Source organism: Bidens hawaiensis, unplaced genomic scaffold (genome assembly GCF_021521415.1).
Source record: "Bidens hawaiensis isolate Kalapana, Puna unplaced genomic scaffold, B.hawaiensis_p1.1 tig00006068_1, whole genome shotgun sequence".
Lineage (NCBI taxonomy): Eukaryota > Viridiplantae > Streptophyta > Magnoliopsida > Asterales > Asteraceae > Bidens > Bidens hawaiensis.
Genome location: NW_027491401.1, coordinates 1,120,589 through 1,264,767, shown reverse-complemented (window position 1 = coordinate 1,264,767; position 144,179 = coordinate 1,120,589). Strand labels below are relative to the sequence as shown.

Here is a 144,179-nt window from a genome sequence, read left to right as displayed (position 1 = left end):
TTTTTTTTTGTTTTTCTATAAGCGGTAACATGACCGTTTTTAACGGTCAAATGTTTTAATTTGTGTCATTATCACGTTGTGTACAAAACCCTTTGGCCAAAATGCCTACCCAAAAAGCGCGTGGGGGGGGGGGGGTCCCGACGTTTTATGCCCAAAACACCACAATGAAGACCAAGTACGGATGGTCTAATAAAGAGTTAGAAAAACACAACCAATAATGATATTAAAAGAGTGATCGTTTATTGTACCAAGAGTGTGCAAATACATGATGATCTCACATGCCTTAAGAATAATTTTTTTTACTCTCTATTGCTTAACCCTAATCCTTCTAAGGTACACGGTATTTATAATACAAATAAGAGAATATTTTGGTGGGGACCTATCTCAACGGATTGATGGTGACTTCTCTTATCTCATTGTTGAGGATTTGGATTTATTCATATTCCTTTTGTCTCATGCTACCTCACCGGGATGATCTCCTCTCGTAACCATTTTATTCCGAAGGATTCAGTGAAGGTTTCTATGACGTCTTCCACCGGAAGATTTCCCACGTCTTCAACTATATAGAAGTTTTAACAAATTTAATCGTTAAAAGAAGAGTGAATAACGTTGTCACATAACCTGTTGGAAGTAATTTCGGACTCCAACTCACAAGTCGGTGAACTTGAGGGACCGATGTTGACAAGTCGGTCATAGTTGGTTATATTTCATAATTATGTTATGTTTCCTAATTGTAGTGTAATTATATTTGGTAATGTCTTGGCTAGCAAGTTAGGTTAGTCCTATATAAATCGATGTATGGTTAGACATTATATTGTGGTGTGAGATGTAACCGAGTTAGGTTTCATCTAGATGCAACCGAGTTAGGGTTCATCAAGAGTCAAACCGAGTTAGGGTTTGATAGATTGTAATAAGTTTTTGAGTTTATATTTTCTGATTAATATAAACAAGAGTTAGTCGTTTAATACGTGTGTTGATTATCGATTTGGGACTGGATAACCTGTCTTGTCGCGTTTTGAACAAATGATACAACTAGGGCTGTCACTTTTACCCGAAACCCGAAACCCAACTGGAGAAAACCTGTACCCGAACCCGAACTAACCCGACCCAAAAAACCCGAACCCGAGGAAAGGCTAAACCGAACCCGAACCGAAGTAATTCGGGTTGGTTCTCAGGTTCAGTTTATAAGTTTCGGGTCAACCCGAAAAACCCGAATAAACTTTTAGTTTTAAAATTAAATACATTTTTAGGTATAATAGGCTTAGTCTTAGCCACTAAAATTATTAAAATCTTGTCCTAATTGACTGCTGTCATTTTAACTATTATGAATCGATTGTTTTTTGTTAATTTATGTTTTCCGTTTATTACTAATAGTAACCGTAATTGAGCAACCAAATCGTGCCCGATTAAAGACGATTTTGTTTTTTGTTAATTAAGTTATGTTGGTTTATTATTTGATTATTTGAGTTACAAGCAAAGAATAACATGTTATTTTAGTTTTAGCATTGTATTTTTTAATTTTTTTTGTTTTGTTTTCTAGGGTACTCGAAACCCGATTAACCCAACCCGAAAAAACCTAAACCAGAATTACAAGAACCCGAAAAACCCGTAAGTGATTCGGATTGGGTTTCGGGTCAAGATTTAAAACTTTAAAACCCGAATAACCCGACCTAAAAACCCGAAAAACGAACCCGAAGAATATCCCCAGATACAACTATTCATACAATTATCGTAATTTTATACTTAAAATGGTTTTTGCTTTACTTTCACAACATGTTTAACTAGGATTATATGCTTGAAAACCTTAGTCAAGCAACAACTTGTTGACTATGATTATGATGTTTAATATCCTTTTGAGTCAATAATCAATATTATCACTCATTCACTCTATAATTGAATCTTGCTACTTTCAACACTATAGTGTGATTTATAAGCAAAAGGACCATAAAGGACAAATAAATATTGTTAAATTAATAAATTCCATATTTTCCTTTTGTACATTGTTCAGAATGAGATGAGACATTAATTTGGTACCAGAACTATGTATTTTATACATTAAAATATTGACACTTTGTACATGTTTAAATTTTATAAGTATTATTATAATAATATAAGGTAACACAACATTTACTTGTTTATAAAGCTGCACATGAATGGACAAAGATATATTGATTGTTGTTGGGCAAAATAGTACATAAAGTTCACGTGAATTAGGTGGATTTTCATCCTAGGTTATAAACTTCATTTTCAACTGTACAAAAAGTTGAAAATATGTGTTTTTTTTAATGATTTAGGAAGTAACACTAGTTTGTTTACATGTATAACTCTAGTCGTGTTAACTATTTTGTACGTGACGCTGATACGTTGTATTAAACTATTAATTAATACAAAATTGTACTATTTTCTTGAGGCGGTAATTGAACAATCATTTTGACCTTTTCATATGGTCGCCTTTAGTTATACAAGTTAGCGATCATCACTTTGGTGGGGTGGTCAGAAGGTTTTCCTTAATGTTTTCTTTTGAGGAGTCTCACACTCTCAGGTTTGAATCGCAGTGCATGCTATGGAATATGAGCAGCACCACTGTAAGAGAGATTCGAACTTGGGTAATAAAGTATGACAAGTGTTATGACCTTTTGAGAGAGACGCCGTTGTCGCTACGACAGACGTCTTTCAATGAGAAAGAAAGGCATACAAGTTAGCTTAAAACCATGTTTCGAACTTGTTTACTTTATTATCTTTATTTATTTGCTTCATTTTCCATACTAAACATGTGTGTCTGTGTGTGTGTGGTGGGGGGTGGTGGGGGTTGGTGATGTTGAATCCATGAATCTAGAACTAAATAGAAAAATACATTCCATTTAACAAAAAAATGTATTACAGAAGTGATCAAATGAGACACAACTATTTACCGACTAAGCTCGGTACGTAACAAACACTACTACTCGGGCCCGTCTTCGAGAATCGTTAAAAAATTTTGGGCCGAAGACGAAAAAAAGTTTGGGTCTTATATGAGTTGAGTAATTGGGTAGTACGGGACTACGGGTATAAACAAGCCGAGCCCAAGCTCGAGCTCGGCTTGTTTTGACTTACTAGAACTCGAGCTCGGCTTGTTTTTTCAAGCTCGAGCTCGGGTCAAGCTTGTGTATTACCTTAAATGAACCAAAGATCAGCTTAAACTTGGTTTTGCAGTGTAGCACATAGAATTCCAAAAGAGAGAAAACTTAAAAATATACAAGGCTCGGTCTCGATAACTAAACTAGCTTTATTTGAGAGATGAGACTCGAATCGAGCTCAAAAAAGCTTGGCTCGTTTCGAGCTTTTTATCGATCCGAACTCCAGTAGATCGACTCATTTGTACTCCTCAGGGGTAGTAAACTGAGAAGATGACTCAAGTTTGAATCCCGTGTCATGTGTCAAGCCCTTAACGGTCATCTAAAGTAAGTGAATTTTTTGCCTGATCTCGTTGGTTAACATGATATTCACGGATCTGGTGAATTCCCGTATATAAACACTAATGACTAAACTACCACCAAATTTATTAACACACATCATAAACATTTTGACACGTCGAGTTGATATCCGAGTACAAACATATAAATTAAATATACATGCAGTTTATAACAATTTGTTCCCAACCCCTCCATAACATCACTGACAAAAGAATAAACAAAATACAGAGCTGTGAAATCTCACTCTTGCCCTCTACGGCATATCGTCGTTTTATTTACTAACAGGGGCAAAAATGGTAGGCTATAAATATCACATTATGCATATACGAGGACGGCGTGACGTTGTTGCTTATAACACGGTGTAATTAATAATTTATACATCTTCATCGCTGAGTAACGAGAAGGAGAAAGGGTGGAACTTGTAACCGTCACCCTCGTAAAACTTGTTTTGAAATTCGACCCAGTGAAGCCTTAACGCGTGCAAAAACGCGCTTAAAGTTTCCATCACGAGTAACACACCGACCGTTGCAAAAATAAACACGATTAAACCGATGATAAGGATGATGACATTGTTGTACCTGCACAGTTACAAAACTATGTTACGATGATAATGTTTGAAATAAATATCCGAGTTCACTTTGGATGAACTTTGACCCGTTTTCAGTTTCACATTTTTTTTAAATCTCACCTATTTAATAAATTTGACCCGTAAAAATAAACAAGAAAATAGCAATGGGAATAAATAGAATAATGAAGAATTACCTCAAAAATTTTGGAAAAAATTAAAGAAAGATAATGAATTAATAATTAAGTTTTTCATCGGAAATAAAAAACACATAGATGTGTTTTTTTAAGTAGAAGTATGCCAGAACCACATAAACACTTCCTTTTAGTCTTTTTTCGTTTTAACAGTGTACAATAGAAGGTTACATAACACTACGTACGTATACATTATGCAGTTCTTGCACTTTTTACATAAAGTGATTCTGTATTAAACGTGCCCTATATTTATCATTCATGGAAACAAACTATGTTCCCTGATATTTAATATATGATAAATCATATCGACCCATTTGTTGGATAAAGTATAGACTAAAAGAAGGTTAACGTACCCCCAAGCAAGAAGAAGAACCTTCTCATAGAACACGGATGACAACTCTGAATGTGCCAAGCTGAATAAAAACGAGAGATACTTGCATTATTAGTGTCGATATTATTACAAAATGGTTGTGAAAACAGGTGCCGTATTTAACAAAATTAGTTTAAGAGTGAAGGTTTTCGTCCCTGTGGTTTGTCCAAATCTGCGGTTCTAGTCCAATAGTTTCAAATTTGCAATTTTTGTCCCTGTGGTTTCATTTCACTTGCAACTAAACCCGAATTCATTAACCACGTTAAGTCTGGTTGTTAAACCCATAAGAGTGCCCCTCACGTGAGGGGCATATTTGTCTTTTTTTCTCTCCAAATAAACCCCAGTCATAATTCGCAAGCCCCCCTCACGTGAGGGGCTAGGGTGTATTTGGAGAAAAAGGACAAAACTGCCCCTCACGTGAAGGGTACGCTGATGGGTTTAATACCATACTTAACAACTTAACAGGGTTAATGAATTCAGGTTTAATTGCAGGTGAAATGAAACCACAAGGACGAAAATCACAAGTTTGAAACTATTGGACTAAAACCGCAGATTTGGACAAACCACAGGGACGAAAACCGCAGTTTACTCTTATTATTTTACAATAGTTTTGTAGCATACCTAAGTGCCCATAGACGAAGATATGAAGCTGTATTTGATACTGCCCCGAGTACAAATTCAATAGTATGAATGAGTTGATGAACAAATACTTCACTGAACTCAAATTCTTCATGATCATGAGAATCGTGATTTGCTTCCACTTGCAATGACTGGTCTTCACCTTCAAGGGGTGTGTACGACTCGCCTTGGTGTCTCTAAGGCCATGAAAACAAAATGTCAATTAATAATAATAATAATAATAATAATTTAAGAAAAAACCAGGAAACGTGTAAATGGGTGTGTGCATGGAAGGAAACAAAAGGTATACCCTGTTGTGTTGTGCCTTTAAAATGAACGGCTTAGGTAGCAGCATCCATGGAACAGCAACAAAGGATAGTAGTAGCAACGTAACCTGTTAATGTAACAATTTGTATTATTAATTCAGCGAAATACCAAACCATCATACATGCGAATCATAGTTATTAAAAGCCCTTGCGTCTACACTCGTTTTCCAGGCAATGCTCAATACAAGCGCTTCTAGTTCCTAGGCGTTCGGCACCGTCTAGTTTGTCTAGGCAGAGAAGGAAAAAAAGATCGATCTTCAATCGCGATTTAGTAATCCTAAATTCAAAAAATCAAGAATTGTGCTTGAAGAATTAAACCGATTCCAACAACCACTGAAGCTTGAAATTAGGGCTGGCATCAAGGCAGTGCGATTGTAGAAGAAAATCGCAAAAGAGTGTTATCTTCACTGTACGAGCAAATAATTAAAGCCGAAGATTGAGGTTGTGAGAAAACATGAGAAGATAAAAGCCGAGCAAAAGAAACGCAAGGAGTGCGATTGAAACTTAGAATTGGGAGAGGTCAAAGGAAATACATTTAACTATTTTGTTATTCAAGATTTCAAGTTTTGGAATTACATTTGAATCTCGACTATTTTAAAACTTTTGGTACTAATTAGACGATATTAAATGTTATATAATAGAATTTACTCTTTTATATAAAGGATAGTATTATATCTCTCATACATAATGTATTTTTAATTGTTTTATTTAAGTGCGCTTTTATTTTCAGGCGCTCGCTTTTTCTGCACTTTGCGCCTAGGTCCCAGGTGAGGCCTGTGCGCTTTAAGTGCACCTAACACATTTGATAACTATGATGCAAATATAAAATTAAGTTTGTATTAAAGTTGTATACTCGAAAAGTACACTTTGCACGTCTTTTGACTGGTTGGACCTGTTCACTACAGTTAAAGATAAAACATATACGTGCAATAACATTACTCTTATTCATCATGAGGAAAAGACGAACCTGAACAGTTTTCTGGTTAGGAAAAAGCTCGTTTTCACCAAGATCATCAGTAGGACCGAGGAACATGTATATCATTACATGGTACAAATCAGCTTGTGAACCAGTGCACCATTTTATAATGATGAGTACGGAAAGGTATCCGAACAAACCGTTCAAAAAGATCATTTGAGGAATAAACTGAAACCTGAAAAATAAAGTGAAATACTATTCAATAATATTATATAAACATGCATTCTATTCATTTATTGAAGCAAAGCAAATTGATAAAACTATCATTGGTTTTTGATAAGATATTAGCACAACAAAACATACCAAATATTTACAGCATTCCTAAAGTATAAAGCGTTGAAGAAACTTATTATTATTCCAAGGTTCATTTGTGTTACACCAAGAAGAATTGACATTTTCATCTTCAATGAGTTGAGAAATGGCAACTCACTTCGACTCCCGTGCCACGCGGGATCCACACCAAATGGGTATGTATCCCTTCCCTTTATCAACCCAATTGTAGTAGCTTCACTGCAGGTGGATTGGGTAACAGGTCAAAACATATTTGGGTTTAAACGGTATATTTTAAAAAAATATTCAAACGTATGTACCTGCAAGCCGCATCACGGCATACATATGCTGAAGGACTAAATAGCTCAAATGGAACTGAAAAGAACTCATTATACATCAATCCCGTGTAGATTGAGAAGAGTGACATCAGTAATATAACATAACGGCCCCCAAAGGTCATTGCCATGATGTCTCCAAGCTTCTGCATTCACAAATAAATAAATAAATAAATAAGATGCTATATTAGTCTTCACAGATACTAAAGAAAAACAAACTGCATAAACTGAACCATCTTTATATATTTTCCGGATTTTAGCAACCAAAACTTTTAATGAGATGATAACAAAAACCAACTTACAACACTTAATTACTTATTTTCAAGTTATATTTTATTCCCGATCGTAACAATGTGACTTGCTCAATCACTAGGACCGCTTTTTGCTGACTTTTACACAATTGCTAACATGCAACTTCTTTGTCATCTCAATGTCTGTATATGACTATATTCCACATGGCATTTTACACGACTTTTTGTAACTATTTAAATATAAAACTACAACTTCTTAAAACGTGTAAATAAGTTTACATCTTTGATTTAATAAATAAATAAATACTTTATATCAATAGGTGGCATCTGATGTGGGGCAAAGCATCAACCACTACCAGTGCAACATCGCCAATCAACAAGTAAAATCAGTTGAAATCAGACTGACTGCTAAAATCAGTAACAAAGTGTAACTTGGTTTCTATTTAGCGTCTAATCTTAATTTGGTTGCTAAACACAGGAAAAAAAAACTCCGTGGATTGTCCATTGAAGACTTAAGAAAGGAAAATCAGTCAATTTGGGTCAACTGGTCAAGATGAAGAGAACAAGTTACCTGAGAGGAGTATTTCTTTTCCTTGACTATCAAAAATAAAGTGGCAAGGAGCAGGCATATGCCATGGCCCCAATCACCAAACATTACAGCAAACAGAAATGGGAATGTAATAACAGTAAATACTCCAGGGTTTGCTTCTTGGTACTTGGCAACCCTGCAGTAACAGCAGATTAAATAGTTGTCGCATGAAAACTAATAAGGAAACAGCTACCATATTCACATTGGTTAAATTCATATAACAATTCATGTCAAACACATAGCAGAAAGGGATTCTGATCAGCTTCAAGTCTATCTTGTTAAAAAATGTGTTGTGTTATAAAAAATAGATATAACCAAACCCATAATCATGATAAATAAGAGCCAATGAATAAGTAAAGTAACGCTTACCCGTATGCATCAACGATTGTTTGAAAGGATTCAGTAAATTTGTTGGTTCGGAAAAAGGTTGGAGGCATCTCTTTTGTGTGCAAAACCTGGATTATTGCACCAACTTGTGAGTTTGAATCTATTGTTGCCTGCTCCAGTGCATCTTGAATCTGCAAAAACAAGATAGATAATACTTGGCTTAAAAACTTTTAGATGCCAAAATTTAATCCACATAAAGCTGAGACTGATGAAACACTAATCTGGCTAAACATTAAGTACTTTGAAATGAGATTTACCATAAACAGAAAAAAATTATCCGTCTAGGCCCCCCCCCCCCTATTTTCTTACTATAAATGAATAAACAAGAAGGGGGATCAGCCAAGTTGGATAACAGGTCTAACAGGCCATGTCTGGTGTTGATCCGGGAGCACTTTTTTTTACCTATTATCTGTACTAGATAATGAATGTGTTGGTCGCGATCAAAAAAACATATAATGACGAGGATAATCTGAAACTTTGAATTAGAGGCCTTAAAAGGTTGAATTGCATACATTAAAAATACTTTAAACCTTAACCACTTCTCCTTTTAGCTAATTTTTTTCATTTGACCATTTTGAGATAAAACATGACCAGAATTATACCAATTCATTAAATAAAAATAATAAAAAAGAGGAAAAACATAAGGACCTGTTCGGTTGCATATATGGGACTCCATCCTTCCGCCACAAGACACTTCGTTGTCACATCAATGCTGAGCATATTTAGTGTATGATAAATAGACTTCTCTCTCAGCACCTGCAAGAAGCAATTACAAATGAGGTTAAGTGATCAAAGCATATATAGGTCATAAAGCATGTGCTGTCATTAATGACCACAAACACGGTAAGCAAGTAGATCCATCACAAACATATACCAGAAGACTCCACTGTTCATATTGTTCTTCAATTGTTTGTAACAGATTGCCACGGTGTAGAAGGCCAGCATCTATAGTTGTCTTTATCTCAGATATCTTTCCAGACACCTAAAAGTGTAAATCTCAATGATCAGTATCATGTGACCAAAAACATAGCACCAAAATCTAGAGTACCAATGCCTTGTATGCAAATAACAGAAATATCTAATGATGAAGGTTGTAACACACCTCAGTTATTGATTGTTCTTGTTTGACAAGATCTTCTACAAAAGGGTAACGATTTGCCCCAAAAGCTTCACATATTTTTAGGATTTTACTCTTTGCTTTTTCTCCAGAAAAGAAAACCAGAAATACGTTTTTCTCAGCCTGTATAGTGTACACATATGTTAACATCCGTAGGAGTGGAACTTAATCAGTATTCTTCTTAATGCAATGGAATCAACTTAAATCACATTCCAGAGTGCAGATCAACCTAACTCAACTTAAATTAATGTCAAATAAAAAATATACTATTAACCTTCTCTCCCCGAGCTAGGATCAACAACAGCTTCATCCAAAGCAGCCTGCTTCAAAAACACATTGCCCCTTGTAGCACGGAATATAATTCTTTCAAAAGCCAAAGCTTTTGCTTTAGGCACAAGACCAGCAAGAAACCCTAATTTAACTTGTTTCCCTTGGTCGGTTTTCGATTCCTACATATATTAATCAGAAACGACCCATTTAAGAGCAAATAAATACACTTGATAACAAAAATAAGATATTAATAATTTCATATCATGAACTGTACTTGATCGGTCAGAAGAGGCGTTTCCAAAGATTCTTCGGGAGCCTGATCTGATGCAGCTTCACTATGCTGAGCTACAGCACTGGTTTGTGCAGATTTGAAAAACTCCCCAGCCTGGGGAACAGTTTGAAAAATATCATATGTAAGTATTAGGGAGGCAAAAGAGATTGGGCGTATGTTTGTGTGTGTGTGTATATATAAATATATTGAATATGTGTGTGCACACGCATACATGAAGCCCTCAATGGATGTATATTATTGTAATGGAACTTTATATGTGCTGTTAGAATAAGTTTACAGAAAATTGTTAAAAGTCAGTGTTTTAGATCGCCCGCACATTGCATCTGGGTGAAATTTGAATCACCAAATTAATCACACAAAGAATTGGTAAACATCAATTTCGTGAACCCATTTTTTATTTGTAGTAATAATAACAAACAATAATAGCTAAAATAGATACAATACCTACAATAATAAAATAGTTACAATAGTAGTAGTAATAAGAATTAAAAACAATAATATATCACGTGAATTTGGTAAAACAAATGTCATGAAAATTGGTCAAGGAAAAGTCAAAGAGAACTACTTGAAATCTTGCTGCCACCAGCCTATAAGAGAATAAGTAGTGTTATGTACCTTCTGTAGAACAAGTTTATATTCTATAAGCTCATTATATCCACGCTGCAACTTTTCACTATTTGAATTTATTTCAATCAGCTCGGCTTCAAGATCTCCAAGTTTTATCTATAAAATAGCCATCATTGAAAATTTTCAATCTTAACCTCATTCAGGATTTGTTTCCCTCCACTTACATCAAAATTTAATTAACTCATATATACCTCCAGATCATCCAGACTAATATCACCTTTTGTTTCAGTTAAAACCGAGGGTGTGAAACCAGCCTTTGACATTTGATCTTTGAAGTACCGCAACTTCCGTGCCATCTCTCCGCATCTTTTAATCTTCATGATTAGAGCAAGTTAATATGTGATCTCACTAATAAAAACTACAAGTAACTAAAACACAAAACTATGAGTTTAATTAATATGTTCTGTAAAATATGCTCACATAGAGAACTAGAAGCAGGCAGTGATGTACTTGACAACCAGTCATACATACTGTGAACTCTCTCTCTCTCTCCAAAATTGAAATATAACTTATCAAAATTTTAAACACGATAAAGCATATCCCTAGTAAAACATAAATATTGTACTTTTGAAGTATTGAAAATGTAATCAAGAAGTACTACATTAGATGGTAGTAAACAACAGACTCCCAAAATGCATCGTTTTAGAAAACATTGAGCATTTATCTTTATTCTGTTACATAGAAAATAGATCAGTGAAGCAGATTTTATAGTTGTCATGGAGTGACTCGTTTATAACTAAATGCATTACTCATAACTCAAGAAGTGCTCAAGTTTCTGATGTGGCTTCATATCAAGCTATTCATAGAAATGCATACAATAACTTTATTTATTAACTTAAGAAAACCATTCATGGGACCCTAACTTCAAATTGACAGAACTTCTTTTTCTGCTAGAGCAAATTAGATGCCATCTCTTGCATGGATGAGCTATGACAGTTGTAATATCTATTGTCATGATACTATCAAAACTTACAAAAGATAGATCTTATCTTTAATTTTGCAACACGATATAATTATAAAGGGTGTGTTAAAGCATAGAGAGGAATATAAGCTATTCACCTGGCCAGCATACGTCCGTTGGAAAGGGCTTTTTTCTGCATTCAACTGCAATAACCAATGAAAGAAATATTAAAGGGAACTTAGTAATATAAGAATCGAGAGGATATCAGTGTAAAAGGGCAAAGCAAAAAAGGAAACATTTTCAACCAAGTAAGGTGGAACCTATAGGAACACTGCAGAAATGTTTTTAAATGTAAATATAAAAACTAAATTGTAGTGATCATGCTTCTTATCTTCCCATATAAAATAAGCATGATCTTTTTAATCAAACTCACCTTATCAGTCTCATCACCTAAGCCCTTCACATTAAGAACTAACTTATGTGTAGTTGAAATTTTCAATAGCTAACTAATTGCATATGACAGGTTATAATAATAACTGCAAAAGTGTGAAGTTAATTGTCCTTCTATAAACATCAGAACTCAAATGACACAAACTATAGCCTCCTGATCTAGTCCTAAAGTTCAGAATCAGAATATACATATCTGTTTATGCAAAGATAATCTAACTGATTCCAAGCCGGAGCCACGCTCAAACCTCAGATAAAGTTCGTTCAGTTATCGAGCCCGAGCTCGAGCCTATTGTATTCTTAACTCTTTTGGACTTCTATATATTAATTTCACACTGCATGGCCAAGATTTCGCTCATTTAAGGTACCGCACACAGCACACGAGCTATAGCTCAAGCCAAGCTTAGTCTCGTTAAGGTTTTTCTCAAAATATATAAAATTAAATAAATATATATATAAATAAATCGATATATATAATAAACGAGCCGAGCTCGAGCTTGAAAACACAACTCACAAGCCGAGCTCGAGCTTTAGAACAAAGAGGTCAAAACGAGCCAAGCTCGATCTCTCGTAAGTCGTAAGTCAAAACAAGCCAAGCTCGAACCTAGTTTCATCAATCAATCAGCAACTCGCAGCTCGAACAATCAAATTCTCCTCACCTAATCAAACTAAAACCACTATAAAACCCTAACTACATCAAATCAACAACGTTCAACTCTACACAAATACATCTACTACAATCAATAAATAAATATATATAAATATATATAATAAACGAGCCAAGCCCAAGCTCAAGCTTGAAAAAACGACTCACGAGCTCAGTCGAGCTATAGGCAAACAGCTCGAAACGAGCCGAGCTCGAGCTCGAGCTCGAGCTCTCGTAAGTCAAAACGAGCCAATCTCGATCTCTCGTAAGTTAAAACGAGCCAAGCTCGAGCTCTCGTAAGTCAATACGAGCCAAGCTCGAGCTCTCGTAAGTCAAAACGAGTCAAGCTTGATCTCTCGTAAGTCAAAACGAGTCAAGCTTGATCTCTCGTAAGTCAAAACGAGCCAAGCTTGATCTCTCGTAAGTCAAAACGAGCCAAGCTCGAGCTCTCGTAAGTCAATACGAGCCAAGCTCGAGCTCTCGTAAGTCAAAACGAGTCAAGCTTGATCTCTCGTAAGTCAAAACGAGCCAAGCTCGAGCTCTCGTAAGTCAATACGAGCCAAGCTCAACTCAGCCTGGTCAATACGAGCCGAGCTCGAGCTTGAAAACACGACTCAAAAGCCAAGCTCGAGCTTTAGAATAAAGAGCTCAAAACAAGCCAAGCTCAAACCTAGTTTCTTCGATCAATCAACAACTCAACTAATCAAATCAAAACCACTGTAAAACCCTAACTACTATACACAACCTAATTCACCAAATAATCAACACAATTACACCTACTACAAACAATAACTAGCGTTCGAAGTTCCAGAACAAGTACGCACATCTTTAAACTGAATAATAATAATCAACACATTTACACCTACTACAATCAATAATTAGCTTATATAGATATTAAACAACAAGTAGTACGTACATCCTTGAACTGAATGAGACCTATATCTCCGAGAAAAGAAGCAGTCAAGTGAGCAGACTCAATCGGAATAATAATTTGAACTAACTGCATCGGTTCTGACCGGAACAGATCCATTGGCGGACAACAACCGCCTCGTCCGCCGTGGTTCGCCATCAGTTGTAACGGAGTCTGTTGTAACTGATTATTATTATTGGTCAGTCACGTTAGTCACGTTATTTGGTTTTTCTACTCGAATTCTCTGGGGTTATAAATTTATAATATTTTCTTTTTTCTTTTTTGGAAAATTGGTTTTTATAGAGGTAGGGTATTAAAAGGATCCAAATACCCTTAAGTATCACCGCGGGTCGGAGAAGAACCTCTCATATACCACCCGCGGAACATATGGATCACTCGTACAACATGGTAGAAGAAAAACATCCTTACACCACACGCGGAAGCATCCAGGTACCCTCAGACGTCATCCGCAAGACAAGACATCCGTCCGCTTAGATGACCAAGAGGCAATGCCAATAGAACAGCGGCAAATAACTACCTATCTTCTAGAAGAATAACCACGATTGTTACTTGGAGAATACGTGACTCGTCAACTAATGAATGAAGGACACCTGGCTAGGTTGTTATAACCGTGCACATGGCCAGGGTTTGATTTGTCCTATCATGAAGGGACGCGTGTCCAGGTTGTTATACCCATGCACATGGGACGTATAGCTCAACCTATCACAAAGGGACACGCGTCCAGACGGCTATTAAGATCTTCTAGAAAGGGACAGCTGGCTCAATCACAATTCCCACATCCTTCGGCTACAAATACTCTCTCAATCTTCGGGAGGTATTCATTCATTCACACTCACCATACTTACTCTAATACTTTAGTACTTTCTCTTTTAAGAACTGTACTTATTCTCACGTCGGATGGTGGTTACGGGAAGACCCCCCCTGTCCTTCCCGTGACAAGACACACGGTGTCTGTTTTGCAGGTTCCAGTCACTGGACTTTGGGAAGTTATACTCATATTGTGTTGGTTATTATCGTATCCTACCGTGTAGACTCATTGGATCCAGGACCCGTTAAGGGGATTGGATCCGTGTTTCTTCCGTTTTTATTTGTCTAATTATTGCATTTTGGTCATTGTTGGTCTCAACTAACGAATTGATCACTGATGGTCCCAATTTTTAATGTATATGTTCCTAACGGTCCGCAGCTAACAAAATCCTAACACCGTTAGTTTTAGGTCGCCGGAAAAATGTTTTTGCCCGGAAAATCAACTTTTTTGCCGGGAAACACCACATGAACACCGCCAACTAACCACCATCACTTAAGCACCATCAACTGATTCTGACAATGGTTCTAAGGATCCGGCGACCTCAATAATTTGGGCTTTTAATATAAAAAGGTTCTTAAAGGTATGGTACAAAGTTACCATGATGTTTGGAACAAAATTGTTGAGTTTTCGGGAAAAAATGTGTGTTTTCCGGCCAAAAACGTTTTTCCGGCGACCTGAAACTAATGACGTTAGAATTCTATTAGTCGCGGACCGTTATGAACAAATACGTTAAAAGTTGGGACCGTCAGCAGCCAATTCGTTAGTTTGGGCCGGCAGTGACCAAAAGACAATATTTGGGTCCAATAAAAAACAATTTTCCTTTTTTTTTCTTGTAATTTTCGGTCTCTCGATATAAAACCGAAACAAGACTAACAACCGTTTGGTGTGTTTGAAAGACAAGAAACGCTATAGTGTTTGAGAGTACAGTTCATAAACCGATTTAAAACTTAAAACCGGTTTGGGTTGAAACTAGTTCGGTTTGGTCAATAAAAGTCAAAACCAGTTTATGATCGGTTTCGGTTCAGGTTGAAACCAGCTTTTTACAAGGTTATGATCTGTTTCGGTTCGGGTTTTGGTTAGTTTCAGGTCGGGGTCTAACCAGCTTCGGTTTAGTTAACCGGTTTATGATCGGTTTCGGTTCAAGTTGAAACCGGTTTTTTACAAGGTTACGATCGATTACGGTTCGGATTTTGATTAGTTTCAGGTCAGGGTTCTAACCAGAACAGATCCATCGGCGGACAACAACCGCCTCATCCACCATGGTTCGCCATCGGTTGTAACGGAGTCTGTTGTAACTTATTATTATTATTATTATTATTATTATTATTATTATTCCGTTAGCTTTCCGTTATGATTGGCGTTTATGTGTATTATTATTATCAATACAGAGAGAGATGTTGTTGATAGTAGACTAATTTGGTCAGTCACGTTAGTCACGTTATTTTGTTTTTCTTCTTGAATTATCTGGTGTTATGATATTTTTCTCTTTTATTTTCTTGTATTATTCAACTGGTTTGATTACGTTTTGATATATTTAGGTAACGAGTTTACGGTGGAGTGGTAAGAAAGAAACTTTATATTTCACGTGACCCATGTTTAATTTCTATCATTGAAAAATTTAGTTTCGGTGGCATCAGGTGATGATGTGAGACTAGGTGAGTAGGTGACGTTCATTAGTTGGATTCTTGAACTGGACGGATTTTACCTCACCGCACTATCGTGCATTTGGGCGAGTGTTCAAGGGTGTTTTCCTTAGGTGAGGGTTTTCGCCTGATCGAAAGGCGAGTGTATCCTGATATGGTGACTTTAGTCTGTAGCCGATTTGGAGGATTCGGTGGTCGTTCAAAAAAACATTTTGATATTTATGGTTTAACGGTTTGGGTTGTGGTAGTGAAGCTGGACAAACGGGGGGCGAGCTTAATGTTGGGGTAGACTCAATACTCGATATGTATGAAAATTTTTATAAACCGGGGGGGGGGGGGTAAATTTATACTAGGCATACAATTTGTTGAACGAAAACAAATAAATTTACACGACTGATCAAAAAACTGGGGGGTTGCAGAACTCCACGACATTACCCCGACATGTCCCTATATAAGCTTCGTCGATGTTGGTTCGGTTTGCAAGCTAAAGCTATACGTGTAAACTGAAACGGTTGGTCAAGCTTTATTAGTTACGTTTTTTTTGTTTAATGAATAAGTGATTAGGGACATATATTTTTTAGAACCAAGAAAATGTTAAGAACTATAAAAACTATATAATACACTTATATATAGTGTAGTGCGTTAGAATAAATCAAGGTAGTGGAAGAGAGAAAATGTGACAGTTACTTAACTGATGTATCATGTATATATATATATCAGTATATCACAATTAAAACTCAGAGTGCAATATGTGGTTCTCAAGGTTATTTTTTATTCATCTAAAAATATCCGTTACTAGTTATCTGTATGTGTTATATAATTATGAAGCATGTATTCTTTTATCTAGAAAATAGAATAACTTGTTAATTCTTCATATTCACAAATGAACATTAAAATGGTTCGAACTGAACACGACATAAGTAAATATATAGGTCGTGTTCAATTCCATCAACCCAACAAAAGCAACCAACCAACAGGTTACATATGTTTTTTTAAACGAAGTGTCAAATTCAATCGATGCGGTTTTTGTCAAAAGTATCCCAATACAACTAACCATTTTTCGTCGTTTTCACACATGGGTACCTTTTTTTTAACAACACGCACATGGGTACTTCAACCAGAAATTGGTTTCCGGTCATGTTTGCTGATTCATAACCATTAGGGTTGTAAACGAAACGAATGCTCGGTGAACTATTCGTGAACTGTTTGATGAGAAGTTTGTTTATGCCTGTTTATTTAATAAACGAACGAACATGAACAAAATGTTTGTGTTCGTTTAATTAAGTGAATGAACATGAACACATGTTTTGTTCGTTCATTTATGTTTGTGAATGTTTGTATATGTTCGTTTTCATATTCATTTATGTTTGTTCATATACGTTCAGTTTTGTTCGTTTATGTTTATTTGTGTTCTTTTAAGTAGGTCCATATATGTTCAATTATGTTTACTTATATTTGTTCAATTATGTTCATTTACGTTTGTTTATGTTCGTGAACTGTTCATTTAGATATTAAATAAATGAACATAAACAAACACGAACATGTTCATTTTTTACACAAACGAAACTCTGAAGCCAGCGTGGGTTCGGTTAAAACAACATAGTTTGACCATAGTGGGACAACGAGACTCTCCAATTTGAGGAGTGTGGTGACCTAAGCACAAGAAAGTTGTTCCAAAAAAAACACCAATACCCGAGTTCAAATCTTGAAACGAAATTTTAATAATTAATTATTAGTTTGAAGCTTCCGTGTTTATTTATGAACCCTAACACTGTATTTTCGGGTTTGAAATACAAGGAAAATAGATTATAAGATTGGATAGGGGAAGAAAGGAAAAGAACTTGTATACTTAAAATACATTTTTCGAGTTAAAATAAAAGAGAAGAAAAGAAAGTGTTATTTACATTCTTAAGTTAGATTAGAAGAAAAAAATAGGAAAAAAATATAACTTTACAATTATGTCATCATAGCAACATAGAATCAGAATTAAGATAGGTTAAATTAAAAATATTGTAACTTACTATAAATTTTTCATTCATAATCAAACCATATTTAGCTGGAAAGTTCTGAAGAAAAAAAAATCATAACTTTTTTTTTTCATTCTTTTTCTTTTCTTTATAAAAAAAATTTCAAGAATGAAGAAAGAAAAATTTTATTATGTTTTCCAAACCATTAAAAAAAACTAAAAAATGCAGTAATAAACAATTCAAAATATGATGAACAAATACAATTTTTTTTACACCTAAAAGTTATACACTATGGCGATTAAACTTTCCAATTTAACATGTAAACAATTTTACCACGCCTATCAAAATAGGAATACAAGTTAACTTGACAATTTTCCATTACATTAAATTTGTCAAAAACTAATATTATATTCTTACAATTATCAAAATTAAATTTCCACTCCTTACTTTTTCCATTAGTCCATTACATTACTTGTTTTTTTTTAAGTTTATTAAAAAAATAAACAATAAAAAAGCTACCTTAATGATAAACATCTCTAGTAATTAAATAAAAGTAAGATCATCTCCATGTTTCATTGATATTGATTTACAGAAAAGTAAAAGGCATTAGATAACTTAAACATCTTTGTAACTCTTACATCCAGTACTAGTTTACATCATGTAAAATAAAAAATAAAAAGAAGCATATATAAAGTGATACTATGAAAATAAAACTAGGAAGAACTTCAATGTCTCCTTGTGTTCCTTAACGGTCTTATCCATTTGTCCTTCTTCATCCCGAATCGTTCCAGGAGCCGATCACCATAACTTGCATATAAAAAGTTCCCAATAACAAGTCCAATTACCGAACCACTTCCGACTCCCAAAAATATCACAATCCAATCAATTTTGTCACTTGGCATGAGAGAATCATGCTCATTGTTGCTTGTGGTTGGAAGTGTTGTTGATACCTTTGAATTGCCACATTCCTTGAATAATGGTTTTCCACACAATCCAGGTGAAGAAACGTGGATCTACTCACTAGTAGCAGATCTACTTTCCTCGGGTGTGATTAAACTATTTCACCGATGGTTCTTCTGGATCCGAGTTCTTCCACCTACAAAATGAACAGCGCCGTTACTTACCCCTCAGAAAGGGACAGAGGGGTCCTCTTTGGGGTAACCCTCCGGCGTGAGAATCAGTATCTTTTGGAGAAGATAATAATGTTGTATGTAAGTCAATCTCAAGAGTATTGCTGAATCGCTGAATACTCTTGATTTGTGTGACTGTGTGTTTTCCTGTAACTGACTGTGAGTGAATATAATTCAATATGATTGAATGTGATATCACTGCTTGTAACTGTCAATGATTGAGTGTGAATGAATGTGTCATCAAAGTGGAGTTGATGCTGTATTTATAGTGCTAGGGTTTCCACTGGTTGGGCTCAGCCTCGTTGGCCTCCTCCAACCGCACTGCGCCATGTGTCCTCTGGGACACCTGGCGCTTTCTCGTTGGTTGTAATCATGTGGTAGCACATGTGTCATGCTGAGTTGTCGACCTTTCATTTGGCAGCTGTCAACATCAGCATATTCTTACTCCTTAAAAAGATGCCTTCTAGAAGATTGTCTGACGTGCACAATCAAGGTTGCCCTAACCCTGATTTGGATAAGGACGAGGTTGATTATGTGCACGTGTGATATGCGCCCATCCTGAGGATGCGCGAAGTCTTCTTTTTATTCTCACGCGCAGATATTTCATGCGCAGGTGTGATATGCACGAGCGTGTGATATGCGCCGCGCGCTGGTGCGCCACGCGCATATGTGACGCGCGAGCATATGTGATGTGCAAGAGCATGCGATATGCGCCGCGCGCATATGTGATGCGCGAGCATATGATGCCTGAGCATGTTTTGTATGCGCCATGCGCCTGGGTTTTGGCTTTGTGCCTTCATAATGTCTTTATCTTGCGGGTTGACCCGCCTTGATTGGTGTTGAGGCGGGTACATACCTCTTCAAGCCCCCCCAGTCTAATGTGTGTCTTATCTCGCGCGAGCGCGGTAAGATAGATATTAGACTCACTGAATTGTCCTTTTGTAGGGGGTTTTGTCGTTTTCTTGGTTGTTTCCATCGTCGCGCGAAGTTCTATCCATTTGGTTGAAAACGAAAGGTCCAAACACGTGGTTGGTTGGTGATGACGTGCGCCGTAAACGTGTCAGACGTTTCGTGTGCTCGAGGTGCTACAGTTGCCTTTCACGTCCCCTCACAGCTGTCTTGAACACGTGTCGCACTCGCATTGGTTTGTACCTGCGAGTGAGGGCGCGTGTCTGTTCCGTGGCAGGTCGGTTACATCTTTTTGTCCCCTCACACAGCTGTTAGGGACACGTGTCGCGCCTTCCTTGGGTTGCCCCTGCGAGTGGGGGCGCGTGGAATCCGATCAGCTGCCACTTTTCTCTCTCCTGGTCCTATAAAAGCAGGCCCTTAGGAAATTTTTATCTTCATCTTCATTGTTTCTAAAATTCAAATTTCTGCTTTCAAATTCTGATTTGAGTGTTTACATCGATTGGAATCCTCGATTATCGGCTATTACAGTTGTATGTCTGATAGTTCATACTCGTCTAGCCCTTCAATCACCTCCGTTGCCTCTCGAAGACGCCGTGTGAAATCTGTGGTGATGTCGACATTGAAGCAAAAAGGAAAGGGGAAGAAGGTTGTTGAAACCACATCGGAGGAAGTAGGGAGGACCAAGGCCACCAAAAGGTGGAATGAAATCCCCTGCAAATTGAAGCAGGCCGATCTCGACAACCTCATCGCCTCTCAGGGGTTTCCCACCCTGTTTGGCTGCATGTTGCCTAGGTCCGGGCAAACGGCGGCGGACCCGCCTGCCGGCTATATATCCCTATATAGCCACTTTTTCACCCACTGCAACCTTCGTCTCCCGATGACAAGGTTTGTGGGTGCACTGTTGAAGTTCTATGGGATTCACATATCCCAAGTCCATCCGTTTGGACTCGTGCGCGTGACTCACTTTGAGTTCATGTGCAAATCCCAGCGCGAGGAACCCACTCCTCGGCGCTTTCAATATTTTTATAAGGCCAAGATCCAAGACAATTGGATCTCTTTTATTCCTCGCAGTCAGAAGGTGAAGTGCTCCACTGTTTCATTCAAGAGCCTTCATGACTGGTCTGAGAGGTTTTTTTACATTAAGGCCGGTGTGATCCCCATCCGTATGACCATGCGCTCTATCACTTCTGCGCCTGCGGATGAGGATGTCCTCAAGAACCCAACTGGCGCATGGGTTAAAAAGCTGACCGCCGAACCATCCCCCGCGAAGAAAATTTGCGAGGAGGCGCTGGTTGGGGTCGGCATGAGCAGGCTCTGGGCCGACAGCGCGCTTGAGCCCGTTATCCAAGTCGACGGGTTGTGTAAGTGTTTTTGTTATTTTTTTTTTTTTTTTTTTATTTTTTTTTTTTTTTGTTGTTGCGCGAACATCGTTCTTTTGCTGATATCATTTAACTTGTCTTTGCGCAGTCACCAAGGATTACATCCTTGCCGCTTATGATGAACATGTGGAGGGCGGCTCCGTCGAACTTGGCGTTGGGGAGGTTGGTTTCCCGGATCGCTTCGATGACATGTTCATCCCAGTGGATCTGGATTTTGACTTTGACGGTGACGCGCCTGGTAAGCCTTCGCAATCCTGCTCATTCCTTTAGAATACCCAAGTTTATTAACAGTTCTGTCGCTTGTTTTTGTAGATGCGCTTGAAAACTACGAGCTAGAGCTCGCGAAAGAGGAGGAGGAGGAAGAGGAGGTGCCTCTACTAAAGCGCAAAGCTAAGGGGAAATCTGGCGCAGGGGCCAGTAAGAAACAGAAGAAAGAGGACACCCCTGTCGCTCATCCCCATGCTCAAACGAAAAGACCTAAGGAAACCACAAAGGTTTCTTTAAGTTCTCTGCCTGTGAGAGTGGGCAGACCTCCTGTCCACTTGAGGTATGGTGCCGTCGCCTCCTCCGTTCGCGCTGCTGAAGAGAGAAGCCGCGCCGCGCCTGCAACAGGTATACTTTGCTTATCTTCATCTGACTGAGTTATTATTAAACCGTTGGTTATTTGAATGATTGCAGAGCCGGCGACGGTAACAGATCAGCCGCAGGCGCCACAAGGTGCTACGGCTGCGCCGGGGACTCCATCGAAGTCCCCTGTTCTACCCTCTGAAAAGGGTAGGATGAATTTTATGGCGATGTTCGACGCGCGAACAGAGTTGCGCCAAGGTAAGTGTTGCACATTTGTCTTCTGAATTTTTCCTTTTGGACTTAGTCATAAACCATTCCTTGTTTATTTGTTCATAGGAGTTGTAGCTGGTACAACAGTTGCTGATGATACTCCTGGCGCAGCTGCCGGCGCCGCTGGTTCTGGTCCTGCTCCTGCTAGTGCTGAGTCTCCCCTTGTTGGGATAACCAAGGAGCAGGAAACGGTGTTGCGCGCCGAACTGGCGGCGTCGAGACCTCCTTCGCCTCCTCCTGCACGTAGCCCTCCCCGCGAGGCTGGTTTGGAGCCTTCCAGGTCGCAGCAGAAGAGGCCTGTTGAAGGAGACGAGAAGGACGAGGGGGTTCAAGGTGAAGACTCCTTAGGAGATCGCGCCAGCCCTGCGATGCCGCAAGTGTTCGCAGCGCAGACCTCTGGTGGGGCTGGCGCTGACTTTCCTGCTTCATCCCCGCAGGTATGTATTGATTTGTTGGTCCGCTGCGCGTATCTCCCTATAAGTATGTTTTATGACTTAGAACTTTTCTTACATTTTTGCAGGAAGGTGACCACGTTTACCGCCCGAGATGGAATATTAATGAAGAAAGTTCCTTTCAATCCATGGGCGTATGCGAGGACTTCTGGGCTCATGCCGTGCCTCCTACTGAAAGGAGGTATCAAGAGGAGCGCACTCGCGCGGACTTGCTGAATGACCATGTTTTCGCTGGGTCGGCTTTTTTCGCTGCTTCCCAAGAGCTTCGTCGTGATTATATTAAAGTACGCGACGCTCTTGTGGAAGCCCAGCGAGAGGCTAAGGTGGCCGCCTGGAACCTGTCTGATGCTCGCGCGCGAGCTGAGAAACTCCAGGCGGAGCTCAGTGAAAACCGAGCAAGTGCCAACACCGCATACATCAAGCGCGGGCATGAGCTCCAGGCTGCGCGGGAGAAGCAGCAGTTGGCGGAGGCCGAAGTTGCCAAGTACGCGCGCAGAGTGCGTGTCTTGGAACAGCAGGCCGAGGCGCGTGACCAAGCTATCATCAAGAGTATTACTGAGAAATCATCGTTGGAGAGCGAGGTTGCGCGCCTGAAAAGGGATTTGGCGGCCGCGCAGGCCGATAGAGATGAGGCCTTGGCCACGGCGGCGTCCAGCCAGGAAGCACTTGGTGCTGCGCAGGCGGAGAAAGAAAAAATTTTGGCGGCAGCAGCGTCTGACAAGGAGGAACTAAAAAAGGCTAAGGAAACTGTTGAGTTATTAAACTCTCAGGTTCCTGCCCTCGAGACGTCTGTTGCTGGCCTCGCGCAGGATCGCCAATGGCTGGTGTCACAGGGCATGGCTCGCTGCGCTTTGGCGATGAAATATTCCGCCGAGTTTCAAGCCCTTGTGATGGACTGCAATGCCGCCGCGCGTTTGGTGGGCCGAGCTGAAGGGTTTACGGATGGGTATGAGTATGGCATGTTGAGGAAGAACCCATCCGAGTACCCTTACAAGTTCGATGCGGCCTGCGCGGACATGGCCGCGGTGGGGGAAAAATATATGAATACTCCCATCCCCATCCTTATGCAGGTACCTTGATCTTAATGAGTTTTACTTTACTAACTTTTCTAAGTGTTTGTACTCATTACTTTTCTAATGATTTACAGATAGCTGCGCTTGCTGATCAGCCCGACCTCGGCGCACTAAAGAAGTTGCTTGATGATTGCGAGAGGGCTGGTGGCGATGATGGTGGCGCGGGGGATGTTGCCCCTGCCAGCGGCTCTGGCGCGGCGAAAGAATCTGCTCGTGACACCGTTGTGATCGAAGACTCCAATGAGGAGGAAGAACTTGACTATGGTCAGTTCGGAGATGAAGAGCAGACCGCGCCAGATGCTGCGCGAGATGATGAGGATGATGAAGCGGCTGACGTCGACGTGGAGACTTGAGAAGCCCTTCATCAAATTTTGTATATTTATCTTTTATACTTGTAGTTTGTAACTCATCATACTTGTAAATTTCGATCCAATGAAATGAAACTTGTTATCTCCTTTTCGTATCTTGCGCATTTCCATTCATCTCTTCATGTTTGGTTGTATAGATATAAGATATGCTTGAACGTTAAAATAAGAACAAGGTTGTAAGGAAATTATTCACTTAACCTCTGTTCTATTTTGTTTGTGGCTCTCGCAGTATCTTGCTCATGCTGACATGCACGCTAATTTTTCGTTATTTCTTTTTCGCGCGTTGGTGTCACGCGGTATGGAAGTATGAGTTTAGCCATTACATGTCAGCTTGTGTTATTCAGATATCCACTATGGTTCCGCGCGCGGCCTCGACCTGAGACCTTAACATGATATGGCATGTATTTTGCCTTAGTTTTGTTTAAGGATTTTTATGATCAGGCTCCGCGGGGTGTAAGATGGATGTATGTGAGTGTTTTGAGCTAAGGCTCTTTGTTTTGGGCTAAGGCCCTGACGATTTTAGAGTTAAGACTCATTAACGTGTTTGAGCTAAGGCTCGTAATTTTGGGCTAAGGCCCTGACGTTTTAGAGTTAAGACTCTTTAAGGCGTTTGAGCTAAGGCTCGCGCATGTATGTTTTACTTCGCTTTATTTTGTTTTGAAGTCAATATAATGTTGTCATATTGTTCCAATTTAATAAAGGAAGTGTGAAACATGTATGCAAAGGTAATAGAACCAATATTGAAAGATAGCGCGAATCAGCATTCATGATGGCTTGAAAGCCTTGATTACAAATTTGGAATTTTTACATGAAGCATTTTCTAAGTTGTGCCGCGTTCCACGCGCGCGGTATCTTTTTTCCGTTCAAATCTTTTAAAGCGTACGCGCCTTTCCCCAGATCTTCTGAAATTTGATAAGGTCCCTCCCAATTGGGGGACATTTTTCCTGGGGGTATTGCGCGACTAGCTTCATTGTTTCGAAGGACAAAATCATTTTTCTTGAAGTGGCACTCTTTAACGCGCTGATTATAATATTTTTCCAGCTTTTTCTTGTATCTGGCCTCAGTAATGATAGCCGCTTCTCTGCGCCCTTCAAGCAAGTTAAGGTCCAATCTTCTTTCGCGGTCGTTATCAGTTTTGCCCATCATGAGTACCCTATGGGATGGGCATCCAATTTCCGCTGGGATCATAGCCTCTGTCCCATAGGTTAGGCTGAACGGGGATTCGCCATTGCTAGTTTTGCTTAATGTCCTGTGCGCCCACAAGACATTAGGTAACTCTTCGACCCAAGAATGGGATTCTCCCTCCAATCTTTTCTTCAGCCCATTTAGTAAACTTTGATTCGCGCGCTCCACTTGGCCATTCCCTTGAGGATGGTAGACGGACGTGAAGATTTGGTTGATGTGCAATTCTTTGAGCCAGCTTGATATCTTCCTGTCAGTGAATTGTTTGCCATTGTCGCTCACAATTTCCAGAGGAAGGCCAAAACGACAAATGATGTGGCTCCAGATAAATTGCTTCATCGCCTCAGCTGTGATTTTTGCTAGTGGCTTGGCTTCAACCCATTTTGTGAAATAGTCTATCGCCACTACCAAAAATTTCACTCGCCCTTGCGCTTGCGGCAGGGGCCCCACAATATCAATGGCCCATTTGTGGAAAGGCCATGCTGAGGTGACTGGAATCAAGTTGTTTTTTGGACGCATGGTGTTTGGCGCGTAGCTCTGACATGCCTTGCATTTTTGGATTTCTTTTAGCGCATCCAAGTACATGCCTGGCCAATAGTAGCCCGAGCTCATCGCCTTGGTAACCACCATGCGCGGACCAGCGTGAATTCCACAGATTCCTTCATGAATCTCCCTAATCACATAGCTTGCTTCTTCAGCATCCAGGCATTTCATGAGCGGTCCAAGATAAGAGCGTCGATACACTGTACCATCAAGTAGTTCATAGTTCTGCGCCTTGTGTCTTATCTTTCTCGCCTGTGCGCGATCATCCGGTAACTTCCCCTCTTTCAGGAATTCCATTATTGGAGTTATCCAGGATGAAGGAGTTGTATGAATTACCAGGACCGATTGCGTTTGCACTGACGGGCTGCTCATTATTTCCACCCTGACATCTTTGCCAAAGTGATCAAAATTAGTTGATGCCATTTTACTCAACGCGTCTGCGGACTTGTTTTCGCTTCGCGAGATGTGTATGATTCTGAAGAAGTCAAACTGCTCAACGAGCTTTTTTGCCTGCTCTAGATACAGAGGCATTGTGTTCTCCTTGGCGTCATATAGGCCGTTGACCTGAGCAGCTACCAAGTAAGAATCAACATGCGCCTCTAGTCTTTTAACCCCAAACTTGCGCGCGATGCGCAGACCAGCCAGCAGGGCTTCATACTCAGCCTCATTGTTGGTACTCTTGAAGTCCAACCTGATAGCATAAGTATATTCATGATTATCAGGGTCCACCAGTTTGAGACCTGCGCCAGACCCTTCGCTGTTGGAGGCTCCATCAGTGAATAGCCTCCAAACATCCTCTTCATCATTTGGTCGCGGAGGGTCTACCTCGCGCTGAGCTTCTTCAATCTTTCCCTCTGGGATTTCCGTGATGAAATCCGCCAAAACTTGACCCTTTATTGCTGGACGGGGCTTATAAGTGATCGTGTGTTCACCTAATTCCAGCGCCCACTTTGTCAGCCTTCCGGAGAGCGCGGGACGTCGCAAGACTTGCTGGATGTTGTAACCAGTCAGTACTTCAATAGGATGACCATTGAAGTATCTATGGAGCTTGCGCGACGCGTGTGTTAGCGACAAAACTAACTTTTCCATGATGGAATAGCGCGTCTCAGGGTCTGTGAGCACCCGACTCACATAGTATATCGGCGTTTGTATCCCCTTTCGATCCACCAATAATACTGCGCCGATCGCGCGGTCTCCAGCTGACAGGTACAATGTAAGGGCCTCGCCAGGAAGTGGAGCTGTGAGCGCTGGCAATTTAATGAGACATTCTTTTATCTCAGTGAAAGCTTGCTCAGCCTCAGGCGTCCACTTGAATTGGCTCTTCTTCAAACAGTTCCTCAAGGTGTTAACGAATGGAGTAGATTTGCTGGCGTGGTTAGCTAGGAACCTGTTGATTGACACCAATCTACCATTCAGCTTCTGAACCTCTTTCATGGTGGCTGGTGAAGGCATGTCAAGGATGGCTTCCACCTTCTCAGGATTCACCTTGAAACCATCCTTAGTGACCATTACACCAAGAAATTTCCCCTCTTCCGCGCCGAAAGTACATTTGCTCGGGTTGAGCTTCATGTTAACTTCCGTTAGGCGCTGAAGAGTTTCCTCGATGTCGTTGAGCATTTGTCTCTCCTCCCTGCTCTTGATCACCAAATCATCAACGTAGACTTCTAGATTCCTTCCGATTTGTTCATTGAAAACAGAATCCATAAGTCTCTGATAGGTGGCGCCCGCATTCTTTAAACCAAAGGGCATTTTTGTGTAACAAAAAACACCCTTGTCGGTTCTGAAGGCCGTCTTGTCTTCATCCTGTGGTGCCATTTGAATCTGGTGATAGCCTTTGTAGGCATCCAAGAAACATTTGAGTTTGAATGGCGCCACGGAGTCCACCTTTGCGTCGATGTTTGGTAGTGGGTAACAGTCTTTCGGACATGCTTTATTGAGGTCGTTGAAGTCAATACACATCCTCCATGACCCGTTGTTTTTCTTTACCATCACAGGATTGGCTACCCACGTCTGGTATCGGATCGGGCGGATAATGTTTGCGCGCAACAGGTCCTCAACTTGCTCATTCATGGCCTTCGCCTTTTCATCCCCCATGATTCTCTTCTTCTGAGCAATTGGCTCCACCGACTTAAACGTGTTAAGAGAGTGTTGCGCCAAGTCTCGCGGGACCCCAGTCATATCGGAGTGTTGCCACGCGAAGACCGACATGTATTTTGTGAGCAACCTTTTCACTCTCAATCTCGTGTCGTCTGAAATGGTAGCGCCAATTGTGACCGTTTGGTCGGGGAATTTTGGGTTTAAAATCCACTTCTCTGGCGCATTGTCCTCCGTTGGAAGTTTCATTCTCCCTTCCCGCGGCGTGGTTGTCACTGCGCACAAATGATCGCGGTAAACAAATGCTACGCCTGTTGGTGTAGGGATCCCCAATGCGCCGTGCGCTGGCGATGGTACAGCATTAAATTGGGCAATTGTTCCCCTACCCAGGATCATATTGTGGCATGACGTGGTGGGCAAGACCAAGAAGTTAACAACTTCGGCTCGCTTGTGCTCATCATCCCCCATAGTTAGTTCAAATTGAATCTGGCCTAGGGGATGTATGATTTCATTTGAGACACCACAGATTGGTGCGTTCACAATTTCGAGCCGAGCTTGGTCTGCCGGGTCTAACTTTCTGAAACACTGCTCATACATAATGTCAGATTCGCTTCCAGTGTCCACCAGGACCTTTGACACTTCGTAATGAGCAATGTGTGTGGTAATAACGAGAGGACTGCTTATTGAAGGGCCTCCCCTGATTCTTGGGAAGATGACTTGCTGCTCGCGCCAATCTCCGTGAATTTGCGCGCTTCTCTTTCTTGACGTCTGCCCTTGTCGTCCCCCCTCAGCCACACAGATTCTTTTGTACTTCTTGTTGGCAGAGGCTCCCTCCGGTTGCTCATCTTCTATTCTTTGGTTTTTTACCAAGTGAGCCAGCCTGCCAGATTTTACATCCTTCTCGATCGCATCCTTTAAATGATGGCATGCGTCGGTGTTGTGGCCCGGGGACCTGTGAAATTCACAATATTTACCACTGTTTTGCGGCCCCTTGTAGTGTAGTTGCTTGGGAGGCTTGAATTGGACATTCTCAGTACTTAACACCTGTGAAGGTGTTTTAGTGAGGGGAGTCCATATTCTTGGCAGAGGTCTGCTAGGATCTCTGCCGCCCTCCCTCTTGTCACCCTCCCCGTGTTTACGAGCATCCTTTTGGGGCTGGGGTGAGCTTGGTTGCGCTTGTTTTTCCGCGGAAGAAAAACTTGTTGGCTGCAACCTGGACCATACAGAGTTCTGTTTGGCCCTCTTCTCTTTGCTGCGCGGTGATTCAGCCTGATGCGCTCTTTCTCTTGCCCTATCTTGGGCAATCTGTTTCTCATTTCTCGCGAAAACTCGCGATGCCTCCATTAACTTGGCCCACGTGGTGGGCATACCATCTTTGCTTACGAGAGCTCGTCGTAACTGATCACTGCGCGCGCCTTGTATAAAGGCCACGCGCAGGAGCTGCTCAGTTATGCCCCCGATTGCCAGGGACTCCTGATTGAAACGAGTGATGTAATCTTCAATCGTTTCATCATTCCTGCGGATGCAGTGCATGATGTCATCAGGATCGCGCGTGTGCCTGCGCTGCTGTACGAAGTGGGCCTGGAACTTTTCTAATAGTTCCTCGAACCCATCAATTTGCCCTGTCGGCAAGCTCTCGAACCATACTCGCGCTGCGCCCGTGAGGCAGCGGGCAAACATATGACACCATGTTGGCATCGTCCAGCTCTCTAGGTTTCCCGTGTTATAGAAACCTTGCAAAAAGTCATCTGGATCTGTCGTGCCATCATATTTCCCCAGACCACTTGGCATCTTGGTCTTGTGCTGGATGGGAGCCTGCGCGATGCGCGCAGTAAACTTTGAGTGTTTTACCAGGATGGCTGGTCTGTAGGGTGTGGTTACGTCCACTTGCCCTCTGACCGGTGGGCTGTATGGCATGTGCAGATCCGGATCTGCTCTGGCTCCTGGCGCCATGTTCACAGGCGCGCGGAGCTGCGAGCCTCCTGCATGAGTATCCCTTGTCTTTCTCATGCTATGCACCTCTTCATCACTGAACTCTGTGTGTGCAGTGTGAACAGAATGCCCTTCTTCCGGCGCGCGCGGCCTTTTTGTGGGCTGCTTCTCCATCGCTTGCCTTTGTGTTTGGTCGGCTAGCTTCTTCTGTTTGATCATTTCAGTGTACTTTTCCATCAGACGCCGCTGCTCATTTATGAGCCATTCATTCGGATCGTCTGCTTCATCTTCTGGACCCATTGGTCCCTTCAGCTTCGCGCCGGCCATATTTTGTAACGTGTGATCGTCTGGAGGAGTTTCAGTCTGGCCGTGAGGGGTTGTGACGAAGGGACGGTTGCTGGTGGTACGCGTAGAATCACGCGGAACCCTCAGAAACTGCTGTCCGTCGTTAACACCCTCACGTTCAATATCCTCCAGAGCTTGATCAACGTTACGAACTCCAGAAACCATGGTGATTGAATTTTTTAGATCTGGATGAGATCTGATTGCCGTTTGTAACAGTGGATGGCGCCAATGAAGAAACGTGGATCTACTCACTAGTAGCAGATCTACTTTCCTCGGGTGTGATTAAACTATTTCACCGATGGTTCTTCTGGATCCGAGTTCTTCCACCTACAAAATGAACAGCGCCGTTACTTACCCCTCAGAAAGGGACAGAGGGGTCCTCTTTGGGGTAACCCTCCGGCGTGAGAATCAGTATCTTTTGGAGAAGATAATAATGTTGTATGTAAGTCAATCTCAAGAGTATTGCTGAATCGCTGAATACTCTTGATTTGTGTGACTGTGTGTTTTCCTGTAACTGACTGTGAGTGAATATAATTCAATATGATTGAATGTGATATCACTGCTTGTAACTGTCAATGATTGAGTGTGAATGAATGTGTCATCAAAGTGGAGTTGATGCTGTATTTATAGTGCTAGGGTTTCCACTGGTTGGGCTCAGCCTCGTTGGCCTCCTCCAACCGCACTGCGCCATGTGTCCTCTGGGACACCTGGCGCTTTCTCGTTGGTTGTAATCATGTGGTAGCACATGTGTCATGCTGAGTTGTCGACCTTTCATTTGGCAGCTGTCAACATCAGCATATTCTTACTCCTTAAAAAGATGCCTTCTAGAAGATTGTCTGACGTGCACAATCAAGGTTGCCCTAACCCTGATTTGGATAAGGACGAGGTTGATTATGTGCACGTGTGATATGCGCCCATCCTGAGGATGCGCGAAGTCTTCTTTTTATTCTCACGCGCAGATATTTCATGCGCAGGTGTGATATGCACGAGCGTGTGATATGCGCCGCGCGCTGGTGCGCCACGCGCATATGTGACGCGCGAGCATATGTGATGTGCAAGAGCATGCGATATGCGCCGCGCGCATATGTGATGCGCGAGCATATGATGCCTGAGCATGTTTTGTATGCGCCATGCGCCTGGGTTTTGGCTTTGTGCCTTCATAATGTCTTTATCTTGCGGGTTGACCCGCCTTGATTGGTGTTGAGGCGGGTACATACCTCTTCACCAGGATTCCCTAAGTAGGAATTATTCTCACATGTATTGAATTGTTTCCCTTGCGGTATTCGTCCATCAAGGTAGTTGAACGACACATTCAAAATAGCTAGGAAGCCAAGTTGTAACAATTGCTGAGGGATTTGTCCTGATAGCTCATTTTGGGAGACGTCTAAAGATTCAAGATTTTTTAAGTTTCCAAAAGATGGCAAGATATGACCCGTAAAATGGTTGTTGGAAAGATTAAGAAACTCAAGCCCATGAAGATCTTGGAGTGATTGTGGGATTCGCCCTTCAAAGTTGTTGCATGAGAGATCGATCGCTATGAATATGTTTAGAATTTTCTCATACTCTCTACTGACACCTTTGTTTGTTAATGCCATAGAGTATGGAAACTCAAAAGGCTTGAATATACCGAATGGGATCTGGGATCCCATAGAATATGATTCACCTTGGTAAACATTTTTCATTGCATTCCAAGTTTGGAATGACTTATCATGCAATTGGCCACTAAAATTGTTATTGGAAATGTCTATGATACGCAACTTGAGAAATTGGGAGTTAATATTCGAGAGACCTTCAATGGCACCATAAAATTTATTGGACCTCAAAATGAGCACTTGAAGCTTGGGAAGACTTCCCAACCAAAGCGGAAAAACATCTTCAAAAGAGTTATCAACAAGAGAAAGAAACTCTAAATTGGTACAGTTAGCCAAAGATTTTGACACCAGACCGGTAAATTGATTCTCGCTCAAATCAATCTTCTTTAATAGGCTTCCCTGCGTACATGTATTAATCATTGGCCCATGAAAGTTATTTCGTTTCAAATCTAATGCTGACAACGGAATGCTGAAGTTTTCAAAACATGGAGGAAGGGTTCCAGTCATCTTGTTAGAAGACAGATATAACACTTGAAGAGATTTCACTTCACATATCAATGGTGGTATTTCTCCTGTCAGGTTATTGTTTGAGACATCATATATAACTATGGTCTTCAGAGGAATTGGAAGCCCCCCTTGTAGCTTATTGTTTGAGGCATCAAATACTTCTAAGCGATTCCAGGGGAGAAAACTAGGATCGTGATGAAAGCCGGTGATGAGGTTGTTTGTAAGGCCAATCCTTCGTAATGTTTCTCTACTATTGTTCCAAATCCAATCTGGCACGAGGCCTTCAATTTCATTGTCATAAAGAAGTAAGCCTGACAATTTCATTTGGAATCGTAAAAAAGTAGGGAATTCCTTCAAGTTGCATGATGCCAGTCCTAGATCTTTCAATTCCGGTAAGGTTTCATTGGTGTAGTTTCTACCGGTTACGAATGACAAGCTATTACCACCTACACTCAAAAGTTTGAGTTTGTTTAGTCCTAAAAACGAGACTTTTGAAGTTTAGAAATGACCTTGAAATTTCTCCTTGCAATTGGTTTCTTCTAAAATTTATATATTTCAGTTGGGTGAGGTTCAGAAACGAAGATGGGATACGGCCAAAGATTAAATTTCCCCCAACTGAGACAAAATTAAGTTGAGTTAGATTTGCAAGATAGGGTAGGATTTCATCATGAATGTTCATGCAATCAAGATTTAGTGACTTAAGCTTAGTAAGCTTGTTAATCCAGTCGTACACGCATCCTATCTCGAAATTGTTATGACCAAGTCCTAAAACAGTGAGTTTCGAAAGACTTGCCAATGATGGAACTAGTCCGATGAACTCATTTTCAAAAAGATTCAAAAAAGTTAGTTGTGTTAAGTTAGAGAGTGAACCTGGTAGACGCCTTGAGAAATGGCAACTATCAAGGGACAAGATCTCTAGATGGTTTAGGTTGCTTATAGGTTTGCATCTAGGTTGATTCGATGCTTATGGAGAAAACGCATGTCAAGACCTTTAAGTTATTAACAAAAATGAACAATATTTGATTTGCTATATTTTGTTATATGTTGTATTTGACTATTGTAACATCCCCAAAATTTCGATCCAAATCTGACAACTTATTAAAGTTAAAGGATCAAAATTATTCTAAAAAATAAGTAATGAGAAAATAAAAATATTTTATAAGGAAATAAAATACATTTTATAAAGGAAGTCATCTCATGTTAAGAACATGAAATAAGGAAATTCCATCCAACATGGAAAGATGGAAGAAAGTGGAAGCATTCCACTTGGGTATAAATAAGGAAATTAAAACTCATCCCACATGGAAAGTAGTAAAGAAATGGAAGCTCTTTATAAGGAAGAGATTTTCCATAGTAATATTCTTTTAAGCCTAGCATGCACCCAGTGGTCCAAGCAGAGGGTGCGAAGCACCCGACGCGCACGGGCAAAGACGAGGACGAGGGAGGACGATGGCGATGGCGACGGCGAAGGGCGTTGGGCGCAATGTGGCGCTTTGATGGTGCACTTTGCAAACAATGGGAGTCGCCTTAGTATTTTTGGACAATGGGAGTTTAACCCAGAAGTGACAAGCAAACAAAAGACAAGGGATCAAAAAGGGAAAATTTTGAGTTTAGCTCGCCATCGCGATACGCGATGAGCACAGAGCAAAGGTCATCGTGTGTCGCGATGGACCTTAATGAGTCAGCGGACACGTGCCAGATTGTGGTATGGCGGCGTAGAATATACAGCGCCGCGATACGCGACAGGATCACCAAGACCCATCGCGTATCGCGATGGGTTACAATTTTAGCCTATAAAAGGGGGGCTCACCTCGGTTTACTTCTCACACCAAACCTTATCTCTCTCTAGAAATACTCTCTCTCTACCTCGGTTTCCGTGCCCCGACCCGACAATCGTCACCTCGTAATTTGTGCCATATACCGACGATACCTCGAAGTGCGTGCCACCCGAAGATAACCCGACAATCTATCTCGAAGTACGTGCATGACACGACAGTCACCATATGTCGCCTAGTTTTGTGTGCCAAGCATCGTAGTGTGTGCCAAGCTCTGAGGTTCCGACAGTTTAAGCTCTAGAACGCGATAGAGAGTGGAAGTGCAGCTCGATCAATCTTAGTAATAGAACTTCGAATAATTATGTAAGGTAGGAGTTCTGCCTAAGTCATTATTTATTATATTATATGGCTTAGACCATAGTCATGGGTATAGCCTAAACCTTGATCATAATTATGTTTACATAAGCTTTAAACATACAAAGGACTATAGTAATGTTTCTTTACAATAAAGAAACACATATATTTCATTCATAAGGATATAGTCAAAATATAGTTTCTTAACGATTAAGAAACATAGCATTTTATACACAAGGAATATAGTTAAAGTATTGTTTCTTTGTAAGTAAGAAATATAAGATTTTACATTCAAAGCTAGCAGTCAATGAATGTTTCTTCTTGAAGAAGAAACAGATTATAGATGTTTCTTTATGAAGAAGAAACTCAACATATGATTAGTAAATAAACATAAAGATTACAAGTCTAAATATTTTATTCAAACAAATGATCAATCAAGGTTTAAAGCTATTTAAAACCAGACTAAAGGTCTATAGCCGGATCAAGAAACGATCCGGGTATTTATATAAACCTATTTTATAATAGGTCAATCATCAATCAATCAATCATTCACAGTCAAGGTTTCAAACGAGATCACCATATCATTCAGAACAAACAATCACAGTGGATACGTTAACCTTTTCAATCAATCAAAACATATTTACACTCAATAAGACGAACGGGTGTTTGTGTTAACAGTCAGTCAATTGTTACATGAGATTATATGCTCTCTAAAACATTATAATACAATATAGACAATAAAAGAAACTTAGACCGAGTACACATGTGTCTGGATCCAAACATAACTATTCAGCCCATCAATCAATGGCGGGGTGGCCGCGGGCTAACGGTCATAACTAGTTCTCCTTGCAGGGGCTATATGCATATAGCTCGGGGGAACAATTGTGTGTGTGTAGGGGAGTGGTACAAAGCCCAGATGTGCTCGTGCATCTGCTGAGTGTACAGAAAACTATAATTGTATTGTAACTGTCATTCAAATATTTTATAGAGTCATACGTGTTCAACAGCATATAACTGACGTATTTTCCCCCACATTTCAGGGAAACAGATTAGCACAGGTAGCAAGGGATATAGTCATTCATGAAGATAGACGCCCGCAAGGTAGAGATGACTCAGTTTTAAATTATTAAAAGATTATAAACAAGATTTAAACATGATTTATAAATCAAACACTCGGGTATTCATTATCCGAGAAGCTTTCAAATAAATTAATATGTTAGTATAACCAAAGTCTTTCGCTAAAACAAACCGCAACTCTGATGTATTTACAAAACAGGTACCATCTATTGGTCATACGCCTAGGCCCTAAGCCGGGTTGTGACAACTATCTCTTGAATATTGTTATGTGACATTTTCGATGTTGTGAAATGAAATGAGTTTGTTAAATATTGTCGCTTTAATTAGTGTCATGCGCTTATGGGCAATCGTTACACCTCGGCATGTTCTGCCGCCTTTGGTCGGGGTGTGACAAGCGCCATCCTTTTACATAGCCATCTTTCAAGAGCTACAACAATCGCACTATGGGGGTGTTTGGGATTCCTAATTTGACCTCCTTATAACTTATTTAAGGCATAAGGTATAAGTTACACATTTGTAACTTATACCTTATACACTCACAAAACCTAACTTTCTCAAACACCTTATAAGGAGCAAAAATAAGAAATCCCAAATAGCCCCTAATCCCCTATATGTTTTAATTAAAAAATATAAAAATGAAGAGAGTGACCGAGTGAGAGAGATTGTGTGTGTGCGAGATAGACATCTCTCTTCGAATTGTGGGGAGGCAAGAACCGGAGAAAAGAGAAGTGCCGCAAGATCCTAAGCGGGTGGGGTGGAAGAACCTAGGGATATGCAAGAGGAGGAAGTCGAACCCATTCCCTTTGCCCTATCACACACATTGTCTCTTTCATTTTCAGATGAATAGGAGTTCGTTTTCTAGACGAAATCCTAAGCATGTATGAATATTGTTTCCTTCCTCATTGAGCAAGAAGCGAGTCGCTTTGCACCCACGCATGCTTTAGCCGCACTTTATATAACCTAGGAACCTGCAAGTTCACTTTCTATAATCTTGTTAATTTTACAACCTAACTCTAGAAATTATGATAATGTCATCACCATGCTTCAAAAAAATAATGTAAATAGTCACAGTAAGTTTAAATGAATTTGGTTCACACCCACCCGGTAATCCTAATATAATATCTAGAGTCATGTACAACATGCATACACCAAACTAAATTAGAACATTAAATTTGAGATTAAGCAAGTACAGACAAATATACCCCCCATTATTTAACGCTAAGTTATAGTTCTCAAACAATATACAATCACGGTGTGTGTTCTCTTGAGTAGATATATTCGTTTTGCATATTTCACGCACCTTATAAGATGGGAAACATGTTATCATCATGTCTTCTTCGTCATAATGCCTAGATATTTGAATCCGAGGCTGCTGACATTCCCATTAGGATCATGATACTCGAAGGATGGCTTGACACAACATTTCATCTCATGAAAGAGATTTAAATTGTTCACCATAAATTGTGTTAACACAATAGCTCTAACAATAACAAACACGTTGCATCTATATCGTTTTCCTCATTCACCTTTTTTTTTAAGTTTGTGAATCTAATCTTTAAAATCTTCACATCAAGTAAACATGACCCACAATTACATCTTGATTCCTCAAATCAATCATTGGTTTTCTTTTTATTTTAAAAATCGCTCAAAAAGTGTATGCTACATAAAAGATAAAAACCACCAAAGTTGCATTATTGAATACGAGTTTGACTATTACCATTAAATACATATGTCAAAGTCATCAAATATTTGTAACAAAATGTATAAAGTTATCTTGTGAAAAGCCCAAGCTACTCAAGGCGCATACCAAAGTATGGTAGCTTAGGTTGATTCCTTCTGACGATATTTGGCTGTGCTTTTGACATCATGGATATAAAGACGTGCGTGGGTCAACCCAACCCGTTTTAACCAATATATGTGTGTGTAATTTTGCAATTAAATAATCAAATTAATTAATAAACGTGTAAACTTAGAAGAAAACTCTTGTAAAATGTAATTAGTAATGCATTTTTCTTACATTTAGTATTTCATATGTGTATTATACATACACCTAGTTTAGTTTTGTATATAGTACAGTAATAATTATTATTTAATAAATATAAATATATTATATTATATTTATGGTGATAGAATAAGTTATTTTTGTGTTAAAATAGTGTTTGGATATACATAAGTTCTTTTCCATATCTCCTTATTCACAAGGCTAAAATATAAGTTTTCCATAAGACTTTCCTAACTTATCTCCTTCAAGATCAAAATTCCCATTACACCCTCATTCCATCAATAAGTTAAACCAAACACTTTTTAAAAAAACAACTTATTGCCTTACGTTAATCCAAACACTTTTTTAGAAACTAAAAAACCATAAGACCTTTTTATCTTAACACAATAAAAACTTTTTAACTTAAATAAGGAATCCCAAACACACCCTAAATAAAAACTATACAAATATTAGGGGGTGTTTGGCCTAGCTTATATTTTTGTGCTTATGCTTATATCTTTTTAAAGCTTATAACTTATTTTATATCATTTGATAAGCCATTTTTAAGTGTTTGGATTAGCTTATATTCTATAAGTTGATTATACATCTTAATAAGTTGTTTAATCCATCATTTTTAATTTGTTATAGTAATAAATTACTTCAATATTATTAATCTATCACCATTTGAAGGCAAATGAGTAATTTACACCCCTAAACAAATAAGTTTCTTCAAATAAGCTAAATAAACATTTTCAAATAAGCTTCTACAAATTAGCTTATATAAGCTTATAAGCCTAAGCTAAAAAAGCTAAACTAAACACCAAATGAAGCTTATTTTATAAAAAAAAAAACTAAAAAAGCTATAAGCTTTGGTAAAAAAGCTAGGTCAAACACCCGCTTTACTTATGAATAAAAACTAGCTTCGGGTTCTGCATGTTTTCCCTCGGCGACAAACTCCCACCACCACCCTGTGAAGACGACGACTTACCACCCCTCCCTGATCTCTACGTCTGTTCTCAGGCAGATCCTGTCGGTTTCTATATTGACGCTGATGATGATTACAATTACAAACTTTTATGTTTGAGACTGGCGGTCCCTTTGGAGCTTTTGTCTATTCCCACAGATTGAGATCATGAATTCAGCAATGACCAACTCCTCAACCACCCTGGAGAGACCCTCGCCACACCACTTGGTCTCCCCCTACTACTTGGGGCCAACGCCTTTATTTCAATCTCTACAAACTTCTTATTCTGCAAGTTTGTCGCCTTCACCTATATGTAACCTATCATGCTACAGATGATCTGCACCTTCAAGTGCGTGTGTGGAAGCTCAAGGATGATGTTGGTGCTGTCGTTGATGATCAAGACTGGGTGGAGGTGGCTTACATTGCAGCCCCGTCGCGTTTGCATCGTGTATGCACAAAGTCTGCCGGCAATTGGGTTGCAGTCTTGGATGAGGGTGACAATTCGTTTAAAAAAGTGGACGCAGAGGATTTCAAAGCACAATATCGCCGTATTTTGCAGCCAACTTCTAAGTATGGACGTAGTCGAGTGATATATGTCCCGTCTTTTGTGGATCCTTGCCCTGCAAAGCCAGCCTCGTCTTTTGTGGATCCTTGCCCTGCAAATCTAGCCTAGTGATATGTGTCAAGACTCTTGTGATTGGCGGTGAACAACTGTTTGTTTTGTTTTGTTTCCTTTCCTACCTATTGTTTTCGTTTACTGTTACTGGTTTTTATCAATCTTACTTATTTATGGACACTTCGGTGTTTTGCATTATTAAATCTTGGTGAATGATTTCTTATCATGGGTGATTGGATAGATGCATTTGTTGATTGCGTTGTGATAGGAAATATTTATGTCCACTACATTGAATATGATATAATCCCATGTGTATTTGATGTAGGTTCTAATGGGAGTTTAGCAAGAGCAGAAAATTACGGAATATGCACGTAGATTTGCTAAACGAGATGCAACTATTGAGAGATTCAGTGAGCGTACTTGAGGTAAGTTGAATTACAGTAAGCTGAATAAATATTAATGCATGGTTTTAATGCTAATGTGAAAGATATGCAATCTTTTTAATTAATTTTTTTTTTGCAAAACAGATATAGATAACCAAGATATGGTCGGTGCTATGAGAGTTATAGTGAGGATCCCAAAACTGACAGTTAACAAATGATATTATACCATGTTTACAAGGAGATATCCATGTTGGTTCAAGAAAGGGTGTTCATTTCATTAGTTAACAGTAAGTTTGTTTACTTTTTTAGTTGAACTTATTGCATTCAATGTTTTGAAATTGTGGTTGTTAAAGGCCTAAAGGGTATAAAATGTGTAACTACCCGAGAATTAGGGGCGTGCATGAAAACTGATCCGAAAGTGAAATGACCAAAAACACCAAACCGGAACAACAAACGATTTGGTTATGTGTTTTTCATAAGGACCAAATTATAGGTTTGGTTCCAGTTTTGCATGTAGTTAAAACCAAAATTTCCGAACTGAGTTTATAAATTTTCACTTTTTTTTTCTTTTCTTTGTTTTTTTTTAAATATTTTGAGTGAACCGGAAGCCGGGTTACGGTGCCAAACTGCGCCCTAACCTAGAACCCACAAAGGGTGAATATAGCAAGTAGTGAAATTCAAATATTTTTTACGCAAAAGTATAATAATCAATTAAGTATTAAGTAACAAAAGATTAAGGCCCAAATTCATTATCTTGGGCCAATTTTTTCAATCCAAAAATCTCAAGCCAACTGGAAAAACCGAAATTGAACCAACCCAAAATAATGAAACCGAATGGTTTTAAAAAAAATTCAAAACCAAAATTTTGCTTTCAAAACATCTTTGATGCATATGCAAACAATTTTTTCAAAGCAGGTTTTAAGTTCACAAGTTTTTTTTATCTGGGTGATGTGTCAGTTGAAATAACCTTTTAAGCTTAATTTTAAAAATAGACTTTCAGACTTTGTAGTAACTTGATCAATTCGAATTGTTTTTGAGTTTTGACCCGTAATAGAAGTCAACAGTTTTGATCTCAACTTATTTTGATATTTTCCTTGACCTACCCAACCACTATATTATGGCTGCGTATTAAGCTCTAACTCTTTAACTGGCAACAAACTTTTGTTTAATTCTGAATAAACGCATAAACAATCAATCAATCAATCATACCCAGTGAAGTCCCACCGACAGCAAAGCTATAAGTAGGGGGTCTGGGGAGGGTGGGATGTAGGCACACCGTACCTCTATCCAAAGGGATAAAGAGGTGGCTTCCAGAGAGACCCTCGGCTCTAAATACATATGTATGGAGCAAAACAAAGGAAAACAAAGTTCAACAGTTATATAAAGAACTAACACTAATAGTAATAATAATAATACTAATAATAATAATATGTATTAAGCAAAACAAGGGAATCAAAGTGCAACAGTTATATCAAAACTAATAATACTAATAGTAATAATAATAATAATAATATATGAAGGGGAAATACCATTATGGTATGTGACCTAAATAAGTTAAGTATAAGCCCTAAGGTATTCATTTCTTCTTAAAAATCATTAACTTTAATTCTACTTCTCCAAAGATTCATATCCTCAACCATGTCCTCGGAGAGGTTTAGGTCTATGAGATCATGCCTAATCCTCTCATCCCAAGTCAATTTAGGTCGTCCTCTACCTCTTCCCCCCTCTATAGTAATGTTTTCTACGGATCTAACAGGATTCGTCATCTGTCTTCTCTTCACATGCCCAAACCATCTCAATCTCCATTCTCTTATCTTGTCTGCTATGTTTGTTACCCCTAATCTCTCTCGAAACACAACATTTCTTATTCGGTCTAGCCTTGTGTGCCCACACATCCCACGTAGCATTCTCATTTCTGCTACCTCCATCTTTCGCACTTGTGCCTTCTTGATGGCCTAACAATCTGTTCCATATAGCATTGCAGGTCTAACTGCAACCCTATAAAATTTTCCCTTTAGTTTAGTCGGGAAACTATTGTTGCACAATATACCTGTGGCTGCTTTCCATCTACACCATCCTACCTGAATTCGATGAGTCACATCACTGTCTAATTCCCCATTGCTCTGAACGAACGATCCTAGATACTTGAACTTCGTTACCTGCGGGACCACCTGCCCTTCGATGGTGATCTGTACGTCCTCATTGTCATCTATCCCACCAAAATCACAGTGGAGGTACTCTGTCTTAGAGCGGCTAATCTTTAAACCTTTTGTCTCTAAGGTTGTTTGCCACTCCTCAAGCCTCATGTTTAGATCTTGTTTTCTCTCAGCAAGTAGCACAATATCGTCTGCGAACATCATGCACCACGGGAGAGTCCCCTGAATCGACTTTGACAACTCATCCAAGACTACCGCAAAAAGAAACGGACTCAACGCTGACCCTTGGTGAAGACCCACCTCTACAGGGAAGAAATCAGTATCCCCCACTGGCGCACGAACACTTGTTTCACTCCTTGCATACATATCCATAATTATCTCTATATACTTCCTGGGTACTCCTCTACCCACCAAGCACTCCCAGAGAACCTGCCGTGGCACACTGTCGTAGGCCTTTTCTAGGTCAATAAACACCATATGTAGATCACGCTTCTTCTCGCTATACTTTTCCATTAATCTTCTTATAAGGTGTATTGCCTCTGTTGTGGAACGCCCAGGCATGAAGCCAAATTGGTTGACCGTAACCTGAGTTTGTCGTCTAAGTCTAACCTCAATCACTTTTTCCCATAGCTTCATAGTATGGCTTAGTAGTTTGATTCCTCGGTAATTACCACAACATTGGGCATCTCCTTTGTTCTTATAAATAGGAACTACAACGCTGCTCCTCCACTAGTCTGGCATCTTACCTGATTTGAGAATACTATTGAACAGAGTATTTAACCACATGACTCCTTCCTCTCCCAGGCACTTCCACACCTTGATGGGTATGTTGTCTGGGCCGACCGCCTTAGACCTTCCCATCCTCCTAAGTGCAGTCTGCACCTCCTCTCGTGTGCAGGAGGTGAACAAACATAACTAATACAGCTACAATATACAATATACACAAATGGATATAACTGAACAAACATAACTAGGCTTAAACCAACTGAAAGTAAATGTGAACAATGTGTTGGGCTTAAAAATTTAATAAAACTAGACAAAATGGTAATGGGCCATGTTTAAATGAATAAACGAATGAACTTAAAACAAATGTAAATTAACGAACATAAACTGTAAAGAATGCCTTTAAAATCGGTTAATCTTTTCAAAAGGGAGCACAGGAGTGGTAACTGGCGATGTCGGTTCTAGGTCAATGTAAGTCTAATTTGATCAGGCTTTTTTTTGCTAATGTTCAAGGTTTGTTAAGATATAAAAACATTATTTCAAGTTTGAACTGATAACGTGCTAAATTTGGTTGTCAAAACTGGTCGGATTGGGTTTGTTGACCTGTTAGCAGTTTTCTTTGTTATTATTAGAATTTATAAATGATTTAAGTATCAAGTTTGATCTTTCTTATAATCTTTTTGATATAATTTATAAATGATTTAAAATTTGTCAGTTCAAAGATATATTATGTTATATCTATAGTAGTTGAAACATGTAGCTGTATACTGATAAGATGTTTGTATGTGTGTTAAAATCTAAGCCATGTAACTGAAACCATTTTTGCAGTTTTGCTTGAAAAAGACATTAGCATGCCTTGACAAGAAGATATTAAATCTAATTGACACCTGACAAGAAGCTGCATACACGGAACTGACGGAAGGCCTTAGCTGACAAGGTTATTTAGTCTTTGGTTGATATCATTTACATTTTTATTTATTAATATTTATTAATGTGTTGTTAATTTTTAATGTCGAAACGCATCCTCACTTTCTTTAAAATAGGCTTTCACCAAAACCTACATACCCTATTATGTCAAAACTTATTTTTTTTTATTGGTGACAATTTTCAACTTGAGACTTAATTAACCTAATATGTGGAATGAAACCTTTGTTAACCTTGACACAAATTTGAACATCAGATGTTTTTGTTTTTTGCTATTAACCCTGATGCTATCATGATTCAAGATGCCACATGTGAGAATGTAAAAAATAAAATATTTTTTCTTCTTTTTTTAGGAGTTTATAATAGTCGATTAAATCCGACTTTTACAACTATGATAAAATCACCAACATTTCAATAGAGGTTAATTCTCACTATAGTTTTTTTTATTATTATCAATATTGCAGCTTGATATATTTAAATTTAATTAATTACTTTCAAATTTTTACAGCTCACAAGTGACTTGGAGTTAGAAAACTTATAGTTAGAAACATTGAATTAAGAGGGTCGGGGCTTATGTTATATTGGTTCTATCCTTGCAGCATTATACGTACCTCAGGTGAATGGGCGGGCTGGACGGTTTGTTAACGAGCTGAGGTGGTTCAGCTCGGATTGTCAACGAGCTAAGCTGAGCGCATGACCAACCAGGCTCAGCTCGTTTACAGCCCTAATGAATCCAATTTAAAAGGGTGGACGACTTTCAACCAAATTAGTTGCTTGACTCATTTCAATAAAAAAATAAAACAAAAATCCAAATTAATCAGTTTTCATAAAAATGAATTAACATTGCTAACTCTACAAATAAATCATGATGACAACTGAACCTTTGAAGCCATTTGCACTAAACCAAAACATGAAAAAAACTCACTTAAACTTGGCTCGTTTGCAAGCAAGCCCGAGCCAAGTTAAGCTTGGCTTGTGTGATTATAATATTGGAATGCGTATGTATTCTCTCTACTTCTCTAGGTTCATTTGCTTCATATGAAAATAAAAAAAAGTTATTTTTTTTATTTAAATTCCATTTTACCTTCTTGTTTTGTTCATTATTGTTTTCTTCATGGTTGCAGACTAATAGGTGTTTGTATGTGATTTGATACATAATGATGTATTTGATGGAAGTGATATCGGAAGAGGTAAAACCTTTTTAATACATAGATATGTTTCATGATTAATGAGCTCAAGCCCGAGCTTGAGCTTAAGAGTAAGCTTGTTTAATAAACGAGCCCGAGCCTCATTTTGACTTGTCGAGCACGAGCTGGCTCGCAAGCCTAAATGGCTCAAGCTTGAAAAATTCCTAACGAGCTGAGCTTGAAACAAGCTAAGCTCAGAATTATAAGCATAATATATTTTTTCATTTATTCCCTTAAAACGGGTCCGCAACAACATCCACAGTAAGCGTAGATTTGGCTAACGGGTCCTATAGATAGTTTAGTTAAATTTGCTCATGTTCGGGTCAGATTTTATTCCAGGGGCAATTAAGTCAAAACAAAACATTACTTGTTAACAACATTTAAATTGGTAACAAAGGGCAATATAGGAAATTCAAAGCTCAAAGTGCATATTTTAGTTAACTACATGTGCTAACAATTATTCCAGTAACAATCTGGTTTCGTTGGTTTTTTGCAAATGAATAATCCTTTGTGATGAGTATTGCAATTTTAAGGAATTGCCACTCAAGCCTATGAATATTCTTTACATATAGAGTAACAAGATCACGATGATTTCTTTTAGGAATTTAAATAAGATGCGGTACCAAGCACATAGATTATCTAAAAAGCTTTAGCTAAATGTTGACATATATCATTAATTTGTTATTAATATATTGTATTTTGTTTGTTTTGAACAAATTTATGTAGTTAGTGAATATCTTTGTTTTTATTTTGACAGGGTAATGAATTTTACTAGTGAATATCCTACTTTGATCATCTTTTTATGTTTTTGTGGTACTTTTATGATGAAATGTATATAGTATATTTTAGTAAGTACATCATTTCTCTTAATCATGAACAAATCTCGAAAAGATTATTTGTGTTAATATGGTTATCGTAACGAACCGAATTGATGCCTCTATATTTCTGCCGTGTTATATATTATAAATAATATATATAATAACATTTATCTATATATATAATAATATTAATAATAATAATAAATAAGTAATAAATAAATAATAATAAATAACAAATAATAAATAATTACACTTACTTTGGTATCTTCGACCAAAATCAAGATGATCTTGCACAACCTTCATTACAGTATATTTGTCATGTACTTTGATATAGTAGCATTGTCGGCATGAGTTTTGGCTGTTTTAGTATAGTCCCTTGGAACTGAAGTGTTGCAAATATGTGCTTGAGTTTCAATTCTTTAGTTGCCATGAGGTTGCTTTTCTGCTAAATAATTGGCTTATCGGTTATTTAAATTAGCAAACAGTACGTTTGTGTGTGCTTGAGTTCTATTTTTTTAGTTGTGCATGGGGTTGTTTTTTTTTTTGCTATATAGTTGGCTTATTTATTGGTTATTGAAATTAGCAAACAGTTTGTGCTTGTTAACTAATTTGTGAAGATTTTTATTACTCCCTCCGTCCCATTATAAGTGTCTTAGTTTGAATTTTCAAGTCTTTCTTTTACAACGTTGACCGTAAATATTTTTGTTCGTGTCATATAATACTTGATGAAAATTATATCAATATAAATACGTTTAAAACCTAATCCATTCATATATTTACATCAAGTATTATATAACACAAACAAAAATATTGTCGGTCAAAGTTAAACAAGAAAGACTAGAAAAATCAAACTAGGACATTTATAATGGGACGAAGGGAGTACATTTTTGTAAGCATTTTGAAACTGCTTATTTAAAGTAGATTAAACATATATAAGCATAGGCTGAAAACTAAGCTATTCTAAACGTTCCTATAGTTTCTGTGTGATGTTGATTCAAAGGGCCATGACCATATATTCTTCAGCACATTTTGGTGTTTTATAACACGACTCATGATTTTTTATATATTGAGTTTTAGTGGTTTTTAGAAGTTTCATGGACTTTAATGGCTTTTAAAAATCTAAGTTACTGATGTGCACTAATATTAATTTAATCTGCATTGTTTTAGTTGCCATGATTAGGCTAAAAGGTATTCTTTTAGTACTCCTCTTTCATGAGTTGTATTGAGTTAATTAGTGGACGATATACATATATGACACACACACATATTCATTTATGACATACAAACTGATGAAGGCCCAAGCATTGACGAACAGGCCATATTATATTTGGAAGCCTATGATCGTTTCTCCAAAGGCGGCCCACGAAAACGGGCATAACTTGGCCCACGAAGCTCCGTTTCAGGCCTATTACCAGTCAAATCGAAGCTTGAGACGAGGAGCCCATTGTGGCAAACCGCCCCCCTGTCCGAAGCCCAAAAACGCCTCCTAAATAAAGTTTTGGACCTTTTTATCTTTTTAGCACTTTTTATCTTTTTGTTTTTGGGTTTGTGTTTGGCCCATGGCCCATTTTAGGCCCATTTCGTATTTGGAAGTCTGTAATGTAATTCCAAAAGTTAGACTTGAATTTTATAATAATTAATTTTTCTCTTCATTTTCCCTGACCTTTGGGTGAGATTTTTAGGGTTTGGAAGTTCATCACGGTATTCAATTGAATCAACGTGATTCGATCTTCTGTTTGGTTTTACCGCTGCATCACAAACATATACATATATGTAGGGGTATGGTACTAAACCCGGCTTACGACCTTAATTTATTATGTTTGGCTTATTTTATTATATGGACTAATACAATATTATTGGGCTGAGGGGGTTTTGTGGAGGTAACCCTAACTAGGCTAGGCCCATTAGGGTACCATGATGGTGGCCATGAGGCTTCCTATATAAGGAGGTCTCCACCTTCTTATTAAAGGAGGGTTCTCAATAAGAGCCACCACCATAACCATTTTTGTGTCTGTAAACAAGAGATCCTCGAGATTTCTTAGCAGTTACCTCCACACCCCCCATATTTCTATGGCAGGTCTCGAACTACCGGAGAAGAAGATGAAGTCGTGGTTCGTTTATCTCGAACACCGAGGAACATCGTCTTGGATCAGGTCAGATTCATTTCATGTTTCTTCATTGGCGCCATCCGTGGGACCGGCAACGAGCTACCCTTCGATTTTCGTCTCGGTTCTCAGATCTGTTCATCCATAATTTCAGATCTGTGATTCTTTTTTCTCCCAAGAAAAATCCAGATCTGGAAGTTTACAGAAAGATGCTTCAAGATTTGTTCTATTAAAGCTCAAAAAGATCCATAGATCTAAAAGATGCTTCCAGATCTGTGCAAAAATGAAGCTGAAAAAGATTTGTAGATCCAAAAAAGAAACTACCTGATTCAGACGGTCAAGCCTCCGGATCTGTGATGGTTTTAAATTCTCTCCACTCCGAGCTTCAGATCTATTTTCGAGGAGGAATTTATACACGATCCAAAAACTGAAAATTACAGATCTAACTTTCAATTTGTAGATCCAAAAATCTTTCAGATTTGTCTGCTTTATAAACAAGAAAAAAAAAGCAAACTATTAAGTCTAATATCTATCTTACCTCGCTCGCGCGAGACAAGACACACATTAAACTGGGGGGGCTTGAAGGGGTATGCACCCGCCTTAACATCGAGCGGGGCGGGTCAACCCACAAGATATAGACAAGAGGCTTGAAATCAGGAAGTCATGAAGACACAAAGCCAAAACCTATGCGCAAACGCATGAAACATCTGCGCGTGGCGCATATCACATGCACACAACACACACATTTAGTGTGAGAATAAAGAGAAGACCTTGCGCATCCCCGGGATAGGCGCATAAAGGTCGCGCGTAAGCGACACACAACAAATGAGACAATAGTCTAATCCAAATCAGGATAAGGACAACCATGATTGTACTCATCAGACAACCTTCCAGAAGACAACATGTGGGTTGGAGGACGACTCCATGCCTTTGGTTTTGTGTAGAAGACTCCGCCGCCATGCATGAGCGCCCGCGGAAACCACCATGTGGGTCGTGCCTTTGGTTTTGCGCAGAAGACTTCGCCGCCATGCATGCGCGCCCGCGAGTCACCACTCCGCCGCCATGCAAGGGCACTGCGGAGGATCAAGATTCTGTTACCATGCATGCGTGCCACCGGAGATCAAGTCTCCGCTTCCATGCATGCGCAGTGCCGAAGATCAAGACTTCGCCACCATGCATGTGCGCCCACGAGTCACCACTCCGCCGCCATGCATGCGCACTACCAAGGATCAAGCTTCCGCCGCCATGCATACGCGACCTTGGATCACCACTCCGCCTCCATGCATGCGCGCACCGCAGATCAACACTCCGACGCCATACAAGTGCGCTGCGGACAAACTCTCCCGGCCATGCATGCGCCGCATCGGAGGAACACCCCGACGCCATGCATGCGCAGTGCCGAGGGTCACTTACCGCGGGTCAACACCTGCGTGCCACCATGCATGCGCGCCGGCGGGTCCTTTCTCCGCCGCCATGCATGCGCAGTGCCGAGGGTTAAGACTCTATTGCCATGCATGCACGCCACCAGAGAGATCAAGTCTCTGCTTCCATGATGCGCACTGCCGAGGATCAAGACTTCGCCGCGATGCATGCGCGCCCGCGAGTCACCACTCCGCCGCTATGCATGCGCACAGCCGCGGATCAACATTCCACCACCTATGGAAGATCCCGCGCACATGGAACGCAGCACAACTTAGAAAATGTTTCATGTAAAAGTTGTCAAGTTCGTAATCAAGGCTTTTTAAGCCATTATGAATAATGATACGCTCTATTTTTTCTTAACATGCGTTCTATTACCTTTTGCATACATGTTTCACACTTCCCTTTATTAATTTTGAGCAATATGATAACATTGTATTGACATCAAACTAAAAATAAAACAAAGTAAAACATACATGCGCGAGCTTCAAGCTCAGACGCGTTAACGAGTTTTAACTCTAAAACGTTAGGGCCTTAGCCCAATAATATGAGCCTTAGCTCAAATTACTCATAGCATCCATCCTACGTATTGCGCAGCTGGACCATAAAAATACCTAAGCACAACTAAGGCAAAGCACATGCGCGCTCAACTCCCCGCCATGCGTGCGCGCTCAACTCCCCGCCATGCGTGCGCGCTCAACTCCCGCCATGCATGCGCGCTCAACTCTCCGCCATAGCGGGTTGCATGCGCGCTCCTGGCGATTACTCCCCGCCATAGCGGGTCGCATGCGAGCTCCCGGCGATTTTACTCCGCCATAGCGGGTCGCATGCGCGCTCCCGGCGATTACTCGCCGCCAAAGCGGGTTGCATGCGCGCTCCCGGCGATTACTCTCCGCCATAGCGGGTTGCATGCGTGCTCCCTGCGATTTTACTCCGCCATAGCTGGTCGCATGCGAGCTCCCGGCGATTTTACTCCGCCATAGCGGGTCGCATGCGCGCTTCCGGCGATTCTACCCCGCCATAGCGGGCCGCATGCGCACTCTCGACAATTTTACTCCGCCGCCATGCATGCGCACCGCGGATCAAAATCGCTCCCCGCGGATCAACTATAATCTCATGCGGGTCATTTTTTGCTTCCACGTTGCGAATGAAGCTTTTAAGCTTTTGTGGGACAACCGCGGATCAAAAACGCTCCCGCGGTCAATTGATACGTCACTTTTCTTTCACTGTTAAAAAATTATATAATAATAAGATAGAGATAAAAGTCATTTTCTCTCATCCTCAAAATGGAAAGGACATCATATACTGCGCCATCGCCATCGCGGAAAAATGTGATGGCCGCACGTGCACCATCGCAGATCGGTACTCCGTCATCACGTGCGCTCCCGCGGAAACCACCATGTCGGTCGTGCCTTTGGTTTTGCGCAGAAGACTTCACCGCCATGCATGCGCACCCGCGAATCCTCACTACGCCGCCATGCATGCGCGCCGCGAATCAGCATTCTGCTGCCATGCATGCGCACCCGCGAATCCTCACTACGCTGCCATGCTTGCGCGCCGTGAATCAACATTCTGCTGCCATGTATGCGCATCCGCGGGTCCTCAATACGCGCCACACTTAAAGGTTGGAAATCCTTATAAACCCACATGGCCACGCGCCAAACATAAAGGTCGGGAGCCTAATAATATCCCAAACGGCCACGCGCCAACGTAGGTTGGGCACACCTCATAATTTTCCCGAGGCTGGGAACCTTGTAATACATCCACTTTTAGTTGATATGTTTTTGCAGGTTCGGCTACGAGTCGCACAAGCACCTATGACATTGTTATTATTATCTGGCCGTTTGTGACTCCATTATTATTTTGAAGACAAGCCGGGATAGTCATCCTGCATAGAAGAGGCCCTTGTGGGCCAGTCATTATCATCATATTATAGCTCATAAGCCGCAACTCGCGCATGCTTCATTATTTTATAGCTCGTAAGTCGCCTCGCGCGCAAGCTTCATTATTTTTATAGCTCGTAAGTCGCCTCGCGCGCAAGCTTCATTATTTTTATATCTCGTAAGCTGCCTCGCGCGCAAGTTGCATTACATTATTATCAAGATGCGCACTCTATCTTTTATCAGGCCCCGCGCCACTATTGTTATGATGTGTGCTATATCTTATTCATGCCAGTGCGCCATTATTATCATAAGGATCACAACATGTCACCATCATGGAGAAAACCTCTCAAAACTCAAAGACAATAAAGACAAGGCCGAAGAAAGGGGAAAAACCGCCTCATATCCTAACACACCTTATGAAGTCCAGCGCTCCACCTAAACGCTTGCACGCCTAGGAGCAACACTGAACTTGGGGGGCTTGTAGGGGTATGGTACTAAACCCGGCTTACGACCTTAATTTATTATGTTTGCTTATTTTATTATATGGACTAATACAATATTATTGGGCTGTGGGAGTTTTATGGAGGTAACCCTAACTAGGCTAGGCCCATTAGGGTACCATGATGGTGGCCATGAGGCTCCCTATATAAGGAGGTCTCCACCTTCTTATTAAAGGAGGGTTCTCAATAAGAGCCACCACCATAACCATTTTTGTGTCTGTAAACAAGAGATCCTCGAGATTTCTTAGTAGTCACCTCCACACCCCTCATATTTCTATGGCAGGTCTCGAACTACCGGAGAAGAAGATGAAGTCGTGGTTCGTTTATCTCGAACACCGAGGAACATCGTCTTGGATCAGGTCAGATTCATTTCATGTTTCTTCAATATATGTATACACATACATTTAAATGTTACATTCTAATCCCTGGTTTTTCTGCAGGAAAATAACTCCACTGATTTTCAGAGAAACGAGACTCATGAAGACCAGTCAGTCTGGCCCTGTCGAACATTCTCCTGAGGTGCTCTACTTCACATTTTTGTTTTCTAGTTCTAAGTGGACATCATAACAATGTGTGCTTACACTTTAATTTAACCAATAATATCAACTACTAACCACTCTGTATAGAGATCGAGTGAGATTATTTTTTACTTATCATAGCACCATACTTTTTTAATGCCGAAATAGAAACCAAAAGTTTCGTATTTTGATTTTTATCACACCCGAGCTACGTGCATTTTACTTTCAGTTGCAGCAACAAATGATCATGTTTTTTTCTCTTATTTTTGCAAGCTGTTGAATTGTTATCTTATTTAGTGTGTGTATTTATGTTAACTGGAGGACACATATATTATGTTAAGTACTGCACATATTTCCTTTAAAGCTTTAAAAAAATAGTAAATTGATAATTTTTTTTACATTCTTTGTTTTTTTTTAAATGTTAAACGATAAACATGTATAATATCTGCACTTGGAGAAAATGCTATTAATACCTTTTTTTCAAAAACAAAATTATGCATTCTATCAGTTTATGTAATAAACATTACAAGTGTTAAAAGTAATTGCAGTTATTTTTTAATAACTGTTTTGCTGTTTTTTAATTAATGTTATAATAATGTATTTTAGCAGCAAGAACCAGAAGCTGAAAACACCATAGAAACTCAAGTTCAAGTGGAACAAGGCGAAACAAACGCCGTTAACACTGAGAACAAGGAAATTTTTATATACCAATGTGTGACTCGTTTTTAGTCGATAAAAAATCCGGTAGAAGTTTTTTAAGCTTTTATAAACTCTGAACTTAGTATTTGTGACTGACAAATTCTATATATCGAGCACTCACAGCTGCGTTTGCATAGCACCGTTTGGATTGCCAAACCTTTGTCGTTGTGACTTTTGTTCTCGTTTTAAATTCGTTTCGATTTGTAGCCGTTAAATAGTAAAAAGTATGTCTTTTTAGATATTTCATAAAATTTTACATGGTTGTCTAGTGTAAAGTTTTTGGGTGTTATATAAATGGCGATACGAAGAGTAACTTTGAGTACTTTTAAACAAGTTGTGAGCTACATCATCGATACATCAACTAACACAAAAAAATGCTTGTTGAAGCGTGTGTTGAATACTTGAATGTGTATAAAGGAACTTCATGTGAAAGGCTACAATACTTTTGCGAATGCTTAATTCGGTTGTATGGTAAATATGTGTAGACCGAGTGCAACTTTTGTACGCCACATGAAATTAAATATGGGTTTCTTCGTATGTTAGTTAGTATCGACTATACTCATTGGGTATGGAAGAATTGCTCAATAGAGTGGCGATAGTACCTTGTGAATTGTGATTATGCGGCTTCACTAGATTTATAGACTTAACATGCATTCTTCGGTATCACTGTTTACAGTGACGACATCAGTGTCCGTCAATCGCGTTACTCAACATGGTTGTACACGGATTGGAGGAAAACAAGTTAATATGAACACATAAATTAATTTGACTCATGCCATTTGATTCGATAATGTGGAACATGTTGCTAGAACACTTGACCGATTTAGATGATTAGTTTTCTTTAAAGTTATTTATTTAGTCTTGTAACTCTTTTGATTAGCGGAATGCCTTTTTTATAAGTTTTTTAACGTATAAAAGTTACTCAAAGGTTATTTTAAGATTGATTTTTATTTTTACGGTAGAGTTCTAATAGTATTGAATAAAAAGTAAATATATTAAATGATAAGGTAAAATTTGAAACAAAATGACAAAAAAGAAACCCAACCGCCTAAAGCTTACAAAATCTGCAAAAAAGGATTGCGGTACGCACGCCTCCAACAGAAGAGGCCAACATCACTATCAACACAAGCTGTCATGAACATAAAAGATAAAATAATGGCTTGATCAAGACACTAGAGCCAAAACAAACGTACAACTGAACTACAAAGAAAAATTACACCGGTATTTCCAATTTAAAGCTTTAAACAATGGCCTATTTTTAACCAATAGAAAACCCAAAAGTTTTAAACTTTTAATGTTTTTCATCACTTTAGAGACCCTCGCCGCTTTACCTTTAAAGATAGCTTCGTTTCCTTTTTTCCAAATACACCAACATATAATAAACGTATTTTATAAGAGTTTTTAGTCTAAAATCTTATTTTATAAGTATGCGGTTTCGCTTGCATATTAAACTTCAATCTCAGAAAATGTATATTTATGTCTTACATAAACTATATTCTTTATACTATATTTAAGCCTACTCCGTGACGCTTCCCTAAAATGGTATTTACTGTACAAATATTAAAGCCAATACCCTAACGCTAGCTTAATCCTCACATAATTGAAAGTCGTTAAGGTTAATTTCAACAAGTCTAGCATAAGGCCACACATGAACAATACATGCATTTAAGTAAGTTATTTTTTAGTGACATTACTCGAACTTTTGAATTTATTCGAAAAATACGAATGTTGGTGATAAATAATATAAACGATTCAAATATTTTAAACGAACATATAAGATTTGAATTCCACGCTATACAAAATATGTTTTATAATTATATTTTTTTATTAAATATGGATATTAAATACGAAACAGTTTCGAATGCTTATTATAATTATTATTATTATTATTATTATTATTATTATTATTATTATTATTATTATTATTATTATTATTATTTATTTGCAAGACCACTACACAGTACACACCCCTATATATTATCTATTTTATTATTTTTCTTTGTACATAGCTTGAATTATTTATTTGCAAATATTTCTCAAAGCCTTTCCTATAAATACCTTACCCTTTTACAAACTCAAACCTCTAACCTCTCCAACTCACACACAAGTCTTATAACCTCAAGTGTTGGATTTGGTTTGGAGTTTCAAGTTCAATTTAAGCTTTCTTTCTTATTGCTTTCTTTTGGTAAGTAAAGTTTTATAAAAGCACTGTATTTGTTTTTACTAGTTTATCATGTACAAGAATAATAACCCAAGTAAAAAACTTAAAGTAACCTAACATCTTTAATAAATTCACTAAAATTTAATTCTTGGCTTGTTGCTAGATGTATGGTATACCAAAAGCATTAAATTGGTTACTTAAGAAAGGACAAATTAATATAATATTATGTACTTTTTTAAAAGTCCATCTTCTTCTTCATTTAACTCGAATTCTCTCATTTTAGTTTTCCCGAGTTGAAATGTTTGGATTAGCACTCCAACGTTCGAGTCGAAGATGGAAGAGCTCTATCTGTTTACACAGATTTGTTTCGGTCCACAAACTCACAACTACAACAATCTAGCATATAATGTTGAAATAGGCGGTCTCGGAATTGTATAAGAAGGTAAAGTTCCGTTTATTCTGTTAATTTTTTTGGTTTAGTTATGTTCATAGAGCTTGACTTGGTTCTTTCGTTTTACATTAAACTAATCACTTGTGGAATCATCAAATTTTTAGTACCGAGTATCTGATGATTTTGTAAGATATATTTTGTTTTTTTACTTTTGTGAAACTGTACTTGAGTTCCTTTGATAAGTGGATTGAGTTCATTTATTTATTTTGATTTTGGTTAAGTCCATCTAATTATCAATTTTTGAACACTCTCGGTGTTCACATAAAAGTTAAACACCTATCATTTTTCCGTTATTTGAAATCCAATCAAGTTTAAGATTGACCCTACGAGACGTCCCTCTACACTTTTAGCAACCCAAATCATCTCAAATTCATTATTGCAACGGATGATCAAAAATTACAGTTTACGATTGTGTATGTATATTTTGCTGGTCGCCGCTCATTGTACTTCGTGTATCCGTCAATGTTGGGACATTGGTCGTGCAGTGTAGCGACCGAAGCAACACACCACAACCTCGTTAATAGAACCGACAAGTGGTCGATGTTGCTCTTGCATAACGAACTTTACCTTATTTCCTTCCCAGACGCAAAGTACAAGACCCTTCCAAACGTCTTTTTTCACACTTTAGGCAATTACCGCTTGTTGAGGGTTGACAAACTAGATGTCAGATGTACCAACATATAGGGTGAACGCTATTGTCAAAATTGGCTCTTCCTTGTAACCACACCCAAAAACACCGCAGACCCAAGCATACGAGCCGTGAAATCCGTTAGCCTATTCAGATTGAATTATAAAATGACGAGGTTCGAACTCATGTCGCGAATCCCGTACAACTTAATCAGACCGACTCAAGCTCACATGGGTATTCGCTTCACGGGTTTTACCTTTGACGTGGACGAAGCGAGATGGATTATGTTTGTCTTATTCGTTGACAGGTAAACCAGAAAATCAAAAAAATTAGTGATGAAAGTAAAAATGAAGTTCAAGAATAAAGACTATAATTCTTTTCGTTTATATCATAATTTAATAAAGCTAACTTAGGAATTTCTTTTGGTTTGTTTTAACTTGTTGATTGCCCTTGGATTCTCTTTATTTCTTTCAAATGAATTGTGGTTGGTTTATGGCTCGGCTAATTTTGGTTATCGTAACGAATCAAATTGATGCCTCTATATTTCTGTCGTGTTCCCGCCGCATCGCTTATTATATATATATTATTAATAATATATATATAATAACATTTATCTACATATATAATAATAATAAATAAGTAATAAATAATAATAATAATAATAATAATAAAAATAATAATAATAATAAATAACAAATAATAAATAATTACACTTACTTTGGTATCTTCGACCAAAATCAAGATGATCTTGCACAACCTTCATCGCTTGCTCTCTATGTTGGTAATGCAAGTCGATCGTCACGTGATTCTTAATTCCCTTGTTCCTGTATTTTATAAAATAAAAAAACAAATAAAATGAAACAGGAACAAAAAAAAAAGAATAATAAAAAAAAATTAACATTTTATAACATACTTTTTTTAAACAGAATCAAGATATTTTTTTACTCAATGCATTTGCTTGGTTCCGTTTTATTGCAGCCTTGTCAAGTAACGGTTGAACTTCCCGCATAGGAAAACCGTCATCTAGCAATTTTTGCGCATTATCAGACAAATCTTTTGCCTCAGCAAAGCACTCAAATTCCTTCTCACGAACTTGTCTATACAAGTCCGCTTCATTCACCCGTGTTTGGAATGTGTAACCTTCCACAACGGTACACACTATCTTTGGCATACCGGAAGGCAATGCGAGGTGAGGTGAGTTTTGATGGTTTCCGAGATGTTAATGAACAAGACGTTCTTTTATTTGTTGACAATATCTTCCGTTTTGTCCAAGCAGGATCTGAAGTATCCACCTTGTTGGGTAGAATGCCTTCCGCCGTGGGTTATCAACCTACCCTTAGTACCAAAATGGGTTCTTTACAAGAAAGAATTACTTCTACCAAAGAAGGGTCCATAACTTCTATTCAAGTTGTTTATGTACATGCAGATGATTTGACCGACCCTGCTCCTGCTACGACATTTGCACATTTAGATGCTACTACCGTACTATCAAGAGGATTAGCCGCCAAAGGTATCTATCCAGCAGTAGATCCTTTAGATTCAACGTCAACTATGCTACAACCCCGGATCGTCGGTGAAGAACATTATGAAACTGCACAACAGGTTAAGCAAACTTTACAACGTTACAAAGAACTTCAAGATATTATAGCTATTCTTAGATTAGACGAATTATCCGAAGAAGATCTTTTAACCGTAGCAAGAGCGCGAAAAATTGAGCGTTTCTTATCACAACCGTTTTTCGTAGCAGAAGTCTTTACGGGTTCTCCGGGAAAATATGTTGGAGATCTGAAACCCTAATGGGGCGTCTGGTATGTTTTGTCTAATATTTTATATTTTAAGTATGTACAATCTATAATTTTATATCTATTTCTTAATATTTATATATTATCACATATTTATATTTATATGTTTGTTTCATATTGTAATTTTAGTTCCGAATATTGTAGTTGATGACCTTTACGTCTAGGGCTGTTCAAAAAGTTTAAGGCTCGAAGCTCGGGCTCGTGGCGCGCTCGATAAAAGCTCGAATAAAACTAGCTAAAAAAACTTGATTTGAAACATTCAGAGTTGAGTTGGCTCATTTTTGTAACCAAGCTCGGCTCGACATAGGCCCGGCTCGATCATGGCTCGGCTCGTTGGCTCAGTTTAAATCTCGTTTAGCTTCAAAATCAAGCTAGAGCCTTAGCTGAGATGCCTCATTTAATTTCAAGCCCATGCTCGAAACCACCCTAGCTCGACTCTTGAACAACCCTATTTACGTCAAATGACATATGGTGGTGTTTTCTGTGATGAAAAAATGGCATTCAATCGTAATTAACTTGAAATTTAAGCTAAGGTCTTCAAATTAATGGACTAGTACATAGTTACAAATTCAATCTATGTCTTCAAATTAATGTGGTAGTATATAATTACAAATTCAATCTACGTGGTTTGTTAAAAAGTAACAAGTTCAGTTTAAAATGAAAGATTGTTATTAACCTAAGTTATGCAACTTTATGTAATTTTAAAAGCGTTAATGGGAAATTAAAGCCTCACATATCTTTCACTTATTCATGTAACTAGAGGTGCACAAAATACCCGAGTCCGGGTCTGACCTGGGGTACTGACCTGAAACCGATTCCTACCTGTACCTGACCTCCCGGGTACAACCTGGTATTGGGTTCTCCCTAGACCTGTACCCGGAACCGGATCCGACCCGGACCACCGAAACCGGTTCCATCTTTACCCGGTCAAAACCCGACCCTACCCGAAAAAGCCCCGAAAAACCCCGTCAAATACCCGACTATGCTAGGAACCGGTTCTTACCTAACCCGGTTTTGAATTTTGTTTACCATACCCCCGAACCGGTTCATACCTGGTTCCGGTTCTTAAATATACCCGGTTTGTGCACCTCTACATGTAAGTATATAACTATGTAAACGGACCTGAGTATTTGGGCCTGAAGGTGCTGTAGTCAGAGACTCAGAGTGCTAGACTGCTAGTAGCCTGACAAAAGTTGGGCCATCATTTTAGAGGGATTATACTTAATGGCGAAGTCGTTCCCGCTCGCTCGAAAATTGCTTGGAAAATGCTCGCTCGATTAAAAACGAGCCGCTCTGCTCGGTTCGGTTTGTAAACGAGCCAAGCAACGAGCAAAGGTCTGCTCGGTTCGGTTCGACGCGAATATTTTTAATTTATTTTATATATAATTATATATGAACAAATATATAAATATATAGATAAAACACATAAATATAAGCTTACAATTATTTTTACCCCTTTAAAATTTTCATATTTCGTCAATTTTATAGTTTTATTTGTTCGCTTCAAATTTTTACAATACTAGAATTTTGTTTACATGATCATTATATCTCACTTCAAACTTATTTTTAATAAAAATTTACAATCTATTACACGTTTGTCTAAAAACTATTAATTTATTTATAAAATATATTATTTACAACCTTCAAATTTGTTTATTATTGAAAAATTAAAAGTGAAAAAGAAATAAATAATGCTCGAAATCGCTCGATGTTCGATCGAAAAATGCTAGATTCGAATTTGGATCGTTTTGGTTTTCGCTCGGTTCGAATTTCAGCCGTTCGGTTCGGTTCGGTTGTAAACGAGCCAAGCAACGAACAAGCCTTCGCTCGGCTCGACTCGACTAGGCTCGTGAACAGCCCTACCATATACTGTGCTACAAGCTTAAAACTTTTTGGGGAAAATGGGCCAATAATAATAATAATAATAATAATAATAATAATAGTAATAATATTCTAATGATGATTTATTAGATAAATTTTTTTATATGAAATTGCCCCCTTTTCATAACATCACATATTATTAATATGATCATAAAAGTAGTATAAGCCATGGTCAAATGGTCTAGTGGTAAGTTGTTTGCTTTCCATAAAAATGGTACTGTGTTCAAATCATTTACAAATGTCTGAAGAGTTTGTTTGTTTTTTAAGTTACTAAACTTTTACATATACCATAAGTCATGGATCGTTCTGTAATTATCCAAAACTATTATACAATAAAAGGCATTACAAATTTTTGGGAAATGAAATATGTAGTAGCCAACTAGCCATCACAATTTCAATGAAAAAAATGAGCCATAATTAAAAAAAAATTAGAAATAATAAACAAATTCCAATGGTTTCCACTTTCTAGTACAAAAGTAGGGCCCATGATCTTCACTTTTTGGCCCATGTGGATTAAGTTTTCTCAAAATTTTAGTTTATCCTCTTCTTCTTAACACCGTACTTAGATTCTTTTTGTCCCCTCACAATTCAAAAAAGAAATTGAAAAAAAAAAGATAAAATGGATTTATATTTGAGTAATCATTGATTCATTGGTGCAATTACTAGTTTTGATAGACTTTTTAAATCACTTAATAATTTATTTTATACAATATTCTTTTACCGTTTTCTATGAAAACAAGATTCAAACATTAAACGTGACAGAGAAGTGGGGTACACCCTATTTGACTACCAGCTAAGTGTCTTAAGTAGATTAAATGTGTATGGATAATACTTTCTTCCCAAACAAAGTTTAAAGTCACCAGAAGCAATTTTTCGAAGAAGAAATTTAGCTTTAAATTAAAATCACCTTCAAATCGGCATACAGATCAAATTATATCGAATATTATATAATTACACTCAAAAACCCAAATGTTCCAGTGACCCAACTAACTCGACCTAGAAAAATATAATTATTGACCCAATCAGGTAAAAGTTCCCTTATGAAAGGCATACAAATGCCAAAATATCGTGGCGTCGGTAAAGAAAACTTTTTGTTATGTCACCAGGCTTAGTGGATAAGGTGGCTTGCATGTGAGCTTGGTCCATTACAGATGCTCCAATACTACTAGACACCAGCTCAACGTCTCTTGGTGTGTATCTATGTATAGATGTAGGGGTGTAAACAAACTGAGTTGAGTTCGTCAACTTGACTTTGTTTTTTAAGCTCGAGCTTGTGAGTTATTTTTGTCTCGTTTATTTAATAAGTATTATTATTTATGGTGTATAAATGTATATCTATCAATTATAAGGGGACCGCAAGGAATATCAATTATAAGGGGACCGCAAGGAATTTCGTAGAAAGCAGGAAGGATGACATTAATATATGAGGGGCTAATGACCTAATAGTCCAAAACATGCCTTTAATGCAAAATCTAAATAATAATAATAATAATAATAATAATAATAATAATACAAGATCTCTCTATCCCACTTGTATTTGTAAATAAAATTGCAGTAAAAAATAATTGAATGTATTAATTAATACAAAAAACCCAAAAGGGCAAACACTTTTGTGTTTTTTATATAAAGTTGTAATAAGAAATAATTGAATGTATTAGTTAATACAAGAAACCCAAAAGGGCAAATACTTTTGGCTAACAAATTAATTAGCTTCTATTTTAATAAGAATGAAAATCATACTCTTTTTTCTATCGCAATAAATTAAATGAAGGACACAAGTTGCATCAGAAAATATATTAATAAAATTGTGTTATGTTCAACTATTGAAAACCAACACAATAATATTAGAGACGACCAAATGTAAGGTGACACTCGTGACTCTGTGAGGGTGTCTTTGGATGAGATGGTAGAGAGAGAGAGAGGGGAAGCGTGATGTGGAGGGGTTTGTAAGCATGACAATCTCTGAGCATTTAAATATCTCGGCTGAGCCAAAATAATAAGGCTCATAGTTCTAACGAGTAATGAAATATATAAGCAAGTTTTTTAAACGACGTTTAATGCTATAACAATAAGCAAAAAAAAATATATGATTAAAATCAAAAACCGTAATAATTAGTTATTAATCGATGATTCGTAAAGCTCTCCTAACACTGGGAAGAAAAAAATAACATAATTTGTCCTTGGTGGTTGGCTTGGTCAACCGCTGAGGAGCCTGGTGGTTAACAATGAACCAACAGTGGTGGTCAGCTGGGTTGGTCGTTGTTCAAGTTTTGTTCAACATTCCCAAAGAAGGAAGGAACCAAGGCGAAATTTCAATTTGCCGCTCTCTCTTTTATTTTGCATTTGTTTTTTATTTTATTTTTTTAGTTTTTAGTTTGAGTTTGGGCCTAATAATTTAAACTTTAAATTACGGTCTACGGATAAAGATAAAAAAATGTTTTGAGCCCAATAGTTATAAGAAAATAAAAATCAAATCACATTTTATAAATTTTGTATTTTTAAATTGATATAAAAACGATATATATATAAAAAAAATTGGCTCCTAGAAATTACTTGTCCAAAGACGGTCCAACTGACACTACCCTCCAGCAAGCCCTGTTTGTGAAAGGGGGAGAAGAGAGAAAAGAGGGGAGCCCTGTTTATGAATAAGTTTATCATGTTATTACAATTAATAATAAGTTAAAACACATAAGTCACATTAGGTGCATAAAATGAGGATCCAACAAATTACCTACTTTTATTGTGAAAACCAAAAGTGACAATAATAAGTCTAACAAAATATAATAATAATAAGTCTAGCAAAATATAATAATAATAATAAGTCATAGTCCACTCGAGGGTACGTTTATTCGTAACCATCTATTTATGTTACATAATGTGACATTTTGGCATATAAAATGATATTAAAGTGCTTGGTGTACAATATGAGTGTTTCTATATTTTGATAACTTATTATTGTGTGGAGGATATCAAAATCTAAGAGTATGATTTGACAATTTACATATGAACACATTAATGAGATTTGATTTGTACAACAAATTTGATTTTATGAGTCGGTTAGCTGTGAACTCGTTGGGTTTGTAGTGATATACTTTCGAGCATATATTTTTACGATAAGTTAAGTGACTATTAGCTAGACTCAGATAAGGCAGGTAGACATATGACTTAAGGTCTTTGAAACGCTAGTCTTTATCGAAGCATTGTTCGTTATTTTTGTTAAAGTTTGCATAGCTTTAGTAGTCTAGACTCGTAAATTCCTTTTAAGTTGTATTGTACCAAGCTCGTATAACAGTTTAAATTTTCATATGTAACTGCAACATCAATCAGTCAAAAGCATGCGCCGCTTTGGTTAGGTGTGACAATATTCAAACATATTCTTAGTTTTAAAGAAGAGCGTTAGTCGATCATATATTAAATTATTTGAACGATCAACCACACTCGTGTATCTAAACTAAAACAACAATGGTGATTGTGTCATTCGTCATCCTTGACTAAAAGTCCATTGATGAAATGTCATCACCGTTGTCTAAGGTAAAGACAGCTAGCAAATGCATAACGTGGAGTGTGTCATGAGCGTTGAGTTGGCCTTAATGACATCCTTACCACCGAATGCACCGAAAGAAGGATTTGTGTTACAAAAGGATCACCCATGAACTTTATTCGGTCGTGTTAGAGATATAGCTAGAAGCTAGCATTCAATAGAATCAAAACGAGCTACAAACCAACTAGGAACAATTTATGACCTCCAAGATTTGTTTCCAACACTCGAGCCTAATTACTTTAAAAGACTACTCTGTCTTAAAAGATTTATTTAAGTTATCAAATAATCTTATAAAATTTATAAAATCTAAGTATTTCTATTGCAAATATGGTTTAAACAACATTTCATTAAACTTTAAATGTGACATAACTTGCATATTGTGAAACCATGCTTTAGCATTTAATAAAAGGCTACATATATACAAAGTTAACTCTAGATATACTTTCATATTTATATCCTTGTTTAAAAAATAACAAATCACCCATCCACTAATCCTACTTCTAAATTGACACACGTGTTCATCACGTGACTCAAACATTTAGCTCCTAAAGAGTGACATACACAAATATTGACAAGAGTGTGCATGAAACTGAAAAAATCGACCTGAAACTAAAAAAACCGTAATAACCGAATAGAAAAAAAACCAACAGTGTAGTTTATGTGTTCATAAATATCAAAATTTCGGTTCGGTTTTTGTTTCGCGTGTAACTAAAATCAAAAAAATCCGAACCTAACTTATATATATCTATGTTTTATTCTAAGTTTTAAGTAATTTATAATAACTTGATATATAGTTTAACCTCTATACTTAGCCCAAATGTATAACAATCAATTAACTATTAACTAAAACAAGAAATTTCAGTCCCAATATAATTATTATGTTTGCCCAACCTTTTTTCCCGCCCCCAGATTTTCAAGCCCGGGTAGCAAAACCGAACCAAGCCCAAATCAAAAACCAAACAATTTTTAAAAAATTAACATTTTAGTTTTTAGTTTAGTTTTAGCCCAAAAACCGAATTGACTTATACACACCCGACTAGAGGTGCGCAATCCGGGTATTTTGTGTGAACCGGATAATCGGGTATTTGACAGAATTTCTTGGGCTTCAAGTATGGTCGGTGGGGAAAATTTTGACCAGGTAAAGGTGGAACCGATTCCGACAAGTCCAGGAGAAACCCAATACCATGTAGTACTCACGAATCATGTACGTATAAAACCAGTTCCGAATCAAATCCAAAACCAGGTATTTTGTGCACTTCTACACCCGGACAGTAGTCCTTTTGGATACATACTTATGTATTTAAAGCCCCCATCTCCCCCACCACTTGATCCAAGTTGCCACTTTATTTTTGTCATAAAATCCATACAAACAAAAGTGTTCAAAAAATACAGCTTAGATGGGTCCCACCCCACCCATTGCCATCTTTCATATTCCCATATATTATATATACATACATAACATAACTCACTCTTTATTATTATTATAGGTGCAATCACATCTTTTAATTCCTCTAAACCATATATATATATTTCATATCACTTCCTCATAATAACAATAATAATAACAATAACAATAATAATAATAATATTAATCATGAAGATCCAATGTGATGTTTGTCAGAAATCTGAGGCTGTTGTTTACTGCACTGCGGACGAAGCCTCGCTGTGCTCGGCTTGTGACCATTGTGTTCACCATGCGAATAAGCTAGCGAATAAACATCCTCGGTTTTCGCTTATTCATCCGTCGGTTAAAGACTCGCCTCGTTGCGATATTTGTCAGGTATTGTAACGGTTTTATATAAGCGGAATTCATAATTCTGCACATGTACCGATAAATTCGGTACAATATTCGATACCCACTTTTTTTTAGAAATTTGGTGTCGGTATTTTCAGTACTGATATTGGTACTGATACCATATAAAGATAAGAATTTTGTAACAAGTACCGATAAATTATGTAAGGTATTCGGTACTCACTTTTACATAATTTCGGTATCGGTATTTTTATACATAAAATAATTGTTTCAAGAAGATTGAATTGTGGCAGGTTAACCGAAAAACTAATCCGAAATCGTAAAAAACCGAGAAAATTGCTTCAAAACCGTAAAAAAGCCGAGAAAACAGATCCGAAACCAAAAGAACCGATCCAAAAATGAAATAACTGAGTTGGAAAAAACTGACGGTTTAGTTTATGTTTTTGTAAAAACTGAACTTTTGGTTTTGGTTTTGTGTGTAACTTAAAATAAGAAAGAAAGAATCAACCAAACTTATAGATTTTTATTTTTTTTTTATTTTGAATTTAAAGTAATTTATAATCATTTAATTTATAGTTTAACCCAAAGGCATAATAATCATTTAATTATTAACCAACAAAAAAATGTCAACCCAAATTTATTAATTTTCGGCTAACTTCTTTTTTCGGCCCAAAATTTTTCAGCCCAAATTGCAAAACGAAAAAAAAACCCAAAACCGAACAGTTTTCAAATATCAAAAACCGACATTTCAATTTTTGGTTCGGTTTTAGCCCAAAACCGAACTAAACCGACACATGCATACATAACCGATTTCATATCATACCAAGACTGCTTTCATTATGTTCCAAACATCTTTTTTGATATTTTCGAATAATAATCATCAGGAAAGAAGAGCAATTCTATTCTGCAAAGAAGACCGCGCGATATTATGCCGAGAATGCGACATTCCCATTCACCAAGCGAACGAACACACCGAAAAACACACCCGGTTTCTACTCTCGGGTGTTAAGTTATCAGCATCACTATCGTGCTACGACGAGTCATGTCACCAGACTCCGTCTTCTTCTTATTCGAACGGGTCTGTTGAAAGCAGCAGAGCTTTCAACGGCCCGTTCAATCAAGGAAACGGTTCAGTTAATGAACCGTTTTCGAGTTATAATGTTGGTCAAGGAGAATGTGTGTCAATGGAGTATTTAAATGAACCTTTACCTGGATGGCATGTTGATCAATTTCTTGATTGTTATGATTATGGTAAGTTTTTAATAACTCTTTTAAGTGTGACTTCTTTAGTTTAAAAAATATATATACTGGTGCACTGGTTTTTATTAATCCCAACTAGAGGTGCATAAACCGGTTTTGGTGGAGAAAATTACAAACCGGTTGCGAACATGCGGTTTCAATTGGTTCCAAACCGGTTTCTACATAATCGGTTTCAAACCGATTCGGTTTCGGTTCGATTTTCGGGTCGGCTTGGTTAACCGATTTGTTTGCCCACCTATAATCCCAAGTTCCCAACTATCATCTTTTGGTCACTCATATTCGAGAAACAATGTGGGTTTTCTGGGCAAATCGTATTTCCGGCGATCTGCAACTAACGGCGTTAGAATTCTGTTAGTCACGGACCGTTGAGAACAAATATGATAAATGTGGGATTATTATCAGCCAATTCGTTAGTCGGGCCGACAACGATCAATAGATGATACTTGGGATTAATATAAACCACCTAAAAAAATTGTCATTTGCACCCTTATGGTTTGATTATACTAGGGCCGAGGGCAAGGTGAGTGACCACCCGGGCCCGCTCTCTTCGGGGTCTTGAAAATTTGAATTTCTTTTTATATTTTAAGCTTTTCTTTATATATATTTTAAAAATAATTATATGTTTATAGTGACGTGGTGTGTTATTTAAATACTTCACAACTATGTTATTTAAAAGGTAAAATAACCGAAACTAGAAGTTTGAAGCGATATAGAATCACAAATACGCTGTTTTTGGTATATTTTCGTGATAATTTTTATGTTAAAAAGATTTTACATGCGTGTTTGTAAATTAGAGTAATATCTCGTTGTATCTTATTTATGTTATGAATGTGATGAAATGTACAAATCTGGCTCACTTTTTATTAATAAAAAATTTAAGATTTTTTTCACTAAAATGGATTGGATATTATATTTTTAAAATAGTAATTTTAAAAGAAGGTTTAAGCCTGATAATATCTATCAACTCAACAACTTCTTTATGGTTGAATACTATTATTTTACTTACTAACCAACAACATTATTGCATATGCCTACTTAGTCATTATATATTATTATATTGTAATTATTAACTTTTTTTTTTAAATAATAGTGTTTATTGTTTAATGCATGTTTTTATAACAGATCTTGTTTCCTATAAATAAACAGGTTTATGAAAAGCATGTTGCTACTTATGGCATATGATCCTGACATGGGCATTTGTGTAAATTCACCATCAAGAAACTGTTTGTCAAAGGATACCATGAATGAAGTCAACTGTTTGATGTTTTTGATGATACAAGAAAAACTATGAAACGTCATATTAATTGTAGAATCTCACTTTTGCCCTTGTGGTTTTGTTTATGGGTTTATCCCTCTTAGTTGCTTTTCATCATCATCATCGTACTCAGTATATCCCACCAATAACAAAGCTATGGTAGGGTCTGAGGAGGGTAAGATGTAGACAGCCTTACCTCTACCCTATAAGGATAGAGAGGCTGCTTTCGGTGAGACCCCCGGCTCGATAGTAGTTTTGCATCAAGCCTTGGACAAACCAAAAGATACTACAAAATCTAATGGCTCATGCGCCATCCAATGAGAGAAGATGAATATGAAGTTTATCTTTTTCAAGCTTTTGGTGAGAATGGTCCCCCAAATTTAAAACAAGGATATTGTGAAGTATGGGTTCTTACTTTTTTAGAACTTTGAAGAAGGAAGATATTTGAACTTTATATATACTTTTAAATATTTAGTTGTTATAAGAACAAAGATCTTGAAAATAGGACATGGGTGTTATTTATATCAAAATGTGGTGTGCTAACACATCAGTTTGCGGTGCAATATTCAACCTTTACAACGGTTTAGTTAGTGAAGTTCTTTCGGTGTTTAAACATGTTTCAAAATAGAGCACAAGAGGAAAATGGTTCAATTAATTATTATGGTGGTTGCTTGGTGTATTTGAAAGGCTCGCAACAAATGGATTTTCGACAACAAGCCTTTAAAAATCGAAAACATTCTTGGGAATGTCATGGTTCTAAGCCATTTGTAGATTAAAATAGGGCCAAATGTTTGAGTTCAGATTGGAATATATAGAACTTTTTGACTTTGTCTCTCATCATCAATCTGGTATCGTCGAAACTAAATGTTTGGGGCATGAATCAAGTCTCTGTCACATGAAACACCTAGCCACTTCCTTACCACACGAAACACCAAGTTCATGTAACAGCTAAAAGATCATTCATAGTGCATTCTATAAGATGATTTTATATGTAAACGAAGAAGAAGTAGCAATTTTGTCTTTCTAAAAGTAGGAAAGTATGTCAGACTTTCTATGCGGTGAAGGTTCAAATCAAATAAGTGACAAAAAAATTATGTAGTTTAGGCTGTTAAAAAGAATGAAGGTTTTATTAATATTTTTTAATAAAAGATTAATAATTTGACGTAGAGGTGCACAAAATACCCGGTTTTGGATTTGGCCTGGTGAACCCAACCCGAAACCGGTTCCTACCCGTACCCGATCAACGTGTACGACCTGGTATTGGGTTTCTCCCCGGACCTGTACCTGGAACCCAGACTCGTGCGGAACCGGTTCTACCTTTACCTGGTCAAAACCCGACTGTACACGAAACGGTTCCAACCCGACCTGATTTTGACTTTTGTTAAACGTATTCAAAACCGGTTGCTATACAACATTTACCATCTTGGGCGGTGACTTCTTGACTTCTTGCCACTTTGTCAGCCCATACATACACATAAATACAAAGGGTAGTATGGGCTTATGGGAAGACCAAAGATGTTTAAAAAAATTAAAAGTACCTTCATACGTACATTATTTTCAACTTATATGTGTATCTATCTTGTTTTTATATTTTTTATTTTGTATTTATGGTTTGTCATTGTTAAAGTTGTGTTACCCATACATATATGTTTTTTTTATAAGGATAAGTTGCACTCGTGTTGATATTATTGTTAGAAAGATCTAGTGGGTTGAACAAGTAGGATAAAAAAACAAAAATACAGAAATCTAATATTGAATTGGGTGTATTTTGTAAAGATTTTTCATAAGAAATAAATTTTGTGTGTTAATATGCTAAAATTGAGTCGGTGTTTTCTTAACTGCTTATTTTTTTTATCTAGGACTTAAGAACACAATTTGAAAAGACAGTCTTATCTAACACCTTGATACCATTATGCCAAATGCTCTTTGATGAGTGTACATTTCTTAGCATGGTTTCGTTGTATGATTGATCTCACAATCGCACACATTTTAAAGTATTTTACGGTTAGAAGTCAAATACGTCGATGCATAACTAAATGCGACTTTCTAAATATTATATACAATGGAAGTCGTTCTTTTAATAGCGTTGGTCTGGCTGGCAGGTCCCCTAAGGGGCGGTAAGTGGCATATGCTCAGGGCCTCCCTAGGAGGAAACCCCGCTAATCACTCAATGTAGCTTGTGATTGTATATAGTGGAAGTAGCAAGTCATGGGCGGAACTTTAAAGTGGCCAGAAGGGGCTCCGGAGCCCCTCCTTTTTTTGGACTCAAAGCTTTTAAACATAGCCCATATATTTCCGATACATATAGTCCATATATTTCCAATAATATATCTGATTTTTGATAGCCCCAATCAAATAAACTGTAAGAACATATTTTTTTTAGGATTTATGATCATTATTTGACAAAAAATACTGGGATTTTTATGTGTAATAAGTTAATATTAAGTTCTATTATTTTCGGCCCCTCCTGTATAAAAGCTCAAGTTTCGTGACTGTAATTAGTGAACTAGTGACTAAAGTTGATGGACGAGTACTCTTCAACGCTCAAATCGGTTGAACCAACAAAATCAAAAGGACCTGATTTGCAGTCTTCTCCTTTTTCTTTCTGGATTCCGGATTCCGGAATCTAATTCACTAATTCATTAACTACTTCAGACTTCATAATTTGTGTGAGAATTATGAAATTATTATAATGTAATTAGTTTTTTAAACCAGACCAACCGGTGGACCGATAAGACAACCCGTTCGATGACATGTTTAGTTATAAAAACTTTGCAGATAAAGGTTAGTTATAAAAACATTGCAGATAAAGAGATAAATCTCTTCAACATTATAAAACAACTTGTATTATGTTAGGTATTATTTTCAGTGTTTATAAGGTTTCTATTTTCTAAGACACTATACCTTTTCAACAGCAGTTAGTAGTTTACATACACAGCATAACCAATCAAAGAATGACACCTAATATGGAACACAAAATATAAACCAGCAGGTGGATGATAATGAAATGATTAAAATCTCTCCTACAATCCATACAAAGCAAATCATTAACACAAAATATTAATATTACATACACCGATAAAATTTATTAAAAGTAAAAGTCAAAATTATAAAAAAATTATGATAAAAAGTTGTGTGAAATATAAATTACTTTTTTGTTGTAATATTTGGGAGGTAACATGGATCTCGAGATTGGCTTGCCAAAAGCTCGAATCGAACATAATTTATATTAGAGCCCACTTAACAAACGAGCTCAAGCCCGAGCTTAAATGGGCTCGTGATTCTAAACAAGCTTGAACAAACCAATATGCATACAGATTAAATGAAAAAAAATTATTAAATAATATACACATATTTTTTTTAAGAACGACGACTTTCTTGTGTTTAAGCCCCGTTGCCCTACTCTGGCAAGACTATGTTGTTATAACCGGGCCTACGCTGGCTTCAGAGTTTGGCTTGGGAGTTCCCCCGGATAACCATACCGCCGGATGCCACTTGACAGTCGTTGTGCCGCCACAAGAGCGGAACTCTCTGTTGTAACACACATGGGACGGAAATAATATATATATATATATATAGATATAAATATAATCAAAAATGCATATAAAAATAATTAAAAAATAAATAAGTAACAAACGAGCCGAGCCTAAGTTGCATGAAGAATTACTTCCAAAATAAATTGCAAAACTTTCCATTTTACCCTTCAAAACTCTTATTAGTCAATCAGTATCTTAAAACACATTAAGGACTCAATGGCGAAATCGGCACACTATCTTAAAAAACATGTAAAATGTAGACATCTTATTAAACTGTGTTTTTGTAGGACAGCTATTTTCGGACGGAAGTAGTTAAAATACCAAAAGGGGAGAAACATTAAAGCAAATATCAAACTATATCAGAAACAAGAACTTGATATACCTTCATTTCAGTTTAAGTACTTTGCAAACATCAAGAGGTGAAAGCGTATATTTTATCAGTTATCTTTGTCCGACAAATTGGACACTCAGAGCACGCAACCGAGCAAGATTTACACACTGCAAAAACAATTACAAGATATTATAATATAGAAAGATTTTGTTCAACTTTAATAGATGGAAAAATCATCATCATCATCATCATCATCATCATCATCATCGTACTCAGTATATCCCACCAATAGCAAAACTATGGTTAGGTATGAGGAGGGCAAGATGTAGACAACCTTACCTCTACCCTTTAAAAATAGAGAGGCTGCTTCCGGTGAGACCCCCGGCTCGATAGTAGTTTTGCGTCAAGCCTTGGACATAAGACACATAACACTCAACCATCGGGACACCACTAATTGGTGCATGTGCCCTTGTCTTTCGGCTATCAAAGCCACCACATGATGCATGATTAACCTTCCGCCACTTTTAACGTTATTTTCACGAGATTAGTAAAATAACGTCAAAATTAGTGCAATTTCACTTTTGCCCACCCGAGGGTTCACACATATATACATTATATGCGTGCGCCACAAACAGGGCGAGAACAGATGGAAAAATACATGGTTATAAATAATATATGGGATGATTTGAATTTTATAGCAACTTACAACTAAAATGGCGGCAAGGAAGAAGCATTGTTGTAGTCGGTGATTCAAAACATACTTTACAAACATGAGAATTTGCATCACTTTGACTGTTGTAAATAAGCTCTTTCTCCTTCATTTCTTGCAGTCGAGCCTGGATGGCACATTGATTAATTATGAACGATAAGAAAAAGCATATTTGAAATGATAGATACGCGGAAAAAGGAAAAAGTTCAGGGTAATCCAAATATACGGGTTTGATTTTAGTTTTTTACATCATTAGTTCCCAAAACTATAAAAATTCAACAAAAAGTCAGCAAACTTATATTTTTAATAAATACGTAAAAATGTCCTTGTTTTGCATGATCGAGTCCCGAACCTTAATCAGAGGACTTTTTTTGTCGGTGTCTATAAACTTAGGGACTTTAACACGCAAAAAAAAGTAACGGCCATAGGGATTTTTAAACACCTAACCCTTAATCATTTAATGTGATATACTTGTCACTGGTAACCATTTAATGCATACAAATTGCATGCTTTGATAAGAACCGACAACTAAGCTAGCCATTAGTAGTTAAAGCAAAGCGTGTCGTGTGCCTTTTGAGGCTTGTCCTAAATGTAAAATGATAAAGGTAGAGGTGACAATTTTGACTCGCTTCAAATTTGGTAAATTAAGGTTTTCATTTACCTAAATGTCAGATAAATAACTTTAGTAAAAAAGCAAAAAGGTCAACTTGGTCCAATAAGTCAAACGCGTAAAAATTGCCTAAAGTGGCAGTAAAGCCTAATTTTCAAATACTTATCGTTTTATAACTATCGTTTTATAATAATAAATACCTTAAGCATCTCTCAACCCGACCCATTTCAACCCATACTAAATTACTAATAAGACCTGTTTCAACCAGTGACCAAAGCGTACCTTTAAACGAGCAACAATGGGCTCTTCCTTTGGCACATCATGAACCACCTGTTGACCATCCAAAGCCTGCTTTTCTTTAACCGAATTACTAACATCACCATTAGTATCTAATCCCGATTCATCCACACCTTCATTTCTTTCAACACTTTCTTCATTATTAACACTTGAACCATTAACCTCTTTCTCTTTCTTCAATTGAGTAACCTGAACCCACATGTTCGCCAAATCATTTTCCAAAACCGCTTCTTTTTTCCTCGATTCTTCCGCCTTTTTCCTGTACTCTGTTTCTATACATTCTTTTTCAGCCAATGCTGCCTCAAGACTTGCTTCCCTTTGCTTCATTGTGTGCAACTCTCTTCTTAATTCTTCTAAGTCAAAGTCAAACTCATCGTTGACCCGTCCCGATGTTCAACCATTTCGACCCAGTTTTGGGCGGTTAGCTCCACGAGCAGCCGCCAACTCTTTTTCAAGTTTTGTGTTTTGTAGTGAGAATTTTGTTACTTCATTGGCTAAATTCTTTAATTCAACAGCTGCAGAGGATGCTAATTCTTTTGCATAAGATGCTTCTTCGGATAGTTTCTGATTTTGTACAAATAATCCACTGTTTTCTTCTAGAATTTGAACACGCTCGAGCTTTAGTTTCTCATTTTTAACCTCCTGCTCAAAGGGTTAAAAATGTAAATTGGCTAAATTAAAGCGCTATATTACTCCTTTCAACTCACAAATAGAGCAAGAAAAATGAAATAAATAACCTCACTAATTTATTTATATTATTAATGCAGTAATTATTATTATACTTGTTATCAATATTATTAAATAAATAAACAAACTCACCGATTTATTTATATTATTAATGTTGTTATCATTATGTATCAAGGTTTTATAGTAACTATGAAGCTAGAAAGCAATTTGTATCACCTTTGATAAAAAGTAGCAATCAAACATGTAAAACAAAAACTAACTTGAAAGCAAACGAGTCAAACAGATCAAAAGAAGCCCAAATAGTATTTTTAATGAAAAAAAAAGAAATAGATTATTGCTAAAATAATATTACTTCTTTAATCATATTTGACACGAGTTGTTTTATAAGTTGGACAAAAAGGATTTTGCGACAGTTTTAGTTGTTGATGAAAACAAAACTTTATGCAATCATATATTTGTATATGACACTTTAATTGTTGTTAAAAATGGGCAAAAGGAGTTTCGGATCAACCCGGCCCGTACCATAAGTATTTGTTATGTCAGTTTTCCAACATCCTAAGCCCCCCCCCCCCCCCCCCGGGGAAACAAAAACATCCACATGTATATACAAATATACAATACAAACCACTAGCCCACACTTAGCTTTGTAACAATCACCTACTTTTGAATTTTCTTTCTTAGTTCATCGATGTATTTTTCAGATCCATGATGTCTAGATGATGACAGGGCTTTCTCACTCTGTGCTGCAGCCAACTGTTGTTCAAGTGCTGTAATTCTATCTTGCAGCTCTTTGTTTTCAGAACAATGTAATTTAAACAAAGAGTCAAAATAAAAAAGATGTATAAAAAATATAAAGTGTATTATTTAAAAACCAAATTTTAGCAACGCCATGAACCAAAGGTAATGAAATGAAATAGTGATTAACCATCCATATATACCTTGTTCTGCAACTGTTCCTGGAGAATTCGATTGTCTGCTGTCTTGATCTGCGGATATAAAATTTGGATTAAATGCTAAATATCAGATAATGCAGTTAAAACATAATAATATATGTTTTCAGTTGAAAAGAAAACTATGGAAAATTTTGGAGGCATGCATACCTCAAGTTCAAAGCCCTTTTCATCGCATTGTGTCATCAGTCTCATCATTGTCTATTTACGAAAAAAAACACCAAAAAGACATGTTAGCATAATAAACTTGCAACTGAATAGATAAAAACTAAATTAAGATAACCACCTGTTGCATATCAGCCAATGATGTATTAGAAATTGAAGCTTCGTTGCTTTCAATAATCTGTTTCTCTAAGACCCTCATTTGCCTTTTTTTTTCTTCAATCTCTCGTTCCAAGTTTTCTATCTGTTGAAAGATAAATGTATTTATAATTAGCATAGAATTCTTACATCTTGTCCCGTCATCATAAAAGTTTGACATGTTCTTTCAAAAACCATAGTTCTTCAATTGTAAGGCCCAAATATTATAGAAACGTTTTCATTACTTGAATGTAAAAGCATGCTAAATATATATGTAAAACAAGAATTACTTGTGTTTTTGAGCTCTCGGGATCGTTTGCAGACTGCTCTACTAAACGTTTCAATGTACTTGAACTGAATGCTATCTCTCCTGCAAGCATTTTAACTTGCTCCACTAGAAGGTCCATCTGATCTATCGAGATTACACCCTATAGTCAAACAAAAGATTGTTTGTAAGAAAGCTGGTATTAAGGTCTATAGATGCTATAAGGTGCAAAATTTGCAGTCAATATGTAGAAATTAAAATGATAATTCCAGATGAAGTATATTTGAAGCCTTCCTTTTGGTGAGACATTATTCATTTTTCATTTCAGTATTTCACCAATATTTGGTGCAGCAACATCCATTACGCCAAATTTTGTAAGTTGGAGTTTAACCCTTTTAGTTAAGACGTTTTTATTTTATTTTATACCCTTGTAACATAATGCCGAATTTATATAACAGTTAAAAAATAATTCGTAGGCCTAAACATATGATGCATTGGTAAATACTTGACATAAAAAGAAGATTACTTTATACTAGTAATATTATCAGAGCAATCTTATTTAGATCTTTAAAACGAGTCTAGTATTGAAAATGAATTTTAATTCTTTTGGTTTGCATTTTTTAGCCTCTACTGATAAGTTTTATAATTAACTAGTAACAAAAAATTAAATAAATATAAATTATAAAGGTACATAAATGTATTAAGTTAATTTTGCAGTTAATTAGTTTAAATTCTTAAAAACATCTCACTTCAAAATAAAATATATGCTTTCTTAAAATAGTATGTACATAAATGCCTTTTTTACAATGCTTTTTTACTTTGTTGAGGTCCTTATATACAGAACAGATTAAGATTTTAGAAGCAATTTCCCATTTGTATCACATTAGAAAAAAAAATTTGTATCAGCAAAAACGGTTTATTTGAGGTGTTATTTAGAATCATCCAAAAAGGGTACTGAAACATACTGTTGGTTGTTTTGCACCATCACCAGAGCCATTAATTAGGTCACCTGCTTGAGTCGATTCTGTGATAATGCTACCTGCTGCTGATAAATTGCTTGAATTTCTTCGGTGTTTGGGTTCATAAGATATTTCTGATGGAGTGCCGCTTGGATTCTCACTTTGCAATAGAATAGAACCATTCTAAAGCATATGCATATAAAACAAAAAGATCAAGCTCAAGCCTCATAGAACAAGATGCAGACAACAGCAGTTAAAAATTCAGAAAAGAGACATAAATCCAGAGGTTACAATTTCAAATCATTCACCTAGACATGGGTTGATTTCAAAAGCTAGTTAAATATAAAACAGCAAAAGGTGGCCCGAAATATCCAAACGCTCACAACTTTTTAAACTGTGTTATCATGCATACATATATGTAGTAGATATGTGATTACTTTAATAGCATCATATGATGTTTAATATATTAGTATTTATCGGATTCAAAAATAAGGGGGCATAAAACGTCTGTGGGTCAACCTGACATGGTTTGGCCCGTTACCCGACCCTCATGCTCTGCCCTTTTTGCGACATCTACATATATCCATGGGAACACAAATGGGAAAAATAAGTTTAGAAATTTGCATAAAACCAGCTAAAAACTAAGTGATTAATTTTTAATACCAAGGAACCAATCTCACAACCACCTTGAGATGCAACACAGATAAGACAAATATACAGAAACATATTCGGTGATAATTTTAAGAAAAGTTTTCGTAACCATATTTAATACGTTAATTAATTAGAGAATTCAAGAATAAAGGGCCAAAGCGTTTGAAACTCAACCCTGCCCGTTCTGGCCCCTAACCTGTTAACCAACCCTCACAGAGTCACAGCCTATCAATTTCTAACCGCTACATAAATTCATGAAAACTCAGATGTTACACCAGCAAGACAAATATCCAGATAATAAAGCTCTAAACACCGCAAAAGTTATAAAAGGAGTGGCTTAATAGAACTTAGTGAAACTATGTAACTTACATCATCTTCGCTGGCCGAGAAACTCCTTTGATGAGCAGATACATCTGTTAATCCAGGAACTGTATTTTTTGAGGAAACAAGTATTAGCTTTGTGAGCCTTTGAATTCTACTCATTAGAGCTGCCTTAGCTTCTTCCTCTTCCTCCAACCGTGATTGCATCTTTACTTGTCCTTTTTCTAACTATTAAAAGTATAGCATTAATAAACACACACCCACACACACACACACACACACATATTGTTGAATTAGAACTGGCATGCGAAAAGTAAAAAAGAGCAATCAGACCAAAAACATGCCAGAATATTGTAAAAAAACGCCATACTTTTTCTACAACAGACCGTTGCCTTATGATAGGTTGATACAAGGATATTTTTTTTTAATTTGTAAGGGTGTTACTGTTGTCCGTCATATTTTTTACCCGAATTGGTATAAACGAAACTGGATACACACTCGGGTCCTGAATGTCCTTAATGGAAAAAGTTGAATACTTATTTCTTGTTTTTCCACATTGAAGTGTGCTTATTGATAGAACAATATAAGGATAATTTTGTATTTTAAAGGTTCATAAAGGCAAACGATAAATAAAACCGGGTGCATGCTTGTATTTAGTAGTTTCAATATATGTGTGGCCTTATTGAAAAGGTTGAATGCATGTGTGGCCTCAACATACCTTTTGTTTTAAGCTCATTATCTCCTCAGGATCGACACCTACAAGGATTCCACTTCTTAGCTGATCAAGCTCTTGTTTGAGAACTGATATTTCTCTTTGATACTTCTTAATTAGAGACTTCTCATCAATAATCTGAACGATGAATATTTCAATAGCATATAACAACTAACTTAGTAATTTTAGTTTAATAACTACTGCAAAGAATAAAAAAAAATAGTTTCATATCAGGCCTTGTTCCGAGAAGCATAGATTTCAACTCGCTTCGCCCTACTTGCAAATTTCAGTGTGTTGTGTGTCTCCTCCATGTTACTAGAAGCTGGAGTTATAGTGCAGATGAGCTGATAAGAGCAATAAGTAAAACAAAAAAACATTAGAAAATGCAAGTGATTATCAGATACCCATTTATTCAACTAACATTTGTCACGTGTATTCCAACATTTTTTACTCACCGAAACATGCCCATGGCCACTTAATGAAGACTGTAGTAGACGGGTAAGCTTGGAATCTCTATATGGAACATGAGATGCCTTCCCTTCACTAAGCTTTCCAATTACCTGCAAGTCCAATTGAAACAAATGTCCTAAAAAAATCACATGACTGGATATAATTGTCAAAAAACAAAGTAAAAATATCAATCTCAAACAAAAATATGATAATATTATGACATTTTAGAAGATGTCATTGTACCAAAATGTTGACAACGAAGAACATGCAAGAAATCACACATTTCAGGGTTGCATTAGCTACATATTGGCAGTTTGGTAATATATAAACTGAAAGTACCTAAATACCTAATGGTTCTTCATTTTTCTCAAAAAAAAAAAAACATATAGGAGTTGTTATTTATGCATATCAACTTTCCAGCAACATTAGAAATCTATAGTGACTTACAGTTCCAAGGGTTAAAAGACTTTTGTTTATGTAAGATCCTTCTTTCCTCCTAAGTCCAGTTGTTTCAGTTTTTGAGCTCTCTGATCCCGCAAGATCAATTAGATTCTAGAGAAAACAAGTTAAAAAGACTATACGTAAACGATAACCAGAAATAAACTTATAAACCTGTGTTAAGTACTAAAAATCAAAAGTACATACAAGCTGCGAAAAGATCACTCCATCATACTCATCACCATGAGCGCTGCTTTCAATCATCTGTTGATACAAATATATTTAAGACAGTATTTTGTAAATGGTTGTCAAAATCAACAGAACGAGTAAATCGCCGACAGAAAATAAAACCCGTGTCAACAGTTATAAAATTGAAGAGGTATTCAACAGCATAATATAATTTAAAAATTCATTTAAATAAAACTTTGCAACACCACGAGCCTATGACAATAACATGAGAAGAGAACAAAATGAAGCTGAGAGTAGATCATCAAACTTAACTAAATCCAAACTTCAACCTATTTATATGAAAGCAGGTTCATTTTAGCCTGTCTTTGTTTGTTGAATGAGTCATTTTACCAACCCAGCCACTACCCTACCCACCCATGTTGCCACCTCTATCGGTGAGCCAGCGGAAGCAAGTAGTAAATTTGACCAAAGAAAAGATGACATGCAATTTCAACTCGAGAATAATATTTGCCAATCCTGGAACTAATAAAAAATATCATCAGGCCTTCGAAATCAACAAAAAAGTTAATATATGAGCATCTAAATGAAAAAATATACGCAGAATAAACACAAGCCTACACATAGTTGAAGTGTAATAATGAGCAATAAACAAAACACACATACCAGAGTAAATATTGTGTGACTACGGCTACTAAGAAGATTAAAATTATTTGAACCCACGTGGCGGTGCTCTGCAACATAAAGTGGTGAACAGAAGATGAAGATTACATAAGTGAGAAACACAAATTTGCAACACTTGTAATTGTACAATCAGAATGTGAGAATCAGCAGTACCTTCACCAGCAGCAATAAAAGAAAGGGCATGTCCAGGGGACAAAACAACTTCTTCCTTTATACCCTCAACATATGTACCCTATGAAAGAAGAAGTAGCATGATCACGAATACAGTCACAAAGGCATTTATATACAAAGCCTCACAGAACAAGTTGGAATAATCTTAGAAAATTTATTGTGAGTGCAAGAACCTGTGCATCTTCTCGAACACGCAGATTTTGTCCGGTTGGATCAAGCAAATCATTAATCACCTGCATAAGAAGAATAGGATACTAAGTCTATTTAAATAAGCTTCACAAAAAGCCAGTACAAGACAATAAGAAAAATAACGACACTACCGGGCACCGGCAGAGAGAAGTGACATATAATGTGCATATGCACTTTGATTAGTTTACAAGCAATCGTCTAAGTAACATTACTAACCTCGTAGATCTCAAGATATGACACACGCAACAAAAACTCCCTTCCTGGAGTCTGCAATGTTAATGCAAGAAGTTCATTACTCACAAACTATGCTCCTAATACACGTGTGTGTATATACACACTGAACCAAAAGGATGATATATGAAACTATGAAAGTATGCAATTGACATGCCTTCTAATATTAAATTTATGGCTCTGATAAACACTTACATCCTGAATAATACTGAAAACATCCTTAATAGCCAATGGAATTATTCCAGGAGAATGGTTATCACCTGAGAAAATAATTGAGAAAGAGTTCTGAAAAAAATACAAACACGTGTATAACAAAGCACAACTTATAGGTTGATTAAATTGCATCAAACATAAGTAATCCTTATGTAGCCAGAATTGCGACATCATATTCTTCTCAAATCAAATTAGCATTTCCCTTTGTAATTTTGTGACAGAACTGGTAATACATACTCCAATGAGATCAACCAAACAACTAAGAATCAATCTTATCAGGAAACTATCTAATCAACTATACAAACAGACCAATCCCTATTCCCCATTGACTTGTTTTCTAACTGGTGCCGATAACAGCTTCATTACAGTCAATCGAAGATATATTAGGTAAACACTAAGCTTCATTAGTTACAAAAGCGTAAGCACATACTAGATCGCCAGCAACACAATTTTATGAGCACCTATAAGAGTTTAATGCCGCCTTTACTACCCCAAATCACCTATAACCACATACTATTCACATTCACGTCAAGAATAAAGTCTTACAAAGAACTGTGTTCTAGTTTACCTGCCCTCTTTAGATGAAATTATTCAATATGTAACTTCAGAAATCATTCAATAATAACTTCACAGGAGTAGCAACTACTCTTACATGCATTGTATGTGTCTTCCCACTGCTCGTAACACCATAAGCAAAGACAGTGCCTGCATTAGCAATCCTACATTAGATAAAACAGCTTATTTTCATGCAATTGAATTGTTTAATTTGATCTACTTTTACTGCACCGTTTACTCCTTCCATAGCAGTCTTTACAACAGGTCTAGCAGCTACTTCATACACTTCCTGTGTGACAGCAGATGATCCAAAAACTCTATCTGTAGTATCGAATAAGGTATATTGCCAATTAACGACTTGCACATCCTCATCTATCTCCTTGATTAACATAAGATAAAGCCAAATTGTGTACCAAATGCATAGGAAGTGATAGGATTGTACTCGTTGCGGACGAGCTTGTCTCCATCTGCACACCAAGCAATCTCATCTCCCCTCTGGTACTCTCGTTCACTAAAATGTCAATAAATTAAACAAAATGTCACTGGCATTTTCCTCGAAAACCTAACCAGCTGAAAACCAGTATTATGCACAAATCTAACACCAATTCAATTTAATTCAAATTCATCAATAAATCAGCTTACCTTAAAGGTTAAAACCCTAACTAGCCCGAAATCAGCATTATGCATGAATCTAAATCCAATTGAATTCAAATTCATCAATAATCAACTTACCTTAAAGGCCTAATCCCTAGCCAGCTCAAAATCAGCACCATGCATGAGTCTAGAACCAATTCAATCCAAATTCATATATAAATCAACTTACCTTAACGGCCTAAACCCTAACTAGCCTAAACTCAGAATTATGCGCAAATCTAAAACCAATTAAACTCAAATTTATCTCAAAACCAGCATTATGCATGAATCTAAAACCAATTCAATCAAAATTCATCACTAAATCAACTTAAACTAGCTCAAAATCAGCATTATGCATAAACCTAAAACCAATTCAACTCAAATTCATCAACACATCAAACAAAATCAGCATTATGCATAAACGTAAAACCAATTCAACTCAGATTCATCAATAAATCAACTTAAACCAGCTCAAAATCAGAATTATACATTAATCTGAATCCAATTCAACTCAAATTCATCAATAAATCAACTTAAACTAGCTCATAATCAGCATTATACATAAATCTAAAACCAAATCAACTCCAGTTCATCACTAAATTAACTTAAACCAGCTCAAAATCAGCATTATAGATAAATCTAAATCCAATTCAACTCAAATTCATCAGCAAATCAAGTTACCTCAACGGCCGAAACCTAACCGTCACCGAAATACTATCTCCTCCTCCTCCTCCTACAACCGTCTCTCCGATAACCTCATCCGCCAAACAAAAACCTACCGGCGACCTGCCTCCATATCCTCCTCCTCCTCTGCAATTCATCGAATCAGTCCTAGCCGTAGATCTCAAACCGTTACCGGATGAAATGAACCGTATAATGACGTCACGGTAGATGAACAGGATCTCAAACCTCCGTTACCGTTACCGGATTAACCGTATAATGACGTCACGGAAACCGTTACCGGATGAACAGTAGAATGACGTCACGGATTACAAACACGATCTCGAACCTTCGTTACTGTAGCCGTTACCGGATGAAGCGTAGAGTGACGTCACGGAAGATGAACAGGATCGATGAATAATAATAATAATAGTAATAGTAATAATGAGTTGATAATAGGTGGTTCTGGTGATGAAATGTGGAAGGTGAAGCTGCCATGAAAAGGTTAAAGTAACGAATAGAAAAGGTGTGAGTGATGGAGATATTTGTTTTATTTGTTGTCAGAGGGAGTTCACATGGAGATATTTATTATTATTATTATTATTATTTGTTATAAAAGTGAAGGAGGAGGTTGAGATTGTGTGTGGAGTCAGTAATTGAGTGTGAGTATTGTTATTGTAGAGAGAGAAACAATATTACAATAACAATGTGACTTCTGTGTGTGTATATACGTATAGAGAGAGTGTATGAGAGTGTGTGTGTGTGGGTTTCGTGTTGGTGAAGATATTTTGAGAGAGAGGTAGTTGCAGAGAGTGGAGACTGGAGAGGAGAACGATGGAAGGATTTCTTTGTTCTAATAATATTATATTATATTATATTATATTATATCGATAAAGTTAAAAAGTTAAAATAGACGGAAGACAAAAATTAGAAAAATCTCTTAAAAATAAATTAGAACTATAAATAAAAAACGAAAAAATTAAAAAACTAAAATGTTTCCGTCATTATTCTAGTTCAAAAGAAATACAAAAAAATTGACGAAAAAACACAATGACGAAATTGAACAAAAGACACAATTATAACTAAAAAAAGTCATAATATATCGCAAAATATAACACAATGCCGAACAAAATATAGCACAATGTTGAGTAATATAACACGATGTCAAGAAAAAAAGACACAATCAATGACGAAAATAAATGCAAAACAAAATGATAAACAAAAAGACACAGCGGCTTTTTTCACTTACCATAGTGTTTTTTTTATTTATGAGAACGAGAAAGACGGTGAAAACATTTTTGTGTTTTTACTTTTTTCGTTTTTTTATTATATTTTGAGTTATGACTTTTTTATTTACTTTTAAAAAAAAAATTATGTGACTTTATATCCTTCTCATTTTTGTTCTCATTTGTAAAATAACATGATCCTATACTATATTATATTATATTTGAAATTTTTAGTCTTTCTTTACTCACGTGTAATCCTACCATGAGGCCGTACCCTATGATGCATAACAACTGGATAAAATCTGTAAACTTTCGCCCCCTCTCGGGGTTAAACCGGGGATTAAAGTCCTGATTCGTCTTTTCACGCATATGTTCTTCGGATCGGCCCAAGTGGGAATCCGGAATCGAACCTTGCGTCTCTACATATAGAGGGCATGTCTCTTACCACTAGACCAAATTCTCAAGGCATTTGTATATATTAGTGTTAATGCAATAATCTTTTATTTGATATAAGTAAGTTAACAACAAAAACTATGCCTAATAAAATCTCACATACATTAAAGCTATTGCTTATCTTTGAAGTGTTTTCACACCTTGTCCCGCTACCTTTACGCTCTATGCCCCCTCCTTTATTGACTCCATCCCAACGTGGATATCTCCACATAGGTTCGTTCCTCTATCCCCACAAAAATCCGACATGGCATCTACATCAGCATCTATGACGGCGAGACAATACCCGAACTGCACAACCTAATATGATAGATTTATCATTTATATATACCCTTTGTCTCTAACACACTAGTTCATTTTTTAAAATAATACTTAGATATTTCTTAGTTCCTTTATTTCAAATATCTACATATATCAATCTACTTTATAAACCAAATACATGGCTTATTTCTTGACTTAGACATATTGAAAAGGAAACATTCTAAAGAGACTTGTGGTGTAATAATTATAACTAGTTTTTAAAAGTTTTGTCTAACAAAAGAGTGAACACTTGAACTAGAAGTCTTGTAGTATGATATCATATGTCACCCTCCGATCAAAGAAAAACATGCCTAAATATTTTTCATTTAAAAAATCTTCTTTATTTGTTCTTTAAAATAAAAAAAATAAAAATAAAAAACTTTACACGGTAGGTTTCAAGTCTCAAACAGGCTATAACCTTAAAGCTCGAATCATTTGGATCTCAACCGACAAACCGACCGATTTGATTTGATTTTTTCAAACACCCCTAATCAAAATCTAGCCATTAACCTAGCTAGATATTATAGTCCCTTAATGCCAATCTAGTCATAATAGCAACATGTTATGAATTTAAAATCCATATAAAGTTAACAAGACAAACAATATTATTTCCATTAAGAATAGGGTTCCAAACATAATCTTTATGAATTATGAATTTTTGATAGTCTTAGTAAGACTATGGGTATTAGATATATACTAGTCATGTCAGGTGTCATGTGGGAGAGAATTTAAACATGAAAGTGACAATAATAATATTATTTTGTAAAGGTTGCTTAAAATGAGTGGGAATAATAGTTGAAAGGTGAAGGTTGGTTACTCAATCATCCCTAATCACTTTATTGGACAACAACATTGTGTTTACCTTAAACAAATTGATACTATTATCATTATTGATAGTTTTTGTTACACTATATGTTGTGGGGCTTCGTTAGTCCTAGATAATTCTCTAATATTACGTCATATTGTGCTAATTGGGCGTTGACTAGGCTTTGAATAAACACATGCTCTGTTATGCCATAAATAACCATGCATTTCCCTCTAGCCTCCCATAGCGGCCGCAAGTGGAATGAAGCCCCCCCCCCCAAACTTACTCGTAAAATTTTCCTAATGACCATTTTGTGAGACTCGAGTCCCTACCACTTTATTGGCGATAAACACCTGACATCGCTAGACGAAGAGTCATTGATTATTATTGGTAGTTATGTTTCTATTATTTGGAGAACATTAATAGTTCTATTGAAAATTTCACACTTAATTGGCGATAAGCACTTAACTTTTAACTAGGTGTTCCAATCTTGAGTAATTTTTTTTGTAAATGTTAAGAATATAAAAATAAGGGATAATAAGAATTATTGATAAAGGCTCCTCATCCAACTACCCTCTAAAAGAAGAGCAAATTACTAAAATAGCCTATTTTATAAGAGAGAAAACATCAAATAGCATGTGAGATTTTTCAAATTCCCAAAATAGCCCTTCAAATCTCACGTACACGTGAGTTTGTGAGATTCCCCGTGACTTTTCGTGGACGAATCAGATTCTGCCAAGTGTGTTCCACTCCCACCTACCCCGATATTTTTCATCCCAAATCTGTAGGAAACGTAAGTTTTGACATCAAATATAACCTGAAAAAAACCAACCGTAACGCGATGTTTCAAACTGTTTTTATCGGCAACGTGAGTTTTCAAATAAGATTGATTTTGAGTTATTTTGAAATTCATCTCCTTAGATGAATTTCATATGAATTTCGTTTTTTTTTTGAAAAAGGCAATCATCTTCTTCATCTTCATCTTCATCTTCATCTTCATCTTCATCGTATTCTTCCTCATATTCATCTTCATCACATTCATTAATAATAATCCCACCACCCCCTCCAACCATATAATACCACCTTCTACACCCTCCACCCACCAACATCCTTATTATCATCATCATCTGGTGAGATCCAAACAAACTAACGATATTGGGAATTTTCTCTTATTATTTTTATTATTAACAATATTATCAAATTATCAAAAACCCACTTCCAGATCTGTTAAATAATAATGGGTAATAGCAAATGGAGGAAGGTGAAGATGGCTTTAGCTTCTAATTTGTGTGTTTACGTTCCCACCGCGGATTCCGACGATTCTCCGCCGCATTCCGACGGCTTTTCCGATGTCGTTTTGTTGTCTCCGGCGCCGGTTGGTGGAGGGTGTAGAAGGTGGTGGTATATGGTTGGAGGGGGTGGTGGGATTATTATTAATGAATGTGATGAAGATGAATATGAAGAAGAATATGAAGATGAATATGAAGAAGATGAAGAAGATGATTGCCTTTTTCAAAAAAACGAAATTCATATGAAATTCATCTAAGGAGATGAATTTCAAAATAACTCAAAATCAATCTTATTTGAAAACTCACGTTGCCGATAAAAACAGCTTGAACATCACGTTACAGTTGGTTTTTTTCAGGTTATATTTGGTGTCAAAACTTACGTTTCCGACAGATTTGGGATGAAAAATATCGGGGTAGGTGGGAGTGGAACACACTTGGCAGAATCTGATTCATCCACGAAAAGTCACGGGGAATCTCACAAACTCACGTGTACGTGAGATTTGAAGGGCTATTTTGGGAATTTGAAATCTCACATGCTATTTGATGTTTTCTCTCTCATGAAATGGGCTATTTTGGTAATTTGCTCGGTTACAGAAAATTACCTAAATAGCCCTTTTGATGAGAGAAAACGCAATATAGCATGTGAGATTTCAAATTCTAAAAATAGCCCACCAAATCTAATGTCACACCCTCAAAATCCACTAACGGAGTTTTACCGTCAGAGGGTGTGAACTGGCAGGATCGGAATCATTAGTTATAACCAAACCAAAGAAAACGTTTAAATGAAAAATAAGTGCGGAAGCGTAAAACCTTAATTCAAAAGTTGCGTCACGCAGGACGACTTAAAACCAAATGTAAATGTTAAAATTAAGTTTGCAGAGTAAGATGTTTAACAATTAATGCATGCTCCTAAACCGCGCGCCCGCCTCGGCTACCTGAGAATAACATACTAAAAGGGGTCAACACGAGGTTGGTGAGTTCACAAGTTATATAAGACAAATCGTTTAGCGTTTGAGTTCAGCGTTTTCGTTAAGTGTTTTGCGTAACCACGTTACGGCGTTTAAAAGTTCTGCGTAACCACGTTACGGCGTTTAAGTGTGTAACCACGTTACAGCGTTTAAGTGTGTAACCACGTTACAGCGTTTAAGTGTGTAACCACGTTACAGCGTTTAAGTGTTACCAGATAATGTTATGTCAAATTATATATCGATAGGTAGCTAATCTATACAACAAGTATTACTAAGTGGTTCGAGACCGAAGCTGACTGTTTATCAAGTGCCCGTCACCAGGTCAACCCAGACCATGGTAAGTGTTAGCCAAAAATTACACCCACTCAACCTCCAGTTGAGCTTAGCGTCGGGTGGGGTTTGTCAAACCCAGTAGTACTACTCAACAGTGACTCGCTATTCCAAATATTAACCGGTTCGATGCGTGGGACTTCAAGGGTTACGTGCCGCTTAGCCTCTACAAGTGATATATATAATTTATAACAAAATCTTAAATATGTGTTTATCTCAAAAATGCGTTTATCGGAGTATGTTATCTCCCCCAAGTGAAAAACGTTTGAAAACAGTTCAAAGAGCGGGGTAAGTGAACTCACTGTTTGCGAAGAATATTCCAAATTAGATCACCGAGTGATGCGCGTCGTAGAAAACTCTCTAGCGTTCTAAAATAACAAAGAGATTTTCTAAGTATCGGAACGTTTAACGAGTCTCTAGACTCGGCACATAATACCTATGCACGTATCATGTTTCGTGTTTCGTTTGTGAACCGTGTGTGATTTAAACAAGTACAATTGTGATACGATACACGAGTGAGCAATTACTTTCGTGTCATGTATTAATAACATACTTACAAGCAATTATTCCCGTAAGGGCATTTTGGTCAACAAACAAAGACTAACTAACTATTATTCCCCATAAGGGCAATTTGGTCAATTCATGGCAATCAACTAGCAATTATTCCCCGCAAGGGTATTTTGGTCAAAATACCACAATTATATAAAAACTATCATATTTCATGCATTCCTATACAACTCAGCAGCTAGTTTCATTGTGACAGAATTTCTACTTGAAAGATTGTACTATTTCACCGATCATATCATCTCAATTAATTCACCAAAAATCACCACTGAAACATACATGTCTTAGGTTTCCAGAACATATTTTATATTATTTTTATTCCATATAGATTTCTCATAATGATCAAAACACTACAGTAAACTCATATCAGTCAGATTCATGCACAACAGAATGTTATTTGCAATTCCCGGTAAACGAAAAATCCAATAAATGCAAGACCACTTGGGTTTGGTTCCTAACTCAGTGAGTCAACTTCCAGAAGTGGAACCAACCCAATTGGCCTCGTAGTTCATGAGATATAGAATTTACAATATAACCTAACAGCAGGTCTAACAGCTCAGCTTTGCATCACGTTTTTGTAAAATCATAAAAGTATACTTCCACTTATCCAAAAATTACGAATTTATACTTTATAGAAACTAGACTCAACCTAGTTTACTGCAGTACTCACAATCTCAATCAATTTTCACGTTTACACTTCGTTACAGTCAGTTAAACATCGTATATATATTCTGTCCAGAATCTGTTCACATCAAAACTCAACATCATAACAATCTATGAACTATCATGCATCCATATAACCCTCTAGACACCATAACTACTATCCATGCATATAAATCACACCATACATACAAGATTAGGGTTTGTGTTTTAATTCAAATCAAGAACAACAATCAATCATGCAACAACATCAATCTAGTTATCAATCTATTATCCAACTAACAACTATCATATTGATCACATACATACATATAATCGGCTGAGTTAGGGTTTACATACAACCCATTAAACATCAAAATTACACAACAAGGAGGTAAGAGATGATCAAGTATACCTTCCTAGCACCTAGTTCTTGGATTAATCTCTTGATTGATGTGTGTGTGTGTGATGAAGGTGGACGGCAGCCGTGGATCAAGAGAGGGAGAGAGAGCCGATTTAGGGTTGTAGGTTAATAATAAGTTAGGGTTTGTTTATTAGTGATGTATTTATAATAATACAAGTTACACTCTAGTCCCTCTTCTTTCCAAGTGTTGTTTTTCTAGAACATTCCATCATACTTGCCCAATAAGTTAACATGACCATAGTTTTATCACATAGCACATAATCCTAACACATAATAATCACATAATTATTGTTTTTACGTTTATCGTTTATTTATCAATCGTTTGCGTCAACTCGTTTGCGTTTCGGTGCAAATCCCGAAAGACTACACATGTAGTAAGTGTTACGCGTCATTTAAACCCTAGTTTAAATGTAATGAAGTGTATGTTATAGATTCAACGATCTTAAAGTTTGAATTGACGGAGTTGAGTTAACGGAGTTAACCTGAAATTGACGATTGTCACATCTAACGTCCTCGTGAGTTTTTGAGATTCCCCGTGAGTTTTCGTGGACGAATAAAAACTGCCATGTGGTTTCCATTCCCACCTACCACGCTATTTTTCGTCCCAAATATGTCTGAAGCGTGATTTTTGTCATCAAATATAACATGAAGAAAACCAACTGTAACGTGATGTTTCAAGTTGTTTTCATTGGCAACGTGACTCTTCAAAATTATGTTTTTCAAAGTTATTTTGAAATTCATCTACAAAGATGAATTTCAAATGAATTTTGTAAATTTCAGAAAACCTTAAACATCTTCATCTTCTTCATCATATTTATCACCTTCATCATCTTTCCGGCCACCGGCACCATCACCATATGAATCTATCTAAAACCGCCAACCACCACCACGGACAACACACACCCTACATATCACCTCCTCATCCATCGCCGCCGCCACATGCCCTTTAAGCATCTTATCCTCCATAACATCCACCCATACATCCACCACATCATCATACTTCCTCAACACACCTTTTAACTCATCCACCATATATATCACCTCCTCATCCATCGTCGCCGCCGGATCTCTCCAACCACCCACCATCCCCTCCCGCATCGGCAACCACTCATCGGAATTCACATCATAAACAACACCTTCTTTACCACCATTAATTATATAAAGCTTCTCTTTTCATCCCACAGCATCAATGGCTTCACGGCTAAACTTCACATCTATCAAAGAACTCATTTTCTTCAAAACCCCATTTGATATTTCACTCTTTTCATCAAAAAGATTCGATTCCCGAAACACCCATTTCTCCACGGACCTTGCAATGGTCTGTGTGAAGTGTGAGCCTATCTCACTCGCGACGACCACGGCGACGCTTGAGACTCCGGCGTGGTTTTTGAAGTGGGGGTCCAATAGACCAAGTGTTGGTAACTGGGTTGAAGATTAATAGGTGTGAAAGATGATTAAGGTGATGAAGATGAATATGAAGAAGAAGATGTAGAAGATTATGAATATGATTTTTTATAGACGAAATTCAAATGAAATTCATCTTTGGTATGAATTTTTAAAAAAACATAAAAACCATCTTTTTTGTAAACTCACGTTGGAGACGGAAACAGCATGAAACATCACGTTAAAGTTGGTTTTTATCAGGTTAGATTTGATGTTAAAAGTAACGTTTAAGAAGGATTTGGGATGAAAAATAGCGTGGTAGGTGGGAATGAAAAACACATGGCAGTTTTTTATTCGTCCACGAAAACTCACGGGGAATCTCAAAAACTCACGAGGACGTTAGATTTGGTGGGCTATTTTTGGAATTTGAAATCTCACGTGCTATACTGTCTTTTCTCTCTCATCAAAAGGGCTATTTAGGTAATTAGCTCTTACAATTATTGTTACACAGGAAAAATAACTAAAAACTATTCATCCTCACTTTGACCATTGTAAAGCTCCTTCACATCATCGTCACGTAAAAAACAGGGCTTTAAAGTCCCTCTCCATAAGTCCCATTGTGAATTAAAGCCCTCTTTACCGTATTATATACACATATGTGGGTGTATGTGTTTGTGTGTGTGAGAGAGAGTGACAATTGACCTCACCTTCTCCCTATATCGCCCAATATTCTGTCACTGCCCCCTATGCCACCCCGTGTCAGTGTTCCACGCTCATCCCGCCCCCATACAGCCCTCTCCACACCCACACCGGGTGGTCTTAATGTTCATAATATTCATGCTAAGCAAACTACACCAAGCATACACAAGTCTATCCGTGCTCGATGTATAAAGCTTGGGGTGGGCTCGAGCTCGAGCACATTTACTAAATGAACTTTGCTTAATTCTTGAGCTTGGCTCGAGATCGTTTAAGGTCGACTTAAGCTTCTAGCAAGTTGATGTCAAGTATCTTTAAACGGCTTGCCTCATTTACACCCTTAAGAAAAAAAAATTGTAAGGCAAACCGCTAACATAATATGCACAAGCAATGCGGCAAAAAGCTAATAAGACTATTCATTCTAACTACACGCCATATTCTAGCATAAGAATACTGATTTCCTGTAAAACAAAATACAGTTCACATGTGAAAAAACATGCAAGAACATATATTTCCACTTTAGGAAAGTTACCTATTCTACACAACAACAAAATTTCTACGTTAATTAGTCGAATCGTTATGTTGACTTCCGGCTTGAAACTTATGTCGTTTCAACATTTCCTTAATCTCAGCTTCTTTTCTATCGTAAAAATTGACTAAATCTTTTAAACTCGCAGACAGTTTCTGCCTTGCTGATTCAGGCTCTGGAATCTCGTGTGAGTCTTCTAAGTCAATGTCAAATCTACGGTATTGACATAACACTCTATAAAAGTAAATGCCAAGAGAAATGAAACACGTGATCCCACATATGAGGAATAGACCCCAAAAGTTGCTTAATGAGAGGCTACTAATGTTGGTTGTTGCGGCTTTAGATGAACAAGAAGTCATGCTTAACCATTTGTCGTGGATTCTTTCTAGTTCTCCGTTTTCTGAGAGTTGGAGGATTGCGGTTGATAAATCGAGTGCTAGTGCAGAATCCCTTTGGAATGCCTGAAAAATTACACATTGATCATTCGTTATTATTCTTATTACTCTAAATGAACAGTTCACGAACATAAACATACATAAAAGTTTAGGCTTCTAAATATGAAAATTAAATAGGGTTTAAAATAGCATTAGTCATATATAAATTTGAATAATTATTTAAAATAAATGGGATATGAACAAAGTAACGAGCATTCACGAGCGTAACTAAACGAACGAGCCATGTGTTCATGTCACTCGTTAAACTACATGAACAAAAAAATTGGCCATGCTTGTTTATTTATTAAAAAACGAACATAAAAAGACTTTCTACTGAACAGTTCACAAACGGTTCACTAAAGATTAAGTTAAGCCTAGTCAGATATTAACATCACAAGCAATCATATTTCAAAACAAATACTTTAAAAATATACAGATTTTTATATATTAGTGATGAAATCAAATTTTTTAAAACCGTTTTTTACCTCGTACCGGATTGGGCTAAAAAAATGGTACAGCCGGTTGAGCCGAGTTGTGCCGGGAGGTTCAACTGGGTTGAATAATTTCACCTTGTTATTTCATATAAAATTATAAATGCAACCTCAACTTAAAAAATAACCCAAAAGTATATGATTCTTTAATAAAATATAATCCAAAAGTTAATCCACAATAAAAAATAATAATACAAAAGCACTTGATTTTCAAAAAAAAAATCAAAATTTTACTTGTTTCAATATTAATCGGTTAAAAGTAATTTTTAAAAAATACGAGCCGCAAAATATCAAAATTCTATTGGGCTTAAAACCGGTATCTAAGAAAAAACCACGGGGTCGATGTTCTAGCAAACCGTCCAAAAATACAAGGCTTAAAATACCAGCCTGATATGCGAAACCCGGTATTACCGGTTCAACCGGCCGCTATGAACCGGTTTTTAAAACACTGATGAAATCCATAGCTAGATAAAATTGGAAAGGTCAACGTTTGACCCTAGAAGTCAGCCCGCATCGGTCAAAAGTCAAAACCAGAAGAAACTTACAAATCCCCAGCCGCTTTTCGTAAACTCCCGGCCAACAATCTTGAACTCACAATCAGTGTAAGAAAGAAAAAGCTCGACATACGGAAGCTCATCAACAATGGCGGCCACACCACCGTTTGCAGGACCAATACGAAGCGCGTTTATGTAATCCGTTTGGTCTTTTAAATATCTGATCCTAGATGCTGCAATATTAAGTTCTTTGACCAAATAGTTATATGCAAAAGATCCATCTTGAATTCCTATTGGATCATTGCTTGATATAATTCCATCGATCCCCTCGATGCCTGAAGTCAACTGTTGAACGGTCAAGATCGAAGTCAAACTCGCGGTGTAACTTGAGTTGATGATCAAGACAACAAATAACCATAGCAGTAGAACAAATCTTCCCAATGTGCTAACTGTGTTCTCCCCTGCATGAATATTAATTCACAAATAATTAGTTGCAATAAAAATAGTTTTTATATTTGTTATTGTTGTTTGTCATAACTCATAATCTGATTAATTATTAAGTTATAATAAACAAATAAACCATAAATGACATTTTCTTGTGAGTAAAATGGAATTAAATGACATTTTTAGTATGTAAAGGTTTAGGGGTATTCACGAGCTGAGCTGCATGTGAACTGCTAGAAATCGACTAGCAAAAGGCTGAGCTCGAGCTTGGAGTTCATTTAATAAACGAGCCAAATTTTTTTTTTCATTTAAAGTTTTTTTTTATAATTTCACAATAATTTTATAATCTATGTTTAATATACTAAACTAATAATCACAATAATTTTATATTAATAAAAATAACAAAATAATATACATTATGCTATGTAAGAAAACTTAATTAAAATAATATATAAAATCAGTTATAAATGTATATAAATAATATTAAAAAATCCTGTTGCGCTTTAGAAACTACTCACAAGGCCAGTTCGAGTCTGTTAAATTAAATGAGCTGAACTCGAGCATAGACAAGCTCGTTTACACACCTAAAACCGCTACTTTTTGGCTTTTGACCATTTTACCATTTTTTCATAACTAACTACTTTATCATACTTACTATGTGAAAAGAACATGGTTGAGAAGCTAAACCATAAAATAGTAATGATTTGTTGACTCGGGGGGCCTCGAAACTCGTGATTCAAACGATGTTCAAGAATCCAAACGACAAAGCCGACGAGAAGAAAGAAACAGCAAGTGACAAGCCACATTTCGAGAGTGAATGGTTTGAGAAAAGCCCATTGGCTGGTTTTTGCTTTGTTTACAGGAACAACTATCACGAGGCCCGATTCCATATAAGGCTGTGTGAAGTCAACTATTCGTGTTCGGTTTGAAGTGATTGTAACATCTCCAACAGCTGCATCAAATGTCTGAAAATTGAAGAATAAGGCATATCAGTTGTAGACTTTGACTTTGGAAGTCAAAGTTGTCAAACATTAAAACACGCGTTAAACTACTTGATCTCAAAAGTCAAACTGTTCATGAAAAAAATAAACTTATGTTGGACAAGAAACTAGTTTTCAGAGACATGATATAAAGAAGGCAAATCAATTTTCTTTAAAAAAATAAAAATAAAAAATAAATAAAAATTGCAGACTTTGACTTTTGAGGTCAAAATTATGACTTCATAAAGTTAGAATCAAATTATTAAAATAAAATTATTCCCTTTTGTGTAACTTATTACGTCATTCAGCGTTTTCTTTTTCGGTTCAACTGGTGTGACCGGTGTACCGCAGCCAACTTGACGACCGATCCAGTTACGAAAATATTTGTTCTACTTGTGAACAAAACAATGACTTTAAAACCAATTATTTGACTTCAAAAGTCAAAACTATGCATACTATGAGTATGAAGCAAGAACTTACATTATCAGCAACAGCAGCCACAAGATTAACATAACTCGGGTTCCTTACCCCGTCACCAAACAAAATATACTTCCTCGGCACCGGGTAAGGCAGTAAACTCACCGCAGCCTCAAAAACATCGACGCTATAACCTTGTACTCCTTGTGGAGACCGAACATCTTTCGTGACAACCTCTTTATAACCATGCCTATACGGTACACCAATCCTTAACTGCTTCCCATTGTTCGGAAATACCCACCCGCGCGGCTTCACACTCGTCTCACCCGGCCATATCACACTATAAAGTCCTTGTTTCACGTCACCCGACCCATTTACTAGTTTTGCATAATTTTTTTCAGGCGCGTTGACCGATAAACCAAAATCTTTTGACCAGTAACCAATAGTCCGGACCCCGGTCCCACCAATATTAAGTACATCATAAACAGGACCCACCAGATTCTTGTCACTGTCAAATTTAATTTCACCGGATACACCAGTGAAATTAGTTGACAGGATTCTTTCCATAAGCTTCGGACCCTGGTCAAAGATTCGAAGCCCCGACAACCGGAGCGTCGACTCGTTGGCCTCTCCAACTCTCTGGTTGTCGGAAAACGTCACGCGCTCGCCCGCGTCTAAAAACCCAGCAAGCGCGTGCGCCAGCAACCAAACCGAATCATACGCGTACAACGCGTAAGAATTAACCTTTTCAGAATTTCCCGCCAAATCTTTTTTCAATTTTCCCGCCAAATTTTTTTCCGAATCCGAATCGGGCGTGTGTTGCCTAAGCGCAACCACGCCCTGTAGAACTGCCATGGTGCTGGATTCCAGTGACGGTACATCAGAATCCAGCATTGTGGGAAGCCAGTCGGTGGTTACCCAGACGTAACCACTCGACATCATCCCAAGCTTACTCGCTATTAAAAAAATATTAATCCCGGTATCAGGATTAACATGGACCACATAAACACGTGACTCCATTAAATTAATAGCCATTAACATTTCCATTATGACATCATCCGACGCGCCAGGTACAACACTAGCTTTGTACGTAATTATGGTGCGTTTTTTAGCCAGTGAATCAGCTAATGATAATATTCCATTTCGGCCATAATCATTGTCTACATAAATGGCAATTATTTTTTTGTAGTAAAAATGTGTGATGACGTCAGCAAGTGCTGACATTTGGTGGTGGTCGGTGGTGGTTTGGAGGAAAAAAGGATGTTGGAGAGATGATAGGGTGGGGTCGGTTGCGCTGAATGCTAGTGTGGGGATGTGAAGTTCGGATGTGACGTGGGAGATGATGTGAGCCGTGGTGGATGATTGTGGTCCGATTATGGATACTATGTTGTTGGTCATTAGTTCCAATGCTACATTAAAAGAATTGAGCAAGAATAATGTTTTAGTACGTCATTTAGTAACTCTATTGTATGTTGTTTTGAAGGCTGTATTTAGGTAAAATTATTAGAAATTTTAAAATTTAGACATTTGTCTCGTTACACTTACAAAAACCACATCTTAAATATTTGGGCAATGTGTACACAATACGCCGGCTACATAGAACACTCGAAAGCATGCCATTGGAATTTTTGGGTGTAATTGGCAAAGTTGCCACGTGGCATTTTTTAGAATTTGTTTATTTTTTCTCATAAAAGGAACTAATTTCCAAGTATGTATTATGCCCGTATTACTCACTTAAGAAATTGTTTATTTTTTCTTGCCGACGTATTACTCCCAAATAATGTTTCAATTGATGCGTTTTGTCAAAAGATGCCACGTGACATGTTTTTTATGTTGATGTAGCCCGTGTTAGATACACTTGGTTCTCAAAGATTCCGCATGTCTTAGCATTATATAAACAAATATAACAAGTGTGCAGCAACATTAATCAACCAAAAGACGTAGTTAAGAATTGTACTTTCTCAAGTCCATTTAGTTAATAACTTAATATTATTTGTGAAAGCTAAAAAGTCAATGTGAACAATAAAATGTCTATTTCCATGAAATTTTAACATAATGTTCAAAAATGAAAACCTTACATTTGACCTCAAAGTCAAAACTAGTACTCTCTATTTTCCTACATTTATTAGTTGACTTTGACTTTCTCATTCTAATTTGCATTAACAATTATTTTTTATCATAATGGTATTTCTCATTTCTCAATTCTCCAAACCAAGTTTCTTGCAAAACCATTTAAAACAACTTAAAAAATTTACCAAAAAAGATAAATTAAAATTAAAATTTTACTAATTTCAAAACAATAAACCAAAACAACTTGTTCTTGAAAAAAAATTAATATTTCATTCAAATTAATAAAAAATTTGGGCTAAATATAAAGAGAGTCTCATGCCCAGCAATGCACAAATATGCTCCAGAGTCCAGACATATAAATCATATATGTGTAGACATATTGTGTATTATAGACATATTGTGTATCAAGAACGAACATTAACAAATTAGCATTTACCTTCAATGGTGCCAAGAAATCCACTACAATTTGTATCATGCAATATAAGATTCAAATGAGTTCCTCCAAGAACCAATGGATTAGCATTCACATCATCAACAGCAGCCATAATTGCAACCTTTGCTGACCTTCCAATCACTGAATCAAATGTTAATAAAGCTCCACTATTCACAACTTTAGGCCTTCTTGATGATGAATATGAAGATGATATATTATTTACAGTTATGACATCATTTGCCATAGCCGCCACCAACATACCAAAAATCATGAAGAAAACACTTTTTGTTATTGTAAGACTATTAATCTCCATACTTTAAGGGTACCCTTTTGAGTTTTTGAGTCAACTTGTACTAGCCATATATGGAGTGTGAACAATGAAGTTGAAATCTTGAAATTTAGCAAAAGTCAAGATTTTTATGAAGAATTTTTTTTTTTTTTTTGGTCTTGGGAGAGAACTTAAATTTTCAGAAAAGTGGTTGTTAGATATGAATGCCCATAATGGAAAACATAGAATTTATTTATATCAAAAGGGAAAATATTATTAAAATAAAAAAATTAAATATAAAAAGGTAAAGCTAATATTATGCTAATCTTGTAGTGATGATGCAGAAAATCAAAACTGAGGGCTTTAATAGTATAAACAAGTAGGATTAATAAATCATATTGAAAAATATAAAATAAAAGAAAATGATTTTAAATTGTGAAAAAGTGACGTTAGTTGACATGGAGAATTACCTGGATTCCTTGAAGAATAGTAAGAGAAAAGGAGAGGAGTGAGTGTATGAGATTGTTCTAAAGATTAATTTTAATCAACTAACTAACACTTGTAGCCTTGTAGGCTCATGTTGTTAACAAGAATATAATAAACACTCAATTAATAACTAGTGATTTTCTTGCGCGCGTGTTGTGCGTTGAATTCCTTTCTGGTTGCGAGTTGACATGAATTCAGTTAATATATAAATTCGTTACGATACCATAACTAAACCTAAAAAATAAACTCATCAATGAACATGTAAAAAAAATTAAATTTATAAAATAACATTTATTCAGTAAGTAAAACCTAAGCATTGACTATGAACGTGAATTCAATCGGTATCGTTTGCATTTGTTATGTTATGGTATAAACATTTTAAAAAAACTCATATTTTGCAAATAAATAAATTAATCAATGTCCATAAAAACCTTGAGTTACCAAATTTGATGTTATGCATACAATATTTCATCATTGGAAAATAATCATAAACGTTCTGCATTTACTATTTCAAAATGGAAAATTAGTATAATTTTTTATACCTTATTATAAGGCCACAAGCAAGTTGTGTGTTCCCAGCAAAGAATATTTCTTTTCTATCAATAATTATTTAACTTTTCCATGTGTTGTTTATTCTTTCAAATTCGTATCTCGGATGTTTATTTACATATTATATTGGAACTTTTTTATTCACATTTGTACCAAGCAACCCCCCCCCCCCCCCCCCTAAAAAAATATATATATAGAGAGAACTATAAAAATCATTTGAAAAGTTATGCAAATTTATATAAATACTTGTAAATATTTTGATTTTGATTTTACACATAAAAAGAAGGTTACGAAATCACATAACCGCAATGAAAATGCAAGCCCAGTGGGAGGCTAACACATCGGCTCGTATAAAGTAGTTAGAATCGGTTTGGTATCAAACAAGATTATCCCTCCTCAAATACACACATATAGTAAGAATCAAATATATAATACAATTTGTCTAAAAACGTAGAAAGCAATACGAGCATTTGATCAAACAAAAATAATGGTCGAGAAAGCAAAAACGTAGAATTCAACATGAGCGTTCGATCAAACGAACTGGTGAGGTGGCAAGGGTTGGAAGTTAGTAAAAGTTGGAAGAGGTAAAACATTGATTTCATCTTGTTGACTCTTATCGTTAAATACATGTTTCATCAACTTTTTTAAACTCAAATAACTTTTATACGCTTTAGAATTTTCTTATAAAAACTATAACATAAAATCAAACATTTTTTAATTTTTGAAATATGAGTAAAATATAGTTATAATCATTTAAACATGTCTTTTAAAATATGTAACACATTTTACAAATATAACTATGTTAAAAGAACAATGGTTTGAATCAAATACAAATGAAATTAACGTGTTAATTATGAGAATCAAATAAATACAGTAATTATGTAATTATATCATAGAGTAATATATAATCACTCTACATTATTTTCATAATTAGCATGTTAATTTTATTTATATGTTAACTTTTCTCATTAAACAACCTCTCTCCTGGTCTTCTCTATTTGTGTGCGCCCTGTATTGTATGGGTATGTTCTATTTTTTGTTTCTTCTAGTATTTAGTTGTTTAAATACAAAAAGCAAGTAATACAAAACACTTTATACGAGTTTCCAATTTCCCATGATAGATATCATTTTATTTTTGTTTAATATAACGAGTTTAAAGCACGTGCCTTTGAAAATTGGGATATAATCAACTTTGATTTTATTTTTAAAAAAATGCCTATCATAGTAGACTGAAAAATTAAGCTTTACGTGGGCTATAAGATTATTTTATAAATATAATGACATTTTAGTGTAGTATATAGCCACCATAAAACCATATGGTTAACAAATAGTTAAACAGTTAAGATGATATTTAATTAAAAATCAAGTTTCTATTGGAACAATAAAAATAACAAATAATAACCATTTTAAATATAAAAAAATAGTTCGTTTATAGACATAGAAATGTATTAAAACAATTTTCTTTTCCTTTTATACTTAAACTAGTTTTTATCCTCCGTATTACAGGGATGTTTAAATTTTTCGTTCTATATTGTGAATGTATTTATTTGGATTTTAGTTTTCGACATCCATGCTAGTACAGCATATTTACAATAAGTGTTGAATATATATATATATATATATATTGTGTGTGTGTATGTGTGTGACAAAATTTGGTTTCTAATTGGAGTGGTTGCATTTATAAAATAGTAACCTTACTATTTGAAATATGCATTTGAAAACAGTTCACTATTAAACACTACTTTCAGTGTTTAAATAGAGGTGACAAAACAAGCAGGTCGAGTAATAAATCAAAAGGATAGTTTTTAACTTTAGATACTATTTGTGTACGAGTCGAGTTAGATTGAGCAGACAACACTTAACCAAATATTTAAAACTTTTTCAAAAACAATCGAAGTTTAAGTAAACGCTTTAGAAATTTTAAGTGTTTGCGTGTATGGTACATTAATTCAAGTACGATTTAAAACAAGTTACGTTGACCTTCCAGCGCTTCGTGCTGCATTTTTAAAATATTTTTAGCATAAAAGGTATTTTGAAAACCATATGATATGGAACATTGATGTTGCTCAATTCTATTTGATGTCATCAATCACACAAAATGTAAACCGGGATATAATCAGTGAACTGTAAAACATACCTTAATGTCGAAATGGGATGTACGTGTGAACGACTTTCCAGTATTGGTTGACGTGTTGACCGGGCAGGATCTCATTAATATTATTGTTACATTAATATTGTTAGATAGGTCAATTCTCAATAGTGTATCTGACTATCTTCACAGGATCTGAAACAAAGTGGGACATATTATTAGTCATTCAAAAGATATTTCAAGACAAAAGGTTTAAAGGGTAAGAATGGAAATTTAGGATTAAGTGATTTAGCAATAACAAGTCAAAATGGATAGTTCATAGTAACTAGCTAGTTTGCGCAGACGGACACGTGACCAAAGGGTTAAAACTTTCTCAAAAATAATCGATATGTTATATATGATTACGATAACTATATTCAAATAAATGCTTTCGAAGTACGATTTAAAACAACACTTTTGTGCAGTTTTTTGTGACTTTTTGCATAAAATGTATCGAATACGATTTGGAATTTGGAACACTGATGTGCTCAACTCTATCTAAACCGGAATAAAAACAATGAACTGTAAAGAATACCTCCGTGTCGAAACGGGCTGTGCACATGAATGACTTTCTGGTATTGGTTGACCTCTTGACCGGGCCGTATCTCATTAATGTTGTTAGCTAGGTCAATAGTGTATTGTTCATGACCAGTCAAAAGTAGAACATATTATTATTAACTATTAAGAAGATATTTGAAGACAAAGGGTTTAACGGGTACGAATGGACATTTGGGATTTAAGTGACTTAGCCTTGGCATTCAAGAGCTTGTTAACAATGTTCATATTGGCAAAAAGTACCCCTGGCCATAATTTCACCATTACCACTCCGACTTCAATAAGAGTTGATAGTTTTTGCGATCACGCTATGGTCAGGAAAATATTTAGCAGTCGGGCTGTCTTTGTGAATGCTTCCTTCAGGTAAAATGTGATCAGTTGTGAAATTGCCACCAAAGCTGAGTAAGCAATAGGTGAACATAAGTCATTAAATAAGTGGAAGAGATAACAAAAGTCTTACAGCTTTAGTTTCCTTCCATAAAGACATGCCTTTAGCTGTTTTGCAGCTTAAGTAAGATGGAAATCCAAAACATTTGTCACAGATTCATCGGCAGACTATCGATAGCAGTCACGTGATCAAAACAACGATTGGTCATGCAAACAGTGAACACACTACTATATTGGAATCAATGAGTCCGTCTGTAAAATCTTATTGAAGTGAGTTGACATAACTACTTGGTATAAACGATCGTTGTCGTTTCTTTCATTAATGTTAGCAAAGATCTTTTGGTTATTCATCATATCTTAAGTAAGCTTACAATATTAAAAGACTGAGGAATACAAAGTTTTGTAGTATAAATGAAGCACATAATGACTTGTTGCATTAACAGACTAACAGATCTGTCATGCTTCCTTAATCAGAATCAATATTCTTTTAAACAGTTGCAGCATAAAGTAATAAGAATCAACACATTATAACGTAATAGCGTCTTCAAGAGAGCACTAACATACTGAACCTCTATCATATGAAACTGATCAGAGGCGAAGAATATGGAGGGGCCAGGGGTGGCCCCAGCCCTCCAACCCCCCCCCCCCCCCCCCGATTTTTTCGTGCTTTAGTGTAAATTTAGCTGTTTTCCTCCGAAATTTTTTATGCGTAGTGTAAATAAGTAAATTTACCTGTTTTCGAACAAAAATTTAAGCCCGGTCCCCCACGTTTATGAAATTTTTTATACATTTTGAGCCCCCCCCCCCCACCCCGGGCGTTCGCGTCCAAGCTTCGCCACTGACACTGGTCTTGTATTAAAATTAAAAGAATTTGCAGTCGTTAACGTTCCAGCCATGAAAGATTTTCAAAGATATCTTATCGCCTAACATCACACTGGAAAAATAAATATCTAACATTCAACTATTGGTAATGGTGAGGACAATTGATTACGTGTATAATGTAATAGTGAAAAAACATATGATATAGAGTTGAAGATTGCAACAAAAATCTAAATATCAAGCATTATCTAAGATTAATAATGAAGTAGGTTATGTCCACAACTCCACATATATATAAGATTAAACATTTTCACTATTTCAGATTAAACATTATCTAAGATAATATCAACAATAAGATCTATAAAATTAACAATTGGTGTGCCTGTTAATATCCACATATATAAAAATCCAACCAATTAGTACATCAAACAAAATTATCAATCATTTGATAAGCATTAAATGCAAAATAATGAAGTTTAATTGAGTAATTTCAATTCATTTATCCATCAAATAATAAGAACATGTGTGATAAATGAAGAATAAAAGAAAGACATCTACAAAAGCATGACAATCTCAGAGGAAATATACAAATTAATCTTTTAGCATGACAATTAAATACGATTGATTAATGACTTTTATTGATCATGCTTTGAAATAATTAGCCTAGTATTCGTGTAATCGTTCAGTAGACTAGAAACTAACCTAAAATTGATAAACAAGTAAACAACTACAAATAAACACATGTATGTTTACTTTTACAAAACAGCATAAACTCAAAACTACTTGAAGCAATGAGCAACTATGAAATCATTAGCGAAACACCAATAACAGACTCAGGACCTTCAGAGGGTCAGAAAACAATACAGGTCTAACGTCTAACTGCCATTAGTTTCTTCCTCATGTGGACCATAAAATTGAGCCAATAGTAAGTCAGAATGGGCCGAGCTTGAGGCTAGTAGAGCTCTGGCTCGGCTCGTTCAGTTACACTCTTACAAATAGAGAGAATCTAAAAAATATACAAATTAAGACTAGAACCAATACAATTAGAATATTAGATGTGATTATTAATTAATGACTTTCATTCATCATGCTTTGATATGATTAACATGTTTTTCACATAATCCTTCAGATTAAACTAACGTAAAATCAATAAACAACTACATATGAACTAATGTATATTTGTTTTTACACAGCAATATAGACGAAAAACTACTTCAATCAATTAGTGAAAGCATCAATAACAGGTCCAGTAACATCCGACAGTACGTTCAGAATACGATACAATCTAACTGCCATTAGCTTCTTCCGCGGCAGACAACAAGGACACAAACTCAAACTCTCGACAAAATCAACGCCAATTCACTTTCAACACCACCGGAACCTTCGTGTTGTTGACCGGAACCAGCAGCATTAGTAGATAACTAGATATAAAAGGCTTTAGATAAAATCTCGGCGGAAACATATAAATTAAAACTAATAACAATACAATTAGAATACAAGATACGATTATTATTTATTAATGGTTTTCATTGATCATGCTTTCAAATGATTAACATATTTTTCGCATAATCCTTTGAAAAATATACAAATTATTTAGACTAGAAACAACGGAAGGAATTATAATATTAGATTATAAGCTGAGTAATGACTTTTATTGCTCATGCTTTGAAATGATTATAATAATTTCACATCAATTAAAAACTAACCTAAAATTGATAAACATCTACAAATAAACTCAAAACTACTTCAATCAATAACAGGTGAAGAATACGATACACATTTAACGGCCATTAGCTTCTTCCGTTGCGGACACCACGGACCATAACATCTCACCAAACTCAACGGCAATTCACCGTCACTAACGGCGTCAGTGCCGGAACCTTCCTGTTGTTGACTGAAACCACCTCCGTTGATAGATCTACACGGTGACAAAGGTAAAGCTCGAGAAACCGAGATCTGTGTTTTAGCGTTGATTTTACGGTCACGGAGTTGAGCCAGTGCGCCGGGTTTAAGGTACCGGAAGTAGCCGGCGACTGCGGTGGAGCGGTGGTGGAAGCGACGGTGGTTCATGACGGTTGGAAGAAGGTTGTTAGGTAGTTAGAGTGTGTGTGTGTGTGTGTGAAGAAAAAGGTGTGGAGGTTTTAAAGGAGGACTGATTAAGCGGGAAAATGGAAAGGAGGAAATAATATTATTAATGGAAAGGGATGGCGTGAAGAAGGGAGAATCCGTAATTATTGGCTTTTTAAGTTTACGTGAGGCGCGGAGATTTAGCATTATTATCTCGACTATATATAAAGCATATGGTTCCTTTAGTTTCTTAGATAATAGTTTCAATTTTAGTCCTATAACTTTAATAAAATTTTATTAATTTATAGAATAATTACACATCTACCCCTTATTTAAAACAAACTACATCCACGACTTTTAAACGTTCATAACTTTTTCACACGTTAATATTTTCTTAAGAAAATTATTATATAAAAACGAACATTTTATTCTCTTTAATTTGAGTATGATATTGCTAGAGTTTATTAATTTAAAAAAGTTAACATTTACGTGATTACCGGTTTGTAACAACAACGGGTCAGGCCGGGCGGTTCGAATCATGGGTCAAAATGAATTAGAGTCGGAAGATGTCAATACAAAAGCTGGTTAATTTGGTTCGTGTCGGGGTGGGTTCAGGTCAAAAGGGGTCATGTCTAAAGGGTATCGGGTCGAAACGGGTTTCGAGTTAAAACGGTGTCTGGTCCAGATGGGTTTCGGATCAAAACGGATTGGTTTGAAAATCGATTTATTTGAAATTGTTGTACATTATAGGCATAAGTTACGTGATGACATTGTTTACACGTACCATACCCGATAAATATGTGTCCAACACCACGTAACGAGCATTACCCAACCTTGGTAAGCGCCCAACACCACGTAACGCACAAGTAATCAACGTGAGTTACACACATGATGTCGGTTAAGCATGTTTAATGCATGTAACATGCATTCAGGTGCCGGTTATATGTGTTCAACTGTCAGTTAAACACATACTGGCTTTGCACGTGTTACGCGCCCAATTTCGAGTTATGAACGCACCGTCATCAGGTTTGCACACGTACTCCGCTGCATAGCGCGGACAACTGACTAGTTATTACTAGAAGAGTGGCGCACGTGATGCAGCGAGAAACTATAAACATATACTTTGAGAATCATATAACAAATTTTTGGGTGTTCATTATTTCGTTTAAAACTGTGAGAACATTCACCAGTTTTGTTTCACGGTTGAAACCAGAGGTGGCCGTACATATTGAAATGTTAATTATTTACTTATTTAGTATTATATATAATATATACTCCCTCCGTCCCATTATAAGTGTCTTTGTTTGATTTTTCAAGTATTTCTTGTTTAACTTTGACCGACAATATTTTTGTTTGTGTTATATAATACTTGATGTAAAATATATGAATGGATTGGGTTTTAAATGTATTTTACATTGATATAATTTTCATCAAGTATTACATGACACGAACAAAAATATTTATGGTCAAGTTTGTAAAAGAAAGACTTGAAAAGTCAAACTATGACAGTTATATTGGGACGGAGAGAGTATATATTAGACATAGTTAAAATATAGTTAACCATAGTTTTATTTAATACGAGCAAACTCGTCTATTACAACTTTAATTTAGCCAAATTTCCAGTGGGTTTTTTTATAATTTGTGTTCTTGTTATTATTTCGTCTTCTATTTATTATAATAAGGTTTATTATTTATATGACTAGAGTTATCTTTGTTCATGGTATGATTCTCTTAATAATGTATTAGTTGATGATTAGTTTGAAGTGAAGGTGATTAATAATTCTTGTTTTAAATTTTAAACTCAATTTTTTTATCGAAGTACAAACTATATCAGAACCTAATCGTTGGTAATGGTCCAGTTTAGTTGGGTTTTATTTAGAAAAAGTTTAGTTCCAGTTTTGACGAAAAAAAACCCGTGTAAAGTTGACTGTAAACGTGTAAAAAACCATCAAAAGAAAACCGCACACACTTTTGCATAATTTTTTTTACTTCGAAAACTATAGCAATATGATACCCAAATTAAAGAAATAAAATGATCGTTTTTATGATGCCATTTATTTTTAAAAAAAATTAACGCACGAAAAAGTTATGACCGTTTAAAAATCGTGGAGGTAGTTTGGTTAAAAATGAAATAGAATAATATATATGTAAAAGACCAAGAACCAATGGTGTAATTTTAAAGGATTAAACTTTTAATTATTTTGAAGACATGGCAAATGCACGTGAGATTTAATGTTAGAATGACATTTGTGCCCCTAATTAATTATGTTGTACCTCATGCATTAAATGTTGTAAATTATTTAAAGCGTCGTAGTTTGCCCATCAATTGTAGATTATATATAAGTATATAGTATAGATAATTATTATTATTATTATTTTGAAACGATTTTCTTTTATTTTATGTTAGGCTACCTTCCTTCTTAAATTTTGAAAGCATTTTTACCTCACTCTAGGCATACTAACTTGTCTTAAGTGGACTCACGCTGGCTTCAAAATTTGGTTGGGCACTCTCCCGGGAAAATACCTTCGGCTGTCACTTGACAGTCGTTATGCCGTCACAAGAGCAAAACGCTCTGACGTAACACATAGTGTGACAAAAACCTGGATGGGTTGGCATTTTTTATTTATAATTAACTAAAAAAGATTAAGAGTTAATTGTACATTTTCGATGGTCATTGTTAATAAAATAAAATTAATTATGTGTTGTATTGTGATTCGGTACGAGGCAGTGGGGTGTTTTATGACATGTTACACTGATGGTAATTTATAACAACACGTTAAGTAATGAAATTGAAAGTGAGTGTTTTATAACAACACGTTAGATAATGAAACTTAGTGGACTATAAGTTAAGTCAGGAATGAAAGGAATGGACGATGGTAATATATAACAAGAATTAACATTGACATGAACGTCGTCATAACAATGACAACTTCAGCTCAGCTTCACCTTCATCAAGCCTTATTTCATCTGCATTGGCGACCATGATGAACTCTCATTATCCCCTCACATGGATGCTCTGCATCTCCGGTGTTTGTGGTGGTTTCCATGGATGCCAAACATAGGGTACTTGTTACAGGGCTGGCATATGGATCAGTGATACCAAGCACATGCTTTACGCCCATACTTAATTAAGGCATCCAAATTAAAAATAAAATAAAACTGTATATAGATATATTCTAGTGGGCAAAGCAATTAAAATATGTTCAATAATATGTCTTAATAGTATATGGCAAGATGTAACATCCTAAATATTCTAATATTTAATAAAGAAAGTTGCGTTAAATTGTCGTGTGTTAAATAATTAATCGATATTAAACAAAGAAAGGTTCGTGGACTTAGATTAATTAAGGTGGATTAAGGAATAATGGGCCTTAGGTCCATGGGCCTTAGGGGATATAAATACCCCCTTAAACCACCCTAATACCCTAAATCCTCATTTCATTTCATCTTAATCTCTACACACTCAAAACACACACACATCCTACACCACTATATACGGCCGAAAGGGAGAAGCGAGATCCGAGCCAAACGAAAGTCGATTCTTGATAGATCCTCGTAGTGCAAGATAGATACAAGACCTAAAGTTCATAACCAAGCTAAACCGTAACTTTAAAACGCGTAAATGTATGTCTTTTATCTTTAAAGCTTACGTTTTTATGAACGGATAGCCAAGAAACTTAAACATAAAGTAAATCGGATCCAAACGAAATGTAAAGTAGCAAACTTGACGTTGGAAACGAACTTAACGAACCTAGGGCTAGGTACGACTACGTGTATTGAACGTTTTAATCTTAAAGGTCCAAACTTTATGCGTTTTCGGGTCGTATTTTATCCAAAAATGGCCACGGGGACATTTACGGGATTGGTTAGCAGCATATCAAGGGTTTACATGTTGAAACAAAGATGTTTTGGGGTTAAAAATCAAATCCGTAGCTGTATTGAATAACTTCGCCCAATAAGTTCGCAAAGTATATAGGTTCGCTAATATTAAGTTCGTCTGGGGGTTGACTTCGCTACCTGCAAGTTCGCCCGGGGTCAACTTCGCTACATGCAAGTTCGCAAGCTGTTAACTTCACTTGAAATAAGTTCGCCAGAATCCAAGTTCGCTTAATGATAAGTCCGCTTAAGTTAAGTTTGTTTAACGTGTATGTTCGCTTACCTTTATGTCCGCTCATATATAAAAGGTAACGAATCAGATGGCAAATCAGACTTAATTCGTTATGAGGAATGAGTTAACGAATTAGAAAATAAATTAAAACCCTAATGGAAAATGTGTTAAAGCAGTTAATGTAAATAAAATTTTTCAGGGGCTCTGCCCCTTGGACCCCGCTAGGGGCTGCCGCCCCTAGAACCCCGCTGCCAGGGGCGCTGCCCCCGGACCCCCGTTAGTTGTGGGTAATAATTGCACTAGGAAGACGATATGGTTAGTGATAGTTAATTGATACGTGTAATTGTTATACAGTTAGTCGTGCACAGCTCAAGAAAGGGATTACCATAAACGGTGAACGTAACCACATTCAAGTGAGTTTCTAGCCCATTTCCTTGTTATGTTTTCGGAGCTGTGTGCATACTCGATATGATAGTTAATACACTTACCTTAAGTGGTAAGTCTATGCTTTGTATGATTTATGTATGATTATTTCTTGACGGTGTGTGAACGATCTTCGGATATTGCATGTACCGTCTAGTGGTAGTTAAAGATATGATTGATATGTATGATGTATGAATGATATGATATGAATATATATGATGTATGAATAACGTAAGTATGATATGTTGATGGTACGTGAACGCTCTTCGGAGATTGTACGTATTGTCAAGGAATGTATGTAAAGGACATGTATGTTATAGTAGTACGAATGTAGGGAACCGACCCTAATAATATCGGCGAATGAAGGGAACCGACCCTAATACTATCGACGAATGTAGGGAACCGACCCTAATACTATCGGCGAATGAAGGGAACCGACCCTAATACTATCGACGAATGTAGGGAACCGACCCTAATACTATCGGCGAATGCAGGGAACCGACCATAATACTATCGGCGAATGCAGGGAACTGACCCTAATAATATCGGCGAAAGCTATAGGGCAGAATGCTCTTAAAAGGTATATGTAAGAATGAAAGTATGTACGTAAGTATGTAAGAGAAGACGAAAGTATGTGTCTTTGGATACATGTATATGTATATGGATGTAATGTATGTTACATGATTAACTAGAACTCACTCAGCGTAGCTGACTTTTAGTATGCACGCGGGTGAGTAGATTGAGGCAATTTGCATAAGAGGAAGCACATGGCATGGAATTGAAGATACTGGCATCTCAAAGAAATGTTAAATTGTTTTAAAGACTATGTTAATTTTAAATAACTATGAATGTTTGTTAAGACAAGAAATGATGGATATGTAATATATTGGTTGAAGTTTCAAATTCCGCGTAAAGTTTTAATTAACTTTGATATTTAGAATTGTGTTTATGAGTAAATCCAACGTTAAGGTGAGGCACCGGTAACGGGGCCTTACACAAGATGTGGAACATGAGATGCTATACTATTCATGTCAAAAACATACATTTTATGGCAACATGTTACACTTATGGTAATTTATAACAACACGTTAAGTAATGAAATTGGAAACCGGTGTTTTATAACAAGTTACCCTGATGATAATGTATATCATGTTACATAATGAAACTTAGTGAACTATAAGTTAGGTCAATGGTAATATATTACAAGACGTTACATTGATATGAACGCCACTATAACAATGACGGCTTTAGCAAGCCTTCTTTCATCTATAGATTGGCGATCAAGATGTCTTCCCTCAAATGGAAGCTCCTCGCCTCCGTCTCTCCCCTACCACCAAGACCGTCATAAGTCTCCGGTGCTCGTGGTGATATTCATGGATGCCAAACCAAGGGTACTCGTTGCAGGGCCAGCCGTGAGTAAACAAAACCAAGCACGTAACACCTCCAAATTAAAAAAATAAATAAAACTATCTACGGATATTATTTAATGGGAGAAGTAAAACAAAAAAATATGCATTGTTGCAGCGGTAAACTTGTGTGTTGCGAACATGAAAGTTGTTCGTGTATACTTAACTACGCGAACATGAAACTTGTTTACTTTTGCTATTAATAAACAAACAAGCAACATAATCATTATGAAGTTTAATGTTCAAATTCATAAACTAAAAATATAAAAAAAGTTGGACTAACATCCTGAAAAATCAAATGAATGTCTTCAAAGGGATTCAAGGTTTTAAATAAACAAAAAGGCAAACACACCCCAACACTACAACATGTGCTTCTTGTACACAATGGGGTGTTGTTTCCATTAATCCTTAGCACCAACAGAAGCCTTATTTGCTGGATTGTATACACTGAAGTCCCCAAACTCTCTTCTACCGCTACAAATAAAAATTCGTCGAATCATAATTTTCTTAATTTTACATTCAAAAACAATAAAATTAGGGATGAGTAAATAATCCCAGATACGATACCAATTCAATACCAACTATTTGAGATTTCGATACCGGTATTTACCAAATTTTTGCCTACGGTACCGAACCGAGCATTTTCGATATCAGTACCGATACCAAGTTTTCGGGAAAATCAAAATCGGTACCGGTATGGAACCGTGCTCATCCCTAAGTTAAATTGAGGTTGCTTGCTAAAATCTGTAACACATGACAAGCCATAATATTCTTTTTTGGTAACGACGATAGCCGGAAAGAAAAAACTCACGGGTCCCACCAATACCCAAATGGTGAGCAGAACCAATAGCTGAAAACTGAAATAGCTGAAGAAGTTGAGAAACGATTGTTCGATTATGATTTTGTTCTATAACCAGCTATTATGGTTAAGTTATGTTTATATATACATAAATAACTGAACTAACCAAACTGTCATTGAAAACGTCCTTTATACCTTTCTATCTTTTATAAATATTATCCACACACGTCCAAACTCACCGAACCATCTTTTCTAACAAACCGAGAACCGAACCGTTTATACCCAAAACCAGTCGGTTATCAAAATAATGAAAAAAAACCGAAATATTGGTTATAGGTACGGATTTTCATTACTTCTTATTTAAGTGACTTATAAGAATTTAATAATCATCATCGTACTCAGTATATCCCACCAATAGCAAAGCTATAGTAGGGTCTGAGGAGGGTAAGATGTAGACAGCCTTACCTCTACCCCATAAGGATAGAGAGGCTGCTTCCGGTGAGACCCCCGGCTCGATAGTAGTTTTGCATCAAGCCTTGGACATAAGGCACATAGCACTCAATCATCGGGACACCGGCTGATCGGTGCATGTACCCTTGTCTTTCGGCTATCAACGCCACTACATGATGCCTGATTAACCGTCCGTCACTTTTAACGTTATTTTCACGATATTAGTAAAATAACGTCAAAATTAGTGCAATTTCACTTTTGCCCACCCGAGGGTTCACACATATATACATCATATGTGCGCACCGCAAGCAGGCCTAAGAATTTAATAATATGTAATTAAAATATTTAAGCCTAAATGTAAAACAAATAACTAGTTCTTATTTATCAAAATGCCTTAGGCCCTGATTAATTACTTTGGGCCACATATTTTACCCTCCCAAAAGTTTCAAGCTCAAACAGCAAAACCGAAAAAACCAAAGCAACAGTTTTTAAAAATTCAACCGCTTCGGTCTTTAGCCCAAAACTAACCCAAACCGAAACATGCACTCCGCACAGCTACACCACTACTCAGTAATATGAACTAAACGGGGGAGGCTCGGAGGGTGTGCGAGCCGCACTATCGGTCGGGGCACATAAGGTTCGGGGGCACAAACTTTTTTATACATATCATATCACATATAGATGTTTTTTGGTGTTAAAAATAAGGTTATTTGCTATGGTTTATGAGATAAGTAAATGCTCAGAATGGTTTCTATTTATAATAAACTGGTCGATAAAAGTTTTATTCATGTACGCTAGCAAATAGAAAATTTTCGTTAAAGCATACAGGCCTTTTTATTTATGCTCGGCCAAGGTATTTAAATTCTTGGAGACGGCCCTGGAACTAAAGAAAGTCAGTGGTAAAAATTAAAGATACAGAGTGCAACATACCTGTGAGTCACATCCCAACCACCCGGTAAAAATCGAGGATTAATACTTTCAACAAACACTTGCCTCCATCGTTGACAAAACTCCTGAATCCCAACTTCCCCATGATTCTTCAGCAAATAATCAACTACTTGTTTACCATGTGGGCCATGTCCTAATAGCGATAATTTTGAACTACAGACCGTCCCATCAGAACTCGGATAACCCAGCCCGTTTTGTTCAAAATGGTCCGTAATATCCGGATTGGAACCATTCTCGGACTCGTGAACTTCATTGTTTCCCTTGATGTCTTTGTCTGAAACAATGTTGTTTGGAGAAGTATTGTTGAAAGATATGCCTTTTTTCTTGTGTAACCGTCTTTTTTCGTGTGGACTCATTCCTACTAATAAAGCGTTTTCTAAATCTTCGTCAGATATATCTCTTCCTCCATAATATTTCTTGACAACCTGTAAGGTAAATAAAAATAAGGCTCGTTTCGAGAATAATTGTACTTGTAATATATATATAACCACCAAAATCGTTTAATCTAAAATCGCAGGTTATTAAAATAATTACTTTTAATGTTATCATAACTAACACAATCGGCAAAAACAGGTTTTGTAGATTTTGAAAAAAAATTGTGTTGAGCCGTTAAATAACGGTTCAGTTTTGCCGGTTTAACGGTTTTAAACAAAAAATAATAATAATTTTTTTAAAGCATCTGCATGGTTTTGTATGAAATCTTAGAAATATTGTAAGGATTGTTCATTAATATAATATAAATACATAACTATAAAACAGTCGACTTCAAGGTCCAAACTCCAAACCGTAAACCAAACCATTAAAACTGCTAAAACCGAACCATACATATTTCAAACCGACCCGACTTTCTTTGGTTTGGACGATCGGTGGGTTTCGGCGGTTAATAAACACCCCAGCTACAAAAACTACATAAGCAATTAATATTCATAAAAACAAGGGACTTCATACCTGTGTCAACTCCTCACGGCGCTGAGGTGGCATCCGTGGACCATGCCTTAAAAGAGCCATTGCAGCCGTTCTCAACTCTAAAGGGGACACACCACTGTCACCAAGTTTGACGACAGATGACGAAGATCCAGAAACATCTTCCTCACTAGAATTAACCACTTTATGTACAAATAATGGTATCCCGAATTCTAAAGCTACTTTCTTTTTGTACTTTTCAGCAGATGAATGTGCTTTTTCATGGCAATCGACACAGACCAAAACAATATCATGAGACCGGTGGCTTTTTAAATGTTCGGGAAAGTGTATTCTGTAGCATGACGGGATTATACGGTACCGTAAATAGTGATTTCCTTCACCACACCCTACACAAATATTTTTTTTACTTTGAACGTAAAAATCATTTCCTTCATCTTCTGGGCGGCCTTTGGGTTCAAAAAGAAGCATTATGGCGGGTGGGTCTTCGTCAACGAGTTTTGCTAGGTCCCGCTGCAAATACCTGGTAATATTATTGGTTATGTAAACTTCACAAAGATAAAACCTAGAAGTGTGAACAAGCTGAACCGAGCTTATTTAACTTACAAGAGCTCAAGCTCGGCTCGTTTTGAGCTCTATTTATAAGACTAAATCTCAAGCTTGGCTCGTGAGTAGTTTTCAATCTCGAGCCTTGGTTGTTTACTACTATTATTAATCTATATACGCTTATAACTGATTTTGTATATATTTTAATTATAACTTTTATACATAGCATAATATATGTTTTTAGTTAAAAATACATATATTTAATATAATAATTAAAAATTGATAAAATAATAGGCTGGTGAGCTAACTCAAGCTTAATAAGTGAAGCATGGACCAATTAGTCAAACAAACTTATTTTTAGACTCGAGCTCATTTAAGCTCAGCTCGAGAACATAGCAAGCCGATCTCGAGTGGCTCATGAGCTGCTTAGCTTGTTTACACCCCTAGCTAAAGCCACAAAAAGATGTAACCAACTCTCGGTTGGATTTTTGTTCTGAGTAACCACCCATCTTTGTTTTCCCTATTAAAAAGGTAATCAGCTTTCAAAATTTACCATTGGCCTAGTGGTATCAAGAAGTTAGATACGGTGAGGGTTCAAATCCCAAGGGTGGCAAAAAAATGCCGTTTGAAAAAGAAATCATCGACTTTTAAAAATTTTTACAAAAGCTTCAAAATCTCAGTTGATTAGTGCCGTTGACTTGACCTGTTAGACTTTAAAGATTACTCTCGTTGAAAAGTTTTTGAAGGTTTGAGCCTTTTTGTAAGTGCAGATAACATGTATTACTCAAAGCTAAAATCAGATCAAAGAGAGTAAGCTATATAGGCAACTTGCTCATTTCCTTAACGAAAAACTAGTAACTGGGTTTAAACAGGTAATTTTAACTCAAAACACATTTTTGCCCAATATTAAGTTTTCAAATAATTAACATGCCACACAGGATAGCAAAAAATTATCTCATCTCAGTAATATCTGTTATTAATAAAATGTATGAAGTGTATGTATTAAAATACACACTCCCCCGTCCTAAAATATTTTCCAAAAGCCAAGCAAATAAAGTTAAAATTGGAACATGAGTAAACTATAACAATCTATTTCTAAAAGTGAACAATTAGTTTGAAACGAAATAAAATAAAAATATCTGAAATGATCTACTAACCATTCAAGCTTCCTTCGATCACAGTAGCACAACAATCTTCCATCATTAGCATATATCCTGCAGTTATGATACACAGGAGCTTTGCAAGAAAACTTCTGAACAAAAAGCTCTCGGGAAATCTTGCGAGCAACTTTTTTTGAAAACCTGTGTCCACTTGCCTTTGAAACTAATCTCTTTGATGAATTGATGTTAGTTTTAGAACGTAGACTATAGTTATAAAGTGAAAAAGGACATGAACCGTTTGGACCGAGGTGCTTTTTAAGAATTAGTTGAAATAAATCATCAAGATTAGTTATCTCATTTTGGAGGAGGTAAGGGAAGTCATCCAAATGACTCAAGACAACAGAGGATGGAAACAAAGGGGTAGAACTGGAATTTGGAATGTCTATGTCTATATCGGCTTGTGATATTGTAGTGCAAATGTCTGTTGGAGTTGATGGAACTTTTTCAGCCAGAGAGACAATACTGTTATCAGATAGCACATATTTAAGGCTCTCGTCATGCATACGGGCCTGAAATAAAATGCATAAAATCAGCCAATGGTAGAAGCAGACAAGTAAAAAGTGGACGTGGAAAACTTAAATAAGGTGTCAAATGGGCCAAAAGTTGCTCAAAGTATCTTTAATGTGGTAAACCAAAATCTTTTTATTATTCAAAAAATTAGATCATCACTATCAACATTTAGATTTCTTAAACCTTTTATTCGCATATTAATATAACTATTCAAATACATATGATTTAGTAAATCACAGTTACACCTCCTAAATCTTGCTATTCACATATTTATATTAATACAAAACAACTTAATTTAGCAAGTCAAATTTGGCACACCAATTACAAATTGAAGAAAATGGGATAACATATGTGTAGGCCACCCCAGGTATTTAAAAGATTTCATAATGGTCACCAAAGTCCAAAAACAGTAAGGCAACCTTAAAGGCCACCAAAGTATCAATTTGGTTTATTTTATGACAAATTCGGTAATAGAAAACTAGCTGAAAAATGTAAAATGATAAAATGCCCCTACTTTTAAAGCTTTAGTGACTAAATAATCGTAACATGAAAATGATACCTTGAATCAACTTACATATGTTTTTCCAATCTATCTAGAGTTGATTCTTTTGAGTACAATCATGAGTATTTGTCATTTTTAGATACATGTAACAATTTTGGAAATGGAATTGGAATAAATGAAATCAAATTGTTATTTGATACTTGGTTGGCCTTGTGGTAGTTAGGTGACCTATGTATACATTATCCTAATACTAAAACTAGTGTTTTGATTGTTGAGTCAACTCGGCCTAGCCCATTTTTTCATGTAACAAAAGGTTACTCATTTAACGAACCCGTTTCGAAATACGACCCAACCCGCCACCAACCACCTGATAATCCACCTCTATCTAAAGGGTAGGTTGTTTACCATTAAATCCCTCCAAGAGCATAGACGTCTAACAAGATCCTGAATCTGCATGGAAATAGGACATCGCACAAAAGATTCTCAGATTTTGTATAATATAGATAAAAACAAAACTAAGAGTATTAAGTATTAACTAGCATTTAATTTGGCTGATTCATGCTGATATGATTTGCTTCAGTTTCTTAGTTTCAGGTTGTATAATTCCCTTTTTGTAGGATTGTATCCCCTATAAATATAAGTATAAAACTCATTACGAATACACATTATTACCTGGCTGTTGTTTGTAGAACTTCCATGATCATTTAAATGGCGGGAAATAATAGAAGAAGCAGCAGACTGCCCTGGGGAAGCTTCTAGATCTTTGGTGAAGAGTTGCAGACACAGAGAATTCGAACGCCGGTTGACCTCAGAAACAAAATACAGCTTGTCATCAAGACCGGCTGAATTTTCTGATGCACTATTATCTGTGAAACTACATTAGAAAAACTATTGTAAAAAACAAGATACATTCTTAAAAGGTTGTACTATGTGGTTGTTCTCAATCTGTGTCAATGTTTCTTTGCAATCAAGCAAATGCGTTTGTCATTATAATTACTTAGAAAAACAGCTAACAAGCCTTATACTGACTTCAAACTATATGAGGCAAACGACAGACCAAAAAAGAAAATTTGGTGCAAACTATGGTAGATAGAAACGTTTGTTAAGAATTGAATTAATTATAGATAGCATGTTGAGAGACATATCTCACCGTTTTTCTGGGTTTTGAGTTCAGAAACAAGACAATCTGCAATATAAAGCAAATAGTGTGCATCCATCCGAGCATATTCAACCATATCTATTGGTAGTGGACGTTGTCGCCAATCTTCACGCTACGATTTCATATTTGCAACAAAAAAGGCATATTAGGCATACATGGTTCATAAATAACTTATGGTCATCATGCTACTGGTAAATATAATAATTATAAACTGTGTTTAGACAAAAAGATGTCTCAGAGAAAGACTATGACAAATTGTACCTGATAAAGCTTGTTAGTGGTGACACCACAATATGTTTCAAGTAAGTAAGCTAATGATCTCTGTGGTTTTGATAACACATCACAAGCCTGCAAATGATTCAATTAAACACCATGTAAGATTAGCAAACAGAAACTGCAGTCATTCTTTATTTAGTACGACAGCTCACCTTAGCAGTGTCAAATAAGTTTACAACATAAATGTGAAAATCCCTTTGTAGCCATATAACATCATTATCAGCACCATGGAACACCTAGAAAAGCCAACCAGTGTGTCATATAAGACAGAACATGAAGTTAAAGAACATAAGAAATAAAGCAAGAGAAAAGAGGAAATATTTTACTATTTAAATTCAAATTGGTTAGTCCTTAATTTCAAAACTGTCAAGCATTATAAACTTTTTTGTACAAAACTATTAACCACATTAAACAGTGTGACAAATAATACATGCTGATACCTTGAGGGGATGAATTACTAAGAAAACTAGATTCTACTTTCCTATTGAAGAGTAGAAAGTAAATTATTTAGAAAATAATGAAAGGAGTAAATAGTTTCTTATGCATTTCATTTCATCATACAATAAAATCTCAGAAACTGATAAAGCTAACACCTTTGTACAATACTAATAACCATGTCAAACAATGTGACAAATAATGAAAGCTGGTATATTTAGAGGATCAATTGCTAAGAAAAATAGAATTTATTTTCCTTTTTGAAGACTACGCAGTTAACTTTAAAGAAAATAACGAGAAGAGTCAAGAGTTTCATATGCTGTTATGCATCTAATTTCATAATACAATGAAATTTCATAAACTGGAAAACGTAACACATTTTGCACAATCTATCGTCACACTCACACAAATTCAATATCCACATTGTCTTAATATCCATATTCATTATTTAGTGTTCTTCCGTTTAAATGTTGAGCAAAAAAGAACATGAAAACTCCTAATATATGATCCAACAATCAACAAAGTAAAAATTTAAGCACAAACCTACAAAGTACCTTGCATATATTAGGATTGGCAAATACAGGGCCAAGAAGCCCCATAATATCATGAACAGCAATGGTGTCCACCAAATAATCTTCATCTCTAGTAGAAATCTAAAATTGAGAAAGAAGATACTGAGCATTAAAGCAACGTCTCATTAACAATATCAATGCCAATATTTTTTAACATATAATTATATGTCTCACCTGAATAAGAGCTGTAAACCCTAAAAATGACCGAAAGCTATGCTGTTCAGTATCCACAGCAAACACTCTTTCTTTACTCAAAACATCAACAAGTCCTTTTAACTTAGATTCATCATCAATCCAAACATACTTATCACCCATGCTCATATCCATAACTCCATTAAAAAACTCAAATTCTAGCTGTGATTTCTCCAACAGAGCCTTGATCTCTGATTCATACGGATGCAAATCCGACGAATTTTCTGCATGTAATGAAAAATCGATACTCAATAGATGCATCATCAACGCATTGCCATAATTCCATAAACAAATTGACATGACAAGTGCCAATCAGTAGGTCTGTAAAATAACCAATCATTCATTAATCTTTTATCAGACAAACAAACGATTCAGGAACACCTAATGGATTATACGATAATACGAATATCTAATTCAAACTAAGTTACATAATATCTACCAACTCCACCTATGCGTTATACTTACATTATCATTCCTAAATCATAACCAACGGGAAATGAAAACTTTACCGCCTATCTTCATATATAATAATTATTAAATAATATATATAATGTTATGAATAATAACTAGATAATGTGTATTATATTATGTTATAATGTTATATATAAAATTAGAAATGAAAATATATATATATATATAAACTAATTACAAATAGTGAACCTGAGTCGAGCTCGAGCTTTAAAAATAGAGATCAAAACAAGCCAAGCTCGAGCTCTGTCTATGTTAAACAAACCGAGCTCAAGCCTAGTCACTCCTTTGCACCCCAGACTCATACAACACGATTATAAAACTAGAAATGAAAAGGTAATTATAAATATCAACATTGATTAAAAATAGTGAACGAGCCGAACCGGATCCGAGCTTGAAAAACTCGAGGATCGAAACGAGCCGATCTTGAGCTCTGTATATGTTAAACAAGCCGACGCTCAGCTCAGCTCGGCTCGTTTGCACCTCCAGACTCATACATACAACACGATTATAAAACTAGAAATGGAAAAATAATTATAAATATAAAAATTAATTAAAAATAGTGAACGAGCCGAACCGGAGCTGAGCTCGAGCTTAAAAAACTCAAGGATCGAAACGAGCCGAGCTTGAGCTCTGTATATGTTAAACAAGAGGCTCAGCTCGGCTCGTTTGCACCTCCAGACTCATACATACAATACGATTACACAAATATCGAATTCAAACATAAGGCATTAATAATAATAATAATAATAATAATAATATCCACCAGGTCGAGCTAGGGTTTACATATAATTAAAATTACATTAACTAACTTCATAAAACATAATTTACTTAATAAATTAATGAATATAAATACGTTACCGTCAATTTTCAAGTGCTTAAACGGAGCATACGAGTTATTCGCCAACACACGCTTAAACTTATGCTGCGGTTTATCTTCCGATCCCAAGTAACACGACGAGCTTATCTTCTGTTTACGCTTTCGTTGTTTATGATAACTGTTGGCTAGTAGAATTGAAACTATAGCGAGACAGGTGACTGTGAATACGAGCTTGAGGTTGTGTTTAGTTTCCATTTTGAAACCCTAGGGTTTCAAAATTGTTTACAGTGAGCTAAATGTTGAATGATAATGGCGGCCTGGTGAATGGATTGGAAATTGGAAGAAGGTTTTGATGTTGGTGGCGGTTGTATTCAAGGATTATGTTAATGGGCTTAATATGGGCCGGTTTAAATGTTTATATCGGTGTGCATAAACCGGGTCGGGTATTTGACTGAGTTTTTTCAGGATTTTTTTTTGGGTTTCGGGTAGGGTCGAGTCGGGTATTGAACAGGTAAAGGTGGAACTTGTTCCGGATATAGTCGGCTATTTGACCAGGATTTGACCGGGTTTTTTGGGTTTTGGGTAGGGTAGGGTCGATTCGGGTTTTTATCATGTAAAGGTGGAACTGGTTCCGTATACCTATTTGACCAAATTATGATCGGGTTTTCCGGGGTTTTTTTTTTGAGTTTCGGGTAGGGTTGAGTTGGGTTTTGAGCAGGTAAAAGTGGAACTGGTTTCGGATATAGTCTGCTATTTGATCGGGTTTTCCGGGATTTTTTGGGTTTTGGGTAGGGTCGATTCGGGTTTTGACCAGGTAGAGTTGGAACCGATTCCGGTAAGTTCGTGTTGGGTTTGGTTCCGGGTAAAGGTTCAATGTCGAATGATAATGGCGGCCTGGTGAATGGATTGGAAATTGGAAGAAGGTTTTGATGTTAGTGGTCCGCGGTTGTATTCAAGGATTAAGTTAATGGGCTTTATTTGGGCGGGGTTAAGTGTTTATTGCGGTGTACACAAACCGGGTATTTTTAAAGAACATGTTCCAGATATAGTCGGGTATCAAGCATTGTTTAAAAACCGATATTTTACTTATACCGGGTTATACCGGGAGCTTCAACCGGTTGAATAGTTTACATTATAATTTTCTATAAATGCAACTTTAATCTTAAAAATAACCTAAAAGTAAATGATTTTATAATAAAAATAATCTAAAAGTTAATCTATATTAAAAAAATAATACAAAATCACTCAATTTTTAAAAAAATAGTTCTAAAGTTTACGCGTTTAAATGTTAATTGTTGGGTTGAAAGTAATTTTGAAAAAATATGGGCCGCAAATATCAAAAATTTCTCGTACTTAAAACCGGTTTGCCGGTAAAAACCGGTATTTTAGAGAAAAAACCGACGGTATGATGTTCAAGCAAACCAGCCAAAAAACTCGGGCTTAAAATACCGGTCTGCTGTGGGAAATCCGGTTTAACCGATTCAACTTGTCGGTTTGAGCCGGTTTTTAAAACACTGGTATCAAGTCTTACGGGCTAAATACTCTTGCTATCTAGACCTTGTTGAAACTCTTACTAATGTGATATATTATCTATGCATGATTTTGGTAAATTGTTGTTCTTTCAAGATTATGTTGAACTTATGAGTTGATATTGATGGCATTTATGCTTGTTATAGTTGAATGTCCTTAATAGTTTTACAAATAGTTAAACATTCATATTGGAAAACTATGTTTTAGTTCATCCATGAATAACTATACAAGTCGTATAGGCCCTACACGAGCTCATCCACAAATAACCATACGAGATGTATGGACCTATACAAGACATATAATTCTTTAGTAAAAAACTACATGCATTTCGTATTATACGATCTTTTAGGGTCTATATTGCTCATACATGCCTATACGAGGCATATAGACAGGTCAAGCCTTAGATCTGATATTTCCATGCCATTTTCGTGCTTACAATATCTATTCGACCAGTGGCGGAGTCACATACAACTCACCAGGTTCGGCTGAACCCGGTCCATTTTCGGTTTTATATATAACTTATAAGTACGATTTAACGAGCGAACCCATTCTTTTTTAGCGAGCCCAATGTCACAAAATCTTTGCAAACATTTCACCATTTGTCAATGAATAAACAATAACTTGAATCTTAGAGAGAGACAAATACGTCGTTTTCTTTAGCTAGCATATTGTTGTTTTTGTGAAATTTTAATGGTGACGATGCACTTTTGTTATGATAGTGATATTGCGTTTTATTTATTTGGTAGAATGACCGTCCCGTCCCATCCAGGCCCGAAAACTTTGACGTTAGAAAAAAATCAAAAACCGAAAGTTCCCAAATCCATTGAAAAAATTTTCTGACTCCGCCACTATATTCGACTCATATCTCTATAAGAGCCGTATAGGATCTGACGAGTCGTTATCACATCCCTTGCTTATATCATTACTAGTACTAGTATGATATCAATAATTATGAGTTCATAAATCAAATTCAATAATAATAATAATAAGGGATATTGGTTTTTAATACTCTCAACATTCCCTTATTGGTAGAAAACACTCCCAACTTTTGATTTGTCACTCACCACTCCCAACTTTCACCCTATTTTCATGTACCACTCCCCGTCTAAATGAACACTAACCTCGTTAATGTTTTGGACTAAAAATGTCATTCAAATTAGTTGAGGGGGTGAAACATAAATTTTGTTTTTAACACACCTCCATTTTCGGTGACCTCGTTTTTTCTGGCGACCTCTTTTTTTCCGGCGAATTTGAGTTTTCCGACTATCTCGTCTTTTAGAAAATGGAGATGGTTCAGAGGTGTAAAAAGGTGATGGAGATCATGAAGATTGTGCACCGGTGGAGATATGATGAAGATGGTGCTAACGGGAAACCTGCAACTCGATTTTCGGCCACGCAAGCGATCCCGAAAGGTGGCTGGGTGAGACACTGGTGGTGGCGGGGGGCGGGGGTTGCGGTTTTAGGGCGGTGGGCGGTGAAATGATGGATATGGTGTTCGCCGGAAACCTGCAACTCTCCGGAAAACTCAAATTCATATGTGAAGCTCGGTGAAATGATGGATATGGTGTTCTGAAAGACAAGCTAGTTGGAAAACTCAAATTCTCCGGAAAAATATGGTCGCCGGAGAAACAAGGTCACCGGAAATAGAGGTTGTGTGTTAAAAATAAAATTTATGTTTTACCCCCTCAACTAATTTGAATGACATTTTTAGTCGAAAACATTCACGAGGTTAGTGTTCATTTAGACGGGGAGTGGTACAGGAAAATAGGGTGAAAGTTGAGAGTGGTTGGTGAAAAATCGAAAGTTGTGAGTGTTATCTACCAATGAGGGAAAGTTGTGAGTGTTATCTACCAATATCCATAATAATAATAATAATAATAATAAAAAAAAACCAATGGTTGGTTAGTTTACCACCATCCCCTTAAAGTCAACCCAACGATATCATAAAGAAGTCAGATTGCGATGAATGCTAAGCACGTGACCACAATAGACTAGTATGTATCAGCATTGCACCCAAACAAAACCTCTATCGTGGGGCATTAAATTCACAATTGCTGACGTGTCGTTTACTAGTAAACACTCCCCTTTACAACTTTCAACTCCTTCCCCTCATCAAAACCTTTATACATATTCAAACGTATAAACGAACCAAACGAACATAAACAAAAGTATAGTCGGGTTTATTGATTTAACTTTAAACGAACACGAATATTAACACTTAATCAAATAATAATGTATACATCTTTTATCATTTAAAAAACGAGTACACACGTTTTATTTTATGTGCGCTTGTTAAAAATTTATATGAACATTTTTATAAATATAAATGAACATACATAAATAGAGAAACATATACGAATAAAACTAAACAAACACAGACATAAGCATACATAATAAACACTTTTAGATGAACACAATCGAACAAATATAAAACATTAAACAGACGGTGTATTTAAAGTATCATTTAAAATAAACATAAACAAACATTCACGAACGAAGCATGCTTTCATTTTCATTTATTTATTATGTAGACGAACTTTCTATCAAATATTTCACAAACAATTCACTAAACGGTCGGTTCATCATTAACTTAAATGGACAATGATTTATTCATGTTCATTCGTTTGACAAATGACTATACTCATGCTCTCTTATGTTCATTTGTTGAAAATCTAGACGAACAGTTCACAAACATAAATGAACACAAATAAAAAATAATTAAACATACATATAAACAAAGAAACATATATGAACAAAAGTAAACGAACACAAACAAACATAATAAACATACATAAATGCACATGGACGAACAAATATAAAAGATTAATTAGATGATTAATCCAAAGTTTCATTAAAACAAACACAATCGAACGTTTACGAACGTAACATGTGTTCATGTTCTTTCATTTATTTAATAAACAAAACATAAACAAACTTTTTACTGAATATTCACTAAACGATTGGTTCATCATTAACATTACATAGGCATATACAATATTGTAAAAATCCCGATGAATCATTAGTCTCTATCCTAGTGACTTTTTGCCGATTAATCCCTATTTATCCAAAATCGATGAAAATTGAAAATTTATACGTAAAATTTAAAACATATTCGTATATTTAAAATTTTACATATGAATTTTAATCAAATTAGTCTATACTCTCTACCCAACCGCACAACAATTTATACAACAATGGCATATCTAGAGGTGCACAAAAGAACCGGTTTCGGACCTGACCCGACGGTTCTTACACGAAATCGGACCCAACTCTACCCTACCTGCAGGTACGTACCGAGCTCGGTTTTTCTCCGAGAACTGTACCCAGAACCGGAACTGACCCGGACCAGGTAGAACCGTTTCCGCCAATACCCATCAAAACCCGACCCTACCTGAAACCCGAAAAGTCCGATAGAACCGGTCAGTACACTGTCAAATATCCAACTATACCCGGAACCGATTCCTACCCGAACACGATTTTAACTTTTGTTAACCATACCCGATTCCAGTCCGTAAGATTAATCGGTTTGTAAACCACTACACATATTCAAATGCATCACCATCGCACCCAAACAAAACTTCTATCGTGGGTCATTAAATTCACAACCGCTGACGTGTCATCACTAGTAAAACCCTCCTTTACACACACACACATACACACAGTCAACCATCACACACACAACCTTCATTTCCTCCCACCAAAACCCTCACACACACCACCACCACCATGTCCACGTCATCACCGTCACCAGCACCTTCACCAGCTAATAACAATAATAATAATAATAACAACAATAATACTCTTCTTCATCAACTCACATCTTCACCATCAAAACCACCAGTACGTTTCACTCCACCATTAATCGCCATGGTAATAATAATCGCCACTGCCTTTATACTAATCGCATACTCCCGTACACTCTCCCGCCGTTTCCTCCTACTCCGCCGCCGCTACCGCCAGTGGCGCCGCCGCCGACGGCTCCTCCACTCATACGTTCCGTCATCCAACGGTGGCGGTGATATCGAGTCCGTTGACGACACGTATAATAATAATAATATTAATAATAATACACCTTACGGTTATAATAACCAATTCTCTCCGTACGGATTGGATGAGTCTGTTATTAAAACCATTCCGTTATCAATTCACACACGTAAAAGCAGTGTCCATGAGTGCGCGGTGTGTCTACTCGAATTCGAAGATAATGACTACGTCCGTACACTTCCGGTTTGTTACCACGCGTTTCACGTCGATTGTATCGACGTTTGGCTTCGATGCCACGCGAATTGCCCGTTATGCAGAGCGAGTGTCTTTCGACCTGACTCGCCCTTCAGTCCGATGATGTCCGCCAGAATTCGACCGAATTTCGATGCGGACATCATCGGACCTGAACCGGATCCTGAACCGGAACCAGACCGTCGTCCGGTTCCGGTTCAGGATCCGGTTAACGAGATCACACCGGTACCGGTCTCGGTACCGGTACTGGTACCGGTGTCTCCCATGAGAAATCTAGATCATCAGCTTAATCTTTCGGACGAGCGTTTGAACAGGAGAGACTTCCTGTTGAAGCGATCGTACTCGTTTGGATTCGAGCGAAATTTAGGATCGGAGCGGTTAGTTATGGAGCCGGCGACGAGTTCGCCATGGCGGTGCAGGCGGACGGGCGGGAGCTTCTGGAGCAAGCGCCCGTCGCCGTTCAGTTCGTTATCAAAATCCAGAGTGTTCTCGTTTCGGTACTACCGAGGGATGAAGTCGCCTTTCTTTCGACGACGAGGCGGGTTCATTGATAGCACCGGTATGGACATGTTAATAATTTATTTATTAGTAACAAATACTTGAAGTTAACGTACAAAATAAAAAAATGTGCTAAGTGTACGAATCAACTAGTGTAATTATGTAATTACATCATAGTGTGATACTGTAATTACGTCATGATTTTATATATAATCACACTATTTGATTCACACACCATGTTTATTTGATTCGTATTTTTTCCAAGGTTTTAAAAACCGGTTTTTACTAGTACTGGATTAATCTAAAAAATGGTGCCACCAGTTGAACCGAGTACCTAGATATTCAACCGGGTTGAATATTTTACATTGTAATTTCAATATAAATGAAACTTTAACTCAAAAAATAATATAAAAGCATACGATTTCATAATAAAATAAAATCCGAACGTTAATCCGTAATAAAATAATTTATACAAAAACTCTCGATTTTCAAAAAATAATCCAGACGTTTTACTTTTTCAACATTAATCGCCATATTAAAAGTAATTTTTAGAAAACATGAGCAGCAAAGTATCAAAAAAATCTTTTGGACTTAAAACTGATATTTTATCTGTTTCAAAGTATATTATTCCATAGTAAAATATAATCCATAACAAAATAAATAATAAAAAACACTCGATTTTCAAAAAGTAATCCAAACTTTTTACTTTGTTCAATATTAGTCGTTGGGTTAAAACTAATTTTAAAAAAACGTGCCACAAAATATTAAAAACATCGTTTCGATATTCTAGCAAACCGTTTCGATATTCTAGCAAACCGTTCAAAAATAATGGATTTTTAAAACACTGATTTTGATCTAAACAGAAAGTACATCATCTCGCCGGAGAAAGTCATTTGCAAGCCCAATATTCATGAGACAGTCGGGCATGTTCTCATCTAGTCGGTTAAGAAGTGGTGATCCAGAAGCACTACTGTCACCAGAACGATACAACAGACGGTGAAGATAATGTCCACGTGGAACCAACGGTGAGGATTGAAACTGTGAAAGACAAGTATGTCACTAAGAATGTGGAATTAAATGAAAGACGCGCTAAGTGCAGTGGGAACATTAATGGGATATAGTGGGGGACTGGGTAAGCATTTATTACCGCCTTCGTAAAACCAACCTTCTTGTCTATCAACATTAAAGTTAGATAGACCTTAAATTATTTATTTATTTATTTATTTTTGTATATTTTTTGAATATGTATGTATGTATATGATTTTTGTGCCAAAATCAGTTTTGTATAATTAGAAAAGAGTTAATATCCTTTATTTTAAGTGATTTTAATTTATTTTCAGTGTTAAAAAAATCGCTAGTTGGACGGTGGGTGGGACTAACGATTAATCGGGATTAATCGGATCGAACTTTAATGTATATTTTTTAGTTTTACACACACACATATTATTATATGTAATTTTTAGTTTTACACACACAAAATCATATTTTGGCCGGAAATTGATTGGAATCTCGCCGGAAACCGATGGTTTTTGTTGGAATATCGTCAGAATCCGCTGATTTTGCTCGGAATCTCACTGGAAAGCATTGATTTTGGTGGGAATCTCGTCAGAAACCGCTAATTTTGGCAGGATATGACTGTTGACCGATTAGCCCAAAATTAACCAGTGATGTGGAGACTAACGATTAATGAGGATTAATCGATGCGTGGTCGGGATTTTTGCAAGACTGTTTAATTTAACCAATTTAGTTTGGTTGTCAAAACCTTAAACTAATTGAGTCTAGTTGACTAACGACGCGGTTTATTCATTTTAACCAGTTTAGTTTAGTTGTTAAACTTTTAGTCAATTGAGTCACTGGAGTTTCAGTTTTTAACCAGTTGAGTCTAACGGAGTAATGGCGTTCAAATACAGAAAGTTTTTAACCAGTTGAGTCTAACGGAGTAATGGCGTTCAAATACTCTGTTTGAAATGACTATTTTGCCTCTATGTTTAACTCTTATGGTTAAGTATAATATTATTCAAAAATTATGGAGGTTAACAAGAGAGAAGGGGGGGGGGGGTTGACCAAGTTTGTTTTGAATAGTTTTTATTTATTAAAGGAGTTTAGTTATTAATTTCATACCTTGAATTTGATTAGACTCGCCAGGCTAAACGAGGGTATATGTACAATAGATACAAATCAAGTTTAAGACACAAAGTTTATGAAGCGAAGGAAGAAAAAATTGCAGTGAATTTTGATAATTATGCATGGACAACGTAATTACACTACATCAAAAAAAACAAAAATAGTAAGAAATATACACTACAATTACACTATTTAACATTATTATCAAAATGCCAACACATTTTTTTCTTTCTTCACTTTGCAACTTAATATCAACTTGTACCATAGTCTCCCTTATATGTATATAAATGTATATGTATAATCTCATATAATAACCATCTCTATAGATATTACTATAATTACAAAAAAACTAAATAATGTATATTATTTGTCTAGTTGAGAAACTCCGATAGTAATATAGTATTCCTTTACCTAAGGCTAAAGAGTTCAAATTTGGTGTTGTTTGAAGTAACTAATAAGAGTAGAGTAGATGCCTTTAAATAAGATAATACATGTTATATATATATATATATATATATACACACTAGATTTTATCCCCCGTATTACGGGTGTTGTTTTTATATTGTTTGTTATAATATTTATTTATTTTTTGGATTTATATATTTTATTGTATGAAAGTTAATAATATACTTATGGCTTGATAATAAAATGTTTCACAAATAAATGAGATGTTATAACCCGGTTTAAAAGATATATGGTTTTGATGAGATCCAAGACCCGTTTATTTTTTACTATAAAATTGGTTTTTTAATTATAAATAATATGTATGAAAGTTAATAATATACTTATGGTTTGATGAGACCCAACACCCGTTTATTTTTTTACTATCAAATTGGTTTTTTAATTTAAATAATATATATATTTTTTTTAAAATAAATAAGATTTTAATTTTTATTATATTCTATTTTATAGGATTTTTACATCTATAATTTGGTGAGAATAAATTTTAATTTAATGAGATGTTATAACCCGTTTAAGGAATATATGGGTTTGGTAAGACCCATAGTCATGAATTCGGGTCAAATGCATGAGAAGTCTCCATTTAAAAATCAAGCAAATCAGGTGACTCCAAAAAAAAGGGGAGCGACCACATCGCGACACATATTTTTTTATGTCTTCGTTTATATATATATATTATATATATAGGGGAGGGTTATTTTGAGAACCATGGTGAGTTTTAAGAACTTTAAGAACTCAATTTTGGACCACACATTTAATTAAATGGATTGGAATATGTGGTTGAGATTAAATCTGGCAAAAAAGTCAAAGTAGGAGAGATAATAAATATGTAAGTGGTTACACTAACTTTTACGTCTGTTACATATGTGTAAAAAGTCGACTCGGTGCGTAAAAAATTCTGTAATTTTTTTACGTGTATGTAACTTACATATATTACGCATGTGTAAAAAAAATTCAAAAAAAAAAACGTTACGCTGAGTTCTTTCGAGTTCTTAAAACTCAAAGTGGTTCTCAAAAGAAATCAATCATATATATATAGCTATTATTATTATTATTATTATTATAAAAGAGAAGTTTGGTGCTGCTAGATAAGTGGCGGCACCAAACTTGTCTATACCATTTTGATTTTTTATTGTTAGCTTAACGAACTTAACGACTAACGAGAACCGACCTAACGTCAATTTTTTTTACATAACGGAAACATATTGAATTTGTGTTAGGGGTGTGCACGGTTCGGTTCGGTTAAAAACCAGTATCAAACTTGGGCTAACATTTTTCTTAAAAATACATTAAATGAATGTTTAACTACATGATATGAATGAATATCTACATGAAATGAAGGTATAAATATATGAAATTGAGATATAAATACATGGAAATAATAATATTAAACTATTAATACATATAATACATGAAATAGAGGGAAAGTGCTTGAAAATATTAAAAAAATGAAGAGTTCGGTTCGTTTCGGTTATATCGGTTTTCGGTTCGGTTTCAGTTAACGATTCGGTTATTGCTCACCCCTAATTTGTGTAAAATCACTACATCAATGTCCGGGACTAACAATGATAGGGTTTTGATGCCATTTGTTTTTTTTGTTTTAGTTCCGGTCTCATAACGAATGCAACGAAAACCAACCGGATGCCATTTTTCTCTTTTAATTTTTGTTTTAATTCCAGTATCGTAACGAACGTGAAGGAAACCAACCAAATTTACGTAAAGTCACTGCCATTTTTGTTTTAGTTCTGGTACCACAAGAAACCGATTGAATTCACGTCGACTTATTATCTCAACGCTCAAGACCGACAACGTTTGAGTTTTACCACCATCCAGATTTTTCCATTCGCCCGGCAGGCTAAAATTCTAGTTGTAAATATATATAAAGTAGTAACTGGTCAAAGTGTCAAAGTCTTTAGTATAATATGAAGGTTCACATGTGTGTTGTGCAGTCTTGGTTTTAATGGGTTTTGATTTAAAAGTGTGATTTGGTGAAATCTAGTTAGCTACCGAATATCGTGATTGGTCAAAGGGACACATCTAGGGCCAGACTTCAAATTATTTAGTCTCAACTGGTCCCATGAATTGGGTTGAACTATTAATTATAAAGTAGGACGAGGAATTAATGAATTATTATTATGCATATTCATTTGCTATTTGATAAAGATATATATCTCATAGTGGATCTTGATATTTAGGAAATTGTTAAGGTTTTTAATTCATTAAAGTATAAATCTAATGTAAATAAACTGCTAGATTTTTTTTTAAAGTAATAAAACCAGTATTATTGATAAAAGGTGATAAACTAGCAAGGTGCTACTGCTAGGAACTCAATATTACAAACGATTGTACGACCAAGCTTACCCCGAGAAGTATCCACAAGAATGCTTTATTTAATTATCCACAAGAATGCTTTGATTTTGGTAACCTTAAACATCTTGTATAATAAGACTTCGTTATTAGATCGTCCGCTACGGGCACCCTTGGGGGGCGGAAGGCGCAGCACAACGCGGAGGGGGGGGGGGGGGTGTTTCACAACGATGGCCACCGTTCTCTCTCTCTCACACACACACACATATAATGGGGCGCTAAAGGACCTTTAAACAGCAACAAGACGTTATGGAGGGCTTTGATGCCCCCCCCCACCATAGCGAACAACTTTTTAGATCCTATCGTTGCTCGCTTTACAAATATAAGCTAAATAAACGATGTGAATCGCCTTTTTAAGTCAACCCAGTTTATGTTCTATTCCAACTTCTCTATTCCCGAATTGAAACTATGTTGATCAGATCAGCATCACTTACTAACTTGGTCTCAACTCTATTTTGTAAACGGGTGACCTGCCGAAGGTGATCAACTGTCTCCAACTATTCATCGCGACCTACACAAGTACACACTAAGTCGTTCACATTCATCTCTCGATTTTGAAGTTCGTCACGTGTGGGCAGCCTATTACAATCTTACGTGTGAGGATTGAAATCAAAATTACCCAATTGAACTAACTGTTAGTTAAGGAGGTTAAACGTGATGTAGTCGAGCGATTGGGTGACGACTAGCGATTAATCGGAATTGATCGAGATTAATTGGGATTAATCGGATCGAACTTTGATGTATAATTTAAGTTTTATATATACATTCACACACTTTTATATGTAATTTTTCAGTTTTATACATACGCAAACACATATTGACAAGAAATTGGCTAGAATCTCGTAAACCGTTGATTTTTTCCGGAATCTCACCGGAAACCGCTGAATTTTGCCAGAAACCATCAATTTTGGCCGGATTTGACCATGGACCGATTAGTCCAAAATTAATCAGTGAAGTAGAGACTGACGATTAATCAGGGATTAATCGGCGCGTAGTCATAATTTTTGTAACACTGGTCATAATATGACTCATGTATTCACGAACTCACATAAACATATAAACAATTATTTTAAACATGGTTATTTTCCATCTTATTACTCATATTTACAACTATAAACACATCAAATGTTCTAAATGTTTACATAAAGTACCCTTGTAATTTATATAAAAATAAATGATTTATCCATGAATCCATCAATCAGGTTGACCAATTGACCAGAGAACAACCCATTTAACTGGATATATTTTCATGTTCGACTAATGGGTAGGACCAATGTATTGCTAGAATTATTATTTTATTAAAGAACCACTTATATAAGGTTCAAAGCTTTAACTAACTGGTCAACAACTAGATTGATTATTATACAACTAAAAATATATATGAATATACATTACTAGTTGCTTCTTTAATATGTGTATTTCAAAAGCTTGAAACAAGGCGATTTTTGAAAACGGGCCTATTAGAATAAATGACATTTTCAGCACATCAGGGCTCTAAGTTATTTATGGATATAAAACAGGTCGAAAAATGTGTATTTAGATTGGTTTAGGTGAAAATATTTGACTTTGTAATGGTTGCTGTTTTGTTTTGTTGTCATCCCTTGCTAGCTTCTCGTTAGTAGGGGTTTGGCTTTGGTAATAGAAAGTTGCAGTTCAAAAAAAAAAAATTGCTTCTTTAATATATAATATTTTTTCTTCTAATATTTTATAACTAACATAATAAAATAGTTGTATTAAACTTTCAGCTTAGTACAATATTTAAACTTATGTAAAGTTTCTCTCATGTGTAAAAAGAAATCGAAAGTTCAAATCCTGCAAGTTACAAACTTACCAACATATATGGTTAATAGAAGTAAACTATGAGTTATTCTTAGGTTACTTGGGTTTTTTAGTAAGGTCCAATCATAAATGATATACTTAAAGTTTAAAAACAAATTTAACTGGTCCGGTTATGAAACATTATTAGCAACTATGTTTATCAAAATCCTACAACTATTTTTGTAATTTAGCTTAGGGGGGAGGGGTGGTTATCACTCATCACACACCTCACCCAATCAAATGGTGCCACATCATCAACCCCAAATCCATCACATGTGATGGTTTTTTACTAGGGATGGTGGTGTGGTGTGTGATAAATGTGATGAAATAATACACCCAACAGCTCCATTCCTTGGTTTTCACCCCATCACACGCGTGATGGCCATCACGCAAATCTCATCACTCAAGCTTGACAAGGCACTGGCAGCGGTGTGCAAAAGCCCATCACGCGTGATGGAGCACCCTTCACGCGGTGCCCCGTCCCCCCTTAAATAGTTTTAAATATTTGACAAAGATTTGAAGCTTGCATAAAAATATTCCAGCCTTGTTTATCATGGTTGGTAAGTCATGACTTTGCCTTTTGAGTTTATCAATAAAAAATAAGATATCACAATTTTTTGGAAGCCATATATAAAGAAGAATGATATAATATTCATGGTGGAAAAGTACTTGTTAATGGAAAGAGAAAAAGAAGACAAATACATACCTTGACCAAAGAACAAAGGGAAGTACACATTTGGGGTCGTTTTTATTGAAATTGTCCTTATATTTTTGTCTTGTATGATCATCCTATATACTAGTTTTCTAATTAATTTAAGAATATTTCAGGCATGATTTACATGTTTGGTTTTTGTATATCTACAAAATTATAGATTGTTATTTGTTGTTTATTTAATTGTAACACTTTGATCCATACATTTAAATGTGTTGCATTATTGAACATTTTACTCTATTGTTGATCATATTAATAAGAACATTGGTAGAATATAAACCTTAATATGGTTGATTTAATAGTGATCAAGAAGTTAGACATCTATAGTAACGGTATGTGTAGTGGATGAGCTACAAAATAGGGTGTTTTGTGTCAGGTGGCATCTAGTCAACAAATAGTAGGTTTTTGTTTTAAGGGTGTAGTGGTGTTGTAGTCCAATATATATATATATATATATATATATATATATATATATATATATATATATATCACACATACAAAATAAAATAATATTCAAACAAGGAAGCAGGCAACAAAAGAATATCGCCCCACCCCACCCCACCCCACACATTTCGCCCCTTTTGTAGCACAGGGGGGGCGATGTTCTCGCCCCAAAACCTCCTTTATCGTTCATATTACTCGGCCACTACACATACCCAATGAAACTTACATGATGTAATGGAAACCTTAGAAAAAGATGATGCCATAATATGATCCTTGGATTTGTTACTGTTATGATGTTTCACCGATTGATAGATAATCCATAGAGACATCTATATTAATGGATTTGTTCCTCCACAACTACTATTGTTGTCACCACTTTCGTCATCGCATTCTCAAAACAAGGTTACAAACCAAATGATTATATTGTCAATTAAACTCATCCAAATTCCTAATTTCTAATGGATTGATTTTAGTTTCATATCGAATTATTTCATACTTAAAGTAATTTTGTAAGAATTAAAATGTACTTTTTCTTAACTTTTTGGTGCACAAAGAGAAAAACCCACTTTCCTTTTTTTGGGAATTCTCTTTACAACAAAACATTATTTATTTAATAATTTTTCAAAATTAGCCTAATTGCTTATTTTATAATTTTATCTATATGTATAAAAGTTCTTGCTTACTTTTAGGTCTCTAAACGAAAATAAACTTTTTTAAACTTTCATGTACCATTCGACGATCAAATAAAAATAAAATAATTGTTTATTAAACGAGCAAACACTGACACATATCAGATACATTCATTTACGTGTTTATATATTTCATTTACGTTTATGTATAAGTTACTAGTGATATTACATATTCATTTATGTTTGTTTATATAAATAATTCCCATTCATTAATATACATAAAGAAAAACAACGCTCATTATAATATAACCTTCACATATGTGGGGTGTTAGTGGTGGGAACTAATAAATCCAAAGTTAATAAAGATTGTAAAACAAAAGTGCAATATTAAAGACATTTGACTTAATAGCTTACAACTAATAAATCCAGAGTTAATAAAGATTGGAAAACGAAGTGCTAAATATTGAAAGGCATTTGGTTTAATAGCCTATGGTGTCATTAATAGGGCATGAATAATTTTATAAGAATATGTGTGGTTCACATGACTTATGAATTTATCCAATTATATTGTGTCATGTGGCGTTGGCGGGACCCAACTCTTCAACCCTTGTTGGTCGTGCCACCGGTGAATTCATCCCGATGTTGTTCACGCCTGCTGATTCATTCATTCACGAGCCAACTCATTAATTTTCCTCCTTTAGCCCAAGCGAGCACGCTCGCCCGTAGTTGCAGCGCCCGCTCGCGACGAGTGGTGAAGTGAAGGCGTTGTGGTGTTTTTGGTCGACGTGGCTCGCGCCATGCCGCTCGTGGCTGGGCTGGCAGGCCACAACGGATAGCCTAATTCAACAAAAACCACAATCAACTAAGGTGTAACGAGAAAGAAGAGTATAATGATGAACCAAGCTAAACCGACAGAGTAATAATATATCTTTCAAAAAAACGATGAAATGAAATAAAAAAAACAACACCATGGATAGGCACGAACCGAAAGTTTTGTAGAGAGTGTAGAGACTCTATGCGAAACTTGTGGTTTTGCAAATTACATCAAACTGAATAACAAAAGGGAAATAAGATAGTTTCGCACACAATCTACTATAGTCCCGAATATATAAAAAAATATGTATATTGATATAATACGTTGTTATTAAGTGATATTAATGTCGTTAGGAAAAAAAAAGGAAATTGGTATCATTATTTTAGAAATATAAATTTAAGGTTAAATGTTAAATTTTTAATTTTCATAATTTTGATGATTTATACTAGGTATGAATGTATGACTAACAATCATGGGTTAGTACCAGACTCAGCCAACCAACTTTTAACATTTCCACGTCACATGTTTCTTAACTTTTCATATAGTGTTTATATGCATTTATCTTTTTTGAACTCTGATAACATCTTTGATTTGGTTGACCAAACAAAATACATATATCTACATCTAAACTCAATTATATCATACATATTTATAATGGCGAATCTTGAACATATAATATGGGTGAGCCGGAGGATTTTGAACAATAATATGGATGGGTCGGACTCAACACATAACGACTGCTTAATTACAATATTGATTTCGGTGGTGGATATGCTACGCATTACGATTATGAAGCCTTTGCTGAATTCTTTGCCAACTTATTATGTATCGTTATATAAAGCGCCAATTGGGGGGGGGGGGGGGTTCGAGAAGTTAGATTGCATGCCAAGAGTTTTCCTTTGGGGACGCTCATGACTGGTGGAAATAGTTCATTTTGTTTGGACTTTTGGATTGGGGAAGAACCGTCGAGCTATAGATTCCTGTTGTTATTTGCTTTAGAGAGGCCGAAAGGAGTGCTATTTCAAAGCAGTTGACAAGTTTAGATGGAGTGGTTTATGGATTGCGAAATTGGTCTACAACGTCTGGCTCGATTACTGAATTAGGCGAACTAAGACGGCTTCTATGAAAAACATATAGTTGGTGAATAAGTTTGTGTTACGCGAGTCATGGTGCAAAACCGGAGTGTTAGAATTTAGATGTGTTCGAAAAAAGTTTTTTTCTTAAAAGAAGAAAACAAGATTACTTGAAGATTAGGTTTGGAAATTTTAAGTGAAACTGAAAGGGCTAGAAAAATAATATTGTTCTTTTTTATAAAGTAAAGGGTTAATTAAAAAATGGCCCATGCAGGTCTCGAACCTGCGACCTTCGCGTTATTAGCATGACTTAAAAAATGGCCCATGCGAAACCTGCGACCTTCGCATTATTAGTACAACGCTCTAACCAACTGAGCTAATAGGACAATATGATTTATATGTCATTAATTAGCCACAAGAATATACTATTAATGCATTTCCAATAATTGACCATTTGCAATACTTGTTATGTTCTATGTAGTAGATATCGCCAAACGCCGATATATCGGTGATATAGATCGATATTTGATCGGTATATCACCGACATTCCCGATATTAGTGTATTAACTTTTAATTATCAATTTTTATTGTTCAATGTTAGTGTTTTAAGTCTTAATTAGTTCCTACTTGCTACGATTGTTACTGTTTTGCAAGTTGCAAAATGTTAATTCATTAATGGTAGGAGAGTATAGTGAATCATTAGTGTTAAATTGCTATACATATATGAATTTTACATGATATTAAAATTACCGATATCTAATCTCGATGATATCTCAGATATCGGTCTTGATATCTTTCCGGATTAACTGCTTAGGTTACGGTTAACAAAATATTATTAACATATTTTTCTTTCTTTGAGCTCACTAAGATTCATCAGGTATGAAGATTACTACATAAGTTAAACAATTAGTGAATTAACCCTTCCAACTGAAATAACAAATGTGTCGGTAACTCGTTTAACTTCAAAATTTAAAGAAACCTTGAACATAGCCTCGTACATTGTTTAGCAAAACGTCGAACCAAAATCTAATCTCATGTAGTTGTCAACTTGATTTTGGTGTTACCAAATGGCTGAACAGAAATGTAATCTCTAGTCATATTACTACAACAATTAACTATATGCACTAATTTACTAATGAACTAATATAGTTGGTGTGGTTGTGCATATTGCATAGTATTGAATTCAAAATAATATTTACCGGTTTGATTAGGTTTCGGTCGATTATGTCTTTTTTTTTAACCGAGATGGTCGTGCCAGGTCAACGAAAATGACCAAAATTTCAACAATATTGTAAATTCATACATCAAAATAGTGTTCAAAACTGGTAAGTTTCTATCAATTTAGATGAATAGTGTGATTAGGCTTCGGTTAAAACCGGTTTGTTTGAATCCAGTGAACCAGTTTCTATCTGTTTGGATTATTTCCTTTAGAAACTGGTTTTGACCAGGGCCGGCCTTGAGGGTGTGCGAGTCGCACCCTCGCCGAGACACATTTTTTTGAGGGGTCAAATTTTTTTTATACCTTTTATATATATATATATATATATATATATATTTAAAAAAAATAACTATTATGCATTATAAATGGATTTTGATCCCTCTTAAAATTATCGGGTCCAAAATTTTTTTTATTCATAATCTATTGAATAAAATTTAGGTTATTTGCTTATATATTTCGGAACTTGTTAGGGCCTAGGCCTTTATATATCGGCTCAGTCGAGGTATATAATTTCTCGGAGATGGCCCTGGTTTTGACTTATGTTGACTAAAACCGAACAGGTTTTAAAAGGAGTCCTGTTGGCCAAAATCCGGTTTGTGCACCTATGTTTCAAACAAACCATTATAAAATCATCCTTGTTCATAACAACAAAATTTAAAGCTTATAAGAGATACATAATATACAAACCTTCTTCACTTAACTTATTCAAATCAAAACAACAAGTCATAAATCACATAAAACACTAACCGAATTTCAAATTTTCAATACACACATCAATCGAAAAGATTTCACGAATCATAACCGATACAGAAACCACAAATTACCTCACAACAAACACGAGTTTGCTGCAGATATTTACAGTAAGGTGATCAAAACCCAAACTGGGAACACGAACAGTAGAAGGATACCAATGGAGTTAGAAACCCCGTGGCTCTTCGTGAACGCGTTCCTGAATCCTCCAGAAGCTCTGATGTGTTCTTGAAGCAGATAACATCCGATTCCTAAGCAGATAATCACGCCGATCCATCCTGCTCTTACGTAGCCAGCAACGAAGCTCGGAGATACCACGATCAGAAGAAGCAAAGCTCCCGGTAACACCAAATAATCTGTTTAGTTATTAGTTATTAGTTACTAGTTACCAATAGAGGTGCAAACGAGCCAAGCTTCTCGTGAGCCACTTGAGATCAGATCGATAAAAAGCTTGAAACGAGGTTGAGCTTTTTTGAGCTCCCGCGTCAAAAAAGCTAATTTAGTTATTGAGCACAAGCTCGAGACTTGGATGGGAACCTCGTTTAGGTTCTTCGAGCCTTAACGAGCCGAGCTTTTTCGATCTCAGGCTCCTCCAAGAAAGCTCGTTTAGTTCTTCGAGCCTTAACGAGCCCGAGCTCAAGCATTGTATGGGAATCTCGTTTAGGCTCGTCGAGCCGAGCTTTTTCAAGCTCGAGTCTCAAAGAAAGCTCGATTAGTTACCGAATGCGAGTCTCGAAGAAAGCTCGGTTAGAGACTGAGCTCGAGCCTTGCATTGGAAGCTTGTTTAGACTCATCGAGCCTTAAATAACCTTAGGTAATTTTAAGTTTTACCTCTTTTTCGAGGTCTGTGCAAGGACGAAGCTTAGTGAGGGCCCAGGGAGGCCCGACCCCCTTTTTTTTATGCAGCAGTGTAAATTTACCCGTTTTCGCCCGAAAATTTGTATACTTAGTGTAAATATATCTGTTTTGACTTAAAATTTGCCTTGTTTAAGGCACTAAACAAGCTTGAACCGAGCTTAGGCTCGTTCAAGGTTTTTCTTAAAATATATATATATACACATATAAATTAATTAACAAATAATAAACGGGACGGGCCTTAGCTTGAAAAACGACTCGTGATCAAAGCTCAAGCTTTAGAAAAATAGCTTGAAACAAGTCAAGCTCGGGCTCGTTTACACCTCAGTTACAGTTATCAGTTACCACTTATCAATTAATATTCACAATTTGGATCCGAAACCGAGTTCTTTAGGGAGTGATTTGACCTGGAAAATGATTAGGAAAGAAGAGTCGTAATACGACTCCAACCAGAGTTATCCATTTGCCGACATCTCCACTGATAAAAACACAAATGAAAACATGAATTTATGATTATAACATAAAAAGTATGAACAATTATACATATTCACGAGTTGTTAATTACTGCAAAATTCCAAACAGCCAGTCGGGAAACGTTAAGAAGATATAAGCACCAGTAAAGACGTCAGCATATTCGTCCTCCAGTTTGTTCGATCCAGTATCAACAAATAACTGCAACATAATACATCATCAAAATAAATCATAAATTCACAATATGAAGAAATTAATTTGATAATGTTACATAGCTCTGATCAGGAGTGCAAAGTGCAAACAATCCGAGCTGCTCGAGCTCGGATCGATAAAAAGCTCGAAACAAGCCAAGTTTCTTCGAGCTCGAGCCTTAACGAGCCTTGTGTAATTCTACGTTAGACCTCTTTTGGATTTCTATAGATTAATTTCAAATTGCCCAGCTGAGCCAAACTTAAGCTAGTTTAAGGTTTTTCTCATAATATATAAAAACAAGTAAAAACGTATACAAAATTAATAGATAATAAACGAGCCAAGTTCGATCTTTAGAAAAATAAAAAAAGAAGCTCAAAATGAGCCGAGCTCGAGCTTAGCTAGAGCTAGTTTAAGGTTTTTTTCTCAAAATATCTAAAAATAAGTAAAAACGTATATAAAATAACAGATAACAAACAAGTCGAGCTCGATCCTTAGGAAAAAAAACTCAAAACGAGCCAAGCTTAAGCCTAGCTTAAGCTAGTTTAAAGTTTTCCGCAAAATATATAAAAATAAGTAAAAAAGTAAAAACATATATAAATTAATAAAAAGATAATAAACAAGCCGAGCTCGAACTTTAGAAAAAAAAAAAAGCTCAAAACAAGCCAAGCTCGAGCCTTATCAAGCCTTGTGTATTTTTACGTTTGACCTCTTTTGGATTTCTATATATTAATTTTACACTACATAACCGACATCAAGCCTAGCTTAGACTCGTTTAAAGTTTTTCTCAAAATACATAAAAATAAGTCAAAACAACTCATGAGCCGAGCTCGATCCGATTTCTTTTAAATCAGAGTTTATTAAGGAGGCTGCTGCTGCTTCTGATGCAGCTGGATCAGTTGACGAAAATCAGCAGATTTAAAACTATAGAACTAAAACCGCAAATTTGAACAAATCACATTAACGAAAACATAAGTTTACTTTAAATTAATTAATGAATAATAAACGAGCCACGCTCGATCTTTAAATAGCTGAGCTCGAGCCTGGTCGAGCTGATCATAACAAAAAAAAAAAAAAAAAAACCTGATCAGATTAATTTTAAAGATCCAATGTTAACAAATATTTTTTGAACACATCAAACAACCATTGGAGAACAGTGGTAACAAACCCACCGCTAACTCCAAGCTTAATAACATGGTTTGCTAGCTTTGTGGTAGCGTCTCTGATTTCTTTTAAATCAGAGTTGATTAAACTGGCTGCTGCTTCTGATGCGGTTGGATCAGTTGACATTTTGAGGTGGTTTGTTACACTTTTCATCATGTGATGTAAGTAAGTTTGTTTTGGTTGTTATGAGATTTGTGGTAGACGAAGAAGAAGAGATGGGGAGTGTGTGTGTTTAATAATAAGTTTATAAGTGGTACCTAACCACGAATTTAGACACGGTAATACTAGCTGGCATGTGATATTAATATTAAATAAATTCAGTAATAAGTTATTATAAGTTTTTTTTAGTGGTCTTGAGTTTTTTCAATGAAGCCTTAAGTTTGATTTTTATTTGTATTATTTTGGACGGATATTGATAATAAAGAATGTGAGGTAGGCATTATGTCAAGGTTGTCTGTTTGAACCTAAGCACACTCGGGTTTTCGTCCACCGTGTGTTACGCCAGAAAGTTTTTGCTCTTATGGTGACAAATGATTGTCAACGATATGGTTTTCCGGAGGAACACTCAAGCCAAATTCTGAAAGCCAATGTGGACCCGGTTAATACCACATAATCTGGCCAGAGTGGGGCGACGAAGCTCTATAAAGTTGGGAAGTGATGTAGCCTAAATACAAGAAAGTCTCCGGTTAAAAAAAATTGTTTAGAAGCATGAGATATGTGAGTTTGGAAATATGTTTAGAGTGTTTGCTTTTTTAGAAAATATCTTCTTGATCTTTTTTATACACGCTCCGCATACATTTAGGCATGCAGGATGTTTGTTTTTTTGAAAGATATTTCATTAAAAAAAGGTCTGTGCGTCGTCTTCTTGCTACATAACTATCTAGTTTCTTACATTTAGGTTACGCGTGATGAATATGGAGGAAGAAGAAAATGTGATTTTGAAAATGTAATGCAAACTTCCCATTGCATCCGAGTGTTACTACTTGTGGATATTTGAATGAGTGGGTTCTTTTTGAAACTGGAGATAACTTGAAGCTGTTTAAAGGTTTCGTGCAGCTGAGTTAAGCTAACTAGCAGTGACTTTTTTGCTGTTGGATTATCCGATACAAAATACCTAAACCATTATTTGTTTATTGACCATTAAAAAATGTATAATAGTAGTACCTAACCACAAATTTAGACACGTTAATACTAGCTGGCACATATGATATTAATAATAGAATTATTATTATAACGTTTTATTTTAGTTTTGGTATTTGTTTATAAGCATGATACATGTGAAGTTGTGAGTGTGTTTTAAGTTTCTAGTTTCTTACATTTAAGGTTGTACTATTCTTAAAATAATGGAAAGTCAATGATGTTTACCTCTTTTTTTTTTAAGTTGGATTGATCCAAGAATAAATTGTCAGTTGAACTAATAAGGCTATGCGTAGTGAAGGGGCTAGAGTTTGAGGCGTTTTGCGTCGTGTGGCGCCCAGTAAGCAAGGAGTGAGAATTTGTTTTTGGGGTGTAATGGTGTAGGGGCTACAACTAGTAATATAATATATATATATATATATAATAATATAAATATTTACATGTATATAACACACACACATCCATACTTCCGGCCCCACCACCCCCTTCTTCCAGGCGACAAAAATACCTCGCCCCCGCCCCTTTTCGCCCCAAAATCGCCCAGGGGGGCGGTGTTCGCGCCCCTTCACGCCCAAAATCGCCTCAATTGTAGCCCCACTACACATGGCCTAAACTGTAAGACTATGGGTAATGGGGGTGCTTGGAGGGGTGCGATCCAGGTGGATGGTGATGTGGCTCGCGAACACCGCTACACCGGTCCGGTGAGCCGGGGCGCGGTTGGGCTGCGTGATTGTGGTCACGGCTTAGAAAATAGCCGTTGGGCTTTGGGGTTAAAAAAACTAGCCGTTGGCTAGTTTAAATTGTTTTTTTACTAAATAACACATTATAAATAACTACCCCATTTTATAATAATAACACACCATTCTCACTTCATTTCTCTCTAATAATTTAAGAATTTATCAAGTTACAAACCATGTCGGGTTGGGACAACATCAACGACACTCAATTGCCCGAGGAATGTAACTACATGGAGGACGATTCGTTTCAAGAGTTCATTGGGATGTCACAACTTGATTTTTCGGTCCCGGAAACACAACTGGAGCCGGAAAAACGATCCCACAAAAAGAAGGGGAAGAAGACCGGCGAAGCGGATGGTCCCTCGGCACCAGAGAAGCGGAAGACTACTCCGTGGTCTAAAGAAGAGAAGCCTGCGTTGGCGAAAGCTTGGATTGAAATATCCCAAGATCGGAACGCGGGTAAATTATTTCGTAAATTTTATTATTTGATATTTCTTTTAAGTTTTATGTGTACTTATTACATTTTTTGTTATTTATTTTGTAGCCGACTTTCAAAAAGCTCGAGTTTTTTGGGCCAAGGTTCAGGAATGTTTTTATGAACAAGTGGGGAGTAGGGCTCGTACCGATAATATGATATCGGGTCGGTGGACCGATACTCGTAAATATGTAGGATTGTTTACCAACATACATAACCGCAATGCTGACCGAATGCGGCTGAGTGGGTCCGATGATCTCGTGGTTTACCAATTCACTTG

At 36.3% G+C, this 144,179-nt stretch overlaps 4 protein-coding genes, 1 long non-coding RNA gene and 3 pseudogenes across 8 annotated transcripts; 2 read left to right on the top strand and 6 right to left on the bottom strand.

Annotated features, from left to right (window-relative positions):
* Positions 1–3,120: 3,120 nt before the first annotated feature.
* On the bottom strand, positions 3,121–13,732 carry LOC143631435 (V-type proton ATPase subunit a2-like; annotated as a pseudogene). The gene is made up of 18 exons (XR_013153357.1): positions 13,550–13,732; positions 11,699–11,743; positions 10,831–10,953; positions 10,628–10,735; positions 9,995–10,105; positions 9,690–9,899; positions 9,436–9,567; positions 9,208–9,315; positions 8,982–9,089; positions 8,316–8,464; positions 7,929–8,082; positions 7,092–7,252; positions 6,805–7,011; positions 6,493–6,676; positions 5,510–5,593; positions 5,203–5,396; positions 4,565–4,624; positions 3,121–4,030 (listed from the first exon to the last, which is right to left on the bottom strand). The product of XR_013153357.1 is annotated as a V-type proton ATPase subunit a2-like (transcript).
* LOC143631436 (uncharacterized) lies at positions 12,623–13,528 on the bottom strand. The gene is made up of 3 exons (XR_013153358.1): positions 13,496–13,528; positions 13,360–13,409; positions 12,623–12,704 (listed from the first exon to the last, which is right to left on the bottom strand). It is a non-coding gene; the product is annotated as an uncharacterized LOC143631436 (long non-coding RNA).
* Positions 13,733–64,423: 50,691 nt separating the features above from the next.
* LOC143631399 (B-box zinc finger protein 21-like) lies at positions 64,424–67,226 on the top strand. The gene is made up of 3 exons (XM_077100171.1): positions 64,424–64,651; positions 65,509–65,875; positions 67,031–67,226. The coding sequence occupies exons 1-3, from the start codon at positions 64,466–64,468 to the stop codon at positions 67,036–67,038; spliced, it is 561 nt and encodes a 186-aa protein (XP_076956286.1). The 5' UTR covers positions 64,424–64,465; the 3' UTR covers positions 67,039–67,226.
* Positions 67,227–71,056: 3,830 nt separating this feature from the next.
* On the bottom strand, positions 71,057–89,970 carry LOC143631410 (kinesin-like protein KIN-7D, mitochondrial; annotated as a pseudogene). Its single transcript, XR_013153346.1, has 27 exons — positions 89,788–89,970; positions 83,741–83,844; positions 81,899–82,126; positions 80,998–81,095; positions 80,816–80,905; positions 80,682–80,734; positions 80,012–80,101; positions 79,802–79,852; positions 79,570–79,629; positions 79,379–79,457; positions 79,208–79,275; positions 78,563–78,619; positions 78,365–78,469; positions 77,923–78,027; positions 77,704–77,811; positions 77,474–77,605; positions 76,804–76,983; positions 76,643–76,669; positions 75,790–75,966; positions 74,850–74,987; positions 74,546–74,665; positions 74,410–74,460; positions 74,248–74,295; positions 73,967–74,113; positions 72,608–73,264; positions 71,713–71,842; positions 71,057–71,173 (listed from the first exon to the last, which is right to left on the bottom strand). The product of XR_013153346.1 is annotated as a kinesin-like protein KIN-7D, mitochondrial (transcript).
* Positions 89,971–91,040: 1,070 nt separating this feature from the next.
* On the bottom strand, positions 91,041–97,573 carry LOC143631434 (glutamate receptor 3.4-like). Its single transcript, XM_077100206.1, has 5 exons — positions 97,247–97,573; positions 94,804–96,149; positions 93,999–94,308; positions 92,951–93,360; positions 91,041–91,941 (listed from the first exon to the last, which is right to left on the bottom strand). Exons 1-5 carry the CDS (start codon positions 97,554–97,556, stop codon positions 91,513–91,515), a joined length of 2,805 nt encoding a protein of 934 aa, XP_076956321.1. The 5' UTR covers positions 97,557–97,573; the 3' UTR covers positions 91,041–91,512.
* A 13,012-nt stretch (positions 97,574–110,585) lies between these two features.
* Positions 110,586–120,502, bottom strand: LOC143631433 (protein RRP6-like 3). Its single transcript, XM_077100205.1, has 12 exons — positions 120,240–120,502; positions 118,893–119,134; positions 118,701–118,799; positions 117,864–117,947; positions 117,697–117,783; positions 117,427–117,547; positions 116,949–117,142; positions 116,682–116,726; positions 115,262–115,773; positions 113,586–114,081; positions 112,620–113,062; positions 110,586–110,914 (listed from the first exon to the last, which is right to left on the bottom strand). The coding sequence occupies exons 1-12, from the start codon at positions 120,451–120,453 to the stop codon at positions 110,842–110,844; spliced, it is 2,610 nt and encodes an 869-aa protein (XP_076956320.1). The 5' UTR covers positions 120,454–120,502; the 3' UTR covers positions 110,586–110,841.
* Positions 120,503–125,454: 4,952 nt separating this feature from the next.
* LOC143631398 (RING-H2 finger protein ATL65-like) lies at positions 125,455–127,476 on the top strand. Its single transcript, XM_077100170.1, has 2 exons — positions 125,455–126,523; positions 127,326–127,476. Exons 1-2 carry the CDS (start codon positions 125,455–125,457, stop codon positions 127,460–127,462), a joined length of 1,206 nt encoding a protein of 401 aa, XP_076956285.1. The 3' UTR covers positions 127,463–127,476.
* Positions 127,477–138,794: 11,318 nt separating this feature from the next.
* On the bottom strand, positions 138,795–141,706 carry LOC143631432 (cold-regulated 413 plasma membrane protein 2-like; annotated as a pseudogene). Its single transcript, XR_013153356.1, has 4 exons — positions 141,519–141,706; positions 140,292–140,398; positions 140,134–140,204; positions 138,795–139,227 (listed from the first exon to the last, which is right to left on the bottom strand). The product of XR_013153356.1 is annotated as a cold-regulated 413 plasma membrane protein 2-like (transcript).
* Between the last annotated feature and the right edge of the window lie 2,473 nt (positions 141,707–144,179).

What these genes read in the sequence shown, in the direction of transcription:
- LOC143631399 (XM_077100171.1), top strand. Translation starts at nt 64,466, where the DNA reads ATGAAGATCCAATGTGATGTTTGTCAGAAATCTGAGGCTGTTGTTTAC. An exon ending in CTCGTTGCGATATTTGTCAG is followed by an intron (nt 64,652 to 65,508) that starts GTATTGTAACGG and finishes AATAATCATCAG; the next exon opens with GAAAGAAGAGCAATTCTATT.
- LOC143631434 (XM_077100206.1), bottom strand. Translation starts at nt 97,556, where the DNA reads ATGGAGATTAATAGTCTTACAATAACAAAAAGTGTTTTCTTCATGATT. An exon ending in ATTTCTTGGCACCATTGAAG is followed by an intron (nt 96,150 to 97,246) that starts GTAAATGCTAAT and finishes CTTTTAATGTAG; the next exon opens with CATTGGAACTAATGACCAAC. An exon ending in AACCATGTTCTTTTCACATA is followed by an intron (nt 93,361 to 93,998) that starts GTAAGTATGATA and finishes ATATTCATGCAG; the next exon opens with GGGAGAACACAGTTAGCACA.
- LOC143631433 (XM_077100205.1), bottom strand. Translation starts at nt 120,453, where the DNA reads ATGGAAACTAAACACAACCTCAAGCTCGTATTCACAGTCACCTGTCTC. An exon ending in TAAGCACTTGAAAATTGACG is followed by an intron (nt 119,135 to 120,239) that starts GTAACGTATTTA and finishes CATTACATGCAG; the next exon opens with AAAATTCGTCGGATTTGCAT. An exon ending in GGTTGGGATGTGACTCACAG is followed by an intron (nt 110,915 to 112,619) that starts GTATGTTGCACT and finishes TTTTATTTGTAG; the next exon opens with CGGTAGAAGAGAGTTTGGGG.
- LOC143631398 (XM_077100170.1), top strand. Translation starts at nt 125,455, where the DNA reads ATGTCCACGTCATCACCGTCACCAGCACCTTCACCAGCTAATAACAAT. An exon ending in CGGGTTCATTGATAGCACCG is followed by an intron (nt 126,524 to 127,325) that starts GTATGGACATGT and finishes TGATCTAAACAG; the next exon opens with AAAGTACATCATCTCGCCGG.